Source organism: Phoenix dactylifera, chromosome 6 (genome assembly GCF_009389715.1).
Source record: "Phoenix dactylifera cultivar Barhee BC4 chromosome 6, palm_55x_up_171113_PBpolish2nd_filt_p, whole genome shotgun sequence".
NCBI classification, from domain to species: domain Eukaryota; kingdom Viridiplantae; phylum Streptophyta; class Magnoliopsida; order Arecales; family Arecaceae; genus Phoenix; species Phoenix dactylifera.
In genome coordinates, this window is record NC_052397.1 from 317,909 (window position 1) to 453,129 (window position 135,221).

General features: G+C 39.6%; 11 protein-coding genes and 1 long non-coding RNA gene across 21 annotated transcripts; 6 read left to right on the forward strand and 6 right to left on the reverse strand.

The window, feature by feature from the left end:
* Positions 1 to 20,347: 20,347 nt before the first annotated feature.
* LOC103703771 (myb-related protein Hv33-like) lies at positions 20,348 to 22,199 on the forward strand. Its single transcript, XM_026803289.2, has 4 exons — positions 20,348 to 20,595; positions 20,752 to 20,972; positions 21,062 to 21,191; positions 21,285 to 22,199. Exons 2-4 carry the CDS (start codon positions 20,840 to 20,842, stop codon positions 21,970 to 21,972), a joined length of 951 nt encoding a protein of 316 aa, XP_026659090.1. The 5' UTR covers positions 20,348 to 20,595; positions 20,752 to 20,839; the 3' UTR covers positions 21,973 to 22,199.
* Positions 22,200 to 25,425: 3,226 nt separating this feature from the next.
* Positions 25,426 to 27,991, reverse strand: LOC103703770 (peroxidase 72-like). Its single transcript, XM_008786743.3, has 4 exons — positions 27,647 to 27,991; positions 26,859 to 27,050; positions 26,369 to 26,534; positions 25,426 to 26,050 (listed from the first exon to the last, which is right to left on the reverse strand). The coding sequence occupies exons 1-4, from the start codon at positions 27,866 to 27,868 to the stop codon at positions 25,638 to 25,640; spliced, it is 993 nt and encodes a 330-aa protein (XP_008784965.1). The 5' UTR covers positions 27,869 to 27,991; the 3' UTR covers positions 25,426 to 25,637.
* A 3,389-nt stretch (positions 27,992 to 31,380) lies between these two features.
* On the reverse strand, positions 31,381 to 37,069 carry LOC103703769. Of its 3 annotated transcripts, none has more exons than XR_005512085.1 (4): positions 36,673 to 37,069; positions 33,834 to 34,070; positions 32,673 to 33,231; positions 31,381 to 32,518 (listed from the first exon to the last, which is right to left on the reverse strand). It is a non-coding gene; the product is annotated as an uncharacterized LOC103703769 (long non-coding RNA). The 3 variants fall into 3 exon arrangements; XR_003384983.2 differs by having other exon boundaries at positions 33,834 to 34,083; XR_603487.4 differs by lacking the exon at positions 33,834 to 34,070 and having other exon boundaries at positions 36,673 to 37,049.
* A 921-nt stretch (positions 37,070 to 37,990) lies between these two features.
* LOC103703767 lies at positions 37,991 to 46,659 on the forward strand. Its single transcript, XM_008786741.4, has 7 exons — positions 37,991 to 38,872; positions 40,180 to 40,322; positions 40,591 to 40,862; positions 41,885 to 42,039; positions 43,428 to 43,690; positions 44,483 to 44,545; positions 46,171 to 46,659. Exons 1-7 carry the CDS (start codon positions 38,599 to 38,601, stop codon positions 46,426 to 46,428), a joined length of 1,428 nt encoding a protein of 475 aa, XP_008784963.1. The 5' UTR covers positions 37,991 to 38,598; the 3' UTR covers positions 46,429 to 46,659.
* A 279-nt stretch (positions 46,660 to 46,938) lies between these two features.
* LOC103703768 (TLC domain-containing protein 5-like) lies at positions 46,939 to 49,806 on the reverse strand. 4 transcript variants are annotated; one of them, XM_039127029.1, is made up of 6 exons: positions 49,647 to 49,806; positions 48,740 to 49,056; positions 48,384 to 48,524; positions 48,143 to 48,262; positions 47,625 to 47,720; positions 46,939 to 47,248 (listed from the first exon to the last, which is right to left on the reverse strand). In XM_039127029.1, exons 2-6 carry the CDS (start codon positions 48,956 to 48,958, stop codon positions 47,126 to 47,128), a joined length of 699 nt encoding a protein of 232 aa, XP_038982957.1. In that variant the 5' UTR covers positions 48,959 to 49,056; positions 49,647 to 49,806; the 3' UTR covers positions 46,939 to 47,125. The 4 variants fall into 4 exon arrangements, with proteins under 4 accessions (XP_038982957.1, XP_038982954.1, XP_038982956.1 ...); XM_039127026.1 differs by lacking the exon at positions 49,647 to 49,806 and adding an exon at positions 49,134 to 49,616 and having other exon boundaries at positions 48,740 to 49,049; XM_039127028.1 differs by lacking the exon at positions 49,647 to 49,806 and adding an exon at positions 49,204 to 49,613.
* Positions 49,807 to 55,769: 5,963 nt separating this feature from the next.
* LOC103703766 (protein YeeZ) lies at positions 55,770 to 65,965 on the forward strand. Of its 2 annotated transcripts, none has more exons than XM_026803287.1 (8): positions 55,770 to 56,071; positions 58,268 to 58,360; positions 58,446 to 58,524; positions 58,641 to 58,758; positions 62,771 to 62,810; positions 62,892 to 63,026; positions 63,624 to 63,761; positions 65,447 to 65,965. In XM_026803287.1, the coding sequence occupies exons 1-8, from the start codon at positions 55,863 to 55,865 to the stop codon at positions 65,760 to 65,762; spliced, it is 1,128 nt and encodes a 375-aa protein (XP_026659088.1). In that variant the 5' UTR covers positions 55,770 to 55,862; the 3' UTR covers positions 65,763 to 65,965. The 2 variants fall into 2 exon arrangements, with proteins under 2 accessions (XP_026659088.1, XP_008784961.1); XM_008786739.2 differs by having other exon boundaries at positions 58,641 to 58,719.
* Positions 65,966 to 67,932: 1,967 nt separating this feature from the next.
* On the forward strand, positions 67,933 to 73,698 carry LOC103703765 (NAC domain-containing protein 74-like). Its single transcript, XM_008786737.3, has 5 exons — positions 67,933 to 68,084; positions 70,225 to 70,402; positions 70,886 to 71,163; positions 71,885 to 72,127; positions 72,650 to 73,698. The coding sequence occupies exons 2-5, from the start codon at positions 70,237 to 70,239 to the stop codon at positions 73,427 to 73,429; spliced, it is 1,467 nt and encodes a 488-aa protein (XP_008784959.1). The 5' UTR covers positions 67,933 to 68,084; positions 70,225 to 70,236; the 3' UTR covers positions 73,430 to 73,698.
* A 628-nt stretch (positions 73,699 to 74,326) lies between these two features.
* LOC103703843 (dehydrin DHN1-like) lies at positions 74,327 to 75,982 on the reverse strand. Its single transcript, XM_008786859.3, has 2 exons — positions 75,429 to 75,982; positions 74,327 to 74,996 (listed from the first exon to the last, which is right to left on the reverse strand). Exons 1-2 carry the CDS (start codon positions 75,729 to 75,731, stop codon positions 74,682 to 74,684), a joined length of 618 nt encoding a protein of 205 aa, XP_008785081.2. The 5' UTR covers positions 75,732 to 75,982; the 3' UTR covers positions 74,327 to 74,681.
* A 661-nt stretch (positions 75,983 to 76,643) lies between these two features.
* On the reverse strand, positions 76,644 to 85,952 carry LOC103703762. 4 transcript variants are annotated; one of them, XR_003384981.2, is made up of 5 exons: positions 83,708 to 85,952; positions 79,314 to 79,345; positions 78,244 to 79,205; positions 77,857 to 78,101; positions 76,644 to 77,180 (listed from the first exon to the last, which is right to left on the reverse strand). XR_003384981.2 is itself a non-coding variant. In XM_017841960.3 (5 exons), exons 2-4 carry the CDS (start codon positions 84,033 to 84,035, stop codon positions 78,270 to 78,272), a joined length of 1,296 nt encoding a protein of 431 aa, XP_017697449.1. In that variant the 5' UTR covers positions 84,036 to 84,199; positions 85,632 to 85,952; the 3' UTR covers positions 77,687 to 78,101; positions 78,244 to 78,269. The 4 variants fall into 4 exon arrangements, 3 of the variants coding, with proteins under 3 accessions (XP_017697449.1, XP_026659087.1, XP_008784955.1); XM_017841960.3 differs by lacking the exon at positions 76,644 to 77,180 and having other exon boundaries at positions 77,687 to 78,101; positions 83,708 to 84,199; positions 85,632 to 85,952; XM_026803286.2 differs by lacking the exon at positions 76,644 to 77,180 and having other exon boundaries at positions 77,687 to 78,101; positions 83,708 to 84,199; positions 84,401 to 85,952.
* Positions 85,953 to 90,954: 5,002 nt separating this feature from the next.
* Positions 90,955 to 103,938, forward strand: LOC103703761 (uncharacterized WD repeat-containing protein C17D11.16). Its single transcript, XM_008786731.4, is given in 18 exon segments — positions 90,955 to 91,246; positions 91,539 to 91,675; positions 91,809 to 91,996; positions 92,074 to 92,153; positions 92,234 to 92,347; positions 97,304 to 97,379; positions 97,382 to 97,426; positions 97,558 to 97,616; positions 97,764 to 97,829; positions 98,384 to 98,454; positions 98,547 to 98,643; positions 100,257 to 100,331; positions 101,333 to 101,431; positions 102,067 to 102,210; positions 102,305 to 102,334; positions 102,412 to 102,474; positions 103,509 to 103,586; positions 103,674 to 103,938. Coding segments are annotated over 17 exon segments (1,497 nt in total). The 5' UTR covers positions 90,955 to 91,246; positions 91,539 to 91,556; the 3' UTR covers positions 103,767 to 103,938.
* Positions 103,939 to 109,825: 5,887 nt separating this feature from the next.
* LOC103703759 (bZIP transcription factor 11-like) lies at positions 109,826 to 111,667 on the reverse strand. The gene is given in 2 exon segments (XM_008786729.4): positions 109,826 to 110,384; positions 110,386 to 111,667. Coding segments are annotated over 2 exon segments (483 nt in total). The 5' UTR covers positions 110,623 to 111,667; the 3' UTR covers positions 109,826 to 110,138.
* Positions 111,668 to 131,152: 19,485 nt separating this feature from the next.
* On the forward strand, positions 131,153 to 134,587 carry LOC103703758 (alcohol acyltransferase 9). The gene is made up of 2 exons (XM_008786727.4): positions 131,153 to 131,822; positions 133,351 to 134,587. Exons 1-2 carry the CDS (start codon positions 131,394 to 131,396, stop codon positions 134,272 to 134,274), a joined length of 1,353 nt encoding a protein of 450 aa, XP_008784949.1. The 5' UTR covers positions 131,153 to 131,393; the 3' UTR covers positions 134,275 to 134,587.
* The last annotated feature ends 634 nt before the right edge of the window (positions 134,588 to 135,221 follow it).

The following is a 135,221-nucleotide window of genomic DNA, read 5'->3' on the forward strand; positions in this document are numbered from 1 at the left end:
TTGAGCTTATTAGTGTCAAAAAAAAAACAGAACTTTTGAGTCGGCTTATGCTAAAAACAATAGTTGCATGCAGAGTTAGCAACATTTGGGCCATAAGAGCAGTCAACACTTTTATCTTTTTTCTTTCTTGTATGTTTTAAAAAGTTAGGTGCTGAATGAACAAAAAGCACTTGTGCTGTTATATTACTATTGTTGGCATGAAATAAGGTAGCAAGATAGATAGGAAACAACTTGCTAATGTAACTATATTGAACATTAAATCGATGTATGAAAAAATACAACTAGGCAAAAAAGTGAAGTATAAAATTCATGCTATGCCAAAGAAGAGCATTGAGATGAAAGTATATCAATTTCTTCATAGTATATACCATGATAGAATATGGTAAAGTCAATCGTTAGTTGCAAAAGTTTATGGATGTTAATGCATTAAAAGAAATTGTCACATGAAAACAAATATATCTAAGTCATGCTCTACTTTTGAAAAAATCAGGAGAGAGATTAAAGTAGCTAAACTAGATAAAGTAAAACTGAAGATTGTAAGCATTTTATGGTTAGCTCATTTTATCTTTAAACTATTACAAATCTGAATTTATCTCTGTGTTTTTCATGTTCAAGAATCGCATGTCTGAAGAACCGAACTTAAAATTAACCATTTGCCTGCTTCTTTTGACATCCAATCAAGAGTTTACCATATTCTGTATTTGCTTACATGTTTTCCAGAAAAATTGCTTCTGAAACATTTTTAGGCTGCAAAAATTATAAGAAGCTTTTCTTTTTCTAGAGAAACAGTTCTTTTGTGGGAGAGGTACCATCTCTCCCCTATGGGGATTTGAACAAAAACTACCTCCTTAACTGAACTCTTTATGTGTGTTATATGAGCTGGACTGCAATTTTTTATTCTTTTATTCTTTTGAGATTAGAAGGGCTAGTCCCCATCTTTTCTACCTATGCCAACCCTACCCTTGAGGGCTGACTCCAATAAGAATTGTACCCTGTCCCTTTGCCATTCCAAGGGGTGGTACCATTCTAAGGAAACGCTTGGTGGTGACCTTGACGGCAAATTCAATTTGCATTTAAACATCTGTAATGGAGTTAAATAACTTGTCGGTGGATGATGTGCTTCCGCAGGTGCCTACAGGACGGTGTGCTTGTACAGTGATGGAAACATAGGTCATGCACCAGCCAAAAACTCATCAACTCCACCAATAGAAAATTTAATGAGAAATGCACTGTCCAACTGCGTTTGCATGTGTGGGTATGGGTAGATCTGTGACTGTGTTTTTTTCTTTCTTCTTTCTTTTTTTGGGGGGAGGGGTGTTGGGGAGATATTAATTTCCCCACAATATATTCTTATTTCATGAAACCAAAATATTTAACATCTTTTTTTTTTTTTTTGGGTGCAACGGCGGCTTACACACAGCGGGTGTGAATGCGGCCAATAAGATAACATCTATTCAGTATGACACTATAAAACATTCAACTACACATGTAACCATATGTGTGTGCACACTAGGAATGTTTTTGGACAACAAAAATGTGTAGAAGATCATATATGTAATTCTGCACTGTTCTTGTGCATGTATTGTTGGTGACTGCTTTTTAAAAGATTGGATAACTCAGTTCAACCTTTGACTTGCCATGTCAACTTCAATCTAAGCATGGGTTTAATATAGTTAAACCTCCAATTTTATAGCAATAAGAATTACTCTGTTAAAGTTGAAGCTCTGTATTATATTTTCTTCCTCCCATGTTATTTACTTTCATAGCTTTGGAAACTTAATTTTGCACTCTGTCCAAGTAATAGTTGATTGTTTTCAATTGTGACAGTCTAAAAGGGCTATTAGAACCTAAGCAACTTAAACAGTCATATTCAAATGCTACTATAAGATGATTCAGTGTCTTCCTGAATCAAGTCATGACTGAGTCCATTACTGACTGCATATCATGGTCCTGGATGAGGATCTGCAACTTACTTTAATTGCTAATAGTTTGATGTTAAATATGTGATGATGGTAGGAACTAAAAAGAGCAAGAACTTTAGTTTCTCGAATCCCCTGTTGTTCCAGCAAGAACATTGCTAAACTATTTCCAATTAGGAACAAGTAGTAACACGCATTGATTATATTGGACACAAGTGTGCTGTATTTTGTCGAATAAAACAAAGGCAATCCATAGAATGTAGAGAAGCATACTGAACCACAAAGAGTTAGAAGATTTTCTTCAGATTCATTTTTTTATCCATCAATATCATGAAATCTGATTGAGCCAGGGGATTTAATCTACTTCGCAAAAGAGTGAAGCTTATTCATAACTTAGCCAATGCAAAAAAATATATTACAGAAAGTCTTACATGATCCTATCTACCAAGGAGTTTTAATTACATCACCTTCGGTTGCCATAGCCTTAGATCAGGATGAAGAGGCTAGAGAAGCTTTCTTTTGGAAAAAAATTATAAATGAATCTCCAAAAGTAGGTACTATTTATACCCCTATTTCTCCCCTAATTTTCTTGTATGTAATTAAAAGTCATGTGGACAGGCAACCTTGTTGAAAATTAATTCAGCTATAGTTGATGAAATTTTTTGACTTTTAATTTTAAATGTGTGAATTAGGTAGAATTAATTATCTTCTGATCGGTAGATTACGGATGTGGAAGTAAGCATAAGATGACAAAATGCCACCTGTTCTTTTGCTTATTTTGTTGCTGGCCAGATCAACGTGTTTCGACAGATTTGCATGCTTGCCCTGGTGGATTGCAACTTTTATTATAAAATAACAAATATGACTGTGCTTTCTCTATTATTGATGTGGACTAGAACTTCTATCCCTCCACTATTGTGGAATTATGCAGATTATTTTGCTTTTGTCAGAAGGCACTACATAACCTGCAGTTAAAGACTGGATTGTGGGGCTATTGGTTCACCTAAAGGTCAGGTGCTTTTGCCTCACCTTATGTTTATCACCGACTGTACAATTTAGGCTGTTTAGCTCAGTGGTGAAATGTGGTTGGGTGCCCATTTCTGGCCCTTGAGAAATGCCTCTAGTTCTTTAAATCAAATCCATTAGCTACCTTCAGGTTTCTGAATGACTCAAATGGTCTTGCTTGTGATTTGTGGGTTGTGGTTTGTGTTTTACTAGAATTTCCAATGACGGCGTTTTCACCATCTAGAAGTTTTGAACTTTTTCGTTTATGGCATTTTAGATAGATTAGTTGACTAGTTTGGGATGTTGCAAGACTCTAACAAAAGTTTATTTGTTCTAAGACTTGCTTTTGGAAGGCTAGAAAAAATGCAAGGCCGCCTCAGGTGATTATGTCCATGAAAATGATATTCTTATACTAATAAAACCAAATGACTTTAGTCTTTTTCACATGGTCAAATATAGCCGCTAGAATAAACTTGGTCCGATGGACCCTTTTTTTATGATGTCGAATCCAACTTGGGAATATATATGAGTTCTATTATTCACCTTTTTTTTTTCCTTTCTTTCTGTTGTCATTTGAATTATTAAACAAAACAAAATGGCGTTGTTGAATTGATTTTATATAAAACATTGAGTAATGCATTTTCTTTATAGATTCCATCGACATTTGCAGTGTCTGACCTATGCATAACAGACCATACAGAAGCAGAAGTAACAAAAAGAACATTGTTCCTGGCCTTCCATGATTAAGGAAAAATAAGGACTGTATAATTATCAATATAAAAGAGAATTAAGCGAGTCGAAGTCCAGCAGCAAATCCTGTGTTGATTCCCGATCATCAAATGGCTATAATCTGTGGACTGATCACTTTCAGGTTAGGCTGCCTATGTAGTTGCCATGAGACGTGATGATCCTTATCTTTAAGCGGCGACTTCTCTCATCGTTCAGTAGGCTGCTTTGGTGAGAATTCTTCCAATCCAATGGGAGACGTCTTTTGTCAAGTCATTCAATTAATCAATGAAGACAGGCCGCTGTGGCATCATTTTTGCTGCTAATTTTAAGATGGGACTGATTTCACAAACAATGTTGTTACATTTGACCTGTCTTTTGTTTTCTTTCCCTTTTTTTCTTTGTTCTTCTTTTTTTTTCGTTTTTTTTTTTTTTTTTTTGCTTTTAGGAATCTGATCTTCTCTTCTAAGTTGCTTTCTTAATGATTTCATGAAATCAAGTCAGCAGTCTTCTATGTAGGAGGCTGGGAATCTTTTATGTTCTTCATCTACAGTACTGATAGATAGGTATTTTGTCTTTGTATATTTGTTTGAGAGAACCAAGAATGTTGCCATCAGCTTCACATGCAGGGCGGAGAGGAAAAATGAAAATATGAGGGAATAGGTGCTGCTAATCATAAAAGAACAAAGATAAATCAGAACAGCGGACTATCAATCTCACACCGACCAACCTAAAGCTCTCTTGTCATGATGTGCCACCCTCCATACGGAACAATATGGCCCAAAGCAGCAAGTTGGCTTGGATTGGAATATCTGGAAAAAGAAAGGTAATGAATAGTGCAAGAAGAACCATATATAAATAAATGTTTTTTTTTTTTAATACTTTGGTACCCAAATAAATGATAGCTTGCCTTAACTTTTATATTCAACCATTCAACCATGCAATGCTTAACACTTCCATTTTTTTCAGGGTGACCATGCTTTGTAATGAAAGGCGGGGAAAAAAGAGTCAGACGCAGTGGGGCAGTAGGCAGGCAGGAATTATCCATTCATGGAATGTGAGGTGCATTGTGAGGAGCTTTGCGTACGTGAGCTGTCTCCGTTCAGGGAGGGTTCGGCCCCGCTTGAAAGGTCAAGGGTCGTATAGTCCAAATGTGGGTACGAGAAGTCCTCCTGGCCAACCTGGTGCCATGTCACTAAAATCCGAGAGGTCTCCGCTGCCACATCTCCAGATTTCTAAGGATCACCACCCTTCTTCCTCCCACTCTCCAACGCATCATCTTGCCGGTTTTTATTCTAGGGAGGCTACAAGGATGGTTTTGTTGTCGGGTTCCCATTACTTGAAGATACGGTGCCATCCTATGAGCCCAAAATTGACTATTAGATAGCATGCTGTTTTGATAGCATATTAGATAGGCTGCTTTTATTTAGCATATCTAGTTTTATTCGCAGGCGACGACTTATTATGCATTCTTGTCAGATCGCTAAGTCAATGATTTATTACATTCCGATTGGTTTTATCCGTGAACAATGATTCATTACATTCTTGTGATGCACCAAAGCTTTCAGCTTTTCCCCTTTTTAATTGCCCGTTGCCCGGTACCCAGTGTTTAAATCAGCCCAACAACTCCTAGAGACTTCCTCGTACTCTTCGTGACATACACACCCTCCATTTCCTGGGCCAAGCATGGAGCTGTCGAGGATTGCCTTGCAAGAGTTGTTGATATCTCGATTGATGAGATCATGCCACGGTGATAGCCTGGCTCGCTAACTACGCAAAGCCCTAATGCGAAGTATTATTGACAGGATGTTGACATTCTGAGGTGAAACTTTGAAAAGTTTTGTACCCCACTGTTGGTGGTTCGACTAACAAGCTGCCATATTAAATATTGATTATGTTTAGTCGCGCCACTTTCAAGACATAGTTGAAGAGAAATAAATTAGTAAAACTTCGCAAGCTAAATGAAACCATTATACTTGGTATGGTTTACAAGATCATCAAGAAACTGATTGATCAGAGAAGGCTCAGAAAATCGAAGCAACTGAATAGTAAGCCCAAAACTTGGCATGACTTGAATAGGTGAGATTAAATGATCCATCTAGCATTCATTAGGCAGGCGTCCGAAGGAAACCCATTTCAGAAAACAAGAATAAACACAGCAGAAAAAGAAATACATGTGCCACTATATGTGCGCGTGCGTGCATGTATATATATAATCTTTCCCAACAAGTGTCCCCGAGAAAGGGCGTAAGCTTGGTTTTTGATCGGATGCTTGAGGATTTAGGATATTTAGTTGGGCTCGTGATGTCAAACATTTGGCTGAGCCCGGAGATGGGGGGGGGACCGTTGGTAAAGCGGCGCCAAGTCCCTCTAATTTTGGCGCGTAGCCCAAGGGAGGTTTCCGGGCAGCGCGGCAAGTCACGGGCACTTCCTTGCTTCGGCTTCTCTCTCTCTCTCCTCCCTCTTTTATACTGCTGGTTTCGGCTCTCCATTTGGCTTGTGTTCACAGAGTTTCCTCGGCGCTCAGCAGATTCTCTCTCTCTCTCTCTCTCTCTCTCTCTCTCTCTTAACCACTCAACTTTTCCCCTGTTCCTTATTTTACCTATTACTTTCTTCTTAAATAGAGATTGGGAGGGAAAATAATAGTGGCCTCTCCTCGTTCCCCATTCGTCTCTTGCACCTTTCATGTCACATTCTTATCGCTCCCTTCTCTTACATTCTCCACTTTGTAACACCACTTCTTTCATTTGCTTTACTCTCGTTTTGCTTTGTTCAGTTAACGAGCAAAACTACGTTTTCCTTCGTGATGTTGATCTGTTCTCGTTGACCTAATTAAATATTTTGTGCCTTGAGAGTTCTGAATCTTGGGCTTTTAGCAAGAGAAGAAAAGCTTCTTTTCGCACTAGACCCTCAGCTCTCCGCGTTCATTGTCTTGCTTGCCGATTTCTATCCTCCTCCTTTGTAGCTGTAAAATTAGATACTGCAGTAGCCTCTCGAGCTCTTTTTCTTTTGGTACAAAAAGAAAAAGACTAGTTGGACTCTTCTAAGGTCGAAGGAGTTGGGCTCTGCTTCTCCAGATGCGGTTCCAAGAGAAGCACCAACTCGAAGTAGCCGAAGAAGGAACGATATGGGCAATCGCCGGAATTCCACTGCCAGCTCCTCTGAGGCCGATAAAGATCAAACCGCCACAAATTGATGCCCAAGAAGAAGAAGAAGATAGGTTGGAAATGACTCCCAGGCAGAAGGAAGCAAGGATTCCAGAGAGGTTGTCCTGCCCACCGGCTCCAAAGAAGCCAAAGCCTTCTTTGAGGTCTAATCCAAATGAAGTAGAGTTCTTCAGCCCACCGGACTTGGAATCGGTGTTCATTCGCCGTGTAGAGAGGGCGAAGTAAGAGAAGAGTCTTCAGTCTTGTAATGAAGAGAATTTCTGTACAAAGTTGTAGTATATAAATTGCACTTGTAGTTTGAGACTTTAATCACATCAAAGAAATTGCATCTTTGAGTTTATTATGAAAGAAGAGATCACGATCGATTCCAAGCTTCTCTGCCATATTTTTCTTATCACTTTGCATATATGTGGTGGTAGCGAGTTTGTGAACAAGCATCATCATTTCTGAATTTGAGTTTTTCCAGCTTTATCTCATATTTCAATGGCATCTAGCTCCAAGGAAGAGCGCTCTCTCTCTCTCTCTCTCTCTCTAGGATGACATCATATTATAGCCCCTATTTCTAGGTAGCCAAAAGCTGCCATGAATGTAGAGATCTTTTAAAATTTAGTTGCTGCGTTGGTGCCCCCAACTAATTGACTTAAACGGCTCCCAGTTAAGTGCCCTCTGCCTTTGATTGCTTCCCCTTTAAAGGGCCCCAACTTACCTCCTTGATACAGTAGTAAAGAGATGCATCCTTTATTGATAAAATCAGAGCAAAGCGCATCTAGAATTGGATTGCAACCTTCGTTGGTGAAAAGAATGTATACAAAGGTTTTCAAGATAAAAGATGGCGCTTTCACACTTTCGAGGAAACAATGCTTTCGCATTCAAATAAGGTTTTGTCTATCATCAATTGGTCAAGAAGGATAAGACATATATATTTGAAAATGTCACATGCTGAAGCTGATTGAGGTAACTCCACCTTGTCATGTCTTTCATTACACAATCAAAATGCTGTTGTTTTGACCAGACAACAAGGAAGAGTACTAGTATATACCTAATAAAGATAAGATGGATAAACTCGAAACCTTGTCCCAGTATGTATAAAATAGTGATCTCATTATCGACTAGCTTATTGAAGCTAATGTAATTTAGCTATTGCAACATAAATAGTAAATACCATATGCTAGTTGACTAGTTCTAGGCCTGGAAGAGTCAAAATGTTTCTTACTCTGGTAGCAAGCGTTACTCACAGAAAAAGGAGGGGGAAATATATCACTTTTAGATACCAATAGATACCTTTCAAAAGCAAAGGAAAAATATTTCTACCAGTATGGTGCATTTCTAGGCCTAGATGAGCATGTGGTTGACAGAGGAATATTTCACCGTTTTGGTTATACCTGCACATTAGTAATTCAGAAAAAAAAAATGGTGCACTATCTTTATATTTAACATAACAACAGCACTGAAGCTAAGTATCACTATTTATGAGTAATTTAGGAGGGGAAATGATCGACATCTCATTCCACTATTATGCGAGGTAAGATGCAACAGAGAGCCCATTGTATGTGGGGTAACTGCGATGATGTAATCCACTGGAAGGGGAAGGTAGACTACTAGTCCATGAAGACCCCAGAGAAGCTGTGCATTTCGCCAGGACTGCGACACTAATTTGGTGCTGTAACATTGTCTTCCTTCACGACACATTGAAATCTCTGTTCAGTCACAATCTCAGGCACGTGACTGTCAAATTGGTATCCAAGGAACCTGAGAAGTCCCTGTAGCTAACATGGTGATGGGATGGTTTTGAAGTGAGAAACATGGATGGCTACTCCCTTCCCTTTTTGTTTTTTCTCTCTCTCGCTCTCACACACACACACACACACAAAAAAAAAAAAAAAGAAGTAACATAGATCCAGCTCAGATGAAATTGACAGCACAATCGTTCATACGTCAACAGCCTTTGTGGTCCATTGATTGAAGTCCATGGGAGGCGCCGCGTGGCATGCGCATCACCGTCTTGAGAGACCTAGATCAGTGATTCCCCTCATCATCGAATTGATTGAGCCATCTTATTGGATGCACTGATTTTGCCGGTCCCCTGTGTTTGCTAGTTCGCTTGATCCGGACTCTCTTCTTATTTATAATTTTCTCCTTTTGGATCAATTGGTTTTTTCAAACAACAACAACATTTTAAGACAGCATATGAAGAAAAAATGCTAGTTTACATGCATGGTCACATAAGAGAGAGTCGTAGCTCAGATTGGTATTTTGCATGACGTTGCAATTAGCAAGCAGTTTATTGAACTCAGATCAGGACGATGGATGAATGGGCAATTCAATACACGAGCAGATTAGTCGACCAAGTAAAATAGGAATTCGGATGGTGCTGCCTCGTGGCACGGTGGGTTTCCTTCGGAGTCAATGAAGCTTTGTGCAAGGTGAGAGGATGATTTAAGCAGCTAGGGGAGCTTTTCATCATGCGAGCTCTGTTCCCTTCCCATATTTTACAAAGAAACGGCCACTAAAAGAGTTAGAGAGAGAGAGAGAGAGGATGTACGGTGTACTTCATTCATTGAACAGTGACATTTTAGGGAATCCTATGTACAAGAAAGTAGAAACTTTAAAAAGGGCGTGATAAAGATAAACATATGGACCCAAGGGAGAAGATTCTGTAGGGGTAATGCCAAATTCCATCCAGCTTTGTTCCATAAATCCATTATCCGCTGCGCCCCCCTTCTTTAGCGGGTATTAGGAGTTTGGAATTTTGGATTCTAATGGAGTTTCCCGCCAAGGCGCCAACCAGTATGCTCTGCTATTGGGATAAAGCTACTAGGGTGGCAGCTTAGCTCCACCCAGGCCATATAGCATTAAGATCGTCATACAATATTATTATTCTTTTCTTTATACATAAAAAAGCTTTTAGCAATCATACCTCATCATCGTCGCCGTCCTAATGAATGTGACATCCCTTGCATCACATGCAAAATATCATATTTAGATGCAGATTTTAAGTCGACACATCCTTTTTAGCCCCATGAGGAGGGCTGGAGGCTTGGTTGGCCCGAGCTCAAAGCCTGACCTCGCAACCTTTTTTTAGGTTAGAATTGAACCCAAGTAATTTAGAATGCCATATGTGCCACATGACCCAGATGAGAAAGGCCACCAGCCCATCCCCAAGGCACGTACAAGGAGGCCCCCGGGGCCATTTCTAGTCCTATTTTTTAGTATTCTGATTTTTTTTAAAAAAAAAAATATTTTCTTTTTCTTTTTTGCCCCTCTTTTCTATACGATGGCACTCTAATTTCTGAGATATGGACCTGGATGCCATTACATAATCAAAAGAGGAGATTCTATACGTTCAGCTCCAATCATTTTGGTCGCAAACGATGCATGATGCCACCTGCGAGTGAAAAGTCGCAAAGGAATCATGTAGACAGCATAATCGACTGGTGGAACGGACAAGAAGGAGATGGGATCGCTGCCTTGATGTTATAAAGAACAAAGGCTTCAATCTATGAGATCCATGGCAATTCCCATGAGCCTCTGCTGAAACTGAAATTAAATTAAGAGTGTTACTGGCTATGATAAATCCAAACTTTCCATCACTAATAACACAAACTACAAGAAGCTGCATATGATTCTAATCGCAAAGTGATATGCAAAAGCCTATGTGGTTGCATTTGGTACCATGGAGTAATCTTACAAAGAAATAACAAAGTATTACCATTACAAGATATCATTCTCTGTCATCTTATGTCTTTGCCTTGTTTTTGTTGATGTTTCAATGCAACTTCCAACTCAATCTCGAACATCCCTCCTCAAAACTTTTTTCTACAACAATACCATCTAACACTTTTCCACCACATAATCCACAATTAACGCAAATGAATTGCCTCCCTTAGTGAACAAACTTCTAATCTTATTGTTGTTTTACCGCACCCAGCTTCATATATTTTCTAGTAGCAGCCTTATTCTCAGTGCTTGGGCTTTGTTTATTACCCAACATTCTAAATTACGCAACACTGCAGACTTTACTATTGTCATAGAAATATATCCCTCTAGTCTCAGATGCAACAATCACACAGCACCCCAGAAGCGCTTCCAGAGTTCATCCACCCTACTATCATTCCACTTGATATGGTTGCCTTTGTCTCCATTCCTTTGTACAACAGATCATTACAAAATTGAACAAACATGATTATCTCCTAGCTGACAGTCTTAATATATGGCTCATTTTCATTTGTGTCTCTGCTAACATTGCATTCGTATATTGCTAGTTGAGGTATCTATTTGGCCTGCTAATAAATATGGGCATTCTAAATATATAACGTTTATCTCCGCTAGTTCTTATTTCCTTCTTCTTCCTCTTTTGGTCTTTACCTAGGTCATTTTTTACCACTGATAAGCATCTATTAATATAACCTTTTTCTTGATTCTTGTTTTTGATTATCTTTAACTGAAATCTTATCTAACATGTCTTACTTAGGTAGTATATATACACATATATGTGTTTGTATGTACACTGAGAAAAAAAAAATGATCACAGCATTGAAACTTCCGTTTTTTTTTTTTTTTTGTAGGTCGAAGCCAGAATAACTGAAGTTTTGCTTGACCTTATCTTGAACCACACTTGCATCTTGTTCCCTATGCCACATCGAACTGTAAACAAACATACATTTTATCACTCCTCTGAGTGGAACACATTCCTCGTAAATGCTTCTAAGCTCTTGAATGGTCCATAGTAAAAGAGATTGGTGTTTAGGTCATGAAATTAATCAAATGACCTCAACTCGAGCTACCCATAAAAATCATGGATGAATATTATAATGAGGAATTACATCAACAAAAGAAGAAAGCATATCTTGTGTCATCTTACGCTTCAATGGACACTAAGTTATGTACAAGGCACTATATATGACCAAAATTCTGAATTACGTACAAAAATTGTTGAAATTTAAATGAATAGGTCAAAAAAGTTTGCATGCACTATTCAAAATATAATATACAAGAAAGTTCCCAGTTTCCTGGTTTGGCATCATAACCATGATCAACAAGACCTAGATATGTAAATGTAATTATTCAATAACAATCATAAGGTAAAATTATGCGAACTAACCTACAGGAAGATAGAAGGAGTGATAAGCAGTTTTGTATTCGATGAATGCGAAGATAACTGCACATAAATGAAATCATTATATTGAATAGCAATAAGTAAAAGGCAAGTCTAATAATGGGAAAGTGAAAAGAGGCAAAGACAATGACAATTGGGTGAATTAGAATTTAAAAAGAAAGATAGAACATATGCAGTAAGTATGTTGCTTCTGCAAAATCCTTAGGATATAAAGAATGGAGCATACTGCTGCAATATCCTTAGGATAAACAATGGAGCATAGCTCACGCCAAGAGAATATTATTTTATCAACTGTAAATTTCCTGCACAAATAGGCATTCTGTGTTTTGAAAGGTCTTTTTCTCCTTCATGGTTAGTAATCAAATCCAGAATCGCACCACAAGCTGTCTGAAGTGGCATAGCAGCAATTCACATCAAAGTTTAAGTCGATAATGCATCCATTAAATTGAGGCTGACTAAATGAAGTGACATACTTGGAGGGAAGTTCAATATTTGTCGGATTTTCGAACTCAAGTGGTAAAAATTATTTAATTTGTAAGTACATATAGCTCTCACTATGGAAACAAATTTTAGGTCCTCGTACTAAGAGCAGTCCATAGGTTAGAGACTGCTAAACAGGTAATTTTAGTTTCTAAGCATTTTCAGTGATATAGATCGTGATCAACCATGTGGATCTTCAATTCAAATAATTGATTATTGGTTTTGGACCTAAGAGGAGTAGATATCCTCCCCTCTCAAGAGGAGCGCAATCCATCCTAGGAAATTGAATTAGCATGATCAACTACATTTGATTGTTTTTTTTTTTTGATTTTTTTACCTTTTGCTCTCTATCTCTTGTCTACATGATATTCGGAAACTAATTGGAATCTATTTATTTGAAGAAAAAAATCTGTACCTATCTCATCCATACCCGCAATCCATTGGACTCTGTTTTAGATTTTCAAAACAAACAAGGAAAAACGAAACTCCTTCTAATCCATGTATTTTGTCTATCTAATTCCCCAAGCTTTTGAATTTTATTAATTTATGTTTTAACAGGCATTACATGCGTCCAGATTGCTAGTATTGTTAAAATGTCCGAGTTGTATATCATGCTCGGTAGGAGCAGTAGAAACAACTCACTGCCCTTTGGTTCGGCCAGCTGAGGAAATCTATGCAGTGGTGGAAAGAAAAAGAGCAGAAATTTGTAAAGAGCTGTAAATTCTCTACAGTGCCAACGAAATTAGATGAATCCAAAGTATAAATCAAAAACACTGCATGAACATTATCTTTCAATCCACGATCTTTACTACATTAAGCTTCTCAGATGACGAAGAAAGCACCCTGACGAAATCATATCAATTTATAACCAAACGACTAGATTGTTTTGCAAAGATTATTGAACTGGTGGTAACTTAAACAGGTATAAAAGAGAACGACGCCTTCAATCTCAGCCTGCATCTCTAATCACGCGCGCGCCACACACACACACAAAACCTACTGATCTGAGAGCCGGAAGTAAAGAAGAGGACAAATGAAATTGTGCAAGGTCCATCATAGCCATAAAAAAAAACAGAGAGAGATCATTCGATTTTTCCAATTCTACCAAGCAATACGGACTTCAACTCAATTTCGAATAAATAAAACAAACAATCACCTGTCCTGCACGGAGAGAAAAGGGGGGAAATAGTTCTGGAGCAGAGTGGAGGAATTCAATGAGCAGAATGTGACTGGATTCAAATCCAAACACAATGAGACATCGGTGGAGATCTAAGGGCCTAAAAAGAACCTTACTCTCTCTCTCTCTCTCTCTCTCTCTAAACAGGTTGCTCTGATTTCTTGCCGAATCGGCCGCATATTTGCCCTAAAATCTTCTGCACTCTTCTCGATCGCACCAAAGAGAGACGGGCTTTTTTCACCAAAAAAAACGAGATCGGCCTTCATTCTCGCTGGCGACATGGGCTGTGCCTCGTTAGATGGACCCAAACTCACCGTTCTCGTTTACTTTGGCCATTCGGCCGAGAATACAGATACCGATTACCCGCAACCAATCACTGCTCAATACACCTGCCACGTGGCAATCAGGGGTTGTGAGACATTGTGGGGTTGTCGTGCGAGTCGGGCTCCGCGCATAGCAAGCCGATCATAGGTAGCAGGTGATTTACAGCCTTTTTTTAACGAAGGAAAAATTTTGTGACACCATATTTATTAGTTTGAAGAGTAATACCAGGGAATCCAACTTACATAACGAAAAAACCTCAACACCAATGTGGCACCACGCCGAGGGCGACCACGCCAGTGGAGTCGAAAAAGCCGCCGAGGACAAGCTTGGTCGGGAGAGTCGGCGAATATTCGAAGTTGGTGGAGCTTTTGGCGGAGTCCCAAGAACGAGCTGACCCTAGGCCAAAGTGAAGAATCAGCTGATTGTCGTTGATGCTTACTGGGCGGCCTTTTAGTTGTGGGCTGAACAATCCATTTTTTCCCTATCAGTGCTAATTCACATGATCTTTTCACATATTAATCTCTAAAATTATCATTATATGTATAGATATAGATATTCTTCAATATTTAATTTACACATTTGTGCTTAAAAATTATATATTGAATTGGATATGAGTTTCCGGGGTCAGATTAAATAAAGCTTTAGCATTTGTACCGATCATCATTCCGAATGCAGCTTTAATACAATAATGTCTATTTGATCTAAAATTGTCGATGACTAGAAGAAATATTGCATCTTCCTTTCATCTTCCTAGGATGGTTATCATTGGTGTTATTATAAAAATCTAAAACAAAAAAAAAAGCCATCAGAGCTCTCTAAAGGGAGGGGGGGGGGGGGGGGAGTGATAGGAGAAGATGAAATAAATTCTTAAGTTTGCAACGCTAAGTTTTGATTTAGGAAAATAGTTCTTGTTCCGTAACTATCTTCTAGCATAAAAAAGTCGGGCAGATCAATCATTTTATAAGTTGAGAAACTAGCAATGATATCATGATTAAGGCTGGCATGGACATGGACGTGAAAGGATTTGCAAGTCTAAAATATGCAATTTGTCACAAGCTTAATGGTCTAATATGCTATATGCATGTCAAAAAAATTTAAACGATGATGCAGGAGTTTTTTATTCTGACTTTGTTTTGAGAGAGTATTTTACTTATTTGAGTTTGAAATTAGATAACCATATGGGTAGAAAATAAATAAATAAAATCACAAGAGAATCCTACAAAAAAAAAAAAATATCATGATCTTTGCTGCCATTTGTCCGGCTGTGCGCATTTAAACTCCATGCATGTAAACCAAACTAAGCAAACCCTAAGGTACGGCAATGCGGCATTAACAAGTGCAAATAAACCCGAACATAATAAGATATATGGTTTATGCCCCTTTTCTTTTGATAGAAATAAGAGTTACCAAAATGCTATCCTTTATTTATTAATGAGTAGAGAAAATCACAGAAGTACGTGTATTAAGGTTTATGCCCAAATTTCATAATAGGATTTAACCATGGAACCACTTAATCATCTCATGATCAAATGTCCCGGAGCCTAGAAAGTAGCATCAATCGATGGCATGCATAAAGTCCGGACCAAAAATTGATTGCATCCAACCGCGGCGGCACGATCTGATCAGGTCCGCGAGCCCCATGCTCCGAGGCAAGCACGTGTTGATTTGCAAAGTCGATCAAAATGGGCCTCTAGTGGGATCAAAATGGTAAAACCTATGGTGACTCTAAGTCTCTAACCCAGAGTATAACAGACACTGCATACCCGTATGGTAGATCATACAAATATACAAGACTATAAATTATATCATAGTAATAATATTTTTTTAAAAAAATTATTTAATCAAGAACTTATTCAAATAATTCTTACAATAGTTCTATACTGACACAAGTCAACAACATTATTTATTTAAATCAAATAAAATATTCTAACTAGTCTAAGTCTGACTAAAATTCTAAGAACTAAAAGTATTTTAAGAAGATATAGCACACTCTCCAAGTTCCGAGCAATTATGAATCTAGATCTGAAAAATAGAGAAAATATAATAATGAGCTACACTAGGCCAATAAACAATATAACATCCCAACGTGGGATTTAAGCATGCCAAATAATTAGTTAAAAGCAAGATATTTATTAAAAAATAATTCAATTCTTGAATAATACATATCTCTCTTTTTTCAAAAAAAAATTATTATTATTTTCATAAATTGATACTAGAAACCCAGTAGCATGGGTCAGCATGTATTACAAAATGCCAAACACAACTATTCTTAACCACCGATGGTATGATGTCTAAATACTACTATTTTAATCATCGGTGGTGTGATGTTGAAACTACTTTCTCAGATTACAAGTCAACAAGACTAACAAATAATGTCTATTGACAGGGCCAGATTATAGCCGTGCTGAGAATACATACATATAAAATAAATTTTTCATAATTTTTTTAGTCATATATTTCAAATTTTATAACATAGCACATAACATATTTTAAAATAATTACTATTATAACATTAACACGCCCGAGTGTTTAACGAAGTATAAAATAGATATTATACTCAAATTTAATCAACTAATTATTATTTTATTAAAAATTTAGAAAACACATTTTCAAGTATTGGGTTACTTACCTCTTCTTGTTTCAAAAATCCTACTTCGGTTAGACAGGTCAGATACACATGTTTTAATATCATTAAAATATCATTAATTTCATCATCATCTCATAGATCAAGCAAAATCAAAAATTAAAACACTATTAGAAAATGGTTTTATGTCCCTAAATTAGGTCGGTCAGATGGCAGTGCTTGACTGCCCAGGTCGGTTCGAGCAAGAAGAATTCAACTGGTCAGGTGAAAATCAATAATAGCTAAATTTCAAAAAGATGTAGCTGTAGCTGAAGTAATGGCCGGTGGTTTAGGGCCTCCACCCACGGGTTAACTTGAATCTGAACAAAAGGGAGTCAGGGCTTTGAACTAAGATCTCTGGTTCTGCCTAGAGAGAGAAAGAGAGAATCTCAGTCTAAGTCTCAGTCTAATTCTGATCACAGTTCCGGTCTGAGTGGTCCAGATCGACTATTAGAGGAAACGTCTATATCTAGTGAGATTATAGACTTGATCTAAATGTCTAGATCTGTTTCGATCCCAAAATTTTTTAAATTTTTCCATTTGAAGTCTGTGGGTATTGCCGACTTCAATGTAGGATGGGCCCAATTGGGCGGATTCTCGCAAGATCTAGATCACAAAACCGTCGCACCCTCTTGAGAACTTTTCAGCTAAAATGCATTATTTCAAAATTCTAGCTTCTTCCTCTCAGGGCATCCTCCAAGGCGTCTTTTGGCCTAGCTCCAACAATTAGCCTCTGTGCATGGAGGCACGCCAAGAGAGGGACTAGCTTGGACCGTATGCAGCTCAGGCATGCAAAATGTGGGGACAAACCTTTCTTTCTTTCTAGTGGAAGTTAAAACGACAGGGGGTGGTGAATTGAAATGGACCACTGCAGCGAGTGGAGAAAAAGTTTCTTCTTTACATGGCGACAAGGGACATTTCCAGCGAAGCCGAGAGAGACCTTATTGTTTGGAACATATGAGTGAGAAAAGTCATGAGGCTCCATATCTTTTATCTGTTCACTCTTGGATCATGATCTCTTGACATGGAAGTTTTCTTGTGGGGGAATGGGGACCGTGAGAAGTGCACCACTTTCTCGAAGGGAGAAGGACGTTTGTCTACTCATTCACTCATTTATCTCCATGCAGAATTCTACGATAGTTCTTTTGCCCAAGAACTACCAACGACGTGGACATGGCTTTCAAGAATAAAATGAAATGATGGCGTTCCTACCAAAAGGGATCCTGTTTGGGTTTGCAACGGATTCGCATGGACCTAAATGCTATACTGTCAAAAATTTTAACAGTAGATTCTATCATACCTTGTTATCTTCTACAAATACTACAGAATTCGAGAAAGACTCGGAAGAACTGAGGAATTAGCACAATATTTTGGTTATTCATGTGGACCAAGAGATGAAACCAGTGAAAGTTACATGAGAGTTGTTGGCTTGACCTTAATGAAAAAGTAAATAAGCACCGTTGGAAGTGCATGGAGGCTGCTTCCCCCACTCCTTCTTCGACTTTTAGTTTTTGACTCTTACAGGTGCACTCATACATATATGGTGTGAGTTGTCGTTGTATTTTTTTTTAAAAAAAAAAGTAAATAAGCACCTGACTGGATTTTGTGATCACAATATAATGTTTGCATGCCAGCTAAAAGAATAATCCATCAATATCTATTTCTATATGAATATTGTGCTACAAATTAAAACGGTCATCATCAATGGATATATCCATTTCCACGTGTGTCAGATTTAATAACGTAGTTAACTTATTAGGAAAGGAGGGCTTTACGGAAACAAGAGTCGTTCATTACTAGAAGTTAACCAAAACAAAAAAGTAGAGAGAAAGTGTAGTTGGGATCAAAAACGGAACTACAGTCACTTTACCGAAAAAAAAAGGAACTCCAGTTTTATGCACCGGACAAGCACTTGAGGACAAATTTTGGTACCATCAATTACTACGATCTATAACCACTCCATGAGGTTTCTTTAGTTCTTTACATGACTTAGGTGAAGGGATAACCTCATGATAACTCGCACAAGAGAGGGACACCTCGTGTTAGCTTATAAAAAGGTTTAAGTACCAAGCAATCGACTTGCTAATTAGTATCCTGCTCTTTTTTGTTACTCTTTTGGAGATGCACATATTTTCTTCATCGCAAACTGTTTGTGAGCCATACAGGCAGTAGAAAACTACAGCATAGTCTCATTTAGACGAATCATAAACCGATCATGGAGTTTGCAGTTGGATTATAGCATTTATGAATGGATGCACACTCTTAACTAAGCGGACGTCATGATTTAAATAGGTAGAACATATAAAGATCACGTATATTTAGAACCAAATAATTTTAATAAAAAAATTTTGTCCAGCTTTTTTTTAATATGAAATTTATGTCGCTTCACATCATATATCCGTAATCTAGTGGGATCAATTTGGTGGTTGTTATTCAACCATCTAAGTCGCAATCATCTTATACAGACAAAATACATGCATAACATATACTCCTCGCATGGATTGTGAACTCTTCGAGAGGACGGCGGGGGATGAACCCGCAAGAGAGAGAGAGATTACAGGGGCCCACCATTGGCTTTGTCGAGTGGTTTGTCTCTCAACGTGGATCGCCTCACATCGCATCCATAGCTGTCAACCTTCCCATCATTGGACCCTCCCTAAAGTGTATGGATTTCAGTGCCACAGTCCCAATCCAATCGTGGACGTTCCCTCTTGATCGGATGGATATAATAGTCAAGACACCACAAACGGGCGTAGGGATGAGATGGATTCGATCCCTAGATTCCATACACCTGTACGTACTTAATTGTTCACTCTTGCCAAACCATACGTATGTTAGTTTGTTAGCCACCACAACGGGCGGCTTGCAAGCATTCCACGAGTTTTTCGGGAGGTCAAGGAGTTTTTTTTTTTTCCCCTTGCGACTGTAATGTTGCATTTATTGCAAGGTTTTCTAGCGAGCCGGCTGTATCTAGAAAACAATGGCTTACAACTAATCTTCGAAAAGGAAATTTGCTTTTCTCGATGAAAAGCTATTCCTATTCTAAAGACGCATTTGGATCGTAAAACTGAGTTCTAAAAAGGGGGGTTTGAAATATACGTGCGCCTACGCATGGATATGTTACTGTTGATGTAGGACATATGGGACTTAGAAATGACCAAGGAAACATACGCTTTGAGTACTATCATAAAATGTATCCACTCCTCGGTATTTGTTTGATTTTGCGCATGAATAGTTAGGATATGTCAGATACATTAAATGCGGTGATACGACACAAAATGGCGCTATCAATGGTTCTAGAGCTGCATGATTTGTTTCCTCCGAACCAATAGTATTCATAATTAGAATCGCACTCTATCTCCAATTATGATCATTGGTCCATTAGTGCTTTAGTAGTGTTGCTCATCTCCCATGGAGCACTTTAACACCAACTCCACCTTTGCACTCACCAAAGGTAGATTAGCTGCTTTTATTAACATCGTTAGGTAGTTTATTCATTTAAACTTTGGAACTTGATGCTGAAATTTATGTCGATTTCAACATTGTAATCGTTGGTGAAATTGTTCCCAACCACAATCAAATATTACCGACATAAGCATCCTCAATGCTTGATATTCAATTTTTTTTTTGTATCATCAGCTTTGCTTAATACAATTAATTATGAGATGAACTCTACTAAGTATTTATAGTTGCTGTCATTTGTGCCCTCGAAACAGATGATCCACATGCACCGAAGCAGAAATTGACTACAATATGACTTGAATTAATTGGAATGGCAAGTTTGGATGATATGTTCGCATATGTTTTATATTGATGAGTGCGTAGTTGAAGGAACTAGGAAGTATCCTTGTTCTAATTATCAGGGAAACGAGAATCAGATGTCATATACTAAAAGTCACCCCCCTACCAACCCAAAAAGCATAGCATCTTTCCTCCATCCCTCCTAGCACTTGAATAAGCTTCGTTGCAAAACTCTTTCCTAAATTATTTTCTCGAGCACTTTTCCAATTGTTTAAGATACCTCCGCACCCCACCTATTTCAATGCAAGAACTTCAAGGTCAGCTTAAAACCCCACTCGATTGCCTCACCTGCTGTGGGCAACACCCTCTTCTTTCTTCCTCCCCTCCTTCCTTTGCTTGAGTGTTAAACATGATATCATTTTAATCAAGAGGAATTTCTTCTATATTGTCTAATATTCCTTCCTAAAAATTAGATTGATCGTCAAGTCCGCCAATTGCCTCGGTCTCTCGAAATCTGAAATCACCAATAACCAACAGAGTTCTTGGCCTTCCGGCCGGAGAATGGGGCGGCATCCGCACTGCACCAAGCAGAAGCTAAGGAAAGGCCTGTGGTCACCTGAAGAAGATGAGAAGCTTTACAACCACATCGCTAGATTTGGCATTGGCTGTTGGAGCTCTGTGCCCAGACAAGCAGGCATGTTTTAATTTTGTATCCTCATTGCATTCTCTCTGCTCTCTCTTCTAAGCTTTCAAACAGAATGTGCTCTCTTCTACTTCTTTCAGGATTGGAAAGATGTGGGAAGAGCTGTAGACTGAGGTGGATAAATTACCTGAGGCCGGACCTTAAGAGAGGAAACTTCACGCAGCAGGAGGAGGATTTGATCACGAGCCTGCATGAAGTTCTAGGCAACAGGTACCGATCAATCCGAAGACTTTCCCTCGGAGCTATATCTTTCTATTTGACAGCACAAGTAGGTCTCCAATCTTTTCTGGTCTTCTGCCGCAGGTGGTCTCAAATCGCAGCACAATTGCCAGGGAGAACCGATAATGAGATCAAGAACTTCTGGAATTCGAGCCTAAAGAAGATGCTTAAGCAGAGGGGGATCGACCCGATCACCCACAAGCCATTAAGAGAGACAGGAGCACAAGAAGAGAGGCAAAAACCCAGCATGAAGCCCATCTTCGGTCCCTTTGCCTCATTCGAATGCCAAGCAGTTATCGATCGGGTCGAGACTGGCGCAAACTTCTACCGCCAATTCCGACAAACTTGTAGACCTCTAGAGCAGAACGAATTCATGATGAATTTTGATTGCAGTTTTACTTCGGGACCCAACTCAGTGTATTGCGATTATGGTGAAGCATTAGATAATTCAGACAGCTGTGGAATCCAAGAGAGTTTGAACAATGGCAGCAACTGGAACTGCAATATACCAGCTCAGACGAGCACTGTGCTAGGAAATGAGGTCTTCAATTGGTATTCTTCTGGGATTAAGTTGGAATCTCCAATTCGGACAGAGTTCAAGACTTATGAGAGGAGGCTGAATCCATGTCAAGGACTTCAACATGTGGATAGTTCAGAAGAATTCAGCAGCTATCCGACGACATCGCGGTCCCAAGATCTATCTGATGCATGGTTCGATGTCTCTCAAGGGGAACTGGCTTGTGAATTGAATGGGAATTTTCTTAGTTCTTAACAACCCCTTCCCCTCCATCTACCTGTCATGGATGTTGATGGAAGAGCGTATGGAGAATTACAGGTGGACCTTTTTAAAATTTTTCTCATTTCGCTTTGTCTATAGGTCACAAAAACAAAAAACAAAAAAGCACGAATAATGTATTTACAGAGGTGTGTATGATTTCGAAGCATTGTTATTTTGTATGCAGTGGGCTTGCTGAAATTGCATCATCTCCTCCTTTCATGTGTCGCATGCGTTTGTTGTCGAAGGTTAAGCGGATTGATATATAATTAACATGATCATCATTTTAAATTTCCAGAGCTCTCAATTTAGATCTCAGCCTCTGAATTCATTGAGGTGCTCGTTGCATGCAGCAACGTCTTTCTTGCCTTTTCTCTGGTATTCTTTCAATTTCTCATAATAATGGGCCTCCCCTTGCAGTCCTTTTCTTATGTTATTATGATCACAATATCAACATGATTAATTATTTTAGCATTGCTGTCAGGCTACTATTGTATCATACTTCCAACTAACGAAAACACAAAATATTGCTTAAAATCTTATTGAATATAACACAGGTAACAAATGATATCCCCTGAAAGCACATACAATATGTGCCATTATACTGGCAGCACAGCAACGACACACACGTAAGAACATAAGAGAGAGAGAGAGACAAAGTCATGGTTTTATATATGATCCATCTTTTTCCAGTCATGGTGTGAAGCACATGTGATTGAGTAATCTGTTCTTCTCTTTATTTATATGTTGCGTAAGAGGACGGAGGCAAGCTGTTGCTCATTGCTTCTAAAGGCTCACCTAATATCCTGCTATATATATATATATAACTAGAAAGGAGGATTAGTGACTCTCTTTCTTTAATAAAACATCTTCTTTTTTTTCTTTTTCTTTTTTCGAATAAGAAATGTCGTGGAGTGCCATCTCCACCCTCTTCATAGTGCATGCACTTGGAAGAAGAGGGACGCCAACCGGCAGACCCAAGTTCCACCAACATACAATACATTGTTTCAGTCTATATATATATATATATATACCTCTCTAAATATGGTGGAGAGAAAAGGTGCAAATTTTTTGAACAAAAGGTTTATTTAATAGTCTTGTAGTCTCTCGCAATTGCATGCAAGGCATGCTCCCTACACTAGCACGCAGTACTTTAGCTCTAATTTGCAAAATATATGTTTTCTTATTGGTAAAAGAAATATACGTAATTAAACATTAAGTAGGGTTCTTCTAATTTTCCATACGTTACCCGTGCAAATAGCTCAGTTAGAGGTGGAGGAATACTCACGCTATGTTGACAGCCGGCCTGCAAAATTATTAAATTAATCTATATCTAATCTTCACTAATGCTAGGGCAATACGGCAAGGTGCAATCTATGCATGCGTTGTTGTAACAATGTTTAAATTATCTTGATGCCAAGTTAGAAAGTAGGCGACCGAGCGAGTCCATCTCTTTGCTCAATGAATTTGTAAATTATCAATTCAAAAGGTAGACATGCAGTTCATCTATTAATCTAGGTTGAGATGATTAGCAACATGCCATCCAAGGTGGTCTTTGCAAAATTCAGAAGCCAAGAACCAACAGATTCAAGAGTCAAGACAGTGATTTTAGCGAAATCGGAAAGATTATCCAATTCAGTAATATATGCCCTAAACTTGTCTTTATGGGAAACGAGGTCTCTGGTTTACTGGCTTCGGAAACACTCACATATATAAACTGGGAAACAGCTCTCTTTAGATCCCAAACATGACCCTAATTAGCATGAGATCCTTATTCCTTAGGTAGGTGCATTATTAAGCGTCGGTGCCAAAATATTAAAAGCATTGAGCCGTAAGCAGCTGTTGCTGGCCCATCAGAATTCAGAAGCAATCGGTCGCCATGAGTAGATGCTCGGCCATGTGATCTTCGACACCGGTCTCATCTTCCAAAAGCGCCAAATTTGAAACCCGGCGAGCACAATATTCTTCGGCCATCGATGGCCATTTTGAATCCTTTTCTGGGTCGTTAGAATAATGCACCGGAGCGACGTCAAGTCAACCGACCAATTGTCGGCAGATGGCCCAGCTCGAAGACAATCCAGCAATCACTTTCTTTGGGCGGCCCGGAGATCATAATTAAGCTTGAGGGGAGTATAAAATAATCCGAGCTGACGCAAATTATAATAGTGTTGAGGGCGAGCACCATTCTCAGAGAGATGTCGCTTAATTGCAGAGTTCTGATGGGATCCGGTGCATCGAGGGTCATGCCTTTTGGAGTGTAAATTAGTGAAACATGAATTTTAGAGATCGGAAGATTAATAATCCGGCTAGGTTGCAAACCAAGCAGCGCATATTGCATCCCATGAGAAATCGAGCACCGGGTCCTGCCCATTGTTAACATGATCTCTAAAATTCCTATGAGAAAGTGCCCATGAGAAAGCGCGCTAGCACCGTTCTTCCAGTAGGAGATCACAGGAAAAAAAATAAAGGATAATACATTACTAACCACCGTTTTAGATCAATGTTATGGCATCTTAATACCATGACCGGCACCTCCATTAACTGCTTATGATATAACCTATACTTATTGCACACTATGTCTGCGAAAGGAAAAAAAACAAAAAGAAAGAGAGATAGAGATTTTTGCATTGGAGTAATTCGTATAATGAATTAATGATATTTCACAAATTATATGCATATCATGTGCGGGCTGATATAATATGACCCGAGATATTTGGAATATCACTCTGCCAACTTAAACACGGGCCAGCTTGACCGCCTTTGGAACATTCCCTAAAAACTCCTGACCCAGCCCATAGAATAGTTGGGCTGGATCAAGCCCATGGACGGGCTCAGTCCAATTATGCTTCCGAACCTGAACAAAATGTCCCACTTGTTTTTCCTTGATGGAATAGATTCGTGCACGAGTACATCCTACTAAATGAGAAAATAAAATATGATATAAAAAAATCGAAATAGACGTAAGTCCAACTCATAAGACTCTTCCAATGCTCCACCATATACGATGTAATCCAAGTTGCGGTTCTATGTACTTCACAAGAAACATGAGTGACATAGAAGGAGCTATAATTGGTGCTTATTCGCCAAATCGGGCACTCGATCCAGTGTCGATATCCAACACCAAATATCCAGCTGGTTGCCCAAATCCTACATTCCAACCGAGACTACCGACACCGAATAAAGGAGTCTGGCGAAATAAAGCCAGCTCAAAAACTAATTCAGCAGCTTAAGAAATGGGATAATAATTCCAATAAAGAAAAAGGCGAGATAATAAAAAAGCAGGGAGTCAGGCTTTCATTTATCCACGGATGGAGTGAGTTCTAAGTTTGAAATGGAAAGGGCTAATAAAAGTTATGTCGGACTACAATCTTACTTACGAATTATAAATCCATAATCTTATTTATGGAGTGGTTAGCATCCCATCATCAAGATGCCTTCCCGACAATAACATGACGATCGAAAGAAGAACGCATGGATTTATTGTTTTGAAATGAAATAACAGGACAGAGTAACTCCCAGTACACCAATAGGTTACAGCAGCAGCATCGCATCTCTCGCTTCGAAGGCACTCAAAAAATGAAAGGAAAGGGGTACAGCACATACAACAAGACGGTAGGAACAGCTTCATGTTTCTCGATCATATCGGTTCGTCGCTCGATCGATTAAGAGTTAAGCTTCCTGCAATTCTTCCGAATCTGTCCCCTGGAACCAGTGAGCGGGGTGATGTTTCCCATCTTAATCATGGACCTAGCGAACTGCTCGAGGAAGAGCTCGTTGTTCTCGGCATAGAGCTTCACCAGTGCCATCGTTTCCGCGCTCTTCGTGAATAACACCTGGTCCGAGTTCAAGAGACCCTTGGAAGCCAAGATATTCTTGAAGTAGAAGTTGTCGAACTTGGTGGGACTGACCAAGTCTAGAGGGAAGAGATTGTTGTCGCCACCGGATCGCGGACAGCCTGATCGCAGCTGGGAAGCATAGGAAGCCTCCAGGGTGCTATCGGCGAGCCCGTTGCCTGACTGGTTGTAGAGCCTCTGTCTGAAGCTGGTGCACCGTGATAGCCCAATGGTGTGCCCGCCTGCGTTCGTACCACCAAATTGTTAAAATATTTGTACCAACAACAACTCCGAAACAAGAGTCAAGAGAGAAAAAAATAATTCTATTTCGTATGGATACGATGCTTGCCTCTATAAATACTACCTAGTATTAAGCTGAATCGAAATTGTAACGAGACCGTAACGACATATTTATGGGAACATTTTGTTTGATTCCAAAGATGCCTCCTAAGTTATGTTTTATATGATTTTGGTCATTTTTTGTCGTCTAGCTCGACGGATTTAGGGCAACAGGGTTATTAGATTTCAGATTCGGAAGAACTGGAGGAATTTAGGCTTGCCTGAGAGTGCAACAAGATCGACGAGGTCGAGGCCTTGGAGCTTGAACTTGGTGATGATGGTGGGTAGCGTGTTGTTAGGAGCCGGAATATCGTTGTTCGAGCCACTTAAGCTTGCACCCAAGGAATCCCTCCTCCCAAGTGGGACATCCCAGCTAGGGCCACCAGCCTGTTCGATCGCAACCAATGCACCACAGGAATATTAGTTAATTGTCAGCAACGAGTTTGCCCCCTTTTTAATCTTAGAAGTTAGACTGCATGCGTTGACAAATTTAGCAAGGCACAATTTTAGCTTGCAAGGCGCACCGTGAACAAGTGTACTTTGAGAGGGTAGAAGGAATGGAGCTGATTATGGGCTGGGTTCAAGCACAGAAAATATCAAATTCTATATATATCCGATCTGAAATTCGACTGAAAATGAATATAGTTTAAGCCCGAGTCCTAGCCCATGATCAGCTCTATGAAGGATGATGCGAACATGGATGGAGCTTACCAGAATCGTGGAATCTCTAGCAGCAAGAGTTAGGATGTCGGCACAGGACACGATCTGTGGGCACTCCTTTTCTAATGCAGCCTTGATTTGGTCGATGACCTCAAACCCTCTCGCCGAGTTTCGATTCGGGTTGGACTGCTTCTCACTAATAATGCTTCCGCTGCTATCCAACAAGAGAGATGCATCACATCCCTACAAAATGGAACATCTTTCATATGTTAAAGTTGAAATCAAAAAGTAATCAATCTGATTCCGCTCATTTATGCAAGGACAAATGTGTGCAATATATCCCTTGAAATCTTTCAATTTGGTCCGACTACTTGCCTGATCAAAAGAAATAGTGCGTGAAGCAAATGGTATTGACCAAAATAGCTTTATAGGTTGAAAATATTCTACTTTTTCTTTTTTTTTTAATGAATGAGAAAAATAGGAGGGTGATTTGGTCATTTTATGCAAAAGCTAGAGCATCTGTGGTGGAGAAAAAGGATTAATCATCCAATCAATAATACTGGATGTTAATTAAACGGTCAGATTTCAGGGATACTGACCTATCAAAAATCTAGGTAACTAAAATACAGTTAGAAATGGAGGATATTACCCTTACTATTAAAAAACGTTATAAAGACCGGCTTTTGACGAAAGCACTCAAGGGGATGGCTAAAGTGTAAGTCCCTAGCTATCGACGTGTAATAAAGTAAAAATGAAATAAATAAGTTCGTGAAGCCAAAATTATAACTGTTTTACGGAGGAAAGCTACTTCCTTATGTGAAAATGGTAAGAGGGGGAACCTTAACGAAGCAGTCGTGGAAATGGAGCCTCAGCAAAGAAGCAGCCATTCTGGTCTCCTTAGCCACAGCTTCGGCAACGATAGACTTGACAATCTCCTTAGCCTTGGGGCATGAGTGGTCATAAAACTGCGGGTAGAGGTACCCACCACCACTAGCAGCAAAGCACAGAGGAACGAGAGCAAGAACTGAGAAAATTACAGCAAAGTTTCTGAACATGGCCATCTTGTCTCTGTTCTTCCTCTTCTAAGAAGCTACACTTTGTTCTAAGAAGAAGCAAAGCAAGCCACACTCCCACAGAGAGAGAGAGAGAGAGATGTGATGGAAAGAGAGAGGGATGGGTGGGTATTTATAATAGAGGAGGAGAAGCGAATGATGCCTTGGGAGAAGCAGGGCGAAGAGGAGGTAACATAAGGAGTTGGTAGGCACTATAGCCTCTTCCTACTATTCTATGGAAGGGCAGGTTTCACCGGCCCACCTGTGGCTGGCATCATGGCCATGCAAATTATAAGGTTGGGCAGGAAATGTTCAAAATGCCCCTGAACAGTTGTTCTAAGTTTGACTTCATCTACAAGGTATTTGTTCTGTCATTAGGACCAAACCCAAGATTATGGCACCAAACTCGGATTGCATGTCTGAAAATAGCTCTGCACATATTTGTATACTTGGGCTATAAAACATAATCTAAGGACTCAGAAAATAAAAGGACAACAAGATAGGAGAAATTTTTTGAAAGCATTGAGAAAGTGGATTTGGTATTTTAATTACGATTAGCTTGTTTTATTTAGCACGTAATTAATTGGAGAAGAAAAGTGGATTTTGAGGATGCCGTGTAAGATTTAGTCCTGCATGAAATAACTAGTAGGAGATAAACAGGTCGATATAGATGATTGGATTCAAGATTTCCTAACTTCATCTTTTAGGTCGAATTAGGTTCTGACTTTTATACGAAATCCTTCTGACATTAGAACTTTTCATCTCTCTAATATAGGTAACTTTTAGCAGCGACAAAGACTTTATTAGAGGATAAGACTTATTTTTCGTAGATTTAAGTTTGGGATTTGCATGTAAAACCTTTAATTTGAGGAAGTCTAAGCATAAATTGTTTTTGATCATTATGATAATTATAATGCCCATATTGATTGTATTGGGTAACTTTTCATGTATCTCTATTTCATGCTAAAGTGGGGCAATTTTTTCCCTGTTCTTTTTAGGCCTCCGTTTTGAGCGTCTATGCTTAACAATTGGTTTTGCTGTTAGCGTCATGAAGATGCGGAGTAAGGGCCAACTGAAAGCCATCTGAAAGACCAATTGTGTCATTTCAATCAGATAAATCGTGTGGAAGGCATAAAACTATGGCGAATGAGTCTCACTTTGGAAAACTGGGAAGGAGGAGACATATAACTTGGTCAAACACTGGCCAAGTTAGCATTATATTATAGGGCTTCGGTGCTCTTTGGCCTCTCCGACTGGTTCATAAAGAGACGCGGAGTAGGAGCAGAAGTACCTGCGGTTTGACTATTAGCAGTCTTCTTTCCGTGTTGTCTATGGCATCACCTTGCCTTCTTCCTCTTCCTAACTTAAAATGTCTCTTAAGCCATAAAAATAATACGAAAAATGGGCGAGCACCAATAATGGAGTGAAAAGAAAGGGTCTAGAATACATGCCTGCAGCGAACTCATGACAAATTGACACTCTTTAACTTAGGGTCCAAGCATCGAATCACTGAGATCAATGAATATTGTCTGCATCCATATAGTCTAATTGACATGAGGTTTGCAATGACATGCCAAGACCCTTGCCTTGTTGATCATAGATAGCGACCTCACATCTCCCATCCTATCGGACGCTGAATTCGATTGAAAATTTAGGACAAAAAGATTAAAAAAAAAGAAATACAACAAGAAGAAAAACAACTTGCATTCAGATGACATCATGTTAGCACTGGGGCAGCGATCTTGTCCAAACAACCATGGAAAACAACATCAACAATAATAACAAGAAGGAGGCCAGGGTTCGAGGTTATAAGTTAAGTTTGTGACAATGCCATACTTAATGGCCGCTCTGCTTTTTTTTTATCGCATTCTAGAACTTATATAATTTCAAATATGATTGATATAGTATTTTTTGAAGAATTTGTACCAAGTTTTTAAAAATATGATATATCCATGTGTTGTATTCTTGAATGTAAGCATAACTGCTGTATATCTTCTAGTAACGGTATTACACATGTAATCTGATGCTTATACAGAGGTTGTTGGTTATTGTGCAGTGCACTATGATTTGGTCATAATAGGTTGGGAATTATTGTTAGTACAATGTTGTACAAAGTTACTAGTACTACCTGCAGCTAGTGAAATGGTGTGGAGTTCACCATAAAGTTAAAGATGCTCGTTGCGCCTATCTTTATTAATAATTTATAGATCCCTTCGGTTGCAAGGAGAGGAAAGATGTAGAAGGTGAAGCTGGACAATGCTCTTTTCACTCATAAATATTTTAAGAGAAGAAGAAAATGAAAGATCTTGATGTCTAAAAGCTTGGACACTAACCTTTAAGCAAGCTCCTTAAACCGATCTCACATCAAAGGATGATCCCTATCGATGCCAGGAATTTATTTGATGCATTATCTTAAACACGAGATGCAAGGCAATGACATACACATGATACATGTTTCCAGAGACATCAATTTGGCCCAATTTCACTGAACTGCGGATAGTGGAAACCACTTGACCTTCCACTGAAACCCAGAGGCATGCATGTTTTTATATCCATGGAAAAAATTACATCAAAAAAATTAAAAAAAAAAAAGATATCAATCCAATCTCCTCTTCTTTTCTTTTTTTTTTCTTTTTTTTTTTTCTGGTAGTGTCCATGCGACCTTCCATGCCTGCCTTTCAGGGGCATTTTCACCACTTTTACAGTGTTGCCCATGCCTTCTAGGTTCATTGATGCGATAAACATAGGAGACATCCTATGACAACCTGTGGGTTAAAGTTTGGCGACTAGGGCTGGGAGTGGAGTTTGGGAGAAAATCTACAATAATTTCGTCGGAGGTTCCATGATGACAAGAATTTTCGGTATGATGTGAGTGATGTGAAGCCCCAACGTAAAGGTGACTCTAATGGCTCTAGGCGAGGGACTACCTTTAGTGCCGTCCAGTCTGATAAGATAAAGACCCAACCAATTGCCCATGTTTTCTCCTCCTGTCACGAACTCTCACCAGTACAAGTTCTCTGTTCCCCTAGAATCTAAGGTAGATGTCTCCTGCGTCTAAATTTTTCTTAATACATTCACTGCCCCCGTTAATGTGTGGGTCCTTGACAAGCGTCCACGAAAATCTCCTCTAGAAGTATGTATCATATCTTAGGCTATTATTTATGGATTCTGTAGGGTCTACTTCAAGGATTACAATTTTTTTATGGCCATAGTTTGAAAGCCACGAAATGGGAAGGTACAGATACCATGTGAGTTTTGCTTATCAAGGATCAATTAGGTTAGATTGGTTCAGCTACCTGCTCGTTCAAATTGTCAAAGGAAAAGATAGAGATTCGTACGCTCACCAAACAATGCTATCTTCTTGACCTCGCAACTATTTTTAATATTTAGTTTTTTGTCCTGTTAGACCCCACAACTGATGCGGATTGGTGACATTAAATTATTAGATCACCATTGCAACCACTCCAGCTTCGATTGCGGGTGGCCATTGACTGCATGCATGCACAAGGCCAATATTTGAATAGCCAAAAGCCGACCCAAAGAACAGACAGGCTCAAGTTTATATTTATAGAAGCAGAAGTTGACTAGTACTCGGCTTGACTAGAAATACTTGAGATCGAGCTGGATGACTGGAGGTGAAACCTAACGTATCTGTTGCATATCTGCTTTAGTAGATAAAGAATCCACCTCAAGCAAAAAGAATCAGGCAGAGGGCCCACAATCACCCTTCATCCATCCATCATTCAATAGTCTGGCGACATAACTACGGAAGAGATACATGTACCTGCCCTATCGGACCGCCCGTCGCTGACCAGCGCATATGGGCAAAAGGAGCGCTGTGGGAGTTGAGACTGCACGGGATCTCGACTCCAGAGAAAATGCCTGGTTACCATGGCTGGACCTGTGCAATGAAGCCTTTTTTGTTTCTGAAAGAGGTCGAATGCCGAAAGCTGAGGGCTTAACAAATCATTGCATAATCTCAAGACTCATAAATTGCAGTATTAGAAACCTTCTAGTGAATGGTGATCAGATTAAGCCATTCACTAGTGCTCTTTCCTCATGATTTAGTCAACATGCAGCGACCACAAGCATCCGCTGCATCACCGTTGCTCTGATCATGGTTGTTCAAAATACTACCTCCTCTTAAACTAGTCCCTGGCCAATTGCATGCCGAATCATAGTACAGAGCATTGAGTTACCTCCACCTCTAAAGCAACCATCACAACATCATGCAGTTTTATAATTTTGATATATTTTTCCGTGGAAAAATATGACTAGTCATCACCCCTGAACCCTGCACAGTACTCTGAACAGACAAAACATATTAAGACAATTCAGAAAAATGTGAGCACATGTAACTGCAAAATAAATGCTATCATCGAGAAGAGATATATGCATCTGTACATTCCAGGATGGGTTTAGATGGTTATCTCAAGCCTTCCTGCATGCATGAAAATTCATCGTTCATTATTTGCAGATAGCATATACTCATGTCCTTGCGCACTGTGGAAGCAACTCGTTTTCCTCTGCACTTAATTCTATACGACGGTGGAACTTCCACAGCATCCCAGCTATTCAACTATATAACCAAACCAAGGAGGGTGCATTTGTGAAGCTCCAAGCCGCCAAATTTCCAGCAATGTATACATACAGCATAGTCTGGAAATGCATAAAAGTTAGCTAGACAACAATAGGGATGGAGTTAAAGTAATAGTTTGGCCGGAGAACTTGCCAGCCTCTTATTCGTGATGCATGAATCATTTTGGCGATCAGCTAAAAAAGCTTCAAATATTTAGAATAATGTCTCAATTACCTGTCATCAAACGTGCAGCTCATCAAAATTACTTTTTGTTGGACCAGTCCAATTTAATCTTGTTCTCCTGTACAAACCAATCCAACTAATTCCTTTTTTTCCTGAGTCAAAAAGTCTTCGAGAGAGCTTTCATTCTATATGCTCTAGTCCATGTAGGGCAACAGCAATTAATCTTGCTAGCATCCTGCAACCATTTGACTCTTTCTTTCTTCACCTCTGACATCTCCTGTCTCTCGCGTGAATGGTCAACAGAGCGGCGGTGGTTATGGAAACCTCCATATAATTAGCATGGCCATCCGACTCCATAAATATGATAAATTATTAGATGGACAAAGTCCAGTGGGTCAGCCCATACGAGGCTGTGCTGGTGGGAAAAGACATATTCTGAATCGTTGCTTTTAATTTTATGCCTTTGTAACCTGCTCCCTGTACTAAAGAAGTGGGTATAACAAATTCCAGGAACCTTTCCCCTCAATATGAAAAACAAATTATAGAGAAAAGTGAGCTTTGATTATCTCAAGAAGGAGAACGTCCAGCCCTTCTAGAAGATGCCTTGAACCTAAACACAAAAGCATCCTCTGATCAGACAAAGCATTTGACAAATAGAATACAAAAGGAGTACGCGAAACGTAAGAAGGCCAATTCATTTGAACATGGAAAGCAAAAAATATAAGCAAATTTACTGCAGTTAAAGTTAGCATGAAAAACAAACATTTCTAGAAACATAAATGATGTATATAACCAAGGTTCACCGTACCGACGTATCGGTGCGGTCCGGTACCGGTACCGAACCGGTACCGTACCGAAAGTGCCTCAGCGCGTGGCTGTCTTCTGTGAAAAACACCCCGTACCGGTGCGAACCGAGCCGGTTCGCACCGGTACAGGCTATAAACCGATCGGTTTCGACCCAGATTGGGTCAGAACCGATTTCAATAGCCATACCGTATATCTGGGTTGGAACCGGTTTCAATAGCCGTACCGTACCGATACCTGTCGGTTCAGCAGACTATGTATATAATAATTCTCTACATATGGTCAGCAAGGCTGAAACCATGTGCTGTGCTTATTGAAGATTCTCCGGGCGCGGACTTGGTAGGAGGAAGCAGTTGGCTTGATCATACGGATGTTTATAAATGTGAAGCAACCGTTCACTTAAGGTACCGTTCAGAGCTCTTGGCTTTCTTCCTCCACGTAATAGCAACAGTGCCACTCTGCTTCTCCCTTTCCCTAGCTTTCTCTAAGTACAACCATTTCTGGGGAGACGTTCCAACTATCAACCAGGGACAATGTGAATCTTTATTTTAGAATGCTATCAGTACTCATGTGCTCTGTCCTGGAGAGGACCATAGGGCAAGACCCTAGGGAAGCTGCTTCCTTCCTTAGACTTCACTGCCATGTCTGTTTTGTGTAGCTTGAAAATTTCAAATATAGTTACATCAGAAAAAAATCAAATAAAGAAAAAGATGAATTCGCATTTACCAAAAGTAAGAATTGAACAGTGTTGCTTTATATTCACACAATACCGACATCACAGCATCATATCACCAAATCATCATGTAAGAGCATGGCTATCTTCTTGCATGAATTGGTCAACCACCATTAAACTATCGACTAAGCCACATCACATTCACAGATATATTCAATGTTTAGCAATTTTACACTACGTTTGTGCATCCATCCATCCATAAGTCAGAGGTTCACAGATAGACTTCATCCCATATCTTTATGTCATCATCTAAATCCTGCTCAATATATATAGTGTTTCAGGACCGCGCGCATCACTGCTGCTGAATGCAGCGAGATAATTATCAGTTAGAAAAATTCGAACCGAAATAAAAATTCTGTTAGATGATTTGAAGTGAGCGATGAGATCAAGAATAAACTAGAAGAAGCATGCTCAGACTGTTTCTGGGGCTGACATTCTTGCCCTTTCTGACAGAGGTTACACTGTACTGCTGAGATAATAATGCTAAAACATACGCAATTTCCAAATCACCCCTAAGTTTTAACATTTTTGAACAAATCAGGCTAAATTTGTTTAACTGCTAAACAAGCCATCGACATAATATCGATCCTTCATCTTATTTGCATCCTAGTGAAGTAGCACTCGAGGTGACAACAATTAAAAGTATAGCAATTCAACGCACATTTACTTTGTCATATGACTAATGGTTCTTCAAAGCCAGATTAGGATTTTTCGCAGACCACATAATGATAACTCATTTAGTATTTAAGGCCCACTCAGTCATACAAAAGTAAAGTTGCGAAGTTCTTGTAATGATGCCAAAATGTAGACCAGGATTTGCTGATAATCCTGTAAAAGTGGTGGACCGAGTTGGGAGCTTCCACTGGGTGGAGTGGTTCAAAGTGGGCAAGTTGACATAGCTCAAACACCAATATTCCCCTACCAAATTCAACTTTACAGAATCTCATGGCTCTCTCTTCAACAGGCAAGGGGTAGATGATTTGGACCTGGTAGCACTCTCAAACAAGTCTTCAGTATGAAAACGTACAGTAATTTTCTGGTTGAAAATTTTGATCAGAATGCTGTAGTCTAAAACTTATCATGAGCTAAGAATTACCTGGAATTTATCATTCCTCTGTATCAAATCTAAAACTTATCAAGAAAGGATGATGCCTAAAGCTTTGAAAACCTAAGGCATCACCAAATTTCAGCTTGGGCCAACTTGTTGGTAACTGTTGTATCGAATGTGGGGTCACCAATGAAGGAAAGGTTCTAAAACCAAACATAAACTAGGCAATTACTGACATATATTTTCTCAAAACAGGAATGTGGATGTCGATTTTCTTCTTATCAGTGTCAAACAAAGGCTTTCCTATGAGTTGGCGCCTCACCCTTTATGGAAGTAGGAGATCTACAATAAGCTTCGCTTGTCTTACCATATAAAAAATGCATGTCCTTGTACCGACAAAATGTGATTTGTACAATTAACCCTCTCAAAGAGGTATTTATCAACCCACACCAGATGGGGAAAAGCTACTCTTTCTTCTCTTTTACATATCATGCTTCCTACATACAAATTTTCAGCCAAATATATATTTCCATTATATACTATATTACATTGAATTAATGCAACGAACTTTTGTCTAATTTACTATTTTCTAAGCCACATAATTAGAAAAGATAAGCTTTTCCTGGTAATCAGTTATCCCATCAATGCCATTACATCAACCACTAAATGCATCTGATTTTAACTATCAGTTACTTTAACTATCCTTCGACCTGAAAGGCTTCATCCCGGACTTCATCTTGCTACCATACCACACCACCATTGCTGCATGGTCACCGATCCCCACTAGCCCATTATGAACAGATTTGTTATTGCTTTGTATCCAATCCACATTGACTAGACATGTAACCATATAGGATCTCATCCAAAAAGGCTAACCAAAAGGTGTTATTTAGATTTCTTGATCTGGTATAAATATCCAAGATCTACCCAATGCATAGCCGATATAGGACTAAACACATGCCCATATGGGTCCTTGCATGCTCTCCCCTTCCTTGCCAGGCTAAAAGTTGTAACATGGATTCTATATCCAAATCCTAGATTTAGTGAGCACAGAGCCTAAAAAAGAGATCAAAACAAAGAAAAACCTACAAAATCCAACACCATTTTTATAGAGCGGCAAACCGTAGATTCAACAGGTACATAGCATAACAAAGAGATTATAAAAAAGAAAACCTACAGAAGCTTCAATGAATAGCATGGATTATAGGGGCAAACCCTAGATTCAAGAGTATAGAATAATAAACAGAAAGAAACCAGGTTTCAATGGTGAAACCCTAGCTAGAATTGTAGGAAAAAATGCTATTGAATATGGTGAGTCAAAACCATAAACTCTTCGGTCTTTCACCAAATATGGTGATCCAACACAGAAACACAAACACACACAGACACACACACAAAAAAAGAAAGGCATCCATATAAAATCTTAGATCATGAACGATGGCTGTCACCATCTTAGAAGCTCTCACCTCGAGTGAATACAAGGGAAAAAGGCCTGCTGGGGCTCACCATCTCCGTCAACGCTTGGAAGGAGGAGCTTACCGGGCAATTTGAGCCTGATTGGGTCGAGAACACCATCTGGGAGCAATAACGCAACGGGAAAAGCAACAGGATCGACGACATGGAGCAATACCATAAGATTGGGATAGATTGTCGACGGCTGCCACGAGGGTCAGGGAGAGAGCGGATCGAGGGGGAGAAAGGGGGGCAAGGGTGGTTGCGCGGGGGAGGGTTGGTGCAAGCGATTCGAGGATCAGAGGAGGTTGAGAGGTATCCGAACTTGATCGAGGGCAAGAGAAAAGGAGTCAAGTGAGGGTTTTATGCAACCCAGGTTTCAGCGACTTCGGCCCATCCCGAGTCCGAAAGTCAAGAGAGTGAGTGTTAGCTAACACTGGTGGGAGCAAGTCGGGTGTGACTTCCCGTGAGGATTTATTATTATTATTATTTATTTTATTTTATTTTTATTTTATTTTGTACAATGGCTGCTGGTATGAGTGCAGCCCATATAGAGTTGAAGAAAAAAAAAGAAAGCATAAAGATAAAAGGGCGACTACAAAGCATGTCCAAAATACCTCTCTCAAATGGTAAGTAGCGAAGAAAGCGACCCAATGTATAATCATGTTTGCCTTCCAATATACATGAGCAACTTGAAATGAGTCACAGGCTCTCACTAACCTATAGATATCCCTGAGCAGTGGATGGTCATCGTCCCTCCTCCTCTCATCCTAGATCCACTTGACCATCGTCATTGTCCCCTTCCAGGAAGATGTTGACAACCCCTAAAATATGCCTCACAAAGGTGATGCTCTCCCAAGCTACCATGAGTTCCACCCCAATGACTGTCATGTCATAGGTGCAACGCACTCCCGTGGCAATCAATTCGGAGTTGTGATCCTTAATCACAAAACTCATACCTTCTATATCTCTATCTGTAGACATACTGTCGTCGAAATTCACTTTGAGATGCCTGAGGGGTAGGGCCTCCCAAGAGACAAGCGTGCATCTAGGCGCTGCAATAACGAAGTGGAAGTCTCATATGTCCTTAGCTATCCCAAATAAAATCTTTATGGTCTTGTTGATGATCTTTGCAGCCTAGAGGAGAGCTCTATCCACCACAACCCTTAGAAATGTTCTCCTATCTTCAAAGAGACAGGCGTTCATGTCCAGTTAGATGTGATAAAACCAAATAAGCACATGTGATGTCCTACTCAACAGAACTCAGTCTTCTCATGGCCTTCCTCAGCTGGTATAGGAAGCTCCTCAACTAACTCCACGGAGCGTGGCATGAGAAACAAAGCCCTCCTCCACACCTGCATTTTCCGAGGACAATCGAGCAATACATGGTTAATAGACTCCTTTATGTGAGCACTCCTCACATATTGAAGTAATTCTCGCGCCTCTCTTGGCCACTATACTTCGGATTAGTAGACAGCTAGGGATGGAAATGCATCCTCTAAATTCATCTACTATCGAGTCGTCTCTCCTTGCATCAGTGCCGGCAAGTTTCTCGCTTGAACTTTCGCCCTCCTTTGCTCGCATTTTCCGAGCCAAGCGGGTGCCAGAAGTTCCATTTTATTTTATCTATTTCTAAGAGTATTCTCTCGTTAGTCGTTACAAAAAAAAAAATAAAAAATGAAGAGAGTGGTATCCTGCTCTAACCCCTAACAGCGGGAGCGTCCTGGGTCAGGTATAGATCGCCACCGCCGAGCGAGCGAGACAGAAAGCAAGAGGGTTATTAACTTGGAGCTCGATTTCCGACCAATCCCAAAATCCTCATAGATATCCATACCGAGAGAAACCCTAGAACCCTAAGAACCGTCATTATACGCAGGGATCCCGAGACCCTATCCTAGCATGCTGGATCTGGGAGGGGAGCTCTGATCCGGCCGTCTCCAATGGCGAAGCCGGCGCCGGCCGGATGGATCTCTCTCCAGAACAAGCGCCTCCTCCTCCTCCTCCTCGTCGTCTTCTCCGGCTCCACCGCCTTGGTCGTCTTCATCAGGGGAGGCCTCGACTCCTGCGACCCGCGGCGGGAGGGAGGACGAGCGGCCCCGGTGGCCAGTGATCGAGTTCAGCTTCTGCCGCCGCCCGCCCGCGTGCAGAAGAGCCCGCTTGCCTTCATGAGGTCGAAGCTGGTGCTCCTCGTCTCTCACGAGCTCTCTCTTTCCGGTACTTCTCGCCTCCTGCTCCATTCCTTGGTTGCCCCGACTCCTTGGGCTCATTATCTGCGTCTAAGTTATATACAAGGAACATCTCGTGATGTTTCAACACTTCTCTCATTTCCTTTAGGATTTTTTTTTTTTGTTTTTGCTATGATCATTTCCTTTAGGATTGCTTTTTAATAAAAGACAATAAGTTGCTTCCTAGGACAAGGTTTTGGGTTGGGTTTGTGAGATCCATGGAAGTTTGTAGCGGCAATCAATAAGTCAATCGAGAAAGAAATGAGGGTTTCGGTCCTTATAAGCTAGTCTATTGAAGATTTTCTGAAGCCGTGGAATCATATGGCTGAAGAGCTTTGGGCTTCATGGAGGTTAAAGAAGAGAATGTAGCAAGGGTACCGTGCATCTAGCACTCCCTTGATTAGGATCTTGAGGATGGCAATGGCTGTTCTTTTGTGGCACTACTAATTTGCAAAACACTTGTTGAAGTTTGGGCAGGTGGCAGTGGTGGGAAAGTATTGTAAGGTGCCACAAGTTTTTGGAGGAAATGTGATGGAATTGTTAATACCTGGTGTCAAGGTTAAACGTAGCATTGGTGATAATGACTTGCATTTGTTGGTTTTAGGGCATTTCTTGGTGTTGTTGAGCAGGTTTTTCAGAGGAGATGGAAAGCTGTCAATGAATATCTCGACGAAGGATACTACCGGGAAGGTGAAAACCATAAGAATTATTAAAGAAGCCTGATTTAGTATCTTAATAATTGTTATATCCCACATATGTCATTTGAGTTCCTCACCTTCAAAACTTTGCATTTTGATAAATCTTACTCCATCTCGGAGTCTCTTTCACTAGCATGGAGACCTGTTTCTAATCTGGATATTTTCTTGGAGAAAAAATGCGAGTTTTTAGCCTTAAAATATTACATGTTTGCAGAAAGACTGGTTATAAGGAAGCATGCAAAGATGAGTTAGCAGGAGGATGTATCATCACTTACGTAAATCATAATGAAGATGAGCAGCACAAGAAAAAATGGCTAAATGTCCATCCCAATTTGGGATCCTGTAGTTGCTGCAAGCACAAAAGGAATCACACAGTTTTGACCTTTGCCTGTCCAAGCGAAACAACTGAACTTGCAATCAAAATAAGTTCCAAACAATGCTATTACTTAGATGGATGTATTTTCCTTCCCTTTATTGATATGGTTGTCTGCCAATACATTTGACCTACTTTAATGGCTTAAAGCAAGCAGAAGTTTGCATCTTGGCAATTATTTTTTATATGTATATATATTTTTCACTATAAAACTTTCGTGTGCAGGTGGACCATTACTGTTAATGGAGCTAGCATTTCTTTTAAGAAATGTTGGTTCCCAAGTGGCCTGGATCACTAACCAAAAATCAGAAGATGCAAATGAGGTCACATACAGTTTGGAGCATAAAATGTTGAATCGAGGAGTGCAGGTAGCATGTTGTTAACACTGAACTATCCGTATAAACTGAGTATGCTCTTTTGGTCCACCTAATTAGCTACATTCTACAACGAATGCAATCATTTATTTTTTCCTTTTCCAAGCAGAATATCAACAGGATTCAATAGCAGTTCACTGATATCTCTTACTCTTACTACATCCTGTGTTTAAGAGGGATTGACAGAGACTTGATAGTAGAAAAGCTTAACTCACTGTTACCATTTTATTTACCATCTTACTATGATCCTTCACATTGGCAGGTCTTTTCTGCAAAGGGTCAAGAGGCAATCAATACTGCTCTTAAAGCTGATTTGGTTGTTTTGAACACGGCTGTTGCTGGGAAGTGGCTTGATGCTGTTCTGAAGGAACATGTTTCTCAAGTTCTTCCAAAGATTTTGTGGTGGATTCATGAAATGCGAGGGCATTACTTCAAATTGGAATATGTCAAGCATCTACCTTTTGTCACAGGTGCCATGATTGACTCTCATACAACAGCTGAATACTGGAAGAATAGAACTCATGACCGTCTAAAGTACGTAAGAAAGTGCAGTAAATCTCATCTTCCAGTTGCCGTATTTTGTCAATAAAACCTTCTTTCATCCTTTATGCCTTTTGTATCTAGCAATTTTAAACAAACTTTAGTTATTCCAATATCATGTATCCTTTCCAGACCACGCTAAGTTGTGCCTGAAAATGCAATTCAAACTTTTGATAGAATATTTTATCCATGGATGTTCACATTTGGTGCTTTTTTTCACTCTTTTAGCGTCACCATTTTGTGTAGTATATAATTGTTGATACTTAACTTTTCTATCATATGTGGTTTTGTTTATGATCAATGAAAAACAGTTGCAGATAATTACTTGTTACATTTGATCTGTTCATGTGCCAGAAATCTTGTGGAGAACATAATCTATGGCTTCTTGTTGGTCGTTTGACGGAGGACCGTCTAATATTAAATCTAGGCGAACTTCTATTAGGCACAAATATAGAAAATAGAAAATTTTATTTTATTTGAGAATTAAAAAAAATTATTTTTATGTAGACTCTAGGACTAGAATTTTGTGGACTCTAGGATTAGAATTTTATGAGGACTCTAGTATTTTATTTTTGCACAGACTCTTATAAGATTTTGGGTTGTCTATATAAACCTACTACTATATTAATTGAGAAGACAGCTTGCATTATTGGGATTTGAGAATACAAAATATTAAGTTGCCTTCTCCCTCAACCTTCTCCTCCTCCTCCTCCTCCTCTTCTCTATCCTCCTCTCCTTCTCCCTTTTGTCCTGCATCATTGTTAGCATCTTATAATAAAACAGTGGATTAAATATAACTATTCTCTATCATAGTTGAAGTTCAATATTTACTCTATGCTCACAATTAGCAATCTAGTGATCTTATACTTAAACTAGCATGAGATATATTTTCTATATAATTGTTGCTTAAAAGTGTAAACTTTTTCTACTTTAAAAGTGTGAACTTTTCCATTGTTGCTTAAAAGTTTTCCTTTCTGTGACTTTAAGAATTCATCCTTATCTACTTCACTTTTTAGAATCCGGATGCCCCAAACCTATGTTGTTCACCTTGGGAATAGCAGAGAACTAATGGAGGTTGCTGAAGATAACATTGCTAGAAGGGTTCTTCGGGAGCATATACGTGAGTCCCTTGGAGTGCGGAGTGATGATCTTCTCTTTGCCATAATAAACAGTAAGCTCGCCATAATGTAATTTGTTGGATACAGTTTCGTAGCATTAATGCTTATCTACTAGTTCAATAAGCTTAATTCCATTCAAAGTGATTTTGCTTCATAATGTGTGAATTCATGTTGTCTTTTGAACATAAGTATGAAATATATAGATATCTTCTGTTTCTTCTTTTTTTTCCTTTCTTTCAATGTTGTTTTCTTGTCATGATGGAATATAATAATGGATGTCAACATGATATGACATGCCACGTTGTTAACTAGCCATGTGGCTCCAAAAGCTTAAGCTGTTAGCACCAACATTCAGTCCAAACGATGCGCATGGAAGGATAAATGAGTCAACACACAAGAAGAGTTACATAAGCTTGAGCTATTAGGAAATGGTTCAACAGCATAAATCAAGCTTAACATGCCCCAAGTACTGAGTGTGCAGGCATTGAAAAAATGCAACAGTTCAAAATGATACACTAAAAGGGTTACTGCTGTAGTCGTGGAAAACCTTATTATTTTTAATTGCATTACATTGAGAACTAGACTCATTTTAACACAGATTTTGGTTTTCTGACCAATCAGTTGAAATCGATTCAAACTGTGGAGATGTTTTAAATTTTATGCTTGTAAGTTTTTTTCATTTTTTTAAACTTGTGTACATAATTTGATTGGACACACATGTAATTGTAATTTACGAGGCAACAGCAATTTAGAATAATAATCGTTCTTTCTTTTATATACTTTTACAGCTTTTTATGAGAAGAAAAAAAATCTTGTTGCACATATGAAAATTAAGCATTATCCATGGAGTTGGGACATCATCTGTAAGCAGAACATACTTATATGAAACCGACAAGACGGAGACTTAGTTAGCGTTTTTGCATTATTCTTCCTTTAAGACGCCGATGAATTTTATATTTATTCATTCCAATAATTTGTACTAGCATAACCAACATAAGTCTTTCTACATGGAAAGAAAGATCAAATTTACCACGGATACTCACTATATGTGAACAAAGGCAATTTTGTATGGACAAGTTTCAAATTGTTGAAATTTAGCAATTTTTATTCAGAATACCAGTACGATACAATTACTTCCCTCTTTCTGAGAACTTGTTATGATATATATTCATTCCATGCTTCTCAGTGATAATCCTTGACTAAAACTAACATGTAAATCAGGATTGTGTGCCATTAGAATTTCTGAAGATTAGCGAGAGGAAATGGTTTTTACCTCATATAGATAACCCTGTCTTCTGGCAGGCAATAACCCTTTTATATGGCTTTAAATTCTCACATATGTGGAGCTAAATTTATGTCTTATATGATGCATAGTGTAACCCGATGTTCTGATCGATTCGATTTTTTGATCTGTGCTGAAAGCCATATAATATTAATGCAGGTGTTTCTCGTGGGAAGGGGCAGGATTTGTTTCTTCACTCATTTTATGAAAGTCTGCAGCTGATCCAAGAGCAGAAGCTCCAAGTGCCATCAATGCATGCAATTGTAGTTGGAAGTGATATCAATGCTCAGACCAAGTTTGAAACGGAGCTCCGTGACTTCGTGTCAAAGAAGGGAATCCAGGACCATGTCCATTTTGTCAATAAAACACTGACAGTTGCTCCATACTTAGCTGCAATCGATGTGCTTGTTCAAAATTCTCAGGTATATATTAATATATTATGCTCTAACTATTTCAGATAATTGCCTGACCATTTTGATTTCCTTGTTCCTTTTTCTGTCAAGGATAAATCATTAGAATTGGTGTCATTGCTTTTGTTTTACACCTTCTTCCCCTGATATTTTGTAGTGGCTTCAAGAATTCGGGCTTATAAGGTTACCTTCACAGCCTATTAAACATCATGTTTTACACAGGCCATGAAATGTTTGCAATCTTTCTGTAAAATAATCTGTTCTTACTGGAACTCTTTCAATCAATGAAACTCTTCTCCAGACAATCCTAGCATGCCCTGGGTAGCTCCACGAGGACATCTGATAGTTTTAGGATGTGCAGAACTGTGCAGTTATTTTTCGCTTTCCTGGAGCACTTGAGAGTTGACTGCAATTGTTTGACAGGTGGTCTGTTGAGCATCAAGTGGTTCAATGAATTTTTTTTGTGTTGTGGTGCAATGTAATTACTTAACTGGAATATAACTTGTTGTGCTTAAAGTTTGCAAAGAATGATAAAAGTGGATAAATGTTATTGATATACAACGAGAAGAAATATATGATTTTATAGAAATTTCTGTTGTAATGTGGAGGTTCCAAACTGCTTCTCCATGACTTTATCTGATGTCTCTTCAATCACACTTTCTTTTTATAGTTTGGATGAACATTTTGATTGGATGGTACTATTTTCTTGCTAATTTTCTTCTACGACATTTTTCTTTTAAGTCTCAGTCCAAATGATGCAAGATGTAAGTTCAATGTTAAAACCTAATCTTCCTTATCTTGTAGGCCCGTGGAGAGTGCTTTGGGAGGATAACCATTGAAGCTATGGCATTTCAGTTGCCAGTGTTGGTAAGTTTTGTCCCTGTCACACTACTTTGTTGCCATTGATTATGGAACCTGAACATTTTTAACATCATCAATATCTCTCATGTTATCTTCTTAATTTTAATTGTTGAAAATCAATTGACTAGGATTGATCATGGTAGGCTATAGCCACCTGCTGTAATGGGATCATATCTTAGGTTATATTTTCGTTTATTATATAGCATTATATTGTTATAATATTCTGAATCTATAGCATAGATTGTTATATCTTGCTTTATAAATTAACTTTCACATTTTATTGATGCATATCTATGAAAAAATGCATGCAATGATGCTAATCCAATGCATAGATGACATGCCTGCTGGTACACAACTTTTTATTTTAAGCTGCCCAGCATAAGCACCAAAACCAGTATGCATTTAATGAGATGTCCTGTATGAAATTTTCTCTTATAAACCATATTGCATCAGAACTGGCTCGTCCTTAACGGTCCTATTTTACCATGAATTTGGGTAAGTGTCAAGATATTGGTTAAGGTCAATTTTTCTTGGGTCTTCCATTTCTTTTATGACCTTTTGTAAATGAGCCTGATGCACAGAGCTTCAATCTGATCTCTTACGCTTGGCCGTTTTTCTCATCAATATTGTGACAAATGCTCACGTCCACTTTTGCCCTTCATAGTCCTGCCACAGTTTCAGAACTGCATTCATCGAATGTTTGCCCACCATTTTTTTTACTGTGTCCCCAAATGTAGAAGACTTGATGAGAAAATCCATGATTTTTTTTTTTTTTGATTCCTTAGAAAGTAGACGCAGTTAATACTCTTGTTGTTTTGTACGCACCCTGACTGTTCTTGATCCACCTTCAGGTGTTGTCCATGATTTGTTGTTTTCCTTCCCAAGCAGTTTACAGAATTCTCATGCAATTCAAAGCCTACAATATTTTTCTGTCTATTTTGGTGGATAGCTAAATGTTTTGATAACCAAAGTTGGACCCACGGTCTCCAAAGTATGGGACAAACCACATCAAAAAGAATACATGCCCACATTCTTTACACATTGATTCTACAAAGCAAATTGTGCCTGTCTTCTTCTCTGGCCACCTGTGAAGAGTGAGCCAGCTGCGAGCCTTCCACACTGATCATAAATAGGGTTCTAATTCCTCATTCCTGTCTAGTAATAAAGGAGAAAAGAAGTATGCATGAGAAGTGTACTCTCGACCAAGTATTAGCTAGTGTGTAAAATCGTATGCACATTTCCTTCTTTTCCTTCCTGCTCTGAACCAAGTACTGGACAAGGATGTATATGCATGTTATATAGCAATTCAATTCTCATGTTTTTCGATCTCTCTCTTGGTCTTGGATGTCAAAGTCGGAGGGTTGCTGGCCTGTTCTGCTGATGTTGATGCTAGAATCGGCTCTGGTTGCCTGCTAATGATGGCACTAGATCAGGAACCATTCAGTCTTTGTCTTCCTCGTGGTTATTTACACAGTAAAAATGCTAAAGCTAGGTGCCAGACCATCACTAGTTGGTCTCGGTAATGGCAATTGTGCACATATCTCATGTTAGATAGCTTCCTATCATGATTCTTGTAAATTGCGTTTCGAACTTGACTCTGTATTGTTATTCTACCTGTTCAAAATACTTAGGGGACTGCCGCAGGCGGCACGACGGAGATTGTTGTGAATGGTTCAACAGGTTTAATGCATCCTGTGGGGAAGGAGGGTGTCACCCCACTTGCAAAGAACATCGTAAAACTTGCCACCCATGTCGAACGAAGGCTGACTATGGGACGGAAAGGATATGAGAGGGTGAAGGAGAGGTTCATGGAACATCACATGGAAGAGAGAATTGCATCAGTTCTTAAAGAAGTTCTACAGAAATCAAAGAGTAGCTCTCGATCTTGAGATGTTCGGCGCCCATCCAAAGGTCATGAAGAGGTCACCCTGATTTCTGCCACAGCTTACTGTCCTAGCAATCCCCCATCTGTATATTACGAGCTGAACACGCTTTGGGGCATATATTGACATCCTGCCCTGCCAAAAAATCCAGTGTAATTTTCTCTCTCTTTTTTGTATACCTACATTTCTTGTGAAATGCGTTTTGAAGTTCAGTAAATAGGAGTATTACCAATTTGACGGCTCCCGGAAGTATGGGCTTTTGTTTTAGACGGGCCGATATTAGTGGCCAGCACCCCATCTTGGGCCCAGGATGCGCTGTTCTGTGTTGAAACCGTGAGGCTGCTAAACGGTATAATCGTGCGAAAAAAAAAGCATTGGTGGAGGGGGGAGGATTGGGGGGTTGCGGTGGCTGCGTCAGTGGGAAGGGAGATCCATTTAAAGACATTGGCCGGTGAAACTATTGCGTATGGAAATACTATCAGGACCTGCTCGTGTTGTTGTTGGTGCAACGAAATATTCCAAAGAACCACAGAAATTGTTGATCACAGACTTAATGTTGCTGTTCAATAGATGAGAAAGCACCGTACTTCCAGTACACACTTTTATAAATGAACAATTAAAACTACATTGGCGTACACCTAGATAATTTTTCATATCATGCACCTGTTATTTGGACTGATGAATTCTTGGCGAAGCGGCCAACCTAGCGGCTAGGAGTTTTGGCAGCTTTGTTGGGTCCCACCCTCTTGACCACTTTGTATTTCACCATTCTGAGAATCTTGTAGAACCAGAATGCACTCACCAGCTGCAATCCTAGTGCCATTGCCTGAGAATCCACATATACAAACGAAATAAACCATGTTATCGTAAAAAGTTTATACTAACTCCAGCATCTAACTGGAAGCACGGCATGGGGAAATTTCTTGTAGCACTTAGAACCGTCCAATTGACTGCATACTAGTTCGCAATGCCAGAAACCATGGATGACAAATTGTCAAAGCGCACATATATATATATATATATATATATATATATATATATATATATATATATATATATATATATATATATATATATATATATATAATATATATATATATATATATATATATATATATATATATATAACGTAACCGAAGAACTGAAACTTAAGATAAAGCTAAAATTTAATTTAAGACAGCTCTGTAATTTTGCACTCGTACCTTGATGAGCAGTGGGTTGCCTGCTGTCAAGGTTAGATATGTTAGGTATGGACCGCCAACCATCCTGGCAAATGAGAAGACTGCTGCAAATAAAATCTGCATCAGAAAGAAGCAGATCAGTAGAAGTTTCTGTCGTGTAAGTCGTCTGATGTCTTTGCAAGTATTTTTACAGAACAAAACTCTGGTGAGTCAAATTTAGTTGAATCCATAATGCCTGGCCTGGCCAAAGGTATCCCTTCTTTGCGTGGTTTTTACTTCCCTTTCCATCGAATTTGAAACTTAAGGAAAGAAGCTTCCTGTCCGCCATATTTATCTATGCATTTAAAGCTGAAGCACTTGCAGATAAAGATTAGAAGAGATTTTATTTCTTAAATTACCATTTCATTCATTGATGTGGAGACTTCCTCATTTTCCCTTAATCTTTAATGAATTTTTGTTTGCTTTTCGGATAACATAATTGTTAACACTTAAAGGGGAAATGGAAGATAGCAAAATGATGAGATGATGAGGAAGCTCACGTCAACTGCTAAATTAAGGTCGGTGTCTCTGTAACCAAGCTCCTTTAGAAGTTCTCTCGTGTGCAAGAAAGGGCTAGAAATCTCTGTTATCCATAAAGCTGCCACCATTTCTGATCCACACTATGCAAAAGGGATGGTGCAAATTAGATGCCAATCAAACGACCGTACCTACATCGTTCGTATGTTACAGTGTAGATCAGCTAGAACAGAAGGTTGAATGGTTAAAATATAAATTGCTTACAATTTGATATGCAAGACCCGCTCCAATACCAATAATGCTGACCAAGTGATGAACTGAATTGTCGAGGTTGACATGGTTGTCAAAGAGGCAGCATATCAGATCATAGATCAGATAAGAAAGAGACACTGCCAGTGTTTTCATCTGCATGCGGATTTGAAGACAAGTAAGTCGGAAACCAAATCATGCAGAATAAAAGCTCAAAGCTTAGATCCTCGAATACATCAAAAATTATAATCGAAGTATATGTTGTCCGACTCAGATACGTGATGCTGTATACTGATATATCTCAAGCCTTGCACATGGAATTTCATTGGAACTGTTCGAAGTAAGAAGCAGAGAGCAAGTGATCGATGTACCTGCCATGGAGAGGACCTTGATGCCACAGGACACACAGGGCAGCTCCAGTCTTGCACAGAGAGAGAAGCTAAACAGACAGCCAGTGAAGCATGGATTGTGGAAACAATACGGTTACAGAAATCAAAGGTACGTTCGGGAAATAATTTTCTGATTACTAAGAACGTCGTCGTCCAGAAAACCACTCCAGAGATAACCCAGTTGATGATATAATCCTCCATCTTACTTATTTGAAGGGACTTTCTGCTTTGTATTGAACAAGAGCAAGAAGCTTCCGTTTCTTTGGGAGAGAAAACCGGTTGACTGCCTTCACTGAATCCTGGGACATCAGAAAATTCAACAAATTACTGGTTTTCAGAGACTTGGAAGACAATAGGCGGGAGAAACAAGATAAACCTTTTCAGAAAAGAAGACATATTGCCAGAAAACGGTAGGAAGAAAGTTGCTGTCAAGATTCAATGCATACTTCAACAACCAATTCTTCTTTTCTATGCTTCAAAAGCTAAGGAGGACGCAAATACTAAAAAGTTGTCCACTTGTTCCAATTGTCTCTCACCCTCACACACACACACACACACACACACACACAGAGAGAGAGAGAGAGAGAGAGAGAGAGAGAAAGAGAGTTGAGAGTACTTGGATATAGGATAGAAGCAAGGGCAGCAGGGAAAACGGGTTTTTCATGGTAATAAAGATCAACATCTTGTGAACGGAGAGCTGCATTCAATCTCTAGTTCAATTCATGCAGTTGGGGATTTATTGGTAAACGGTGGAGCAGGAGCTAGAAAGAGAACAGGATAAAACAAAGAAACTTCTACGAGATTACTTCCTTCAATCACCAACAAAAGAAAAGGAAAAGACAGAAAGATGACTTCCTTCTCGTTACATGATAAGCTACTCAGTTATTACCAAAAAGAAAGCTTTCCTCTGTTACAAAAAGCTGTGTGATCCGGATACCGGTGTTGTTAGATCACTTCAAAGTAGATTGCGAATTAATGTTGGTGCGGTAGATCAAACTTCAAAGGCATCTTTCTTCCACGTATCCCTTCCTCTCTCTTCTTTCTTGTTCTACCGTCCTTTGAATTTTAAGCAACAGGGAAGGTTTTAGCAGTACAATTATAATGGGATGCCCTTTAATTTAACTCGCATGACCCATGACCTCAGATGATTGAATCATGAGTTGCCACTTGCCACACCTTCCTCGTGTGTGCCCGAGAAATCTTTTTGTACGACATAGTAGTGGTCCAAACCACATATATATATATATATATATATATATATATATATATATATATATATATATAAAAGGCTGCAGCTTCTCACGGAAAAAAACTTAGAAGCCTACACATGCATCCTTTTTTCAATCATGAGTTCTAATTAGAGTGTCAACTGATTGATTTTTTTATTTTATTTTATTTTATTTTATTTTGCTGAAGTGGGTGTTTCATGCAACACGAGTATGGACGCACCTAATAAAATTAGCAAACAAAATACCACGGAGTGCCTGAGGCAGCTCCCCCTCCCTAGTTCATATGGTGCCACCAAAATGGCTGGCCGCGTAAGCGGCCACTCAATCTGCGGCCCCATTTGTCTTTTTAAATACATGCTTGGTCTGAAAAGCCACTCCATTTTTCCCCATCGCCTAGATATCTCGAAATTGGGAGGTGATCCAACCCTAAACCGCTCGGATCTCTCTGGATCCATCCGATCACTGTAGCCGAGTCACCCTCTAATATAATAGAGTTAGCATGCAGAACACGCCGTGCATGGCGAAGACCTGCCCATCAAGCCGACGCTTGCGGGAGGGAGCAAAAGCAGGGCCAAGTTGCAGTGATTTCCCCATGGGATGGACTGTTACTCGGGCAGACCACGTGTGAGGGCTTTTGTGGGCCTTACTTAGACACTGTCCAAAAGGGCAAAAATAAAAACTCGAGCTGACCTTTCCTTCTCACGGGGCCAAATTAATCAGAACATTCAACAAGTATTTATCTTAGTTCGCGTACTTAGAAAATTATTTCATATCTTTGTCGCATTTTAATGCAAAAAGATGGATGTGGTTCACTATAGCATGAATGGAGAAACCTTTTTTTCTTTTTTTCTATTTTACCATTCAGTCGTTTTAGTTTTGTATAAAGTCAGCTGTGAACCATTGTCTCGCATAATAACTTAGCATTATAGTTAAGATAGGTAAGAAAAATGAGATCAGTGAAAAAATCTGAGATATGACTAGGTGGCAATAGATGAGCAGCATATGGATTTGCTGATAATTCGTTTTCGGTGATACAATCATCAATAAGAAGAGCATTTGGTGTGATGACCAGTCTTTACAATTTCTTAACTACTTGAAGTGACTGCCAACTAACAAATGCTTATGGAAAAATTGGTCTAGGCTATATGGCCATCACATATTAAATTTGATGTATTTGGGGTCAAGGTCGCTGGCTGAACGACCAACCATTAATAACTCGATTCCGAATTATTGCTACCATTTTATTTTAGAGCTTGAATCTGGCATGGATGCATATAAACATGTATGCAGCTTAATGTATGTACAGTTATAATTTAGTTACATAAAAGGAGTACTTTTCATGATTTACCATCATTTTTGTAATCCCTATCAACAACATGGCATATGCAACACACAAGACACTCAATTCAAAATAACATTATTCAGATGTATCTAAATTTCACCTTTTTTTTTGGCACCAATACTTAATTACCAAAAAAATTTAATGGAAATTAGTCTAGGAATTTTTATATATTCACACTATATATCCACGTTACCTGTGCCTGCAATCAATACATGTTTTTTTTTTTTTTTTTTTCTGAAGTATGTAGTATAGCAAAATCAAATGAACCATACCTGCAATATTACAAAATCAAGGATGACCAGATTGGCATATGACTTGACCATGATGAACTGTGCCACCTGTACATATTTATTAGGTGGCCGTATGTCGCGTGTTAACTATGCATCAGCCTATCATTGTCATTATTAATTGTTTAGAAATGCTAGCATTGCTTTTATATCAAGCCTGGAGTTTATAAAGTCCACAAAATAGAGATATTGAAGATGTTTGCTCATGTCGTTCAAAAGTAACAAAAATCATATAGGCAGGCATCATAGAAGAGTATATGGGATGGGCTTTCTATTTCATCATATTTCCTCTAGTGCCTCTCTTAAAGAAAAAAATTAAAAGCCAGAGATTTCTCCTACTAACGAAGCTGTCAGTCTTGCGACAAAAAGAGAAACCAAAAGAAAAAAAGAAAATCGCACACAATATTTTTTTTCTTCCTCATTTTCAGAACAAACTTTTTACCAATACATAGTTTTTATAATATGGTATTTATCAGTGTTCAACACATAGTTAAGTAATACGCACGTAGCAAATTAATCATCAAGCAACCTGATATATACTTCCAAGTAAATTAATATATGGTTTTCAAAATATCATGTTCATCAATATATACTATATGACCAGATGAATTAGTCATGCAGCAAATCAGTGTACACCTCTAGATAAATTGATATGTAGTTTTTAAAACATAATATTCATCGGTATTAGTAGATACCATACAGTCTTTTAGTTTTATCTAACATAATAAATTATATATATACTATTTTTAAGATTCCATAAATTTTTAAATATAAAAAAATTTGAAAAAAATAAAGGAAATTGAATGGGGAGAAAAGCACCTGAAAAGAGGACGGATGGAAAGGAAACCTCGAAAGTGAGCTCTGTTGGTAGAAAAAAAAATAATTGATTTTTATTTTTTTAAATAAGTAATAAAACATGTAATAAGATAGGAATCTATCTTGTATTTTCTTCTATGATGGTCTCTTCATAGGAGTTTTGTTGGTTGAAAAAGGAAAGTTGGTGCTATTTGGTGATAAGGTTGAATAAAATCAGCCTGAAAAGCCCCAAAAAGCCGGGGTCAGCCAAAAGGCTTCAATGCTCCAGCTGTCTCGGTTGCGAGCTAGCTGTGACGTCCGGGGCGCTGGAAACCGGCCAATTGATGGTCGTCCGTCCCCAAAGGCGGGCGATCTAAAAGCTGCATTTATTATTGACGGAAAAGGATGTGCAGCCAAAGGCTTTAATGCTTTTTACCTAAAAAAAGGCTTTAATGCTTCCCTCTGCTCCAGGTCGGACCTAATTTGGTACGCACGGTGTGTCCCATGGACGTACACAGTTAAACTCGGGTACCTCTCTGATGGGACCGCACAATAAAATTTGATTTTTAAACTATTATAGGCATGGTGTGTGCATTGAATAAACCGACCATTTGGTCGTAGAGCAATTAATAGTGCGCGCAAACATGTGGTGGTATGATGGCAGCATAAGGGTAGTCGAAGCAGAGTTGCAGCCAACTTAGGAGAGTGTCTCCTATGTGTGGCATATACTTGATATGGAGTGGGTCTGCCTCGAGAGAGATTCATCTGTGATTATCGACTGGCTTCAAAGGATAGATCGATTTGGGGATGGTCATCCCCTCATTCGGAAGATCTGTAGGATGGCGCGGTTGATGTGTGATGTTTAGATAGGACATGTGTTCAGAAAGATAAACAAGGCTACAGACTGGGTTGCCTCGTTTGTTGTCCGACATTCCAGAGATTTTCTTTGAACGTCTGTATCAGACATTCATCTCTTTCTGTATCTTTTACTTTTCCGCAATTTGGCAGGTTGTATTCATGTTAGAGTTATACGAGATGAGTAGCAGCTTTTGCCAAAAAAAAAAAAAAAAAAAAAACATGTAGTTGTAACCGAAATTTAACTTTTAACATGATGTATCATGGGAAAAAGAACGTGTTGTTATGCTGTAACGCTTTGGGCCCATTGCGACACAATATCGCAGCCATAGTTTAGCAGGCGCAACAAACCCTATTATTAACGTATTATGGCAAACTACTAATTAAGGACTTTTAAATTCATATAAATAAATAAGCATTGTGGCCTGAAAAAGCACTCGGATGAGCGTTGGAAAGGGATCATCTTGGATGCTCAGGTTCTAACTATTTTGAAAAGTATTTTGCTGCCGATGCATTTGGAATAAAGTTTTTCTTTTATCAGGCTACCTATAGGTTTGTGATACATGATCATCGAGGTTTGTGAAGTGGCTGATGAATCGCACTGCGCCATTTGCAAAGTTGGCAGCAGCATGGACTGGCTTGGGGGTACGATAATGCTCGATTTTCAGGCACAGCAGCTTTGGATTGAGGGAGACTCCCTCACTATTATTATCTTAATTAAATTAATTCTTCTTCCAAACGCAGGAAAACAGAGAATCCATGGATCCCGGATGTCATCCGGTGGAGAAGGATCCTCTTTGCATTTCAAGCCACATATACTTGCCGTGAAAATACTCAGACCGCCAACTGGATAGCAGGTCAAGCTCTAAACAGGGATCTTGCAATACTGAGACGGGCTGCCATTCCAATAGGGTACCTCTCAAATTTATTTGCAGCCTTGTTAAATTAGAGAATTCACTTCAACATTAACGTAACCGTAGGGGTTCTAACTTAAAACATGTGTATTTGAACTAGAAGTTATATTGTAAAAAGTGCTTATTGGAACTAGTCTCGGCAGCCAGTTTGGCGCTAGCTCGGACTTAAACTTTTGGGCCTCAATGAATGCTACGTGGGGCTGGATTTGGAGGTTACGCATCCACCTACATGTCGCCCAATTTGTGTGGAAGGCGGAATTGAGATGTCTGCCGACTAAGGACGTGATGGCCAAGAGAAGAGTTAGAGTCACCCCGATGTGCATGTGGTGCCCAAAGGAGAAGGATACTATCAGCCATGTTCTTTTTGGATGCCCATGGGCGGCTCAGATATGAGGGTGCGCCATAGCTTCGTCCATTATGGCACAGGCTATACACTTGATTAAGAACTTCTTAGACCATCTGAAGAAGTCCTTGCGGAGGCCCAACATAGTAGAGCAGGACATCAGATGTGCTTATGTGGCTTATCACATTTGGCTGGACAGAAATGCTCGTATTTTCGAGGATAGAAGGGTACACTCGAGGATTATTGCGGACAACGTACTACTTCATATTGCGGAGGTTACCAACACTACTGCGGTGGTTTTACCTAGGGCGGCTAGGGATATCTAGGGCTCCCACTTAGCTTTTATGATGACCAGGATGGTTTTTGTATCCTGAGAGCCTCCTCTCCTTTGCACTCTTAAGGTTAACTTTGACAACAGTATTCCTCAGGACAGAGACGGAGAAGGTGTTGGCTTTGTAATTAGAGATCACTACTTCAGACTTGTCGCATTTGGGGGCGATACATTTTTGATGGCATTCGGAGTAGAGTTGAGAGTGGCATGGGAGGATATCATTTATGCGAGACAAGTTCTCAGTGTGAACAACATTTACTTGGAAGAAGACTCGGCTACAGTGATTGAGTAGATTCGAGGTCAGCATATCTGTGATAATTGACATCCACTTCTTTAGGATATACGCGGGCTTGCGAGAGAGTTTGGCTCCTTCTGAGCCTCTCACAAATATTGGAAGGCAAACAATATAGCGGACTGGATCGTCTTCTACACTGCGCATCATTCGGAAGAGATTCTCTAAGAGAATCATAAGTCTATTTATTTTCTATTTAGTCATATACTTTTTTTTGATTTTATTGGATGCACTCATGCTTGACTAGTGTGACTTGTTACTGTATCAAAAAAAAAAAAAAAAATGTTATGCTTACATGAGGAGCGAACCGGAAACAGTGTTATGGAACAATATAGAGGGCTCATTTGGTTTGCGAAAAAAAAATCATGGTCAACAAAATATAAAATAAAAAAATTTTAATTAACATTTTAAAAAAAATTATGTAGGGTATAAAAGCTATTTTTCTATTGGTCAGAAGTCGAGTTTTTTTTCTAAAATTACCATTAAGCCATCACAATTTATGGGCAAGAACTTTTGCATCGTTAAAAAAATATAATAAATATTATATTTATATTTTTTTAAAAAAAATAAGATGCGTTTGTGACCGATTAAATATATCAAAATTATTTTTTCAGCCATCACCTTCTAAAAATTCTGCGAGCGAACCACAGGAGTGTGGAAAAAGAAAATATGCCGTGTCGTCGAAGCTAGGAGGGATTCCGAGGGGCGTCTTCGGAGATGGAGGCGATATGGGGCGTCTCGTGGCGATCTCGGGCGGTGCCCGTTGGCCACTTACCGGAGAGATCGCGCCGACGCATGCTCTCCTCTTCACTCCCTCCGCTGGCGAGGGTGGCGGTGAGGTCCGAGTCCGGTGCCAACCGGATGTTCGTGTTCGGAACGGGATTCGTCGGCCGTTACGTGTCGGATCGGCTGAGGAAAGAAGGATGGTTCGATTCGCTTCCGTGTCCTAATTTCTGCTCCTTTTCTTTTTCTTGCCTCGTTTCTTTCTCGTCATGCTTCTCCACTTTTCTTCTGATTCCCGTAGATTACGCATCTTTTCAAGATTTATTATTCTCTTTTCTGTTTTCTGATATATTCGTGGAATCGAAGATCTTGAGAAAGTTAAGCTGTGCCGACCCTGATTCAGTTTTCATTTCTTTTCTAAGAGCTTTAATTCATTCAAATTTATTAATACAAGGATGTATTTCTAAATTAGATGGATGTGGCATGAACTTGCGTATTATTTGACATCTTATGAATCAGCGGAAATGGAATCTTGATGCATGATTGGTGTGAGTTGATTTCTTGATGTGGCGTTTTAGGGTGAGGAACAAGTGCTTGATTTCAAGATTTATTAGATGTTATAAAATACATTTTGAGTGCCATCTTTATCGCTTTCTGTGTTATCTTAGTTTGAAGCTCGCATTTAGTGTTGCTGATATATGATTTTCCTGTTTTAATTCCCTAAAATTATGACATGATCACAATAGGTCTACATAACCAACCACTCCATGTTTGTTCACATCACCATTGTATTTAGCTGTGAGTTGGAGGAAGCATGAAGATGTGGGAGAAATTTCAGTGGAAGTATGTTGAGGATGTTTAGGCTTTTGTTAGTTGATGTTCGCTGTCAGGAATAATGTCATGAGTTGATAGACCATTCTAGATATGGCATGTTTTAAAAGATGATTGTCAATTTGATTTGTAAGCAATGCTTGATGAGTGTCAAGAATTAACATGACTTTAAAGCATAGCTATACTTATGCTTTCTTGATTGTGCTAACAAACAAGTGTCTTAATTTTAAGAAGAGTGTATTATCTTCGCCGAATGCTAGTCATGCTTTCCTTTAAGAGCTTGAGAGCATCGATAACTTGCCATTGATGGACTTGTAAAGGATTCAGAAATAGGCTATAACTGATTGCTCTGGCATCTCCCTTGTTCAGCTTTTTGACTGTAGCTTATTTTGAGTCAAATATAATTAGGAGGACCTTTCTTTTATTTCTATCAAGTAACTTATGAAGTTTATGATATAAGATTAGAACTTTAGGAGTCCATAGTGGTGGTCTTAAATTCTAGGATGGATTTTCCTAGATAGAAGGCACCGATGCAAATTTGTTATATCTAGGAACTAAGAGAAGCTGGTGTCAGGTGTCATTACCTCTTCAATTTGCACTGTGTTGGTGAATTTTACTTGATAACTAATATCTAATTTCCTGTTTGCTTATTAGTTTTTCTAGTTTGGATTGTACTTCAAGATCTGGCCTGTATTCATAGTGGATTATGGGTGTGCGTGCTTCAAGAGGCCAAAATTCAAAATTATTGAATTGCTGATCAATATCCATCTTATTTTCTAAGGATTTTATTTGGATCAGCATGATCCTTTCATGCTCCAAAGTTTTGGAGAACTTGTCCTTTTAGCAAATTCTTACCTTACTCTCCCTAAAGCTATGTCGAAAATAAATGCCATATTATGTTTACTGTTGTACAACCTGTTCTTGAGCTCAGATGCGCACGTCATAGACAAAAGTCTGATGCTTGATGCAACATTTACAAGAGGTTGATAGTGTCTTAGATTGGTGGCTGATAAGGGTTCAGAACAATACTAGTTGAAGCGATGCACACCTAATAGACAATTATGGAACAAAATTTGAAAATTTTTTGGGGAGTTCTTTTTTCTGCTGTCAATAGGCTTTGCCTGTTTGGCTTGAGTTTGACACAAGCATTCCTGAGGATGACATCAATGAATTTTGGCCAAATACACATTTTGGGCTTCGACTCAAACCTTGTTTTGTTAGCAAGTAACCTTGAAAATGCTTATGAAGTTTTAGTTTGTACAATATGATGGAAGGTTTCGAACATGTACATGGCCACTTTTGATTTTTCGCAGACAGTTTTCAACTATTGTAAATCTTTATGCCTAGCAAAAGCATTTTGTATCCTTTTCTTAAAAAATATTAAGTTGCATTGTTGCCAAAAATGAATATCTATTCCACGTTTTGTCTCATTCTTCTTTTGATTAGAAGTAGTGACAGTGGAATGTTTCTTATTTCTTATATCTGCTGTTAGGCTTTACTTAGTGAACCATTGAGAGTTTGACTTTGAATAATACTGAGAATTTACTTTGTTCTACATTGAATTGCAGGCAGGTTTCTGGGACTTGCACTAATCCTAGTAGCAAGAGAGTACTTGAGGAGATGGGATTGGAAGCATTCATTTTTGATGTGCATAATAGCAAGTATGTTGGCACTTCAAATTTTAAGGTTTTAGTAATATAATTATTCTTTTCTTGGCAGTCTGCTGCTTTATTTACTGCTTGTTAGGTTGAGTAGCCTTCATACGCTGCAACATGCAACCCATCTTCTTATCTCCATCCCACCTATTGTAGGCATTGGTGATCCTGTAAGTTAACTACAATCTGGTTCATGTTTGGATCCTTACCCAGCATAACTTGAACTGTCATTTTTAAGATGATATTTTATCAAATTCCATCTTGGCTATTGTCATTTCTTATGCAGTTGCTCCGTTTACATGAAGACTTGCAAGGTACACTTAGTCACGGAAATCTTCAGTGGCTATGTTACCTGTCCTCAACAAGTAGGTCGACATCCAGTGTACCCTTAAATTTCTTCTTTGGTATTTTAGCTTCTTGGATATTGTTTTGCTATCCTTTTGTAATATTACTACTGATAGAATTCTATATGAATTTTTTATTGTATATTGCATGGAACTATTCTGCCTCATTTCGTGTCAGTGCAGAAGTTTAAAACATGATCTTGTTTTTTCCTTTTGGTTTCAATTTTTCAAGAAAACTTCTTAAAATATTCTCTAATTATATATTCTTACCTATTTGTGTCTGTGTGTGAGCGTATGTTTAAAGTCATCCGCACATTTCAATTGGGAAAAAAAATCAAGCCCACATGCCTATCCTTTTTGTTAATAAAAATAGTCTTTCTTATGTTTTTTGTGCAAGGCATTGTAGAAATGGCATAAACATGCTTCATATTTGCAAACCAACAAGGATCATGCATGATTAGATGATCCATGTTGATTGAAATGAAGACTTTTAGTGCCTGGAGTTGTATTCGGTTTAAATAGAATATCAATCATATGCTGCATTAAAAGTGGTAGGGTCAAGGAGTCTCTTTAAGCAACATTATGTAGATGCTGTTACAGATATGTCTTGCCCCCCTTAATTTGGTTACAAGTGCCTAGTGGGATGAGCTTCTTATTTGGTTCTTTGATCTGGAGATATCAGGCCCATTTTGCTCAGCCAACACTGCTCTGCACTAGGTAGGTATAAATGCATTCTACTTCATACTTACACCATGACCCAATTTGGAAATGGCATTTGGAATCCTCTCAATGACATTCAAACTATGAAACCTCCCCCGAGGAGATGAGAGTGCCAATCAAGGTATGCTGTCTGGATAACGGGCTGCATACCTGTGCATATCGAGTGTCGGTACGTCTTCTGTACCGTATATCGGTATCGAACCAGTATGGTACTGTATGTTCCGTACTGTCCGGTTCCATACAGTATGGCATACCATGGTGCCAATTATTGGACCATGCCCATATTTTTTTTAATTGGAGCATAGATTTTCATAAAAATGCATTTTCTTAGGAGTCATTATTGATGCATCTAATGACGGTAATTACCAGTATATTTCATGACACTAAATCAAATTCATTTTGATACTACTGGATGTTGCAAATCCTGTACTACATTTTTTTTTTTTTTGCATGTATGTAGCAAGAAAGCTGAACAAGCTTAATAGGATAAACTAAATTTTCTTTCAGGTTACTTGAAGTGGGATGGGCGGGTATTGATTAGAAAGTCTTGCTAATCCAATAAAAATGGTTTGATTTGGCTTGATTATATTTAGAATGAGGTTTTTAGTCTTTTGGAGAGATGACAATGCCCAGCTTGAAATGGGTGAAACAAGGATTTCAGCATGCTTGTTGTAAGCTTCATAATCTAGTCAGATGGTTCTGTTTGTTTCAACGAAACCATGGAGGTTTCATATGAAATAACTGGTGACACACAAGTCTTGGTCAATTTTGATAGTGGTTAGGACCAAAACAAGCTGGCCAGTTGCTAATGCAATTTAATATGCAAATGGTGGAGGACCCAAAAAATTATTTGATACTCTGGAATTTATCAGCCAAATGAAACATAGAAACCAGCAACTTCATAAAGTAGCTGCAAATAAGAAATTGTTCAGAACCAAGAACTGTATCTTACAATGGCAAACTTGTAGTTGTGCTGAAAGTTACCTCCATATGCCATTCTATCAAAATGCACAGAATATAAAAAACTGAAATTACTCTACAACCAGCATCTTCTCTAATCTCATCAAAGGAAGAACTTTTACATTTATTTCATGTTATTCAATTCATCCAAGCGGTGTCATTTCAGCAGATGCTTTCTATAACCTTTGTGCTTGAGGGGGACACGTGCACCTTCCTTAAGACCTCAATAAGAACTTCAGTGTCTACTTCACTCGATTTCATCAATACAATAATGTTCAGAATTATTAAATAAGATTAAGCTATCATTGTTTCTCACATGCTCTGCCTATATGTTGAAAAGAGTTGTTTAGTTGATTACAATTTAAGTCAAGGTTTAACTTATGAGTGGGATATTATGTCTGATAGGAAGTCATGGACTGAACAAGCCAAGAATATTGTCATAATCACTATCCTAAATGAAGTTCTGAAATTCAAATCCCATCTCTTGAGACTAGGGTTGCGACAGGTCAGAATTAAGTACAAGTCCGGTCTGAGAAGATTTAATCCATCTGCTTGATGAGTTAGCTCAGATTGGGCCTTCCTTGGTTTGTGCTCGGTCTCCATTAGTGGGCTAGGACATAATTTTGAAATTGATTAATGTCTGGTAGACCCATGCTGACCTGACTTGGGTTTGGATCTTTCTGGGGACCCATGTACCATGTCCCATCTAGGGATGTAAGCAAGTCGGACATGAGTAAGCCAAGCTTTGTTCAAGCTTGGGTCAGAATTAATAAAGTCTAGCTTGAGGTTGGATTGAGCTCAAGTCAAGCTGAGAAATCTCAGCTCTAGCTTGGCTTGTATAGAGTCGAGCAAACTCGAGCTCGGCTCGATTATCGAAAACAAGAAAATTATCATTGTACCTTCTTCCTGATCCCTCACCTCTTTCGTCACTCCTAGTTCGACCACCATTGCTGTCCGTCTTTGATGGCAACAACATCTCCATCCTCGTCGCTAGGAGGCGGATCTAGGATCATATTACAAGGACGAGGACTAGCAGCTGAGAGCTCAGGGCTTTGCCGCCGCCACTGACCCCATTTTTGAGGCACCTCCATCCTCATCACTAGTAAGCAGATCTAGGTTCACAAAGAAGAATAAGGACCAGCAGCCCATGAGTTCATCTTCTCCCTCGCCATCTTCTCCGTCTAATGGCGAGGAGGCAACAGGAGGGAAGGAGAACAGGAGGGAGATCTTGAAGGATCTTTAGATCAATGGCGAGCCCTTGGCATCATGGCAGGGCAACAGGTTGACAGCGACGGAAAAGAATTGAAGTGAGGTCAAGGACCTTGAGAGGTCAGAGAGTGGATGAGAAGAGGCCAGGGTTGGAGGTGGTGGTAGAGCGAATGAATTTGAGGTCTCGGGCAGTGGCCTAGAAACCCTAAGGATTTAGAGTTCTTATCTTATTAACAAATTGCTAGATAAAAATCGAATGGCTTAATAATAAGTTCAGATTATAATAAGACATGCATACATAGTATATATATGTATGTGTGTGTGCGTGCGTGTGCGTGAGCCAAAAACAAGCAAGCTGAGCCCAGCTCATGCTCGATTCATTCACTAAACAAGCAAGCCTAGCTGAAGCTGAATTCTGAGCCAAATAAAGCTGGCTTGCAAAGAGCTCGCTCTTCTGACACCTTAGTTCCACCTCTAGGCTCTGGATTTTGATTAAAGGTATGGCTAAATCCATATTACCTCAGGACTATGTCAAACTTAGGCCTACCTATCCTTAGTGTTTCTAACTTAAAGAGGAAGCAAGAAGTGACTAGATAATATTTCATATTACGTCTATTGGAAAACAAGATCAACCTGCTTGGAAGTATTCTTATATCATCTGCTGTGTTCCAAATTTCCCACATCCCAGCTTGGAGAATGAAATTTATAATACTTACCTGTGCTTCTCAGCTGAATTACATAATAATAAAAAAAAAGATGGTGATTAGTTGATCTGTAGTCATTGCAAATCATCGTACATTGGAACCACAGGCCTTGAGCAAGATGTGTTCTATATTAATTGAAGTCACTTTGAAGCTGCCACCCGATAGTGGAACAAGAGTCCAGGTGGAATGAATAACTCTTGACATGAGCACAAAGCATTGAAGGAAGGGCTTACACAAGAACTTCAATGAAACTGAGGCTGAACACAATTATCTTCACTCGGGGTTACATTTGTATGCTAAGTTTTTAATGAATTAGTATATAGCTAGATTCCTCCAGCTTTATTTTTAAATTTTTTATTACTGTGTTCATCCAAAGCCTCTGCCAAATCATTTAATTATGTTTGTATAGAATGTACTTCACCTAATCGAACAAGCTTTTACTAATGAAGAAGAAGTTGTTAATCGATCTTTTGTGGCAGGTGTTTATGGAGATTGTAGTGGTGCTTGGGTTGATGAGGAGTAAGATGCTACTTTTTCTTCATGGTTGTCTATCAGAAAGCTTATTTCAATGATCTTACACAAGTCAGCTACTGCATGCAGCTACCCTGTAAACCCTCAAAAAGAATCCGCTAAGGCAAGGCTTGCAGCAGAGAAAGGATGGCTTGCTCTAGGCCACGAGCTTGGTGTGGTAGTTAATATATTTCGACTAGGTGGAATCTATGGGCCCGGAAGAAGGTTTGTTTATAAGGTCTGTCATGGGGTTTCATTCATTTTGTTGGTATTTCATCAGTTTTTTATTCACAATTATGAACCTGAATTTGGCATGCTGTATAAACGTAGTCCTGTTTCTCAATAGCGGAAACCTCAAAATACACCATCGGCTTGAGTTTGGACTTGAATGTTTGCTGTGAGCCTCTCAATGATTTTATGTACTAATGATCTCATATCTGCTGGTCTCTTGCAGGATTATGATACAATACTATTTATAGTATTCTGTTAATGGTCAAAGAAATTTATTCACAATCACAAACTTGTGATCAAATTCTTTTATATTAGCCCATGATCGTTTTACATGCATGACATTGCTGTACCTATCCTTTTATTCTCCATGTGTATCAAAATTTTGATATATTACCATATAGAACTTCAGATTGATTTGCATTCTAAATGGATAAGAAGGCTGTGGAGCACATGCAACCTGCCTTATTCACCCTTGTGAACATGCAAATCGCCTAGAGACTTGTTTCTGAATAAACAACTTTTTTAACTATATACTTTTCATTTGGTCTGGCTCTGAACTTCCACCATGTTGACTGATTTTAATTATTTCAGTGCTTTGGATACCATACTTAAACGGGAATCCCTGTCAGAAGGACAAAAGAGGAGGGAAACTAGGCTTTACACAGCACGGGTTCATGTTGCTGACATCCATCAGGCAATCAAGGCCAGCTTTGACATCCTATCTTCAGGGTACGTGCCACTTCAGAGCTCATTTAGCCAGATTTTTTTGTCTTGCCTTCTAATGTTATTTTAAAGCCACTTGCCACCTTTATATTTCTTTTCTTTTATTTTTTGTGTGTTTTTTATTTCAATGAAGCAGTCTTGTTTTTCTTCTTTGTTTTTATATTTGAGGCAAACAAAATAATCAACTCCTAGTTTCATCTCATTTTCATTTTGTTTTATTTTACTATCACATTTATATGAACTTGTGTAGGTAATTGTAGTTGTTTTCTTCTGGGTGTTAAATCTGTTTGCTATTTAAATCTTCCATTCATGTTCTCCAATGATTTCTAAATTTTTAACTATCTAAGATTATTTGATTAACTCATCTTCTTTGAGAACTCAGCCTTTTGGGCCACATAGAAGCAAAGAGGCCAAATCTGCTGCAGGACACTAACCTCCATCCAGATGGAAACTTACATGTGTGGTAGTTTCGAAATCATTTAAATCGGGGTGCTTATGAATGCTTCGAGGCTGAGTTTGATAACTTGGGGTGAGATAAGGAAATCTTATGACATATCCTACCTATAAGGGTTTTTTCGCAAATCGCGCCCATCATTTCAAATTTACATATAAATCCTTGCTTATCCATATTTACAAATTGAGCCAGTAAATATGTTTTTAAATTGCAAAAAAAAAAAAAAACTACCTTGTTAGCCTTCCATCACCCCACTTTACCACAGTCCCTAGTTAAGCTAACCAGGGGTGGCAAAATTTCTAACTCGCCCCTGGTTATCTCAAGCAGGGATCCCCAATGACTTCCTATCCTCCCCCTTGCACACGAGCAAAACCTCCTTTGCTCATCAAGGTTTTTGCCATCTCCTTTCATCCTCCTGCTGCCCACTGCCACCGGTGCCCTGCCTTGCATCCAACAATAGCACAACATTGTTGTAGGTGCCAACACCCTCCTCATTATCTGCGCGATCTTGAGTCGCCTGCACCGGATGGTTAAGAAAATGACCATCCAATGTTCTGTTAGAGCGCACCTTACTGTAGGTGCTTTTTGCAAAAAAAAAATGACATTATCTTTTGTAAATAGGGATAAGATGAAGTTCTATATACAATTTCGATAAAATGATGGGTGTGATTTGCAAAGGAAGCCTATCTATGATAGTCTCCATCCTTACGGAAACTTGGGTGGAATTTGCGGCCTGCAAATTTTTTGGAGCCTCAAGACATTTTCTGTCATGAATTATATAAAATTCAAATTTTCAGTTTTGTTTTTCATCAGGCCAGAGATGGGTGAAACGAATGCTCGCTTGCTAGCAAACAATTTTATAAATTTTCTAGTTTTGTAGTTGTTTTTTTTTTTTTCCTGTTGGTGTAGTAAATTAGTTATAACGTCAATCTCTCAAAGGTGGATTAGGCAATAATGCCCAGGTTCAAGCCCTTCGGGGTGCATCCCCCTGTGTTTAGTTCTGTGTAATTTATCTTAGGCAGTTCTTCCATCCCTTTCTCAAACATCAATTCCAGCAAGTATTTTTTACTTTTCTGCCACATTAGTCTAGCACATGGCATTCCACTTGATTTCATTATATCTGTGGATAGCTCAACCTTTCTTAATCATAATTTTCTGCACAAATGGACCTCCATATAACATGTTGTTTGAGGTAATCTCTTGTTCGTCGACCAACAGCAGACAATTTTTTTTTCAGGAAAATATACAATGTCGTGGATGATGACCCCGCCCCAAGAGCAGAAGTGTTTGCCTTTGCAGAGGCCCTGATTGAGAGAAGATGGCCTCGCATGGCAAGCAGGTCCGCATGCGGCAGTCTAGAGGATTTAAAATCCCTGAAGGAAAACATACATCATGGTGAGAAGCGCGTGTCAAATGCCCGTCTAAAGAAGGATCTTGGTGTTAGGCTTCTATATCCAACATACAGGTTGGGGCTTCAGAGCATTTTGGATTCTTGGGAACTATTTCCAACAGATAGAGAGAGCCAGCAGCACGACAGGGGATGGGAAGCCTAGGATCCAGATTACGGAGGGGCAGGAGGGTTGGTTAAAACTTAAAACTAGCATGGCCTGCCTATGGCACTCCACCCTCAATGACAACAATTGGAGTGCCGGCAAAGCCTATATATTAAGCAAACCTCATCATGTACGAGAGCCTATATATTCTTAATCTCCATTTCATGTACAGCAACCTACTGTTAGCCTGTACAACTACCTAACCGCTGATGTCACGTTGGTCGCCACCAAATCCCTCACATTTCTGTCTGGCCGCCTCCCCCAGAATTCCCGCATCCGATCGGTCAGAGAGTCCGGAAATGAACTATAAGCGGTGGATGGGAAGCAGCAACGTTCTTTAATGCTAGGCGAGGAATCTTGTAATAGGTTAAATCTAATTGACCTAAGCACCGCTAAACCTTAGTGTAGTTTGTTGTCTCTCATAAGATATCTAGTTTGCCTTTTGCCACGAGTCGCTGACAACTACCGTATTGAAATATAATGAATCTCCCACAAGGGAGATGGAGATCAACACAGGTGCAATACTCACCAAGCTAACAGTCAGACGTGGAGCCGCTTGATTTCGAGAAATTTTTGGTTGGATCAAATTCACCAACTCAGCGGTGGGGTGGATCAGTCCAACCACAAAGGGACATGCCCAAACATGCGCGGTAAAGAAACAGGGAGGAAGGGAGCAATACAGCCGTGTTTGGTTCCACCGTCGAGCTGGTGGACTTTGTCCAACCTATAATTTTAACCTGCTTTCCGAGCTCCTTTTTCAAAAGCTAATAATTTTTTTTTTCCCATTATAATAGGATTAGACTGTCACACCCAACTAAAACTCAAAAAGATCTCGTACTCAAGCGCTCAATGGTCGCTATCATGGGCCCAGCTGGGCGAGAAATGGTTGTGCGCATGCGAAGTAGCCCAAGCCTGTACAAAGCCCCAGTCATATGTTAATGGACCAGGCAAAGGAACAGTGCCACCAATGCCCACATCATGCACGCTCGTGTTCGCGGCAATCGTCCAAGATGCGTTCTTGGATGGATGCATTTGACGGTTACAGCCAAGCATGTGTATGAAGTCAATTCTAAGTTGGCTCAGCTTACAAAGCGTTGTGAAAAACAATTATACAGAGTTCTCGCGATGCAAATTTATGACTTTTTGAAGGGCAAAGTGAAACATCCCTTTTGAAGTTTGTTAGCATTGACAAAGAGTCGGATTTTACATTCACGGATTGATTTAAGCTGTTTCCTGACGACATCCCTCGACTACCGTGGGAAATATGGTTTGGAGCACTCCAAACTTGGAGATTTGTGATTCATAGGTCAGGTTGAGTAGGTGTCTTGATTTATTTATCTTTGATAGAAAGTTGGGAAAATAATTTAAGCATACAAATACTATATGCTGCTCCACTTATAATCAAAACCCAAGAAAGTCAATGGTCAATCTTCTAGTTCCCCTTCTTTATTCCCCTCCATTTTAAAGCGAAGCTAGCCTTGGCAATCAATTTTTAATGAGGAACAAACACGTCAAGGGTGATCATTATTGTGGGGTCTACAAGTTGATGGATGCATCCTACTACCGTATACAATCCATGGTTGGAGGATATAGTAGCTCCTATTTCCGATGTGCACTGATTAGTATGTCAAGAGGAGTTAAATCATGGTATGCATGTATGCTACTGTCAAGAGAAATCTAAAGATTTTATTTATTTCACTTATCAAAGCATCACAAGCATTTGCAAATACTCCACATTCTTGGAGTGAACACGCATATAAAGGATGACGCGCAACATAATCATCAATGGATTGGTCGACAAAAAATAAAAACACACGTCATTATCATGCAAACCATGGATATTTTGAGATTGTATTGTGGGGTTGGAGGAACAGTACCACAACAGCGATGTATATTGGAGAGAGCCTACTTCGAACCCAAGTATTCTCCTGGCAATTTCTCTGAAGCTTCTTTCGCGCATACGAGTCAAGGAGGGAGGGCGACAGCCCCAGGCGGTGACCGGACCCATCAATACGAAATAGCTGGTTGACTAAAAGTCAACCACTCCCGTAAACAAGGGAAGAGGCGTGGTCGGTAAGCACACCGAATGCAGAAGCGGATTCTTCCACGTCGGAACCGCGTAAAGAAAGAGACCCATTGAACGCTCCCCGTTCACACGGATTCCAGCTCAAATAAAATCCCAACGACGCCGACGACGGGGAAATTGGGTCCCCAAAAGTCCAGCCTTTTCCTCTCCTCCTCCGCCCCTCGCCGCTGCCTACGCCACCGCCATCGTCGTCTGCCGGTGGGGTCTCGGTTTCGCAGCCGTGGGCGCTGTAGGCGGTGAGAATTTCTGTTATTTTTGCTCTTCGTTCTGAGATTTTGCGTTGGTTGTTTCCGATTTTGTTTCGTTTTTCGTGGATCGAAAAATGGATTGTTAGATAATAAAATAAGATCTTTTGGGGTTTCTTCTGCTATATTTGTGTGCGTCAGGGTATTGGATTTATACGTTTTGAGTCTGGGAAAGGATTCAATCGTCCGGCTGTTTAATTCTCTATCTATGAATCATTGGAGTTCCCTGGATTCTTTTCCGCGTTTTTCTTTGTATTGTTATGTTGGGGGTCTGAATCAGTGCAGAGCTCTGTTTTGTTAATTTTATTGATATATGCTTCCAAAAATACTTAGCTTCTAAAGCTGCTTCGGCTTCAAAAATAGTTTCTTGCTATTCTTTGGGTTATGAATTATGATTAATTAATATATAATCGGTATTGGTATGCGATGGTTGAGGGGTTTCCGTTGTTCTATGTTTTCTTCTGTTTTCCTCTGTTCCTCTTATAGGTTTATTCACTCGATTCATGGACCTCTCCTGCAGTTGCATATAATAGAAGACTTGGTGTACTGTGTGCCGAGCTCTTCGTTTTATATGAAATACTCTCTCTCTCCCTCTCTGTGTGATCTGGTTAGCTTGTTTGGAGTAGAGGGGATTTGAGATTTTGTAGCTTCAACTACTATACCTGTTGGTGTTTGTAGTAGAAAGACGGAGGATTGAAGGGATCATATATTTGATGTTCTGCGAAATGGTGCAGTGATTCGTGTGAGGTCAAAGTCATTATTTTGAATCCTTGGCACCTAAGCAATTGTTACAAAAGATTTTTATAAAGTGCCAACTGGAAACAGATTGACAAAGGAGTATATTTAACTTATTTTGAAAATGACCAGTTATAGTTTTGGAAGTATTGGGGAACATAGCGTGGTAGCGTAGTAAGACAGAACGGCCTTAATTCAGTTGGTTGGCATTCCTCTTCATATAGAAGAGGTCCATGGTCAAATCCTGGTGATGGCAAACACATTGTTTTCTCAAGGAAAAAAAGAGAGGAAAAATGTTGTTGTATCTAGTTTCCTAGGTTGCAATAAAAAAATTCTAATAAAGCTTCTTTTTAGCTGAAGTTATTTGTTGTGAATCAGGCATTAGGTTTCAGGAATTTGCAACCTTGGCTGCAGGATTACTAATTTCTGCTGGATGTCTTCTGTTGTGGTCTGAAAGGATCCTATATAGGTAGGGCACCAGACATTAGGTTGCAGGGCTTAATAAATGGGTATTTGAGTTAATGAGGCATTCATTGAGAATCCTATATAAAATAGACGCACAGATCAAGATTGTAAGAAAGTTGCTCAAATCAAATTTTGGATAGTCCATGATACATCTATGACTGCCTTAGACCATTTCTAGGAAATATAGATTATTTTTTGTCTGGTAAATACTGATTGTTTAGCCACTGGATTCGGGAAATCTTGATTGTCTGTGTGTATATATATATATTGTGTGTCTGTGTGTGTGTTGGGTTATGACTGCTGTGCTTTCAGGAGTCCTGTCATACCTTGTTCATTACCTGAAAGCATTTATTGAATACTCTGTCTGAGTGGAATAGGGTTAATTATTCCAGATATTGATTTTTCCTTACAGTTTGGGTATTTGATCGGTCCACTTACTTCTATTATGTCAATATACGTGCACATATATCACTAAATATAATGGATAAGGCTTGTTATTTATGCTTTTTTTAATTTAAATATATAATCACTCATAACATTGCTTTATCATTTTTTTGTGGAGTACCTATGTGATTACATTCGCTTATTGAAATAACTTTAGATAGGAAGAGACAGAAGAGATCTTTATTTGCTCTCTACAATTGTGTCTCTTCTTTACTTTTACTTCTGATTGGGTTTCAGGAATTCACTAATTTGGCTGTAGGATTATTAGTTGATGCTGGATGTCTTCTGTTTTGTTTTGGGAGGATCTGTTTTGCTAATGCATTAGAATTTAGGTTTTGAAATGAAGAAATGAAGCATTTTTCTCTCAGTTTTTCCCCTGCTGTTGCCTACTTTTTTCTTAGTTTAATGGGCATTAACCTGTCATTATGTTCTGAGTGCTACTGAAATTTGGTTCCACTGATTTTGTTTTGTTGTTATCTATTTGCAGATCTTTTGAAAAATGGAAATATTAAGTGCCTTCTCTCTGCCGCCAGGATTTGGCTTCCATCCAACAGACGCGGAACTTATTTCTCATTATCTGAAGAGGAAGATACTTGGTCAGAAAATTGAGTTTGAAATTATACCAGAGGTGGACATATATAAGCATGAACCATGGGACTTACCTGGTAACTACACTGTGTCATATTATTATGTCTTTTGATTAGAGGGCTCTCAAAGAAAAATTTCATTGGGAGTCAACTGGGAATGACATAATTAGAATTAGTCTGCAATAATATATCTTCCTTATCTTCCTTCACATGGTTTTAAATGTAGATTAAGTTAGTGGAATTACCTGTAAATATTTTTCTAAAAATGTGACCTACGGTCTAACTGCAGGCTAATGCTCTGGCTGCTTTAAACAATTATCTACATATAAAGGGTTTTTGTATTTCTGAAATTTCATGCAACTACTATATACAAATTTAGCATTCTAATCTGTAGTATGTTTTATCGAGAACACTGTAATATTGTGAATTAGCCTCTATTGCAAGTTGTCCTGGTCTATTGAAGAATTTCAGGATTACTGAACATAGAGAATGGGAGCATATACTATACCATTATTCCAAATCTGTCTCACCTTTTTGCTTGTACTTTGATCTGTCATGCAGCACAATGTCACATTCCTACGAGAGATAGCAAATGGCATTTCTTCACTTCCCGTGACAGAAAGTATCCTAATGGTTCTCGCTCAAATAGGGCTACAGAAGCAGGGTATTGGAAATCAACTGGTAAAGATCGGAACATCAAGCTTCACAATCGGGTTATAGGTACCAAGAAAACTCTAGTTTTCCATGAAGGCCGTCCTCCTTGTGGGAAGCGTTCTGATTGGATCATGCACGAATATTATATAGATGAGAATGAGTGTAAAGCTGCTCCTGGAATGAAGGTAAGCCTTCTAATTTCCATGATGGTATGTTACAGCACAGATCAAATATATTTGCTATTCCAGTAGGAAGTGTCTATAACATAATGCGGTGCAGGCTTATAACCATAATAACTGTGCAGATGATAGAAGAAATGAAGTTCAACTGAAGAATGTTTTAAAACTCATAAAATACTACCCTGTCCATTTGTTGATAAAAGGATTGAGCAAGGGCCCATCCAAATGCACTAAAGATCAAATACTACCCTGTCCTTTTATAAAATAGACTTGTTATAAGTTTTTCATTTATATCTAATGTAGGTCTTCAAGCAAGTCATAGTTCTGTTATCACACATGTGAAAGTGCACATGCACGCGCATGTGCGCACACAAAAAATGCATGAAAGTGAATAAAAAAAAGGAGATTTACCCATGATTCTAACTTATCTTGAACCTTTAAGTTAATTCCCATCTGGTTGCTTGTCTTTGTCATGTGAAGATTACAATCACTTAAAAAAACTGATTTTGGGGGGGAAGTCCTAGTTATCGAAGCATAGATGACCTTACATCACGTGCATTCTTTTGTTCCTGTCTATCAATAACTGTATGGATTGCGCGATGGATGTGAAGAAGTAGGTCGTATGAGTGTAAAGGGGTTCATCCTGAATCTTTTCTAAAATTTATATGTTAAGAATTATCTTGTAAAGCTCCTCTAAACTAATGATGTGGCTTTCTTCTTGTTGCAGGATATATTTGTCCTTTGTCGTGTAACCAAAAGGAATGGTTGGGCATCGGAAGGTGAGATGACCCAAACCAAAGAAGTCAGTGATTTCCAAGAGCAACCAAAAGATATGGTTGGCTCAGTGCCACGTGAGGAATCATCAACTCTATATAACAATGTGGAGGATATTGAGGCATGGCTTTCAGAACTCTACGATCCTGACTTTAGTGGCATTCCCTCTATCGATGAAGTCAACAATGAAGCAGAGGTATGTCCCAAGCTCCTATCGCCATTGTCAAGAATTATCATAACTTAAAACAAGATATGAAGCAGGAAATACATAACTGAATAATCGATAGTTATTTTATTCCAGTTATGCAAAGAAATCTCTGTTCTCTCTTTAATATTATAGCTTATCTGCCATATTGTAGGTGTATGTCAATTGCCATCATACTCTACTGTTGAATAACATGTAATCTAAAGTAGTTGATCATTAAACTATGCAGTGAATCAAATCATTAGTTGTGAAACTATCTACGGTATTAAATGAAAATGGTGATCGTGACTTCCTTGAAAACCTGTCAAACAAAGATCAGTACTTGCAAAAATAAGAACTGCATATTGAGCTCTGACTTAAAGTGTTTTAAGTAGCTTGCCTTTAAACTATCTGAAAGGGCCAAAGCTTTCCGTATTAAATGCCTATATGTCTAGATCTTTGCAATATGATGTCACTGAGAAAATCACTGCAATGCCTGCATATGCTGATTATTCTGCTCTTAATGTTTCACAGGCAGATCATGCTTCTCTTGTGTCAAAGCAAGAGCCAGTGGAATCTTGTCTTCAGCCAGCTGGTGCAGATGACAAAGACTACTTATTACCTGATGATATCAGTAGTATTCTGCGATCTGGTTCTGATAACTTCGATCTTGATATGTTTGGAGAGTCCAATTTTGGAAGCATAGGTGTTGCTTCTGTTCTTCAGTATAATGCTGGGATGGCAGGTTATGACCTTTCCCCTGCTGCAAGCAACTTTGTATGTGAAGGTGTGAAGAGAGAGGATGAAAACATTGATACAGGGATTCAAATACGACAACGCCATGCAAAACCATCTACCGTAATTTCAAATCATAGTATTAAACTTCAAGTTCACAAGATGGAATCAAGGAACCCTGGACTTGTTAATCGGACAATCCAACTTGTCAATGAAGACCGCCATCTTGATATGAATGATGGTGATAATAAGCACCTATCTGATGCAGAATCCAGTACAATCTCCAACTCTGAAGGCAATCAATCTGATCTATCTTGCCATACTGCTTCTAAGACACTACAAAAAAGGTCAGCTGATCCAGTGAGGCCACAAAAAATTCCCGGCAGTCTTGGTGATAAGGTCTGCTGCACCCAGGGAGTTATCAGGGGGCTCAATAGGCTGTTATGTGGATGTTCATCTGCTGGTTTGAATTGCTTGTTTTTTGGCGCTTGCATGGTGGGAACTGCTGCTCTAATTTTATATTTTCTGCTTCGCGATGCTCGGCGCTTCCTTGCTAGCTACAACTCTCTTGGTTTGTAGTACGTGAATAATTGGCTGCAGGGTTTTCCACATATTTATGAAGTTGATAGGAACACTAGATGTAGTTTCTTGACTTGCGACTGCTTTTGTGAACAGGAGCTATGGTTTCACCCAATGTTTTTATATGGGGTTTTGTATAGTCCTGTATACAGTAGGATGGGTTTTTTGTTGGGTGGTTACCAATTATAGTGGAGGTATCTGTTCATTTATGTCTCTTGTATTGCTGCTGTTGATAAATAAAAGATTAGTTTAGCACCTCTTCTCTTGCAGCTCTACTTGCAAGACAATAGTTTTTATGGACTCTGCTTGCGAATATAGTCACAGACCAAGGGTGGTCGGCGGAGGAAACATGACACCTTTACTGTAATTTCTTATTGTGGCTGCCTGGTCCTCTTACTTTTTAAGTGTCTTGATGGGGCTTTCAGTTCCCAAATCAACCGGAGCGAGACAATGAACAAGAAGGCTATGGAAGACCTGAAAGCAGAAAGGTTTGGTTATCTTAATTATTTGCTCAGCAGCTAATACATTAGGAGTGCACGATGAGATTATTTTCTTTAACCATTATTTTGAGATATTTTAGATTAAAAAACTGAGCTGTCATTAAATCATTAGAAGGGTGCTCCAAGGAAGAAACTGATTTCATTTTTCCTACGTATCTGGCGCCCACCGAAGGTTGTATTGGTTTGCAAGAGAGATTCAGGATCAGATGTCGTTTGTCTGTGCTCCTAATCTATTCAAGGTTAGGATGTCATTTATCTGTATTCCAAATCATCATCCCATTGCTTTTCATAACACATTAATTCACTAGTGTGTGTGCAATTGATGATAGCAGGGGGCTTAAATAGCTCAGGGAGTTTCCACCCTACCATCAGCAGGGACAGGTTTTTCACTCTGAAATCAGCACCACTGTATGAATGAATCAGCTTATGATCTAAGCATGCTGAAATGAATCAAAGCAAACAATTTGGTCATGTGGGAGCTGAAGATACATAGAAAAACTAGAGGAGACGATCTGAAACAATGTTGTGCTTACAATGTTATATATGGAAAACAACGCCGCAAATGGCAAAGCACTTGCTACACATAACAAGCGAAGCAAAACCAGAAGGCTTTCGTATCTGCCCAAAGAAAGCCGAAAAAGAAACACAGCTACAAAAACACATGTTACGTGGACTAGAACATGGTTTTCTTTATTTCTCAGCTCTCCAACCCTCAACACGAATCAACAGAGGCCACGGAAACTAGGCTGATCTCAGTGGTGGCCAGGCAGCTTCTCCATGAGCTTTTCCATCATGCCCTTCTTCTCGTGGTCATGATGCGTCTCGTGGTGCACCTCATGGTGGACAGTGGAGCCGGCATGGCTGTGCTCCTCCGTGTGGTGTCCGCCGGGCAGCTTCTCCTTGATCTTGTCCATCATGCCCTTCTTCTCGGGTTCATGGTGCACCTCCTGGTGGACATACTCCGTGCGGCCGTGCTTCTCTGAACCTTTTCCGCCGGGCAGCTTCTCCGTGATCTTATCCTTGACACTCTTCTTCTTTCTTCGGCCCCCCTGCCCATCATCTTCCGACTGCCCAAAAGTAGGAAAGACCATCAGATGATCGTTCTTCTAAAAGTAAAAACGACCATCTCTGCTGATATATAACCAATATGGCTTAGTAGTCCTTCCTGGTACCCTTCTACATGCCCTTACCGTAGAGGTTGTTTTAAAATTTGGACAACTGTTGTTGTTGGAGATGCCTAAATGTGACACGACGTAGAAATACACACAAACTAAATCGTGGCATGCATCGCACGTACGGTACCTACTATGAACTATACCACTTTCTTTTAACTTGTCGACGTGAATTCATTGATGATAAGACTACCATAAAATTTTTAATTTAAATGAACCTGATCCGATTAAATTACCAAGATGCTATTAAGATGGCAGCGGCACGTAATCCTATTCATTCTAGAGAGAGAAAGATAAAAGAGAGAGAGAGAGAGAGATCTTGTATACAGAGCTGGAGCTGCTGCTGCCGGAGCGGTGGAGCATGCCGGTGATGGAATGGTGTTCCTCCCGGTGGCCGCCTCCGCCGGCGGTGCTGCGGCGCTCCTCCCGGAGAACCTGCGTGTGTCCGCCAACGTGCTCCTCCGCCCGCCGGATATCGCTGCCGTACCCATCCCTCATCCCCGGATTCCCTGCCATCCTCTCTCGTTCTCTCTCTCTCTCTCTCGAAGCGTATTTGGACGTAGCAGAAGATTGGAATGCTGCGTTATATATAGGATCAAGGGGAGGATCGGCACTTGGTTGATGGAGCATAATTCGATGGCACGTGCTAGTGCAGCATCGAGGTTCTTGGGAATGGAGACACGTGCGAGCGGAGGAGTCAGAAAGGGCTGGATTTGCGCAGGTGTGAGAGAGTAGCTAGAGTCTCGTTTCGTCTACGATCCGTTTCCGTGGCATTCGATCCCGGGCTGGCCGTTTAAAGAACAAAAGTTAGTTAACGGCTAAGAGATCGGGTCAAAGTTGCAGTTCGGACCAAATGCAGAGTCTTACAACAAAAAATGGAAAAACTTCAAAATTAGGGCAGCAAAACCATGCAGCTATGGCTGCTGCATGCGTTAGCTTCACCGTTAAATATTAATTTTAGATGGAAATAGAATCGTTTCGAGGCCGATTAAATATGCAAAATATAGCCAGGTTAGAGGAAATATAACTTGGATCATGGAGCATCGTTTACGTATGACTGCATAAGTTTACCGATCCAGGGGAAATAATCGAACAACTTCAATTATGGGTTCTACCTAGCTCCTGTTCCATTTATTCAATCATTAGTAGAAAATCTTTAGTATCCCAAGGCAAATTTTTTTAGGTGTTTTCTTTTTCTTTCTTATTTATTTTTATTTTATTTCCTTGCTTTCATCATGCTTTGAAGCATTTATTTTATTCCTGCATAATCAATTAAGCTATGTTTGGATGTTCAGATAGCTTATTCTTGAAATTTGATCAAATTGGACAGATGATGGAAGAAAAGCCATAAGATGCGGGAAGAGATGAGTTTGTGTAGGGAGAGAATAATCTTTGTAGTCGAAAAAACTGGGAATAATCTCCAACATTTGGAAATGACATAAGTCATCGATTTCAAAATCCTTGTTTTATGGCCATCGGAGATTGACAGAGTTCTACTCGGCATTATATGGCTCGAAGCATGCTTGTTGCACATGAGAATGGTGAGTTCTACAAGCTATATATTTAAGATGACATAATCAAATGAATAGTCTCAAACCATCAAAAACAGATACATGTACTGGAGAAGTAGACCTAACTCCAGTCAAACAATTACAGACAATTTAAGAAAAAAGTAGCCCCCACCAAAACTTCCCTGATGATTGAAATTTAATGGTGCCCATGCTCAAATGCTTGAATTGTCCTTCCTCATTACCCAACATCAGATGGCATCTGTACGAGCTAAACTGATTGGATTATGAGAAGCATGGTAGCCTCCCTGCAAATTGGAAGCATTTCAACATTCATTTACGGCAGCTTCGCCTGCTCCCCCAGTTCAAAGTCAGCCATTGCCATGTGATTGCCAAATTTTCAAGATTTTACATTAGTTATAATTGAGCCTGCTTCCTGGATAGAGCTTTTAGGATGGAAAAAGGTCAGTTAGTGAAAGAAGTTGCTTCACCAGTTTCTATGAGTACTGGATCTGTAGATCACACAATCATGAGTTTCCATGAAAAAGATCAAGGCATCAGAACTAGATACCTGCAAGACGACAGCAAACGTTCATCCAACACAATCAACAATCGACCAACCCCCCACCTCTTTTTTTTTTAATTCTCATAAATAACAATAGACCATTTTACTAAACCAGTAAAGAACACTTTCTGCCAATCCTTCATCCATACATAATAGAGTCGGCCATTACTGTATCATGAAAATCTTTACAAGCAACTTGCTTCCAGATTGCTAGCATTGTATCGTTGGTAAAGGCAAGGCTTGTCAAGAAATATGCAAGCCCAGTTGGTGATCATACAAACATTGGATCCTAAGTAGTTTTAACTTAATGCATGAAGTGACAACTAAGAATGTAGAATGTCTTCAATTTGGAATGAATTGAAATGATGAAAGTTCGTGCCGACCACTCTTCAAGAAACTCACAGCACAGCAAAGAGGCAAACAGCAAACAAAAACACAAGTTACGTCATTTCGTGACTAGCAAACAAAATGATATATCTGTTGGGCGTAATTGCATCAACATAGGTTCCATGCACATTAATTGCAGACTATTTGCAGCAGCTTTTATACTATTATTTCCAAAGTGAAGAAGCGCAGAAGCAATAATAAAAATTAATCTACAGAGATGACTGACAAATACAACAAGAAAAGAACGAAAAAAGTTGCTGGATTGAAGGATTTAATCCAAGACCTCAAATCTTACCAGCTATATGTTAAGCGAACCATCCAAGTATACACTAAACCTGCAATGAGTGTCCTTTCAAAAGGGGGAAGTTTATCCTGCATCCGAGAGCATGCCGAGTGCCCTGGGGTTTCCAGAATGGTAAGGCCATGGGGAAGCTTGATAGTACAGCTATCTCCATCATCCTTTGTTATCACTACAGAAACACATGCTTGCTCGGGAACAATTCAGACGCTTTGCATTCATGGAGAAATAAGAGAGGTACTCTGTATCATCAAAGCAACAGTGGCAGGCAAAGAAAAATGTTTTGTTTAAGTGCATGACGGTAAAAAGAAACTACTTATCCAGTAATGTGTGTCTTGAATCTAAGGAACAAACAAGAATCAGAACAGCTGCTCGCCTCTTTACCTTCATATGGGAAAGCAAGGGCTAGTTTAATCCCTCAGGTACCTTGCCCAGAACCCCTTCTTCCTTGTGGACTCATTGTCTGATATTGAACGAGTCGGTCGCGACCCAATGGAGAAGCGCCACCTCAAGAAAGGCCTACCAAAGGAGCTCTTCATGCTAGAACCGGCTCTTGGTCTTTTCCCACTCCTTTTCTGGTGCTCAGAGAGAGAATTGCTGTCCACAGCAACGTCAGCCACTGCAGTCCTGGATATCTTGTTTCTTCCCTTCAACTCAGCTTTTCCCAACAGCTTTGCAATAAATTTCTCTCCATGCGTGCAGACAGGACAGGGTGGATCATATCTCTCAGCTTCAGGTGTCATGTTTTCCAAGCAATCAACATGATAGACGTGCCCACAAACCAGAACTGCAACAATGGAGAGCTCATTGGTAGACACTATTTTCTGAGCGCTCCATGGAGATCTCTCCTTTAATAGCTTTGAGCATACTCTGCATGTATGGCAATCAGGAGAGAGAGGTGTTGTTTGTTGAGTGTTTGATATTTCTATTTTGCAGTTGCTGGAGCTAAGGTTTTCACTGTCAATTGACCATCTCTCACGCTGAGAAGAAGCCACCAGCTCAGAGAATGTACGCATGGACCAACCATCAGAAGACCCACCATGAGATCCTCCGGTGGACAAGTCATTGCTGCAGACAGAGAGCACAGAGGACTGCTTTTTTTCAGGAGAGCTGTTCTCATTCATGGACTTGAGAGATGGAATCCTGCTATCAGAGACCTGCCTAGAGAGCTGGTATCCTGGCGAACAATGCGCTTTCCTTGATGAAGTTGGGTCTGAGGATAGAGAGTGACTTCTGGAAGATGAAGGATCTGATTTGAATGCCAATGACGGAGTTATTGGAACTGAAATTGAAGGCTTTCCATCTGAAGCACTTGTTTTGCCTGATGGCTCAATGGAGTTCCTTTCCTGCAAAACGTACAAAAGCTTTGACATCAAATTAAGAGCAGGTGATGGGCTTCATAACTGAGAAGCATATTGACAAGTGAATTCTGAATGAAAACCAATCCCACTCACCTCAGGGGATGAATTGCTTTGAACAAATTGATCTGTAACCGAAATAAACAAGTCAGATGAGAAGAAAAGGAAAACATTTACATGAGAAATTTACAGTGCTTGCAGCTTTACAGTTTCAGAAGATATCTTCCGATATCTTCCTTGTGGAGAGTGATGCTAACCAGCTGAGACAAGGTTGGTTGACTCAGTGGCTCCACAATGATGATGAGCTATGTAAGCTAGACGTATCATGAACCAGTGTCACATAAAACTATGCAAAATTATTAGAGAACTTACCATTGTGGAATAATGGTCACCATAAACACTTCACTTTTTCTCCTTCTAACCAATTTGCCCCACTTAATCTAGGATAACCTCCTTGAACACAAAGGTGGAATAATTTAAACCTACCATTTCCCCTCCAACTTACTCCATTTAACCCAATTATTCTGGACCTTTTGTTTTGCTTCCAAATGCAGCCCAAGAGATTTGGTGGTGCCGGAGGATCATCTCAAGTTCCCCAAATTATTACGAAAATCCTTATCCATAAATTTCAAACACCCAAATTCAACACTCCCATCGGCGATACCGACGCAAAGACTTGGACCGTCAGGTGGTGCAACTGTCATCGTCTTCCCTAAACAAGTCATGAACATAACATTCATGTTTTAATGTCTGCCGATATGTATTACAATGAGAACTGATGCAGGACCTATTGATTAAATGTCTTCATATTCACATCTGACTATAGGTACGACTTCGCTATAGAATATGACATGCATTTATGACTTCTCCAAGGTGCCAAGAGAACAAGTTGCTCCTACTAGACCCTGCTGGAGCACCTTCTCAACAAGGTTAACCTCTTATGGTTGTGTTTAGTGGCTCATATGTATCCCCATATTTTGCATCTGTTATGCCAGTTAACTTTAAAGACAGTGAGGATCACAAAGAAGAATTTTGTTGTATGATATATATATGTATCATGAATCCTTGAAACTAGAGTTACCTAGCTAGCAAATTATATCGTGACTCCATGTCCATACAATCTCATGGTGACAACTCACACATCCCATCTCTGCAAAAGAGCTGGGCAATCAAAATAACCATCAAACCAATCAACAATTATGCCTACCCAAGATCCCATGGATATTAGCTTGGGAGATATACATATTGGTGGATTCTTAGGAATCTCCCACAATGAACCATTGCCCTTGGATAACAATTTTCAAATTTCAAAATCTCTACCAAACCTAACCATGCTTTAACTCTTTCATGTGATTGACAATTGCTTCTAACAATTAGGTCCAAGTTTAGGACATTATTGTATGCTACTTATATAACTTATCTTTAATTTAGAGCAATTTATGTATTAAATACCTGTCAGAAACTTACATTGATGCTTGGCTTATTTGTTTGTAGCAGCTTATCTTTAATGCAGGATCGTATAACTACTTTTAATATTTTGTCTCGTCTATCTTCGTGAGCACCTTTTTCTTATATAATGAGCTTGGCATGCTTATGATAACATATTTCCTCTGTTGCTGGTCATTAAAAAATTTGTCCACAGGAGCCGATATATGGTTTTAGGTTTTTATGCTCAATGTTTGAACTTGAAATTATGCAGAATTCAGTTTTCTAAATCTCTAAGAGGTTTCAAGTACGCTTTGTTACATTCATAATGAAGCAAGCTCATGTTCGATTGATCAAAAATTGCAAATTACAGAAAGTCGGTTAAAAAATCCAAGCAGGACTAATATATTCATCATCTTGCACCCAAAAGTTATGCTTCCAAGTGCCTTTTGTCCCATCATTATCATAGGTCAAATTCAACGTCGGTTGACCAAAGGCCAAATAGCAAGGCAAACATCTTACACAAGGGCAGTTTTTTACACCTCAAGTCTTCACTAGGACCGAAAATATCCTTATAAACCAATATAGAAGCATTGTTTTAAAAGACTAAGTGGCAAACAGGTGGCTAGGGAGCCACTCACCTGGGTGCTCAGCAAGCAAATAGGCAGGAACACGAAGGTCAAAGCTAAGAATAAGCCTAAGAAATAGTTATGTCCAACAAATGAAACATAAATATCAAATAAGATGTATAAGTTGATGGCTAGTAGCAACTTGGCAACATCCATTACTTATTATAAATCAATCTCATCCTCCATAATCATTATGCAAAATGTTAAGGCTGCTTGTCTAAGTGGCCAAGGTGGAACAGTGCATAAATCCTATCAAAAGGCTCCTACCAAAGATTATGGAGCAGTGCAGAAAGATAAATCCTATCCAAAGGATCCTGCCTTGAACATGACAATTGGACTTGCAATTAACTCTTCCAAGTCCCAAGGTCCTCTATGTCACCACCCAGAGTCCCTAACTATTGAGATTCTAATATCCTCACAAATTCTGGACCTTTCCTCTCATCCTGAATCTCCAAAATATGTATCTAAGTAAAACCTCGTTTGTAAGTTTAACATTCTGTAGTTCCGAAACATTTCCCTCAAATTTTCCCACAATCAAAAATTAATCCACCCAACCAACCTTGAAGGTAAATCTCCTTTTACTTGTCCTGCCCTTGAGAATATTATATACCATTTTTCAAACATGATCTTCTTCTATATCATCACCCTACTTAGATGCCAAAAAACTACTACCAACCCCAAGGTCCTCCTACTTTGAACCAAATATCCAAAGCCACTTCCAAGTAAAGCCTCATCCCTAAACCAAAAATCCTATAGCACACCTACATACTGCCATATCCTTCTTAACCCACCTTAATGTACCAAATGGAGTTGAATCCCACTTTGTGCTGCTCCCTCTCTCAACATATTTGTCCCTCGAAATCAGAGGTGCACCACAAAAGAAGAGCATAAGAAAAGGAAATCTAAAGATATTTAACAATAAATATTAGCATCACAATGATACGTTTTCCTTTATCAAGATGGAATTTTAAACAAACAAATATGAATCAACTTCTTTTTCATTCAACAACTTCATCTGTAAAATTTGCTTTCATATGACACAAACATCACTTAGTTCTCCTCCCTCCCTTACCATACTCCCCTCCAAACCAGAGGTGAATCACAAAACTGGAATATTAGAAAAGGCAATCCAAAGATCTTTGAAAAATAAAGATTGCCATCACAACAGTGCATTTCCCTCCATCAAGGTCAAATTTTAAACAAACAAATATGACCCAGATTTTTCCCCATCTGATAAGTTGATCTGCAAAATTTGTTTTCATATTACATTGATACAAAGATTCTTCACATCAACTTGGTCCAATAGCATTGATCAGCATACTACTTAATATTGTTTCAAGTATGGTACGCCGTTCCGGCCGAATCGGGCAGTATGGAGCGTATCATACTGTACCAGTTATGTACCGGTACTTGGTACGGATGGCATACCGACATTCGGTACGCCAAAAAAATTTCATACCGTACCGTACCGGCACTGTCCTAGTATGGCATCAGTGCGGGGTCCAGTACCGAGATAGTGCACTTTGGTTTTGAGTATTACTTGTTTCCTAACTTGTAGTTTTCCTTGCTTGACAAAATAAAGCAGATCACAACTCTAGCATTCATTCACTTCTAGAACAAGGGGGAAAAAATCCTATTAATGAATTGGAAAGAGGAGGCACCAGCGGACAGGATAAATTAAGGTATTAAGGACATCATCACATAATAAGGAACTGAAAGCTGACAACTGGCATGAACTGACAGCCCAAAAACCCATGATAGCAATCAAGAGAGAAGTTGAACTTGAACAAGAACTGGTTAAGTGAATTTAATCAGGCTTAGCACAGGAATTGCTGAAAGATATTCTACACCTACATAGTAGAAGCAATTACAGTGATAAATTTAGCAAATTGAACTGCAAGATGAGGGTCCTTTGACCTAAGTTGTACAGAGTTGGACTGATCTGTCAACTACCTGCTGAATTAACAGGAAATTTGTAGGACATTACAATGTATTGCATTTTGACAACTTTTGTGGCTAACATTCTGAAAAAATGCAAGTTAATTGCATATAGGTAGTTTACTAGAATCTGAGTGTTTTCAGCTTTATTTTGAAGAGATATCATTCATGACTAGAATGTAATCTTCTACATCATTTTATTTTGAAAATGCTTCAATACACATGCTACATATCTTCTAGGTTGAAGAGAACTACAAACAATTGCCAGCTGATAGTTTTTTCTAGCATGTTCATTTTATTGCACTAAGAAGGAGTAGCTGCAGTTTATGTTATAATGGACCATACCTTAGAATAATCTACCATCAATGGACAAATAACTTCTCAATGATATGGCAAATACTCATGCCATATCAGAATAATTAGATTTTGTATAAAGATAACCACAGAGAAAGAGAGAGAGAGAGAGAGACTGCAAGAGAAAATTCTAGAAAATATTACCGGCAGTAGGTTTAGAGTTGCCATCACTTCCAATATTTGTAGAGGATTTATTCCATTTTCGTGTCTTAGAAGGACTTTGCTGACTTCCTCTATCTGAAAGGCCTTCAGTTTCTGTTGTTGCCCCACTTTTAATTTCAGAACTTGCATTCCCACTATTGTGAGGAGAAATTTGGACCAGGCTGTCCATGATATCCTCTATGTGTGTTCGATTATCCCATCGAAAGCTCCATGAAGGTGAGCGTCTGAGATTCCTAAACGTAGAAACTTCAAACTGTGATCTGTCAGGCAATGGCTTGTCCCTTGCAGCCACACAACAGTTGGCTCCCATACTTATGTATATCAAAAAAAAAGCAATCCAAAAGAAAAAAAGAAAAGAAAAAAGTCTCAAGAATTCCCTAACAACAAAAATATTTACAGTAAGATGTATATTTTTTTCACGATCATCACACCAATGCTCTAAAACGAAATCACAATGGCAATATCCAGCAACCCCTGCACACAAAAACATGGAAACTAAGCCATTACAAATTAACAAGAAAAGGTACAAAAACAGAAAGCAATCCCTACTGCACTGTTCCGCTCAAAGCCTGGTTTTCAGAGGAAAAGGAGAGAAACCATCCACTTGATAAATTCGTTCCAAAGCTTTCCAAATTAAAGTTTCCAAATATAAACAGAGGTCGAACTGTCCTTCACCTCCAAAATACCACGGGGAGAGCCGGGTAGAAAAGAACAAAAGGTGAGCGTCCAAATCCTTAAAAACCTTCCTCAACCTACTAAACACGATTGACAATCCCAAATCGTCGTCATCACAAGAAATAAAATAAAATAAAAATGAACTAGATGGGTCGCTGAAATCGGCCCCAAACTTAATTTGGGGGGAGAGAACTTTTCTAGGCGTTAGATGTCATCTCCTGTACCAGAACTAGAGCACAGCAAAAGCAACAGGAAAAAGCGAACTAATTACTCTCCCTAGATTGGAATCCAATCACTCCCTTCTCGCAGTCCGCATCAAAGCCACCGAAAATAAATAAATAAATAAAAGCAAAACGCCTCCCAATCTTTTATAGAAGAAGCAGAAATTACAGTCAAATCCTCGTAAAGTCCAAGAGACATCATGTCTGCGAAAGAAAATTTTCTAGTGTTTATTTTCCTCCATGCATTGATTAGAAACAAATTAATTAAATTCCTTGAGAGACCGGTGGTCAAAGAAGCTGTAAAAGTCCTGAAGAGAGACAAAAAAAGGGGGTAGAAAACCCGCTAAAATCCAAAATAGAAAATGTAATTATAATAAACCTCTCAGCAGCTAATGATGCTATCCTTATTTTTAAAGAAAAGTGATAACAGTAATAATTCAGATATTTATCGACATATTGATTTCTGATGCCCCAACTGCTCTTCCGCTGATCTCCAATAAATCATTAAAACGAGAACAAATCGAATCACTTAAATTCAGAACACAGTTCACATCGACGAAAATTGCCAGAAAACAAACCTAAAAAACTCCTCAAGACGGAATTTTTCGAATCAGACAGCAAATTTACCTACAAAATTGCCATCAGAACCGCTAGTACCCGAACATTTCTTCCACTGATACGGCAAAGCTCGCTTTTTTTTTGGTGAAATACCAGAAAGCTCGCTTAAAAAACAAGAAGAATGAGGAGGAGGAGAAAAAATTGAATCTATCTAGCTCAAAACCAAGCCTTTCTAGCGAAAGAATCAACTACTGACCTCCTCCAAATTCCTAAAATCCGAGAAAATCGCAAAAAGCACTGATCATTTCAAGCTTCACCGTTGTTTTTCTTATTAAAAAGCCACAGCCAAAGAACTCCTTGAAGCGACATAATTCTTAGAATTAAATGTTGAAATAGCGTTAAAAATAAACATAAAATCCAAATAATCGAGGTAAGGATGCCCCAAATCAAACCGCGATATCTGCAATTCCGAGCACGTCAGCTCGATCAGGTCAGAGCTAAACCGTGGCCCGCCGCCGCGAAGACCGCCGTCCCCATCGGAATCCGCCACCAGTCGAGGCAGGTGCTAGATTTCGGATCTCGCCCGCCAAATCCTCCGATCGCCACAGCTCGCCTGCTCGCGGAGGACTCGGTAGGGAGGATCCAAGCCACGCCCTCGATCGACTAAACCTCGAGGTTTAGGATTAGGGTTTGCCCGCCCGCTTCACCTTCTACTTCTCTAGGGTCTCAGCGAGAGGGGAGATGTGAGAGAGAGAGAGAGAGAGAGAGAGAGGGGGGGGGGGGGGGGGGGGGGGGGGGGGCGAGAGGAGTGGGTTTCTAAGTGGGTATAAAGCCGTCACTCCATATAAAAGAGCGGGACGCAGGTTCAGTACGTGGTCCTGACAGTTATGCGACGTAGGACAATCCCGTTTCAACGACGTTTTCTTCCGTTTACCGCATAAATTTTTTGGGCCCAGGATGCTCTGATATGCGCATTTTGCATCGTGCAAAGCTGTCGTATGTATGGAACACGATGCCAGTCTCATTTGATAACTATCAGTCTCCGTATCCGGATGACGTGGGGTTGCGCAAATCGCCCACCGCAGCGAATCCATGCAAATACAAAACCTGCGGTCGGTAGCGTCCTGAACGTTCGCATAAATTTTATATGAGCGCTCACGGAGGACACTTGCCATGTGCGTGATTTCTTGAGGGAAAGAGATCTGGATCCGGTCGCCTTCCAGTGAGCTCACCTTCACCAGCCGGCAGCCGCTCGGTGAATTATGATCTCTTTGTCGACCGAAGACCGCGGTGATCGCACCGGGGGAGGGGAACGGGGGGAAGGCATCCCGGGGAGGACGCGAAGTGGGGAAGGAATACGTATAGATGCAGTGCCGTTAGCAGATGCCACGTTGAACTGTAAGAGTAGGGTGGGGGCAGATGCTCGCAATGCAGCGGCAGCGGCTGCAAGAGACGTATAGATTCGGACAAAGACCGACACGATCAGCTGTAACCCCGAATTGCAAGAAGATGCGTGCATTTCCTTACACAGATTAGACAGCTTGCTTGGCGCCCATCCACCGTTGGATCATCCACTGCTCGCTTTGAGATCTTTGCGGGCGGATGAATGACTGACTCCGGAGCCCGTTGAGATCTGTGATTGGATGTTCCAACGGTGATTGGGCACAAAGGAAGGTGAACCCTCCTTTCAAGTGAAGGATGCAGCCTCCTTCCCAAAATGCTATCTGAGATATGGCAGCTCGCAGAAAGTAGGGCTGAAACGAGATAGAAAACTAATATATTCATATTTATATTTATTTTAAATAAATATAATAAGCATGTATGTATGTATGTATATATATAAGCATCCCTATCATTTCCATGTACCCATAAAGCGTAAAGCAGAGGACGCTGGATTATTTTACTGGTGTGGCCCAAGGGGGCCCGGGCCGGAGGGCAGAATTAGTTCGGTATGAGTTTGAAAGGAGGCTTGTCAAGGGGTGGGGAAGGATCATATCTAGCAATAGTCATTTGTATTAACCTTGAGAACTCTGTAATGGTCAACAAAGGCTTGCTCATGGTGCATAACCTTATATGCAGGCTCCTGTCATGCACTGAAAATTTTTTGTCATACGTAATTTCATCCATTTGGTAAACATCTAGAGGAGATCGAATATTTTATAAACTAGTTATCTTTTCGTCTCTTATTTGCAGTTAAAGCTAGTGTTCTTATCTTCTCTTTTTTTAACCTTGTTCATTGAAAGATCTCTATAATCTAATCCGCTAGCAATACTCGTTCACTTCTCTTGAGTATATCCAAGGATTGACGATCATTATGGTGCTGATAAGAACAATGGCTCCATGGAAATAGGAGATTTATCAAGTATCCTCAATTTAATGTGGAGCTCAATTTTCCTTTTTAAATAAATTAGCTCTACGTTTGCTCGAGCAGAGTCAGAGCTAATCTTGGAAACAGGAGGAGAAAAGAAGTACTTTTACATCTAGCTCATATAAACTTCATACCTTCATTGTAGATTCCATGCGCACTGCATATTTATCAAAAAACCTCCGATGCCCACCTGAAAAAGAAATTATTTGATGAGAAAAGGAAGGGTGAAACATAATTATACAAATGATCATTTTTGTCTTCCTCGGTTTACTGCAGAGAGAGAGAAAATATTTGAGGGAAGCAAAGAGACATATATTAAGCATGGAAACTTATTGAAGGTTCTTAGAATTTTCTAGTACATTGAACAGTCTTGCATGAGTGGAGATAAATTCAATAATAAAGAGCACAAATATTATACTTAAATATCGTCAAGCACTGCATCTAAAGCATAATATGGACACCCATCATATAATTAAGAGTTGCAAAAATCGTACAATTTATTCCACAAAATAAAGCTGGCTACTTCAATTTAATCTGCTGGTGATTTGAAAAGTCCAGTGCAGAGGATATTTCAGATGGATATTGATGACTAAGACATGTTTATGATCGGTATCTCATAGTTGCTGAATTCGTATTGCCGAGAGAGCCAGGACATTAATACGAAGTTTGTCTTGCATGTAAATATGCTCCGTGTTAGGAAAGCAGAAACCAATCTGGAATTGCTCGGCCTGGGGAACAAGCCCTTGCTTACAGTGGGTCATGCAAACCTGGCAGACACCAAAGTATTATTCGCAGATAAAAAGTTTATGAGATGAATATAGCACATCATCTTTCAATAGAGAACTCTTGGTATTTAAGAAAGCAAGCGGCCTCAAACCAAACATTTCTAAGAAGATAGAAGCACAGTTTCTATGAGAATATCAATTTGAAGAAGTTGTAGAGCCACTCGATCCTACCCGCAGATGAAACTGAGATAAGTGATGCCAAGATGAGAATGAAGCGAAGAGTGAATCTCTCAGGCCCCATGAAATCCTTGTGGATGACCTACCCTTATCTCAGTCACACTGTCTTCCTCTCTTCCAAGAGCATAGAGAAGACATGAATCCTTTCTAAGTAGCAGAATACAATAAAACTAAACTTGGGTCGGCAGACCTTGCAAGAGAACCAGTAGGCAATTCTTTATATGCGACAATGCAACTCTTGCTGGGCTATATATTTTTAAATACAAAATGGAAAGGAGAGGGGCAGCACCTTCTCCATGGAATGTAGGGATCTGGTCCTATGAACTAAACGCATTGAGAAGTAGTCCTTTCTCCTTGTGGAGAGAATTGACTTCAGTGCCCTTTGAAGACACCGAGCATGCCACAGTGCCACATTCTTCAGAATTAAAACACACCCACGCACCGCCAAAAAATATGCTTTCTTTGATCATGCCAGTAGTTGCTCGCTGAATGAACCTGGTCAACACCAGGAAATTCTCCGAATCAGTTGCTGATCATTGTCAAGAGATTAAATACTGTTAGTCCGGCCATATTTTTAGTCAGGAGATCAAGGTGCGAGGTTCATAAGGACTATTATCTTGACTATTTAGTCTTTGATTATAATGATGGTGGCAAAACTTAATTATATGATAACTTCAATAATGGTTTCTCCTGTGCTTTGATACTAACTTCTTCCACCATCGATCCTTTTCTTATCATCCTTCTTTGCACTTTGGATTATAAATCTATCATTAGGTGTGGCAATGGGTCGGGTCAGATTGGGTTAAATAAGAATAATAGCGTATGAAACCTTAATCTATAACCAACTCGGCCTAACATCGGGTCAAGACCTCTCAACCCATACCTACCTACAGATAATTCTGGGTCATCTATTTGACTCTAACTTAATCTATTTTAGAAGTCCCTAATAAATTTATACTAACCTGTCAAATCCAATATTTATAATGCTTACTAGTATCAAGAAAAAGACTAATTACTCAAAAAATTCTTACCCAAATCATGACTCTATCAAACCTAAATCATTTCGACTGAAATAACATTCTACCCTCACGATCCAAGTATGATCAGAACTTTGATGTATATTCGATCCATTTAAAGTTTGGTTAAAGATATGATCAATGTCCGACCCTAATAGAAAAATCTCTTGATCCAGACCTGATCCAATTAGGGTTAGGTCGAGTCAGATCAATTTTTGCCGCCCTATCCCTGTGCAATTCCATTACTAATAAACTAGTCATTACATATATGCTTTTGAGAGTTTCCCTTAGCTCCAAATGCAAGGTACTAGACTAGCACAAAATTATACAACTAGTACCTCAGATTAAAAGATGTTATTTTCCAGTCAGCCCACTAAAGTATTAATTTGACAACCAATTTTGTGGGCTATATACGATTAAGAAGCACAAGACTAGCTTATTCCATAAGGTTTTTTTTTTTTTTTTTTTTTTTTGAGACCATGAGATTATTGAAGCACATTGAAACACTTAATCGCCATGATTATGGAAGGAAGGGGTGAAATAACCCTTCACTAGAAAGAAAACCACATCCTTGTGAATTACCAACGACAACTGATTGAGTTGCATAAAAAAAGTCAAGAGTGATTCTTAATAAATATGCTCGCCAACTAGCAAGTAGGCTTAATAGTGCAAAGATGGCAAGGTCTATTTCAAGAAATGCACTTTACGTGTAGAGTGTGGTAAGGAATAATAGTCCAATATTGGATAAGTTAAAAACTTTTGTAGTGCTTATACTTCTGGGCCCATCCATCCAAATGCCCCAATTTTAAATAGGATCTTAACATGCTCACTTTAATATTTGGAAATATTTAATGCTTAAAGGTAATAGAGCACGAAGTAGCATCATCCTGGATGGGATTATCCTCGAGGACAAGGACATGAAACCAAAGATGGTGGAGAACGAAGAGAGATCCACTACGGGTGTGGAGTATTGGATACTATCCTCAAGGAGGAGGACATGGCAGGTGTTAGGATAGCTTTAGCTAAAGCAATGCAGTTCTTTTCTAAAGTCTCCATAATGCAGGTTGTAAACAGAAAGAAGTCATCTGGAAAGAAATTAATCTCTGAAAGATAATTTAAGTCTAGGTTCCATCAGATGAGTATGACAAGGGAAAAGAACAGATTGATGATTAGATTTCCGCATGGCCCACTTAGATTTAGATCGTTCAAAGAAGGGATTTCAGCACAAGCAGGACATGTAAAATTTGCAAAAAATATAGTTTCCTCGACTCAACATTTTATGCCCTTTAATATTCCTTACCAGAACTTAGGATGATTGGTTTAATAAAACTAATTAGTAATACTACATTAACCATTACTTGGTTGGGTTGGTTCTCTAATAATGCAATCTGAGGACCTTTTTTTAGATCCCACCCTACCGGTTTAATCCCCTCAACTTCCGCTCTCACGGACCCGCTTCCCCTCGCGCATCACGTGCATGACACGTGATTACAGCCCCTGAAAACTCCGATATCCCTTAAACCCTTCCCTCCTATTCGTCGATCCGCCTCTAGCGCCTCCGCCGCCGCCTCACGTCCGCCACCGCGTCGCTACCGGCCTGCGCCGCCGCATCGCTTACCGGACTCCGCCGCCGCATCGCTTGCCGGACTCCGCCGCCGCATCACTTGCCGGACTCCGCCGCCGCATCCCCGCGGCCGCTGCTTCTCTCTTCTATTCTCAAGGTTCGATCCCTCCAACCTCTTCTCTTTAGGGTTTTAGAATTGCCCCGCTTTTGTTTTACTGGCTAAATGGAAACGATTGGAGGAGACGATTATTTTAATTTTATTTTTAAAGAACATTAAAAATCCATTCTTTTTCTCTTTTTTTTTTTTCTCATGGAGATGTTAAGCAATGCAGTGAATCCGTGATCGGCAATGGGCAATACAGAAATTTTAAAAGATTTATATTTTTTTTTAAATCTATTTTTTAACAGCGTTTATATCTTCAAGCCATTGATTTATTATTTTCTTATAGGTATATTTTGCGATAAAGATGATTTCAGCTGTATGTTGGGTCCCGAAAGGGGCTTCAAAGATGGTTCCCGAGGTTGCCGAGCCACCTTCCCAAGACGAGATTGACCAAGTAATAGCGACGGGGGCCTTAGAAAGAACGTAAATGTTCTCACCGGCGGGTTTTGTTTGTGTGTTTTGTTTTAGTTTTCATGATATAGCTGTTGGCGTTGAATTATTTTGTTGTGTTGCGATACTATTGGCATTAATTAATGAAGTTAGCCCTATTGTGCAGTGGAGACAGTGAGGGGGAGGAAGATGAGGACATGGATATTGATGCTTCCAATGAAGTGGATGAAGTATCCATTGCAAGAGCTGCAGCAAGAGCTCTTGGCCAGGGAAATACAAGCTCTGCCAATTTTCAAGACATAACTGAAGGTCTTCAAGAACTTGACATGGATAATTATGATGAAGATGATGATGGTACACTTTTCCCCTGTTTTCTTGGATTTTGGTGAAATTTGAACTATCAGCTTCTAGAATTCATGATTCCTTCTCAGGCATCGAGTTATTTAGTACCGGCCTAGGTGACGTTTACTATCCGACTAATGACATGGACCCTTATCTGAAAATTAAGGATGTGAGTCTTCTTTCTCATATCATCATACTTATGTCATGTTGTAGCATCTTTGCCTCATGTTAAAACAATTTTCTAAGTAGGATGATGATGATGATGATGATGATGATGATGAAGAAATTGAAGACAATACCATAAAACCAACAGATGCGGTTATAATTTGTGCACGGAATGACGATGAAATGAGTCATCTTGAGGTATTCATTTTTTATGAGCACATGACTTTTTGTCTTTTGCAATTTGCAATGGTTGTTTAGTAGGTCTTATGAGATCCATAAAGTGATAGTGGTTCATCTATTCAATTCTTGATCCTGTTTTCGTGTATATTTTTGTATTACCACCGATATTTTCCTTTATATTTTTATATTATAGTTGCTTGAACTGTTTCATTGATCTTTGATGTGCCAAACAACAAAATTTCTTCTATTATAGTCATGTATCAAGTTTGTGAAAGACTTTCTTAGTTTGCATGGTTTGGTCAGGACATGGTGGTTCTTTTGGTTTGATGAGGCTCTAACCATGGTTTCCCTTAACTTACCAAGTGCAATGCATTCTCATCTATGAGACTTAACAAAGGTGGGATCTTAATCTCCCATCTGATAGTGGAGAGAGAGTTTTGAGCAATCTCCTAAGCCAATTTGTTACATTCCTTAACTAGTTTTTGTTGACATGTACAAATAAATGAAAAATGAATTTCAAGATTTTGTTTCAGAAAAGACAAATTAGGGTCTTTAAAAGACAAATTCTACAGAATAGATTCCATAAGTTTCTGTAAATCTTGAATATTATATGTTTTAAAAGTTCTTATGTTAATAAGTGGAGCCCAGATTATGTGGTCTGATCACAACATGGACATCTAGGAAAGCCAACAAGAGCATAAGGAGGTTGGTTGAACTTGCTTAAGCGAAATAACGCTGGATTTGGGAGAGCTGCACTCTGAGTCACAAGTGCTTTAATGGTTGTGCTGCGTCTGGAACATTTCGGCGAATAGTTGTTGGGCACGGAGTATGGGTGATCGCAAGTCGAAGGCTGCGAAGGAGGCTTCCGAACAGAAGTAGGAGTTGGTCTGGCGTGGTTCAGGGGCCTCCCTGGCAACCAGTATGGACGAGTCACCGGATCACTGACGAGGAACTCGAGACCCTTCAAAAGCATTTTTCTAGAGTGTTGGAGTTGCCGGTGGGTCGCATCGAAACCTCAAGACCATGATATGGCTGTACTAACCCGAACGAGATGACACGAAATGTATCATATCGTACAGTTCGGTATCGATACTCGGTACGGGTGGTATACCGACACTCGGTATGCCAAAAAAATTCCATATCATAACGTATCAACACTGTGCTGGCGTGGCACCGGTACGAGGTCTGGTACTAAGACGACAAACCTTGTCGAAGACAGGCTTGGGAGTTGACGATAGTCATCGCTTGGAGCTCGGGGTGGAGGGTGCCTGCGGAATGGGTTGCTTGGGATCTTAAGGCCCGAGAGAAGCTAGACTATGACGTGGAGGTGTTTCCACTGGCGGAGGAGCATTGTGTCTTCCGCTTCCGACAAGAGGAAGACCGGAATGCAGCCCTTGCTAACGACCCATGGTTGGTGGCCAGGCAGTTGTTGGCAATGGAACCTTGGGTTCCAGACTTTGTTTCGGGTGTTAACAAATTAAGAGGGCTATGGTCTGGATCCAATTACTAGGCTTACCCTTGAAACATTGGGAGAAGACCTCCATTTTGGAGATCACGGTTGCAGCGGGCCGGCCGGTAGCGCTCAACGACTTCATCGAGCAGCTTTGGAAGTTGGGTTACACCCATGTGAAGGTTGAGATCAACATCCTTGATCCTCTAATCCCAAGGATCTGGATTTGGGGGCGAAATAAGGTTTTTTGGCAGAGATTTGTGTTCGAGAATGTATCGGCATTCGACTTTCGATGTGGGAGGATAGGCCACAAGGAAAAGGAATGCTAGTTCTAGGTGTTGGCGGCGGAAGGGGAAGACCTCGAGCGAGTTAGGGTTTCACCGACTCCCATGGTGGTGGAGATAGACTCGAAGACTGCGGTGTCGACGGAGGAGGAAGGGTCGTCACCAGTAGGGAAGCATGTGTTCGGACCTTGGCTTACAACGACCAAGATCCGACAACCCAGACCCTTGAGAAGTGGGGTGCAATCGAGAAAGATGACCGAGTCAGTCCTGGAGTCCACCTCTGGTGTGGGCTTGTCCCAGTCAATGCCGAGCTTGCCGAGGAACTGGCCGAGCTCGCCTACCTCGCTATCGGATTTGGACAGGTGGCAGAAGCCATCCAAGGTGGCATGCCGACGGTCACCGGAGCAAGGATACCTTATTTCGGACTCGACTCAGTCGGCTGTTGGTGCAAGTCAACCCAGGGCTGAATTAGAGGGTGGGTTGACTCAGTGGCTGAGGCGAACCGAGCCTGAAGGTCGGTTATTATGGATCGGGCCAGTGGGCCTGGGCCTGTGGACGTGTTGATGATGGAAGCTACGGCGGGAGCAGGCCAGAAGCCCACCGGTGGATTGGAGGCCTTCTAGCCCGGGAGGCGCCGATTCTTCTCTGGCCCAGCGGGGGGCGAGCCCACTGAAACCTGCGAACCCGCCCCCTAGCCGGCTGGAGTGGGGGCGGCGGCTTTTTTGGTAGGCGCCTCGGCATCGGAGAGAACCGCGAAGGGAGGAGAACCTGATGGCTCGAATCTGTCCAATGGTGCGGCTCATCAGACAAAAATCCGAAGGTCGCTGGTGAAGCCTATTGCTGCTATTAATCCTGCTGATTCAGGGGGGGCAAAGCTCGAGTCGGCGATGTTCAACCATGGGAATGTGGTAAGAATGCTTAAGGCTATCTTGGAAGCTGATTTGATTGACTCGACTAGGGGTGGCATGGAATGTGGGTTGACTGATCATGGTGGGTATTTACTCTCTGCTAACAAGGAGGGAAGTAATGCGGCCAGATATGTTGCTCAATTCTTGCTTGAGCCGGATAGCCTTTGGAGCTCCCTGATAAGGGCCAAATATGGTGACCGGACCATAACGTCGACTTCTAGGCTAATCGTCATAGCTCTTTCATTTGGCAAGAGATGTGCTCTCGTGCCCCGGAGATGACGGCCTGGATCTGATGGATAGTTGGGATGACTAGTCTATTGATGTGGCCAACGATTTATGAGCGGCGGATATTCCTATTTGATTATGGCCCACCATGGTTGATGTGGAGAGCTCAGACCTCAGAGTGTGTGACCTGTTCAAGCCAGGCGAGAGGAGATGGAATGAAGCTCAAGTTCGACACCTTTTTGGGGTTCAGTTAGTGGAGCGGATCCTAGCCGTTTCGGTACCTCGGAGGGGTGGACCTGACAGCAGGATCTGGAGCTCGACTTGCAGATCCAGAGTGAGAGCTGGTGACCTTAAAAAACTGTACAGAGTTGAGACACCTCGATCGTTGGATGAAGGCTCCATGTTCACCCCTGGACCGCCTTGTGTCTCTGGAAGGTGGCATGGGGCTGCCTTCCAACGAGGAGAGTTTTGAGCAAACAAGGTATAAGTCTCCAACTCACTTGTGACTAGTGCAGGAAGGAGGAGACCATTGAGCACATGTTGTTCAGCTGCCCGAGAACGGCTCAGGTGTGGCAGGTGGCAACTGGAGTTTCTTGTAGTCTCCAACCCCGGTTGCATCCCTCCTTGGTTTCTTGAAGGGTTCCATCAGCAGATCGGTCATAGTATTTGGGGGCGTTACCGTCTATGTTACACATCACATATGGCTAGACAGGAATGCTAGGACATTTGAGGGATAGAGGCAGAGCTTGAGGACCGTGGTTGCATGTAGGAGGTTCTGGGATAGCTAGGGACATCTGGGGCCCCCACTCAGCTCTTAGAGTGACGCGGGCAATTTTCGTCTTCTAGAAGTCTCCATTCCTAAGCTTTCTCAAGGTGAACTTCGATGAGAGTGTATCTGAGGAGGAAGGGCGAGGTGGTGTTGGATTTGTGATCTGGGACGCTGATTCCAGACTGATCACGACAGGGGGAGCCGACTCAATGATATCTCTATTCTTGGAGTCGAGGTCAGAGCTGCTTGGGAAGGGATTACTTATGCGCGTGTTTGATATCACATCTATTTAGACAGTGACTCGGCTACTATGATCATATGGATTCAGGGGTACGTGAGAGTAGGGGATGAGCACCCGCTGCCACAGGATATCAGAAATCTCCTGAGAGATTGTGTGGCAGTTTGTGTGTCTGTCTAGGTTACTCATGCTTACCGTGAGACGAATAACGCAGTTGATTAGGTCACCTCGATTGTCGCGCAGCACTCCGGCGGCTGGATTTGTTAGAGCTATGAGTCCGCTTCACCCCCTTTTCATCACTTTCTTTTTTCTGATTTTCTTAGATGTTTTCATGCCATTTGAGACCCTGAAAAACTTGGATTTTGTCCTATTGAATGGTATGAGTCCCAACCATAGCCTACACACTCAAGAATGTTGAGTATGGCTCTTGCAGAATCAGACCTGCCACAGTCTTACCTGAAAGCCTATCATTGAAGATGTTTATGTAAAATGTCAAATCTTGATTCAAATGTGGGCTCAATTTAATATAACCTATTGAGTGAATAGGTGATACTTAATGTTTAATCCTAATTATTTGGATATGGTTGTACCCTGAAGGACACAAGTCTCCCAGAATGGAAGCCAAGTCACCTGATTTATCTGGTTTCCTTTTCCCTAATCTTCTGTACTTTCTCACCAACAATGCCTCTGTCTCTTTACTAAGTCACAATTTGCAAAACATAATTCCAAGATCATGTCTTAATTCAGGGAGTCGCTGTCAGTTTATTATATATGCAACACTTGCAAATACAAAAGTATAACATTTCACCTGAATCTGTTAAAACTTAATATAATCTTCAGCAGACAAAATTATTCTGTCAGCTACATGGGCGGCAACCGAATTGCTTAAGATTTTCTGTTTCATCTTTGTCTCATTATTCTTTGATCTAGATAAGAAGTCCTGTGTTTTCAGATTTCTCATTCAAGCTAACTCTACATGGGCGGTGAGAGAATTGCTTAAGATTTTCTGTTTCATCTTTGTCTTATTCTTCTTTGATCTAGATAAGAAGTCCTGTGTTTTCAGATTTCTCATTCAAGCTAACTCTACATGGGTGCAACAGGTTTATATTTTTGAGGAATTGGAGGATGGAGATTCCAATATGTATGTTCATCATGATATCATCCTTCCAGCTTTTCCCTCTGCACAGCTTGGCTTGATTGTAATCTTAAGAGTGGTGATAAAGGTAGGCTTGTCTTTCACTTGCTATTTTAAATATGATCACTCTTGTAGTGGACTGAGCATCGAACTCTATTTAGATAATATGTCTGATCAGGGCCTTGGAACCTGATAATAGTTCTGTCTTGACATTGGCAGGGAACTTTATAGCTGTAGGTTCAATGGAACCTGCTATTGAGATATGGGACCTTGACCTGGTATGTGTATTATAATCAGAATCTTGTTGTTTGATGTCATTTTTGATAATATTTGGTATTTTTAAATAAATATTTTGTTTCTGTTCTTTGAAGATGAGGCAGAATATATTACTTATAAATCTATATTCTGTACTTTATGTATCACAGATTGATGAGGTCAAACCATTTATGGAATTGGGAGGTGTTTCAAAGAGGAAGAAAGAAGGAAGAAAGGTATGCTATAAGTTACTTTTGAAAAGGAATATTTTCAAGGCATCATAATTTGATTAATGGTATTCACCTGCTTCTACATGTGCTTTCCTGCTATGTATTATTAACGCATAATGATATTCATTCTCCTCCAGCATCTTTTCTTTGAGGATTACATATAATCTTGTGGTTTATCTGTGTAATTTTTTGTTCCATATTGATTGGCATCAACATTTTCAGCAATGACATTATTTAATAAGAAAAGAATAGCCATATGGCTTCTTAAATTTTACTAGAACTATCCTTTGATATAATATTTAATTACACAGATATTTCATTTCAACTTAACTATTATGATTTTACCATTGACATCAAAACATTGGAAATATTGTAGGTGAGCATGAAATATGAATGTGGATTTGATGAAGATCCAGATACTGTGTAAATTTTTTGTAGTTTGGATGTCATTCTTTTTGCCTGTAACTGATTTTTTGTGCTTTTTTTTACTGACAATGAACTTGCATGGAGGCCCAGTGGCATTATAGTTATTAACTGATTATTTGGATTTGCACCTGTAGACATCAGCTAAGTACAAGAAGGGCAGTCATAGGGACTCTGTACTTGGTCTGGCATGGAACAAGGAGGTGAGGTAAGCACATATATTGTTGATGATGCATATTCTTTGTCGGTCCATGTATTATTCTTTACTATATTAATATTCGTGCTTGTCTTGTGCTTTAGGAATGTCCTAGCTAGTGCAAGTGCTGATAAGTCTGTCAAGGTCTGGGATGTGGTTGCTGGGAAATGTGTTGTCACAGTCAAGCATCATACAGACAAGGCAACTTTTTTTTTTACCTTCCATAATATGAGAAACAATGAATTTTGGTGCATTTCTTAAACTGTCAATATGTTGAATACTTGTATTCATTTCTCTTTCCTTGTGCTCTCCATCTTCTTGCAACCTTTTTTTTGACAAGCTTATTTTTTATATATTATTTTTTTACGTTCACTTGTTCGGTAAAAAAAACTGTCTAGTTTTTTTTTAAAAGTTAACCCTTAAGATCTTCCACCAATTTTATGTATACACAGTGATATGTTTTAACATGAGTTTAATGTTAATGCTTTTCTTATGCTTTCTAGTCTAGGAAAATTTCTAATAGTTAGGTTGTTGAGATATTCTCAAAGACTCTTGAGATCCTTTAGGGTCTTTTCTACACATCTATTGATCCTTTTGAAAATTGTCTGGGATTTTAGGACCAGGGTCTTTGAGTTTTAAAATATGGCATAGCATCTTAGCAAGGCTGTCGAAACATGTAGGTGACCATAGTTACCCTGTACTGCAATGTGACACATTGCAAACCAGTTGAACACATTATACATTTTATATGAAGGCTTATTTGATGCATGCCTAAATGAGTTAATATCTCCATCCTAGTAATTAAAACATGTCTCATAAATTGTTTCTACATTATCTAGTTGTATATCTAAATGGTTCCAAACCGTTTATCAGCAAACTTCCTGTAAATTGATATGGAATTGTAGATTATATAAATTTAATATAATTAAAATTTTTTACCCTAGTCCAAGTGGATCCAATTAACTACTAGGTGGCCCCACATGATAGGCATATCCAGGATTCTAAGGCTATAAATGCATTTGATCGTATTTGGATTAAAAATGATCTCCACATTGTTCATGTTGACTTTCGTTGCGAGAACAAGGAGTGGGAGCTGGTGCAGGTGCAAGGAAGCTGATATTTTAAAAACACTTTGAAGTGAAGAGAAATGAGTGTCATTTCAAGTTGTTGGGGGAGTTTCCAAAGTTGCTATGATACCTGATTGAAGTTTCTGACTACTAAGATGTAGACAACATGGGCCAAGCTTGATTTAAATAGGAACTTATTTTATAAGGTATTTAATTAAAAATTTGTTCAGAGTCTGATAAACAGTGGCTGAGAGATCAACAATTTTTCTAATAATTGGATCCAGAACTAGGCTCATTCAGCAAGTTATGAATCAAGTAGGCGCAGCTAAGTCCTTCAGTTTGGGACTTGATCAGCTGGGTCGATTTGGTTCTTGGACTTAGTTATCTTTCAGCTACTATATTATTACATCTATTATATTACCTGGTATCTCATTATGAGGTTTTGGCCACTAGTAGAATATATGCAAGATCCCAGCCTTGGCTGGCACTGACTGAAATATCTTTCTTGGTGCTGCCCATCCCCAGATTGGTTGTTCTGCACGTTAATTGGACCATATAAAAACCTTTGTTTTTTTTTCTTTTGAAAGATCTTTCTACTTCTTCCTACCTTTCACTATATGGCACTGGTTTGCCAATGTAATAAATATTGATTAATCAGATCTTTTTCCATTGGCATACTCAAAGATATGATATTTACGAAATTCTTCACAAGTATAACCTGACGAACTCTCTTGACACGTCTTGCAGGTTCAAGCGCTTACATGGAGCCGACATTCACCGGAAGTACTTCTCAGTGGATCTTTTGATAAATCAGTTGTTATGGTAATGGACAACTGTTTTTTTATACTTCATGCCAGACCATCATATGCATGGGGATATATCTTGTGTCACAAATGCAGCTTGGTAGCAGCATAAACAACATGTGCTTGTGTTTCACCTAGTCTTAGCTGTCATTCCTGTAAAATTTTAGGCCATTGATGAGTTTTTGCCGTCAACTCCAAAGGCACACTGTGACGGCTACCATATCCAAATGGTTCATGAGTTCCTACTAAAATTTGACCAAGACTCTGCTATATTAATCTTTGCTGAGATTGGTGGAGCAGTTTTTTTGCTCGGATTACCAGAAAGCTATGACATATTTGCAAGTACATTTCGTAGCATATGTGTTTGTTTCATTTTATGTTTTGGTGACATACTCGTTTTACCAATTTACCCATTCATTGCAAAGAACTTCACTTTCTTAGCTTAATGCAAAAGTAAAATTCTGAAAATTAATTCGGACTGATTTTGTTGCATCTATGAGGCATCAGAGATGTTATGCATAAAAATGCTGTGTCAACATGTTTTCTATGGTAATAATAATTCTCTGGATGAGTCATTCTCATTCATGGTGAATTTGGATTAGAAAATAAAAACCATCTTAGATATGATATATGTGTACAAGGCTTCAGAAATCATGTGCACAAAATGCTTTTTCAGTGTCTTTCAGATGCTATCTTTTGGTTCTCTAAACGAGTCATCTTCTTAGACATCAATCTGGGTTCGAAAATAAGAGGCAATCTCTATATATGATGGTTGTCTAAAATTTTGTTATGCTTTTCTTAAGAATTGCTTAAGTTAAATATGTGTAAATGACAGCTCCCTGCAAAATATCATTCTGACATTCTACCAGACAAATTATTAGAGAAAATTATGACAATATTGTGTTATGTTAACAAGTGGTCTAAACTATCCTACCAAAAAGTAAACGGTCTAAACTGTTTCTCTCAATGCTATATGATAGTGCTTTAAACTAATATTTTCTAATTTTCCACAAAGTGCAGATGGATATGAGATCTAGCGAGTCTGCTAGGAACAAGTGGTCTGTAACAGCTGATGTCGAGAGCTTGGCATGGGACCCACATAATGAACACTCATTTGCGGTGAGTTTTCTGTGGATGATTTATCATGATATTACTGCTTTAGCCTATAGAATTTTACAATATGGAAGGTACAAGTGTTATAACTTGGTAAGGGAGATGTGGGGCACTAAGAAACAACAGTCCCACCTATTGGTTTAGGTTTTCATACAAAAAAAAAATGAGCAGCATTAGGAAAATCCCATCAGCACCACTGTCTGTTACTTCTGTTTGGCTCTGTCTCAGTGTTCAATATTTGATAAAAACGTTCTGTAGTTTGTGTACAAGTTGCACCAATGGAAGATAACTGGTGGGAATCTCCCTGCAATGATCATGTCCGTGAATATAGTAATGAGGCCTTCAGAAGTAGAGGGTCAGATAGTGTTGAGGTGTGAGAGAGAAGGACAGACCCCCAAAAAACCTGCATGGAAGTTGCGAAAAAGGATTTGAATAATATTGGTCTGGAAACAAATATTGTCAATTGTTCTTAATTAAAATGAATGACAGTGAAGGATTCATTGTCCCAACATTAAATATTCGAGGTAGTGCCTATTGGGATATTCCATATGATTATGGTCATGGAGCTATTTTCGCTTATGTGTAAATCGTTTGCTTGTTTTCTTCTCCATCTGGACTTTAACAAATTGAATGTGCTTCAGGTCAGTCTCGAGAATGGTACAGTTCAAGGTTTTGATATCCGGGCAACTGCTTCTGATTCAAGTTCTGGCCCCAAGCCATGTTTCACCCTTCATGCACATGATAAAGCTGTTTCTTCAATCTCTTATAATCCATCAGCTCCTAATGTATGTTCTTAGATTCATCCTTCTGTACGGTTGATAGAGAACAAAAGGAACTAGTTTTGATAGTGGAATACTTATTACTCTGTTTTCTGTGCAGCTTCTTGCTACCGCTTCTACAGATAAAATGGTAGGGAGGGAAATCCTTATGCTTCCCCAGCTAGTTGTGTAATGATATGCCAATTCTCACCCTTGCAAATATTGCAGGTGAAACTCTGGGAAATATCAAACAACCAGCCTTCTTGTGTTGCATCTACAAATCCAAAAGCTGTAAGTCTTGCACAGAGTTTTAGTTGTTTAGTATGACCAGTCAACTGCCTTTTATTCATATAGAATAAAGAATTGAATTTATCCTCGCGAGGCTTTAAGGTATATATTTATGTTAGCATGTACACATGCATTCCAGTGGTGCTTGGGTATGTCAAGTAGCGGTACATTTTCAGCTGATCAAGAGAAAATCCTACAGCAAAAGCTGGAACAAACCTTACATGTCTGTGTTATCTCATAGATTTGCTTATTCATTTACCCATTTACATGGTTGAGCGGAACTTTTAAGGATTAATATCTTTTATATAAATGTGTTATTTATTGACATGGAACTAACATTTGGCGCACGTGTTGCAACTTGACTGATTTATGGATAGCTTTGATTGCATCACTTGCAGTATCTAATTGATAGGAGCATTTGATGTAGAAACGTGGTTGCCTGATTTATCATCATTCTTTTATTTATGTAGATAGCAAGGGTCATGACCTGTGCAAAATACCTCATAATTTATAATTTGAGGGATCGAATATTGCACCTGATGAGAGTCCTGTTATCTTTGTATGATGGTATTGATAAATGAGTGTTAAGGAGTTTTGTGCAGTTTCCTGATACATAAAATATTCCATGCACATTTTGCATGTTGGTGCATGTGGATGCGTGCATATGCATTTTGGGTGTGCACATGTCTGCTCGTGCGCATGCATGCACGTGTGTGCGTGCGTGCATCTGCACTTGTTTCCCTTGTTTAAAGCAACATTTTACTACAACTGATTATCATCTCAATACACTGGTTTTTAACCTCAGCATAATCTCAAAACACTTTGTTAACAATGCACAGTTGTTTGTATCTGACATTTGAGTATACAGTGCTATACGTCCTTGGTTCTAGTAATCCTTACCCACAAAAAGGAAATTACAGCACAAGGACATTAGAGTGCAAACAAAATTTCATCTCCTCTGATTGTTGTTGAGGTTCCATTCTAACGTCCATGGCTTAGTTTGTAGTATGACACCTGTTGTACTTCTATGTGATCAGGGAGCTATTTTCTCTATATCCTTTTCAGAGGACAGCCCATTCTTGTTAGCCATTGGTGGCGCCAAGGGAAAATTGCAGGTAAGCATAATCTCCCCATTCTACCCATTTATATGCTATCCCCATCCCTTAATTTTTACTTGAACTACTGTAATTTAATCTTCGCAGGTATGGAACACCTTAAGTGATCCAGGTGTTGTTCGTAGATTTGGCAAGTATAGCTACCGAAAAACAGATCCGGCACCAGCGGCTGATCTTTAATCCTTCTGCTCTGCACTGTTGTATCTATGTTGTGGATTGTGGACTTTGGGTTCGGAGAAATAAAACTAGAGGGAAAATATGCAATTTTGAGTGATGTTCTTGAAATGGGTTTTGCAAATTTATTGCTATTTAATCTTTAGTGACTCATTTGTTTCTGCTCTTTTGCTTCTTATCTAATCTTTCTCCATTATTTTATTGATTTATAGACTTTAATTCAATGCGACGTGTGCCAGATGTAATATAACTGCCGCTCTCTTTTTTTTCATGAAAAAACAAATCAAGAGAGGGTGATGGTTAGCCAGAGACTTCTCTGGTAATTTCTTCATGCAAGATCTATCAGGTTACCCAGAGACTTCGGCAAAGTCAGCATATTTTCTTCTTGTTAAGTGCGTTGTGTTCTGAGTCGGCCCATTATCCTGTTAGGTGTGTTGGTTTCCGGCTTGTTCCATCTCTTCGGCCATGTTCCACCATCCACTGGTGTTCGAGTCTGCAAACGATCTGCAGATAATCAGACACCAGTTCGCGGATTGGCAACTGCCAATCCATTGTTGCAGAGACACCCCGCCAAATATTAATATTAGGTAGATGCAAGTATCTCGGGTACCCTACCATTGCAACTTTGTTGATTCCAAGTACACCCTCCCCAATTGTTAACAATAATTCTCGAGCCAAATTCGAATCAGTGCCAGCGAACGATTTGCTGGTATTACTTAAAAAATGAAGTTCAAATTTTTGATAGATAACTCGCTTTTGAAATATATATTACACATAAATTTCTCATTGCTAAATTGACTTACACCTGTGAAAATTTCATCAATTTTTGTTCAAAAAATAAGCGAGGGATTCTAGTGTAAAGATCACCTTACACAAGATTAATATTTTATTTATAATTTGTCATTTAGATCGATTTATGTGCTCAATATTAGGCTGAAATAACTGTAAATTTTAATTACACACTCACCTATTTTTGAAGTCAATCGTGTTTTTTTTCCTTTTCAAAGAATTCTGAGATGAACGTTACATGCAATTTAGAGGACGACAATCTGAATTTCGCTTCAAAATGTAAATTGACTTGGAGTGCAGGCATAGTTAAAGGGTGTACTCTTTATGCCATTTATCTTTTTAATAACAGAAGTTTGTGTTTTGTTTCACTAGAGTACCATAGTTCCATAAAAAATTATCGAACAAACTACCTGAATTCAAAATGTAACTGGACCCCAGATTTTGGATTGCAGAGTAGACACTTAAGATGCTTGCATTAAAAGAGGAGAATAATGTATTCTCTGGGAGACGTGTGAACTTCATAAGGTAGGTAGATTGTACACTAGTTATGAAAGTAGAGAACAAAAAGCACAGCATAAGTTCAGTTTTAAATTCCCATAAAATACTAGGAACTGACATTAAAAAAACAAAATAAAATTCTTCATGGTTTCCTATGTAAGACACCAGTATCTGAAGCAACAGAGGAGTTCCATGGAGACTATAAATATTCTGTCATTCATAATTTCCTCTTGATCCTCTCTTATTTAGTATTCAGGGTAAGCATAAATTGGATTCCATGATCATGTGAAACTCAACAAGCTGAAATATTTTTATCAGCCTGCCTGTATTGATTGCCAGATCTATAGTCAAGGGTTTGTGAGAGACTAAAGTTGTAGAAAAAAAAGAGCATCTTATTTCAATTCCTTCCATTATTGGAGGAATGGTAAGAAAAGGGAGACCATAGATCCGCTCATTTTCCCATACGAAGGCATGTACTAAAGAGTGAAAGTAAACTATAGCCAATCAAGAACAAGAAAGGATTAGGTACCGATGTCATTCGCAGCAAGTGTGTAGCAGGCTGGAATTCAAATTCAAATAGTAGACTTCAGATGGTTCCACTAGCCCTTGTTCTTAAAATACGCAGAAGGCCAACCTCGTTGCTCCTTTATGACATTTTAAGTTAGGTAACTCTTAAGAAAGATACTATAGTCAATCTGGGAATCCACAAGCTCTTCTTTTGTTTGGTCGTGTGCAATACTACCAGGTTGACGTTACTCCTTGAATGGTATTAAGATATGAATGAGTGCTTGTCCGGCGTCATTTTTATGATAAGGAAAGCAAAACGATGGGGCGAGACGTGCTTGCTGTTGTCCTGACGTGATCTCTGTTGTCGGTATAATGCACTCATTACTCATGCTTCAACTGTTGATGGTCCTAAATATTCATAATAAATCAAACATCTAATCCCTGTTTCCCGAATAGGATTCCGTGACATAGTCTTGAACACTTCCTCTGTCCTAATCAGGCGCCTAACTTCTGATAAACGAATAGCTGCCAAATATTCTATGTACAAAAAATTACTTCTTCCGAACCCACACCTTCAGTATTCAATAAGGACTTTCATTCTAACTCTTCATGGCACCGAAGTCGCAGCATAACACTTCTATCAGCATCCATCACCACAAGTTTCCACAATCACAAGCCCATAGAAAACTACCAGCTGCCCACTAAACAAAGTTGCCTCCTTCCTTCAGCTAGCCTAAGAGTCCTGAGAGCGTGAGCTTTTCCATGAATGGACGGCCACATGCTTTCATCACCCTCTAAGTACATTATTGGTATCCCCCTTGGCCTTTTCAACCATGTAATAACCAATTCCAATATATTAAAGAGCATGACATCTGATTACCTAAACCAAACCACTTGTTTTCCTCCTCTGAACTATTAGTTTATCTTCTCGAAATAAGGCATTCCTTTTCAGCAACCATTTGCAGAATATAAAAATAAAATGTAGCATTCTTCCTTCATCTAGCAACAAAAGAGGGCCACGATTAGTTTCTTTTTCCTTTTTTTTATTTTTTTGGAGTGTATGGGACGCAACTAGTTTCATACTGTGCTTCATGCATTAAATAGCATCTGTTTGTGGCGTGCATCCACTGTTTGTGGTGGGCATCCATCAACTTGTACCGTCTCAAAATATTATATGTTGTTGCAGTTTTCATGCATGACTTGAATAACTGATGGCAGAATGGCGAGATTCTTTCCCACCATTGTCGATGAAATCATGAACTTTTCGAAAATACTTGCTATAGACCTTCCTCATATTTATATTCGCACCATACAGATACAAAGCTGTCCATGTATTGCTTTCATTTCAAGAATTATTTAGGTGAAGTCCTAATAAAGGCATATGAAAGTTATCAGCACAATCGGATGGCTCTCAATTATCCGACTTGGCTCTCAATTATAGTCTTCCATATCTAAGAAACATGTACAGTATCCTATATGTCGCTAATGCTTATTTCCTACTACTCTGACTGCCTCATACGACACTAGAATGGTGCTCATAAAGCACGGAGGATATCTAAGAATTAGATGTAACAGCCTTCGTCTCCCCCTTGCACGTTCCAACTCTTCATATCTTAATTGACAGAAATTAGATGTCAGTGGTCGATGGAGAGTTGAATGTTTTAATTAAGCTAAAAACTAGTTTACAATGCAATTATTTATTGAAATTGAAGTACATATGCTGAGGACTTCAAGAAAAAGCAAATTCCAGATCTCCAGCCTTTCAACATGGACCCATTTTTTAATGAATTCTCTCTCATGCATGAGAAGTGATGGCACTCCCGTTCTTTAAGGTTGGTAAAATATATATGTTTCAATTTGGCTATCTTATAGCACCTTCAGACTGACAGACTTAAAATACCCAAACAGTACATCTCCTTCCTCCTCCTCAAGTTTGAAAAATAACATTAAAAATAAACCTTTAGATCTTCCTGTCCTCACGAGGGTAGATGCATGTATTTCGGAAAGCTAGAAAGTTGTGACAGATGCCATTGCAAATTTTATATCTAACCAGAAATCAGGTCCATTATGCCTAGGAATTATCATAATGCAACTTGTTTGTCCTTCCTTATTCAAGTACCAACGCAGAGAGTAGTTGCTAGTGCTTTTATATGGTGACCAATGTGAGGTCCCCAATGTTGCATGGACTCTGAAGTATGACGTATAGTCAAGCGATAGTGCATTTGGTGTCAAATGTCATGAATCATACATAATAAGAATTAGTGTGTTTGGCTTCAATCATTGGTTTTGAGCATCTTTTCTGCTTTTATTTTTTTTATTTTTTAAAGCTTTGCTAATATTTTGAGACAGGATAGATGAAAGCTTGGCCAAAAACTGGAATGAGGACAGGATCGGATCTAGATCTTTGGTAACTCCACCAATTAAGGCGCTTGAGGGTTTTCTATTTTCTTTTCCATGAACCAAGAAAGAGGCACTTCAATTCCAGTTAATTTTTTTTATTTTCTTATATTTGTATACTCTTACTTGCCATCGTGCTTTTTGCTCTTGAACTTCTCAAAAGAGTGATAATATTTCACTTGAAAATCTTTTTTTCTTTCCTTTTTTTTCTCCTGATAAACTGATTTGGTTGACAAATTATAACCACAAGCAAAAATTATATGTAATCTGATATGGAACAATTAGCTTAAGATTATCCGGAGAAAGATGGATTTAACCAAGTTGCTTGCTAGTTCGGGAGTGTGGAAACAAAATGTGCAAGTTTCAAAAAAATATAAGCATAATTTTTAAACCATAAGTGGACTTTAGTGTGAAAATTATTTTTCACAATTCGATCAAACAGTCAAAAGACAAAGAGGAATTATGTTGCTTTCCTATTATTTTTAGTCGGTCAAACTTGTCCTTCATATTTTAGGAAATATTTATAAAATTTTTGTGTTAGTAGTTTTAAAGAGTATGATTTTAACCAAGATTGTACTGAGAGATATAGTTTGAGTAGTAGATGTGCTTTTGCTGTAGTTTTTCTAATTCAAATCTTTTGCTATTTTTGGTATTTTAGAATTGAATTCTCATATATAGAGGATGATGATTATATAATCGAACGTTGTTCATGATAATATTGAAACTTATTCTCTTTGAGTTTATTTCCACTCTCTATTTTCTAATAGGAAGGCATTCTTTTTTCCTTGCTCTTAAGACAACGGTGCTTGTCTCTTTTTGCATCATGCTTCTACTTAAAAAAAAAAAAAATCATGCAAATTCAATGAATAAATAGGGAGAGTATTATTTGCCTCCAGATAATGAGCAAAGGATGAATCTCCTAGAACCAAGTCACAGAGTGCCAAATATTTACCATTTAGGTAATTTTCCAAGGTATAACCCCCCTTTAATATTATGGGTGCTGTGGAAATGAGTGAAAGGTTTCGAGTTATTTGGTAAGGAACGGCACTTCAGGATATGACAATCGAAATATCTTCTGCATTGCTTTTCTTTTTCTTGTCAGATTTTGAGTTATTTGGTACAATGGTATGTAAAGCTATGACAATTGAAGTATCTTTTGCATTGCCTTTCTTTTTGTTGTCTAGTTTTATGCAGTGTACTGCTGAGTGAAAGCTGGCTCAGCAGCAACAATTATTGAATACGGTCCAGTAGCACTCACAATGGTCCATCTTGGCAGCTAGTAAGAGAAGGAAAAAAAATTCCCTTACCTCAAAAGAAATGAAGAAACATAAGAAGAATAGCAGTTGGATATTAGTTAATTTAGTGGAACTCTTGGGATCACACTATGTTATTTCTGTTAGCTTGCTGCGGCTAAGATCCATCAAGACAATAATAACACTGGCTACATATCAACAAAAGAACGTACTATCATCCTAAAATAATGTAGATAGGAACAAAGACAGTCATCAGCAACAATAATTGTTTATAAATAATGCCAAAACAAATAGACTTTTCCCTCACAAATCGGTCTTCAGGAGACTTGTACAGGATGCCATGACATTCTATTTCAACAAACAGGCACAGTGAGACATTTATTAGTGACACACAATTTTAATTAGATTTTCATATGGATTAATTAGGTACTCGTTTCTCAAAAAAGATATATATGAATTAATAGGCTATCCAGTAGTCACATCATTATATCTCCTCAAGGAGACTTCTCATGTCATACTGTATTTTGCCCAAGTTTCATCAAATATCCTCTTTTCTTTTGTAGCCATTTCACCCATGGGATGCCTATTTGTGAGTCGAGAGAGAGAGAGAGTTTGAACAAGGAAGCAATACTAGAAGTCAATATTATCATTAATAATAGAAACCAATACACTCATAGCTTTGACTGACTGCATAATCAACATAACCCATATACAGACCAGAGAAATCTAGTGATTAATCCACTGCTACTTGACTCGCACCTTATGGCTTTCAGCCTTCTTCCCCTCAACTTTCCGGTCCCTAGGAGCTCTAAAAAGAGGTAAATATCGTCCTTCTCCCACTCAACTACACATAAAGCCAAGCGGTAGGACCATCCATCACAAGCACCACCAACTCAAAAGCAAAGCCAAAAGGCCCCTCCTTTCTTGGCTTTGTCTAACGGTACTGAAACATGTCAGCTGAAGCCATGATGGGCTGGCAGCTCCCAGCCATCAGGCTCCATGGCCTCATGAAGCCGTCGTCCGTGACATCAAGGACATTCGAGAGAAGACCAAATCCAAAACCATCGTTACCACCACCATTCATGTAGCATAGGATCTCATCAAGGGACTGAAGCCTTGCGTTCAGCTCCATCATCTGGGTCCTGAGCACAGAGTTCTGAGCCTCCACATCCAGGTAGTTGCTGTGTGGTGATGTTGAGAGCTGTGAGGATCTGGCTGTTCTCCTTCCTCAAATGACCAACTTGGGCCATGAGATCATCCAAATGCTTCTGTTTCCTCATCCGGGACCGCCGCGCTGACTCCCGGTTCGATAGCATTCTCTTCTGCTTCCTCTGGTGCATCAAAGCCTGCAAGTCTTCCTCGGAGCCAGAATTAGGAAGCTGGCTGGACCCGGAAGAAGTGCCACTAGAGGAAGCCATTACTGCAACTTTATTTGCACCCAGCGAGAGCTTTACGGTAGTTATTTAGAGATAGTGATTCAGGAAAAGACTAGATAGAGCTTGGATTGAGGATTACTGGCAAATTATATGTATATAAAGACAGAGATTACAGATAGAAAGCTAGCTAGATAGATAGATAGATAGATAGACAGCTATAGAATTATATAGAAATATAGCTCTGAATTCAAAACAAGTTCATGAGAAACATAGAACCAGTAGAGGAAGACTACAGAGAAGGATTGAACCAAGTGCGTCCGGCGCCGAAGTGAGGAACTTATCATAAACCCCGAGAGGAGGATTTCACTTAGGATAGGCGACATCAATTAAGAAAATCAATATGAACGGATGCGGCATGTGAAATTGCAGAGAAGAGAATCAAAAAAGAGATAACAGAAGGCAGAAAGGAGAGATTTTTAATTTAAAAAAGGAAAGAAAATCAGAACTTCAAACCAAATATCTGAAGAAAGATTGGACGTTGGCACCGGAACCTCAGATTTTTGGGATGGGTCTTCGGTTTTGGAACACCAAAAAAACCAATCTTGAGAGAAGGGCTCAATGAAACTCCTCCAGAGGCAAAAGGACAGCGTCACCGTCGATGAAATAGGGTGACGAAAGAGCCTAAAAGGAGGGACGTCTCTACCAACCGAAGCAAAGCAGCGGCGAGAGGATCAGATTCGGGAGGTGGTCTCTCGATTTTGAATCGAGGAAGCCAGTTCCTCTAAGAAAAAGATGGGAAGGGAGGCCTCCAGGGGCACGGAAGAGCAGGGAACAGAGTGGCAGAACCTCGGAGCTTAAGAAGGGAGGGAATGGGAGCAGGAAATGTAGAATTGGGAAGAGGAGAAGAGGGGAAGAGGCTTTGGGAGCGCAAGGGGGGTGGAATTTATAGAAGAAAATGAGAAAGAAAAGGAGGCTGAGAAATTATTAAAAAAAAAGCAGGGGGGAGGGTTTGGGGTGGGTGTGTCCGTGAGAGAGAGGTGGCAGCCGGCAGGGCTTGGAATCTCGTGCCGGCTGAGGTTGTTGGGAGGGGCGAGGAGGCATGTGGGGCGGCGCAAATGGGATTTGCCGCAAGGGTACAATTCCAGCTGGTGGGCAGAAGCCCGGGCCCTCGTAATTAAAACTCAAAACCTTTCCTTAACTGCCCCTTGTAACACCTTAATCTGGAACTTAAAAATAATTATTATCACATTTCATGGAATAACGATTCAGAATTATTATTCCTATCTGAATTGGAGAGCACTATCACTGCCAGTCAGCCCTCACCCTTCATGTTTGAATTAAAAATATTAAAACTTTCCACAAGACTTTTCTGAAATTGCTATTAGTTTTCATTGGCATATTTGGTGGAAATCTCTCTAATCTCCTCCTCTCAAGCTCCTCTCTTGTAGTCTTGTATGAATGGTGGATTATTTTTTCCAATCCCATCTCAAACAGGGTATTTCATTTTGTATCAAAGTCTCTGCTCAAATGCCAGCCAGTTTATCTACTCTACCACCAAAATCATAGACTCACTCTCTCTCTCAACCTTGTTCTCTATTTTTTTTTGATTTTTCTGATTTTGTAATTCTTTCTCTCTGGATTCACTCCCACGTAACCCAAATTTTCTTTCTATCTTCTTTATAGAAGAAATAAAGTCGATCCAAAATTATAACCTTATTCGTAGCAACAAAAAAAAATTATAACCTTATTCAGAGACGGTGACTGCCTATCAAGATAAGGAATCTTTACCTTAGATCACTGGGCTATTCCGGCTGTTTGGTGGTGGGATTGTTCTTTGCCTTTTACCTTTCTGAGGATTTTACCGTTACCGAAATTAACTGCGTCCGCCGCCGCCGCCGCACGCGAGGGCCCAAGCCCCGCGGAGCCTTCCTCCTTCCCCTTCCCTCTCTCTCTTTCTTTCTTTCTTGTATTTTATTTTTAATGTCTTTCTCAACTTAAGAGGAATTTGGTGTGTTGGGCGGCAACTTGAAGCTTGGAGGGAGCAGGATGAGGTCGAATTCTTTCTACCAAGTTGGATATCTTGACAGTCGTCCACATTCAATGCCTCGTGCCAAATTCTAAGAGCGCAGGATAAAAGTTTCGGCCCCAAGTGACAGTAATGGCTTTTGGCGAGGACCACATCCGAGGCTGCTTGAAGAAAATCAGCATGAATTATGGGTGAGAAGCTGCTAAAATTTCCTTTCAGGGACAAAAAAAGGGCCTGCTTCTCCCAAAATTCCATGCCATGAATGTAGAGAGAACCTAGCATATAAAACAAAAATCTAGCTTGCTTCCTCAACAATTTTAGGTCAAAGTTGAAGAGTGCAGCACCAATTAAATTCTTTTTTTTTTCATGTTTCAATATTTTTGTGGCAGTGAATATGTAGTAATAGCTATATTATGTGTCCTCGTACAAGGAAGATAATCTAACCACCCCTAAGATTCGAAACTTATGTATTAATACTTGCATTTAGTATTACCTAATGTGCATGTTGCTATGATTGCTCTAGTCAAAAATTTGAGATACATCACCATACAAATCCAACATTTTAAAAGTATTAGTTTTCATGGAAATTCAGGGTGTTGGATAGATTTTGCATGTGCAATGCACACAAGTCCCTACCATGAGAGACTCAGACATCTTAGAACCATTAGGAAAAGTGGAGTCAAAAAATAGATAAGGGAATTACAGTTTGCAGTTAATATAATATGGGAATAGAGGCTTTGGAGTCTCATGAATGTTTTGGAGTTGGATTTTAATAATTGAAATATATTTTAGGCTCGATTTATGAGTTACTTGTATTCATGTACAATCTATTTTCATGCAAGTACTATGTTTAGATTTTGGACCAAGATTTAATAGTTGTAAATTTTATTCAAAATTAAAACATGGGCAAGTGGATATCAAGGCTATCCATCGGTGCCTTTAATAATTACCATGATCATGGTTGTCCTTGGTACCATGGATCTAACTTGATCTAGCTTGAAGAAGCTCTACATCGAATGAAATGGTTGTTGGACATCCAATTGAGTAGATAGCGAGCTTCTTTTAAGTTCTGGCATCTCCAGTGTCTACGTAGTTCGTCACTATCTAAACAACACAATCCATCACCTTATATATCAATTAAGATAAGAGGTAGAACATTGTTTAAAAGTGACCCAAATGTTGAATTTTGGCTGAAACAGTAAAATGGATATATATGTGCAAGTCATTATATTCAACTATTAAAATCTTAGATGATAATGAAGATGTTTAAAGAATCTTTACAATTCTAGTCGCTTAATTTACATTTTGTCCTTTGGCATCAAGTAGAAAAGGGCCCACAAGTGACCTACCAGAAGATGAAATGGGAAACATTTCTGTGATTAGCCAAGTGAGTCGTGGGTCCTTTGGTCAAGTCAATGCTGTCACCTTAGCCGCCCATCCCCATAAATTAAACCAATCAGAGTGACTCTTCCTCCATATGCATTTTTTTGCTTTTTTTGTAAATACTCTTGATTAAAACTTTTTCATTGGACCGTGGAGTCATTAATTTGAGAAGTTCTTTCCAGCACAAGAATTGCTCTTCAGAGTCATAGCCAATACAAAGGAACGGTCTGAATCCGTTCAAATGTTATCCCAGACATGAAACAGGCTTTTGTCCTGCCTCGTTGCTGTTTCCCCATGCCGCCGCAGTTTCTAAGCCACCACCAGATTGTCGCCGAGGAAAAAGCAGAGGATGGTTTAATAATCTCACCGAAGTTGGCCTTTCTTTTGTTGGTGTCTTATCATATTATGCTCTAGTTGATTCTTTGGCCCATGTTGGCATTATTGAAGTTTTAATTTTAAAAAAAAATATTCTTTCTTATTTTTAAAATTTTAGTTATTTTATAAGAATTGCAACTCTTCGGAAAAAAAAAAAAAAAAAAAGTTAGTTTTCGAAAATATATGATATTTCCGAAGTATAATGTATTTCTGAAACCATCACGTCTCTTCGGTCTTTTGAATAGAGTTTATAATAGACTCCTTCAGAATTAATTCAAAAACAATTCGGCCTCTCTCTTTCTCACTAATACTTTATCTTGCAAGAGTTTCTTCTACGAATAAAAAATTTTTTTCTACCCTTCGATTTTCTATTTTCTATCTTTTTTATTTTCTAAGTATATAAAAGAGCCAATCGGGTAAGTCTCCACAGCGATTATACTCACTAGAGGAGAATCGAGCTAGATTGGCTTGTTGTATCTTGAGGATGAGATCTTGTAAATCTACACGTAGAGGCCGAATCACGTTCTTAGGACAGTGTATATCACACTCCTCGGTTTAGATAAGTTTTTTTTCAATTATTTGATTTTGTTCCAATAAATTATTTATTTATAATATTTTTATAAAATAAAAATATAGTAATTTTTAGGTAAAATATTTCCAAACAATATCAATAGATTGTATACCAACCCGAGAGATTGTACACTAGAACATAAATTCTTTTAGAACAAAATGATTATAGACTATCACTACAACTCGTACCTCAAAAGAATCATTGCTATCGAATTCTCACAGCTTGTTAATCTGCTGATGCTTCTCCCAAATGTAGCAATACTCCATTATGCTTTTGCTTTCCAGTCTTCTGTAGCACTAGTGCTGTTGTGAGAGTAAGGTGCGTCAGCCATATGTATCATGATGCATCCGTCGTAATTCTGACACACAGTAACACTCTTTTATTTGAAGGTACATTTTTTTTTCGCTCTCTCTTTAAGATACTCTATGTTTTTGTCTTCTAACGTGATGCAGGTCCAGTGTTGCTCACCTAATAACTTCGGTCGCGACTCGTTTTTTGTGCAAATAAGTGCTCCGTTGTTGAAGAGTGGTAATCCGTGAGCAACTACATTAAGCTAGTGGGAGCCCACAGCCTAATAACGTTCCAGAGTTTTTTTAAAAAGGGTTTATCAGTCATCTATTGCCATCTGCCAAGCGATTTGACATGTGGCGAAAAGATATGAATGGTCCAAGTAATCAGATCTGAAGGGCTTTTCACATGGATTTAGATTTCAACTTTGGAAAGCATAAGAGATCAAGGAAAGGTTCAATCGCACATGTGCCCTGTCTTTCCTTTCGGCAAACACCGTAGTTTTTTTTTTTTTTTTTTTGCTATAATAGATGATTTGTACACTTCTAATATAAATATATTTAAAAAATTTAAAAAAAAAATCTCGGAGCATTCTAAAAAGCTTTTTCTCTCCAACCTAGAGAGCACTCCTAGATTGGTCGACCACATACGAGGCCACTCAGTCCACAGCTTCATTGGCCTCCCTATAGACAGGCTTAATGAAAAAGGCCATGTCTCCATCTACCATGGCCCAAATATTTCAGAGCAATGGGTGGCCACCACCTATACTGCTGGTGCCCCTGTGATCCAGCCAATCACCGTAATCGAGTCACCATTGAGCAGAATTGCGCTGGCCCATAGAACACGCCGGACTTGACACATACCAGCTCAAGTTGCCCACAGCTCCGCCCTAAGAACAGAAATATTGAAGATCTAGCACCCACTGCCAACAACCATCCTAAAGTCTGAGCCTCTGATCACGAAGCCCACACCGCCTCTTCTGCCATCATTCAGCATGTATCCATCGAAGTTGACCTTGAGGAAACTCAGAGATAGGAGCTCTCAAGTGAAAAACATCATCCGTAGCACTATAAGAGCGGATGTAGAGCCCCAAATGCCCCAAGCTGTCAAAGGCCTGTCTGATAGACCTGTATAGATGATCTCTGCCACCTGTACACGGGCCTGCTCCACGATGAACCTGGATGCAGCGCTACTCTCTCTAAATATTCAAGCGTTTCTGGCCAGCCAAATATGGTAAGCAATGTAAGTCACCCCAATAGCCATATACAAGGTCTAAGGAGCAGAGCCCACCATCCGAGTGCCTAGGTGAAGGGGCCTGATTGGCACCAAGCATCCGACGGGATATCAACAAGCCTCCAAATTCTTCTAGCTCGATTGTACTAGAACAGAACGTGGTCCACGTTCTTCTCCACCTGGCACCGAAGCACTATGATTGCATGCCTAGATTCCTCCCCCTCAGCATAAATCTCGTTGGTAACCAACCCCAAACCACCTTTTAGAGGAACAGGGCAATCCTTGGGTAAAGACCGAACCTCCCAAATCTAGGCGCAAATATCCTACCTTGGGTGCTGCTTACGGTGAAGAAGGTCATTGATATCTTTCATTCTAACCCTGGGATTGCTCACATCCAGACTAGCACTCTTCAGAATTGCCAGCGATTGGACTTTCTCCATAAAGCGCTCACCAAACAGATAGCCAATCCGGCTGGTATCCCGCTCTACCCCATTAGGGCGGAGAAGATCTCAAACCCGTAGACCGTCCATGGCCTCAATGTTGACCATGATCGGCCCAAGAGTCCTCCACAACATCCACACTGCAGCCATCACCAATCGGCCTCTTCGTGTTAGCCAAGGCAGTGGGCACGTACCTGTAGATCTCTCATCAGAGGAAGGAGCACCTTCGACCACTCTGAGCTACCCTGCCCACCGTAACCAATCCACAGCAGCCAGTGATCACCTGGCTCCAGAAGCACTACCGCTCAAGTACCAGTCTCACTGCAACCCGAGCAATCAGCGCCTCTCTCCTCATAAGAAGGAACTGGACATCCAGCGCTCTCTCGCAAGTCGGCTAGCAGACCATCTCCTAAGCCAATAGGTGCACGCTATGTCCACCGCCATATGAGCTCTACAGAAAGCTTCAGAGAAGACGCTCAATCCTCATCAACACACTCTTCAAAATGACTATGTTAGACATGAGCTAGGCCAATATGGAGTTCATGACCGATCTCACCAGCGCCAGCTTACCCATCATGGATTAGGAGGCCGCTCTCCAGCCGTCCAGCTGCTTCTGGATGCGCTGCACCATGTTGAGGTACTCCGACACCCGATGTTTAACTATTCGAGAGTTAATTTTCTCTACTTATCCTAAACGGGAAGAAAAAAGAAAGTTTAGGTTGTGTCCCACTCAACTTATAGTCTGATCATCTATCATGGTGCTAATAACTTCACATAAACAAATACCACAAGCTATTCTGCGGAATAATTTCTCTTCTTTAAATATAACGGTCAAATATGAGCATTAGATACTTATTAGACTTGTGAACCATCTAAAGCTCGGCCACCATTTAAAGTATTCCCTTGGACTCGCTTAAAGATTTAAACGGCTTGAATGGATAGATTCCAAGAAGGGAGAATTCTATGGGTTCTTTCTTCTTCTTCTTCTTTTTTATCGACTTAGGATTAGATTTTGAGCCAACAACTTTTTAAAATAAATACATGACTTCAGCGGGCATCTCTCATTTTGAAGAGTTAATGTGTGAGAGAGTATGTTTCACAGCCTCAAAAGTCATTCCTGCCAACCCTCAGCAGTCTAATCTCAAATATTCCTCTAAGATCAGGAGGGAGGAGTGAAAATTCGGTAACTTTCAATCGGGACCGAGTGTTGGTTCCTTTCAGCGTTACAGTGTCTTTCAATTCATTTGACCATCTAGGACCATTCTAATCAATGGTTCCAAAAGAAATCCACGTTGGTTTGAGAATCATATATACTTGATTCTCCAACCGACCCCATCATTTTGGTACTTGCAGATGAACCCCTCGAGATAGTTGATCTTTTCAGAGCTGGCCCTAGCCATGCATGCTCGATGTTGGATATATACATCAGGTTAGGGATAGTCCCTGCAGTCTCTAATAACTAAAAACTGCAGTACACCATTAGGACCATTTGCATGCACTTTGCTCATACGAGACCTTAGAATTTCAGAGAGGATTGCGGGGTGTCTACAAAATTACCTTAAATTAGTTCCCTGCCCTTGATCATATACCTATCTGTTTATTTTGTTGCTGACTTAATGTTGGGTTATTAATTGTTGGGTGGAACCCTGATAAGTAAATTACCTGCATGGAGCATTTTGGAGATCATTTGAGAGATTTGTGGAGCTAACTTGGGTTGGAAGTAATACCGAAGATATTTAGGATGGGGGCATTTATATAAGGCCTTCTGATTCAATTATTGAATGGGAGAAGAAAAAGAGAGACTAAAAACGATTCCATTATGGAGCAAAAATTAAGTTTTCACTTAACGTTGTAAGATCGATGTTTGCTTGAACCTTGAATCACAGGCTAGAAGCTTGAAGAAGAAAATTGGATCCATGTCATCCTTGATCAGTGCTCACAACCTCATTTAAAACTTGTTAGAACTCGCACAAAGGTGCCTACTATAACGATCTGCTTTGGGTGGTTGCAGCTCTCCACGGGCAAGGATGAGCAGAAAGGTGTTGCCACGGGCGGCCCACTCAGTCTGATGACATGCCATCGGCCGAAAAAGCCTGCCATGCCATTTGGCTCGCATGACATGCTATAAGATATCCCTTTTTTGAGAAATCTCTCCACTTTTCAGATCAGGGTAGATAGGAGGAGGATTCCACCTCCATGTGGGTTGATAGCCTCTCCTGCTTTTCTCTTGTTGAAGTTCCCAAGGGACCAAATTGATGGAAGAGAAGGAAAAGGATGAAATTAAAAACTAGAAAGCGGAAAAGGCTTTCTAGGCCTCTCAAAGGCACTTGACAGCCTTGAAAACCACTACTCTACATGGGAAACTTTTTCTACTCCTTGGGTGCTCCTAATGGTGCAGTTCTAAGCCGCCTCTGCTTTCGGCTCCCGAGGGAAGCTTCCTCATCAGTTGCACCACTTACCAAAAACAAATACGAGAAAAGGCATTGCCTACTTTGTCCATCCAAGGCTACTGCATTCGCCACGATCTTTCTTTTCTATTTTCAAATATTAACGTCCGAGCTCGTCCGACCCCCATGACCTAAAAGTTGTAGAAGAATTGCTATGGGGCTGCATCAATGCACATAAACCGTTATGTAATTCTCTCTGCATATGATGAAACATGGTATAGTATTGGAGCCGTCTTAGATCGGAGAAGGCATAAGATGTTTTCTTTTATTCTTTCTTCCTTCCCTACAAAATGCGCATTGTCCCTTGCATATAAATCATGTGAGAGGTAGATTCCGGTACGTTTAACTTGCTCTCCTCAGGCAAGATGAGACACTGTTGGCACCAACCTCAAATGGAATACCAATAGTTAAACTGGGAAGTAAACCAATTATGATGTATTTTGATAATGCAAGGTGAAGTGGGCCTCCCACCGTTTTGCTTTTTTTTTTTCAAAAAAGAGAGAGAGAGAGAGAATTTATTTCAGCAATGCTGGGGCATTAATAGAGCACAACTTTTTGCATATTATTATGATTTTGTGTAACCTTTTTGGCATCAAGCCAGTCACAACCCATCGGATAATAAAGGCATCTCTACATGCTTCCAAGGACAAGGTTTTTGATCGAAATTTCCGGAGACAAGGTTACAAGCAAGACACTGACCCTTGCTTTGTTCTGATGTAAATCTTGTCAACCAAAGGAGAAAGGTGGCAAAGCTGAAGCCATCTTATTGAGATAACTGAGCAGAGGGCAGAGCAAGGCTGCCTGTTTTCAGCTGATAACAACTGTGACTCTTGCTGCAAGGGCACATGGATATGGACCAAAACTATATCTTAATGCCTGCAATTGGGCCCACGCCATGCTAGGCCTAGCTAGGAAATGGAAGCTAGGAGGCAGTTCCAAAAACGCCATCATCTTTTGAGAGAAAGAGAGAAGATCGATGAAGAAAGAAAGATGCCCTGTAAACGGGTCAATAACCTTGGATGCGCGCGAGGTACTTCCAGTTGAAGTTCGGAATTTTGAGAGGACGGCACTCCGACCAAGATTGCTGGTGCTGATCTAAGATGTGGCCCCTAGGCATGACAAGAAACCGCACGTCGACAAGTGTCATCAAGGACCGGCCCCCATCACCGACGAGTACGTGGTTTTTTTTTTTTTTTTTTTTTTTTGAATAGAAAGCAACCAGACCGCGTACGGCATGAAAGGGTGCACCTAGCAAGATCACGAGAGCACATATCATGCCTTTCCCCAGTTTGATATTCCCCATTGCAAGTCTAAGTAACGATCTTTGTTATTTTATGTAAAATAAATATAGAAAGAATGTTGCATATTTTTTTATTTCTTTTTAAGTGGTCCAAATGCATAGATGTGCCAGAAATATTAATAATTATGTGAGGATATGTTTCGTGCTGCTTCTGCCTTGTGATCATAAGTAGGAGTGAGAAGTTAGATTTTTATAATTTTTGTTAAAATATTTTTCTATTTTTTTGTATAAAAATATTTTTTAAACAATACTATCAAGTAATTATTTTTCAGTTTTGTTTATTAAAAATTATAAAATATTTATTTAAGCAATGCTATACCTATCGCATATCTTGGTGGTGGTGGTTGTATTATGACATGCAACTGGACTCAATTATTTCTTATCGTTTGGTGATTAAAAACAAAGAAAATAGAGGGAAATTGCCTCCATGATATATCCAATCTAGATAGAAGGAAATGGCCTTCATGATTGTAACAACGTTAACGTGCATTCAGTCGACCTACCAAACCACCAACACAAACTTCACAGTTCAAAAGCATCTCCCACAGCAACCCTTTTTCTTTTTTTTTTTTCCTAATGGACCCCGCTTCTTGTCATTATTCTATGATATATCGACACGGCAAGAGAAGTAATACAATGGATTCCAACATGCACGCTTCCATCCCACTACAAAACGGACCGCAAGTGGGTCCCACGGCAGTGATAAGAGGAGGAGGGTGGTGTGTGAGTTTCAGCCACAGGGCAGAGACCCCAAGGTGCCCACAGGATATACCCCACTGGCGTTTGGTGCTCTCAAACATCAAGTTGGTGTCAAACCCCCAACTCCACGCCCACTGGAGACGACAGCCCAAGGCAGGCCAACCAACGTCACATTACCGTCTGCTGCAGTTTGGCCCCACCAATATTCGCGTGGTGTTCTTTTGCAACTTGTACGTACTTGGCCATCTTCATGCTAACCAGCTAGTGTTCCACCATCGATTCCCCTCTCCATGTAGATTACTGTGCTTTGATGCTTCCGTTTACTAATCTTTCATAAACTAGAAAGTCTAGAGCACTAATTAAAAAAGGAGAAAAGCACCAAGAATCTAGAATAATACATTTTATTGGAGCAATTAGGACCACCGGATATAGTAATGGGCACTAAACCATCACGTATTTCCTAATCATGGATTGCTTCCTGTGGCAAGTACTGAGAGTAATTAAGTTCATTTATAGATCGAAGCCTTCTCCGCTGAGGACTGAAGGATGTACGTACATATTAGTGAAGCCATTAGAATACTATTCGTGGCTGTATGGAGTTCCATGATTGCAATGTCTTCTGAACTCCTTCCAGTTTGATATGTGTGCATCCTTTGTGGAATGACCAAGGGAGAGGCAGTAAAGGAAACGAGATGACAAAAGATCTGTTCGGTTTGTCGGGTTGGTATATTCAACCATCAGGGAAAAGAACATGAAGATCATATCCTTCTCTTTTGAAGGAAAGATCAGTACTACTTGAAAGCCAGCTTCAAGTGCTCCTTTTTTATGGAAAATGGAGAGAGGTGTCCTACCCGGTTTATGAATTAATATAAGGAAAGATTGCATAAGTTAGATACTAGCTCTCTATGGTAATCAGCTACCATAATTTAGATACAACCACACTCAATGAAGTGGTTCACCATCCTGGCTAAAGCAGCAGCTATGGAGGACTTCTTCTGTAAGAATAGTCTCTCATTTCTCTCTCCATTGTTGGCAGCAGACAGCCATAGCAAGCTGCCATTCAAGTGATCTTACTTTAAGATTTCTTCGCCCAGGAGAAGGTGAATTAATGCCCCTGCAGCAGCAATTGATGGTCGCCTGCTTCCTGTTGTTGTATAGTAAGAGATGCCCAACAAGAATTGAGGTTCTGATATAGAATTATGGGTTGAATTGCACACTTTACATTAAATGGATTTGATAGTTTTGCTTTGCACGTAAAATGATTTTATTGTTTTAACTTTCCTTCCAAGGTTTTATATTTTCACATCCCCCTATCTCTTTCTTATATATGTTCTTGCTAAATGTTCGAGTTTCTCCAATGCTTCACTGTTGAGCTAGCGTAATAAAGATTCAGCTGGCATCACCATTGTTATGAGAAAAATTAAAATTTGAATTAAGAATACTTCTTGATCACCTTATCATTTTATCAACATCTAAGCACATTCTCGTCAGCATGAGTTTGGAATTTGGATGTAGATAATAACTCCAGTTACGTTTGGAATCTGGATGTAGAGAATAACTATAGTTACGAAGATATAGACCCTTGAGATAGCAATGTTTCGCTCCTTACCCTGTTATGAGAAAACATACGGGAAATGCAAACCTGGATGGATTACTAGACGCATCTTTAACCTTAGCCATGGGTATAATCTGCGAAGAAGCAAGGAATAAACACAGTAGGAAGGAAGCGCACTTTATTCACATGTCTCTTCATCATCACAAGCAAGTAAACCAAAATAATCCCACTTAGGCTGCATCTGAGCATAAGTACTGCTCGTTTGTTCTACCAACTGATCTGAACTAGGTACTGATTTACGATACCAAACTAAAAATGCCAAAAGCAAGTTGTCAGAATAAAGTGCCTAAGACGGTACTGGAACTGGATCTAGGTTTCACGTGCACCTTCAGAATCTTTAATTTAGCTTGACGAAGCCGACATTATTTTTTTTAAAAAAAAGAGAAGAGAAAAGACTGTCCCAGTTCACTCATACCTGACCCAATTAGTGTTCACGTCTCAGTTTATAACCCATAATGGCAAGAAGTTCTTGTGTAAGAACAGTAGGCAATTTGGATACAACACCCTCCGCCATTAACCCTTAAACCCCCCAACCATTACCAGAAGGCCAGTCCAAACATCCAGACTTGGACTAGAATCCAAGTATATATTCTGAACTTCCTTGCAAGTTACTTGAATGCATGAGACATGAATTCAGCAAAAAAAAAAGAAAGTATGAGGTTATAAAGAAGGGAATCTCTTTCGAGGGATGGAGAAAAACCATGAAACTGGAATCCCCCACCCCCCGAAAGAATAGGATTTTAGCTTATTCTCAAAACCAGAAATGGGATTTTAGGTAATTGTGACGTAGAACTCCATGTGGCCTGGGGCATTTTCAAGCAGCTAGCTAAAGTGGAGTACGTCGGCTCTTATGACCTACTTTGAAAGGTTGTACCGTACTTGAAATCATGTTCGATTCATGTCGATAAGATATGTATTTATGTTTCATAAATGCTAATTTGTGTCCTCCTGAATGTCCATAATCCCCATAACTTCAACAAAATACTGATGGATGAAGCAAGCTCTCTCTCTCACACACACACGCGCGCGCGCGCGCGCGCGCACGCCCACAAAAGAGAGAGAGAGAGAGAGAGAGAGAGAAAGAAGTTGAAATCTTCCATAGGGACACCCCTAACTCCATGATTCTCCCAACTTTGATATACGTACATACATACATACATATATATATATATATATATATATATATATATATATATATAAAATTCATTACCACGTACTATATTTGGACAATTTTTTTTTGGTAACATGCTTATTTGATCATATATATGTAGAAGAATTTTCAAAAGCCAAACTATTAACTTGTTCCTTTGAAACACAATTGCAGATTATTGCACCATTTATTTCAGACATTCTGATGCAGGCTCATTTTCTGTATGTAATAGCATCGCATACTTCTTGAAGTCTCCTTCACATTTTAGGTCTGACAGTACACTGGACATGGATGTCGGACGAAAATCCTGTTTCTGTCCCTCACTAGCAAAATATCTAGATTCTCTTTGCATAGCTTCCGGCTTTTAAAAGAATGTAGGATCTTCCATTATCTTTCAGCTTTAGCAACCACCACCGCTTTCCACACCCTCTTGCATTTTACACTGCTTTCATGGGGTCCAGCAGGCGTGTAGCAGTGCAGTACATGTGCATACACAGTGCGAGAAATAACTGTGGTAAGATGCAACCACCCCTTTAGCCATCCCAGAGAGCAGTTCAAGTTTTCCTATGAGAGGAAACTATGTATGCAGGGAAAAAAACTGTGATAGTGTACTGTGGTTATCTCAAGTTGCACAAGTGGATGCAGCAATATGACAAGAAGCTTCTTCCCTAAGGGAAAGGGAAATAAAGAGAACACAACTTTAACTAAATGAGTTTCCTCGAAAAAAATATTTGATTGCTTATTGTAATAGATGATATGTAGTGAACAAAAATATGAAAGTTCATATTGTATAATCCACTTCTAACATCTAGTTAATATCCATCCAGTTGATCTTAACACCCACTATTACTTTAGATTGCAGTGCAAAGATTGAAAAGTTTGGCTCCTCCCTAGAGGAGATCACTTGAACCAGGTGGAAGTCTGAGACAGCATTGCTTTTCAGCTGGGCATGAGCGAAAATACATGGGCCGGGCTTGAGGGTTATTCTGTTCTTTCCTCCAGGATAACTTTTCTCCTTATAGAATAAGGTTGGCGCTCCTCCTTTTGCCTCGTAGGATAAGGGAACCCTAGCTATACTTAAGTTCAAATATTATGGAACTAGAATAAGACGGGGCGTAGATGAGCTGAGTTCAAGCGACCCAGGCCTAGATCCAGCTCTGTTTTCCAGTTGAGCCAAGCTTAAGACAGTTCATTTAATTTTGAAAAACCGAGATGTTTGTTAGTGCATGTATGCATACGGACTCCGCCATTATATATCAATATTATAGCCGAAATACATTGTGATTATATAAATTATGTTATTACTTAAACAATTACATAGAATATCTTTTGTTCATAAATAATAACTAAACATATATTATGTATTTATTTATTTCTATTTTGAGTTTAGTAGAGTAGAGAAAATCGCAACTATTGTAAGATAGAACATTTCATTATTATATGATAATGTAAGTCATAAAGTCAATCATGCATGCATAAATCATCAATACATCATAAACATGGTTCTAGGTGTATAGCATAAATAAATCATAAATTATTTATCATTTAACTATATCATTGATCAAATTACTGCTCTGATCAGACTAAATGTTAAAGTCACTATTATACCCATGATGGAGTTGTAATTAACAAAATACCAACTAATATTACCCGATGGTAGGGTCGTACGCCAACTATTATTATCCGCTGTCAGAGTCGTACGCTAACTACTATCAACTACTATTACTTGCTAGCAGGATCGTATGGAATTAGATGTTGATCTACTTCATGTTTAGGAGCCATACATAGCTATCTGAGGGCCTTCTTGTCATAGTTTTTAAAACTTTTTTTCTTAAGTCATATTTTTTAAATCATACATAAATAAAATATTAAATAACTTTATAGAGTTCATAGTCCGTAAATAAGAGTTTAACAGTAGAATAATCATGAAGTTATTCTTTTCATAGCAAAAATACTATTTTCATAAGTGTGTAGTTTATAGTTCATAAGCCTGTCATTAATATTAAAATATTTATAAAACTATTATTTCACAATAAATTATGAGTTTCATAATGCCGTATGCTTGATCCTTAATTTTTTTAAAAAAATAATATCATCAACATTTAATATTATAAGTATAAAAAATATATGAAAATTTAAAAACTAATAAGGAGTGTCAAGGTTACTTACCTCTTTCGCCTTAAACCTTCAAACTTTACTAGATGAACATATTAAACCTATTTAAAGACATTAAAAGTAATATAATTTCTATTCAATAACTTTAATTGTATTAAACTAAAAAGACAAAGAGAACGGTTGGCCGGATGATAGTGGCCCGATTAAATCAATTCTAAGCAACTCGATTGGATACAGAACTTGAATAGGGCTAATGTCATTCGAGAGGGTTCATCAATAATAGGTTTCATAGGCACTTAACAGGATTAAAGTGATCGGTCTGATCAGGCTGCTCGGGCACTTAACTTGTATTTTATGAAATTTAGTGATAAAGGTATCAAAAAGAATAAGTATGAAAAGTGCACTGACAAAAGAGCTGCATTGCCTTCGATGTGATTTCATAAAATACAGCACCACATAAATTGTGCAGAGCCACAGAATCAAACAGAAAATCATGTATAATTAATTTATATTAAATTTCCTGTTTGGGCCGATATCACCTGACAAGACCTGATCCACTTTAGATCAGTTAGGTCACAGTTCAGCCCAGTCTAGCCTGCGCGGGCTTCTCGTTCTCTTTTTCCAGAGCGCTGTTTAGGTTCTTGGGCCTACGACGATAAATCGATGCATGCGAGCCGGATTCGAGGACTCTCCCCAGCCCAGATTTGGAGCAGAATTTGACCAATCCGGAGCAGACCAGGTCCAAGAATGCCCAAAAATGGGCATGTTTTCTGCCCAACTTGACCCACTTCAAACCCATTTGTGTCATCACCAGCCAGCCCCAAAGTCAACATTGGTGGCTCACGCTCGTCCATCTCCAACATGATCCGGGGCCAACCAGAATTGGTTCTGTAATCTAAGATAAAGAAGCGAATCTGATCATTTTGACTAAATGGGTTACGTTAAGATCCTTTATCTTGATGCTTTGAACTACTCCTTTTGCTAGCTCTATACGGTATTCAGGCACATGGTTGATTTTGACATGGTCAGTCCATAATTTGACTCATCGACTCATTCTCTTCAATCAAGCAAAGAAGAACATGGTTCTTTCTTCAGTTGGATAGCTAAGAAGATTTAATTAAGAGTCTTAGGTCGGTGAGGAATCGAGGGGTTAGTCTTTGATGGTGAGCTCAACTCAAATTTAAAGCCTTCTGCGCGGTATATGCTTGTAGTTTTTTTTCTTGACTGGAATTGGATTCCGATTAAAAGTCAATCATTATAGTAAGCTAGTTCGAGCTAGCTTGGAACCATGGTAGGGCGCACTGTTTCAAAAAGGAGATGCCCAACGCTGTTCTGTATCTTTGACAAGTTAACCAGTTCCCCTACACAATCTGAAGTCAAAAAGATTTAAATAAAGTCAGAAAAGCTAAGTTATAAGCTCCTTGCTTTCCTACCTCATTTGTCCATCCCTGGTCCTCTATGTCTCATGCCATAGGCCTACCAAAGAGGATGCCCCTAGCTCTTAGCCTACATCTTTCTCATTATGAAACAGGGACAAGAAATTCCATTCACTCCGGACCAACACTTTCAAGCAATAAAGCGTTCTTGGCCCATTTTCAGTTCATAAAAGTGCAAGAGTAATGAGATTCACTCGGAGCCCGCCGAACAACCAGCGAACAAATTAATGTGCATGGAGAACCTGAACATCGCCAATATTCGTACCTTATTTTTCCTTTAGTGATCTTTATACAATGCCAAATGCATGTTGATCATGTGCTTGTTACCCTGATCCAAGATGCTGTAGCAGTAGCCCATCTTCCAAAATCATTACAAATCAAGGTCATCTTTGGCCAAGTTGCTCGAGTCTAAATGTACCAACCTAAACTCTTCTAATGCCCTCTATTTTATTATATCCTTTTCAGTTATAACATTATTTTGCTGTCTCTCTGCTCTATCCATGGGCACACAAGGGACTAGCCTAATGGACCAACCCCCATGGGCTTAGACAGCGTAACAACCTATGACCTCACCTAAACAAACTAGTAGGAAAGTATTATTTGAATTCTTTGATCATATATAAGTACCTAAGATTTATCCAGCAAATAACTAATGTAAGACTAAGCGCATGTCTGTACGGGTCATCACATACTCTGCTCATTTATACTCTAGCATCCTCGTTAGACTAGAGATCTAGATCCACTCAAATCAAATCATAAACACCACGATCAGCCTGTGATTAGTCTCAATGAGCCCGTGCTGTAGTGTCCCCTAGTCCAAATAGGCTATGAGTCGGGTCCGCTCTGATACCATTTCTAACGACCTATAATCTCATATAAAAAAACTAGTTAGAAGGTAGTATTTAGATTTCTTGATCCTATATAATTACTCAAAATCTATCCGGCAAATAAACGATATGAAACCGAACGCACACCCCGTATATATAGGTCATCACAGATAATGACGATGGAAGATTTTTATGATTACTTGACTTGGTCGGTTTGTTATGTTTGCATGTCGTTATGGATTAACATGTTTTGACAACAGAGTGGGATGACTTGATCCAAAATACAACGCATCATCAAGTCTTTAATGTTGTTATGGATCTGTTTCATAGGATGCCGCTGTATCTTTAGCATAGAAGAAGGATTACTTTGAGATCTGCATAGCAGATGAGTAATAAAGTTCTGAGTGTTTTAAAAGCTGTGCGGTGGACGATCCAACGGTGGATTTCATGCGAAGGAAGGCGAATCCCTCTCCCGACCCCTGTTTCACAATCTTTTCTCGATTATATCGCTTTAGGCTCTTTGCTTCCCAAAGCAAACTCTTAGTTATGTCATTTGATTCAAAGCGAAATCGAGAGAAGCAATAGAGGCGGAGATTTTTAAAAAAAAGGGGAGAGAGAGAGAGAGAGAGAGAGAGAAGTTACCGTCGGCCCATCATATCAATAGATATGGTTAAGGTATTACATTCTGGCTGTCTAACTTTTCATGCACCAAAGAGGAGTGCTTCCAAGATTGCATGTCTTAATTATTGATTTAAGTTATACGAATGGAGAAAAATGGATGCTTCTATGATTACAGATAGACCCCTATAAAGCTTTAGAAACCGCATTGAATTCTTTTTCATAAAGGTGAAAGGCAGTGCTACTCTCTGATACGACTCAGATATGTGCCTCCCATTACCGCACAGTGATGCAATATAAATTCTGTCACAGATCCTATGGGATATTTGCAAGATGGAAGATGAGCACAGGATTGGCACGTGAAATCTAGGAAACGACAAGAACGAAAATGTGCATCTTTTTCGTATTCTTAGTTGGGTTCGTCAAGGAAAGAAGGATGGAGTGATAGAAATGGAGCTTTTGGCCTGCGTGGTGACTTGAGATCTCAACTTGCATCTCTGAGGTTTCTCTCGCATGATGGCTTTCGTGAAATGGGATGTGGGAGCATGTGAGATGAAGCTATGTGGCATGAGAGTGATGTCAGTCGGCATTATATCATGCATAAATGGAGTGGCCTTGGAGCTAGTGGGACTAGGGTTAATTTATCCTTCTCGGTAGGCCACACTATCTAGAAGCACTGATCAGCAAACGTAGAAAAAGAAAAGAAAAGAAAAGAATTCCTTTTGCATTAAGTAATTAAAAGATACCAACTTAGTTATATGTTGATATTAATTAGAGGCAAAGCAATCATATAGATTAACATCGGATGGTTTAACTACAATTGACATATTGGCATTGCCGAGACTACACCACCCACACTTAACATATCTCGATTTGTACTAAGGCTCGTCCACATAATGTTCGGATTGATGGATTAAGGGGTTAATTTATTTGAGCCTAAAGCTAGCCATGAAGTTTATTTACCTAGGCTCCAGTTTTTTCTTTGGAAAGTTCAGAAAAACAGCCATTAAATTCCATGCTACTTGTGTAGATTAGCGGACCACCTACCTACAATGTTGTCGGCGTGCATATAAAGCTTTGTGCAAGCATCCAAATGATCTTCGAGCATTTTCCACCATGCTTGACTTTTAAGGATTCAAGTATGGGTTCCATGCTTAAAGGACTGATCCCAGAATCACGGGTCCATAAGACTTTGCTGTCTGCTCAGACTTTGTGGTGAATTTTTTGTTAGAATTTTTTTTTTCTAACTGCAGGTTGCAGTGATTGAATTTTTGCATTATAAAAAATAAGTAAATCTTTATGTTGCAGGATAAAAGACTCGGTCATATATCAAAAGAGCCAACTAAAAGATTTATAAAGAATGAAATTTACTCTAACGTAGATGCTGGTGAGTTTTTAACTTGCATCGATTGTGTCAGAGGTAAGTTGACCAAGGCTTAGAAAAAAAAAGGGGCAACATGTAAAAAGAAGCTTTCCGAAATAATACACGCTACCGTTAGCGGACTTTTGTCTTTTACGTTAAATAGTAAGAAGTTTTCAGTATAGTTATGTTTACTTTCTTAACAACAAAACTAAAGCCCCTGATAAATCTAAAATGTAGAATTTTTTTTTCTACATTTTTAACTGCTGGCTCTAGATTCAAATCATATGAGATTAAATAGTTGTTTAATCAATTTTCTCTCCATAATCCAAGTTCATATCGAAATATAGGCAATTTCACCTGTTCTTAGAATAGTCTTGATGTTTTGGGGACCATGAGGCACTACACATGCAACGTAACGTGTAGCTAAAAAGGCTTAAGATTCTCGCATCAACATGGAAGGGTCCATTGTCATTGTCACCCCATTCATTACCACCGGAGATTTTTTTATTGAAAAAAAACAAAAGCCTGATCCATCTGATCCAACGTGCCATCCCATTATAAGGCTCATCCCCGTCCCGGTCCGTGCGCCCTCTCGCACTAATTTGTGTAGACCCCATGGCTCAATTTAATTGCCCACAACCATAAGAGGCTGGGCTTAAAAATAATACCAAATCTAAGCAGGCCAGATGACAGCCCGTCCTGCCTAACTTCCCTGATTTACCTCTCTGCTCCTCCAACTACTACTTCCCACCTTGTCACCGGCTAGAGAATCTAGCAGTACATGTCTCCAAATCCCACCCTCTCTCTCTCTCACACGCACACAGGCGACACCCACTTCTCATTCCCATGATTTCGAGTCTCTTTCAACGCTGAACCTCTATATATATCACTCTCCGGGTTTATCTGGTGTCCTTGAAATTGGAGGCCATGACAGAGTCCATAGAGATCCCAGACTGCCGCTACCCAACAGAGCCCACCTTGGTGAAGCCGAGCAGCACCACACCAAGGCACACCCTCTACCTCTCCAACCTTGATGATCAGAAGTTTTTGAGGTTCTCGATCAAGTACTTATACTTGTATAAGAGATCGGTGGAGGTGGAGGTCTTGAAGGAGTCCCTGTCCAAGGTTTTGGTGGAGTACTACCCTTTAGCAGGGAGGCTCAGGATTAGTGAGGAGGATGGGGAGAAGCTGGAGGTGGACTGCAATGGGGAGGGGGCTCTCTTTGCCGAGGGGTATGTGGATCTCTCTGTGGCAGAATTTCTAGAAGGCTCGCGAAAGCCCAACAGGTCTTGGAGGAAGCTCTTGTACAGGGTGGAAGCTCAGAGCTTTGTCAGCGTTCCTCCACTTGTTGTTCAGGTGAGCTCCTCTCCATGACTCTTCTTCTCTTTCTTTCCTTTTATTGCTCCGCTCCTTTCTTTACTTCAAAATATATAATATCATCTGTCTGTAATGAAAGCTCTATCCATCTTCAAGCCTGCTCGGTAGGTTTTTATCTCTGTTTTATTTGTACCTATCTTTTTAATAATAATAGTAATAATAATAATAATAATATATGTATATATAATGGAAGCTATATATTTTGTGATCTGTTTATTGGTTGTCTTGTCTGGTCTTGTCTTTCTTTTTTTATTCCTACCGAAGTCGCGGGGAGTTTATGCTTTATCTGATGTTTTCCGACTTAGTATTTATGCTAGAGAAGTTTAATTTAATCTAAAATGCAGCTACGCATGTGGAATAGATATTGTAGCTATGCTTTTTTGATTTTTCTACTTGTTTATTTCCATTTTCTCTCTGTTGTTCTTAGATTTGGTTCTTTGCCTGAACAAACTTTGCTTCCTTAAAATGGCAGTGGATTCGCGATGGCTAGGGGTATGGAACCGTTTAACGAAGCTTTTAGGGGTGGCGTGCCATATTCCTTTCTCTTTTTCCTTCTCTCCCTACTTTTTTTCGGTCTATGATGCTCTGCGCCTTTCGATATCTTTTCCTCCATTCTTTAAGGCCCAAACCGAGCAGGAGATCTGCTTTCTCGAAGCACATTCATTGCTCTTTGCGTCCCTTTTCCTATCACTTTGTTTTTTTAAAATATATATGCAGTACAATCCCCTGTTTCCTAAGATATCTTCCAAGAAATCTCGAGTCCACTAGCACTCACGATAGATTGAGATCGACATCCTTTTGATGGCAGATTATATTCTATGATTCAGTCTATGAAGAGAGATCTCACTTGTACCAGCCTATAAATCCTTGTCCATAGGTGGTTACTCAGCTTTTTTCCATGGAATTTCCTTGTCCTTGCTTGATTCAGCTGTCTGCCCCAGCTTCCGCGAAAATGGCGCGGAAATAATACATAGATCCTTGTGATCGCTTTCTTAATTCTTATCCTTCGAAAAATCGGATTTTGATTCTTAACTTAATCGCTTTGTTATATTGTTACAAGATTACAGAGTAAAAAACGAAAAGAAACCCCTAAAGAAATCTGTTTAGATGGTATTCTCTCCGGTAGTGATGTAGTTGTTGCCGTTCCTTTCGAGATAATGACTCTTCTGCTTTTCCACGATGAGTCATCATTCTGGAGCGAGCTCCACTACCACCGTCTAATGGTGGCCTACCATTTGGGCTCATCTTCGTGAGAGCATGGACCGAATTGATCAGAGATCATCATTGATGACAAACAAAGAATTTGAACCACAACAATCATCATCATCTGAGTTTGGCCCTCAGCATGTCAAACCAAATCTAGAATTCCCACTCGGTACCAAACTTTTTTCTTAATGAAAAGGGAAACCTCTTGACATCAAATTACAGGTGATGCATAGCAGCAGTTGAGAACGCTGAAAAAGAACCTGAAACTAACTTACTACTTTTCCCTTTTTCTCGTGCTCAGGCGACTCATCTAAGCTGCGGCGGGTTGATACTAACTACCTCCATCAATCACTGCCTCTGCGATGGCATTGGATCAGCTCAATTTCTCCATGCATGGGCCCAAATCACCGCGAAACCTAATGCCAATCTCCCGGTCACCCCCTTCCACGGCCGCCACGCGCTGAAGCCCCGAACGCCACCCTGTATCCCCTTCTTCCACCCTGAATTCAACGGACCGCCGGCCGGCGAGCCCGCCGTGGAGCTCCTGACCCAACTCCTCCTATCTCAGCCGCTAGTCCCGGTCGCCGTGACCTTCACCGCTTCGCAGATCCTTCACCTCAAGAAGCAATGCGTTCCCTCCATCAAATGCACCTCCTTCGAAGTCCTAGCTTCGCACGTGTGGCGCGCCTGGATCAGGTCTCTGGACCCGCCGCCCTCTCTTCGCGTCAAGCTCCTCTTCTCCGTCAGCGTGCGCAAGAGGCTGAAGCCCGAGCTTCCACGAGGCTTCTACGGAAATGGTTTCGTGCTAGGCTGCGCGGAGACTTCGGTGGACCGGTTGGTGACATCCAATGCGCGCTACGGTGTGAAGTTGGTGCAGGAGGCCAAGGCGAGCCTCGACGACGATTACATTCGGTCCATGATCGATCTCTTGGAGGCGAGGAGGGGAAAGCCGGACCTCTCGTCGACCTTGGTCATCTCGCCATGGTCGAAGCTTGGATTGGAGGACCTGGATTTCGGGGTAGGGAGGCCTCTTCACATGGGCCCTCTGGCTAGCGAGATATACTGCCTCTTCCTTCCCGTGATCGGAGATCTGCATGCCTTCACCATGCTGGTGTCGGTCCCTCAGAGCATCGCCGACCGCTTCGAACAATATTGCCTCAAGGGAATTGGCGAAAGGGAAGAGAAGGAAGATGGAGGGAAGGAGACTGGAGGAAGAGGCTATTAGCCTTAGCTCATTGTGGTGTGCTGCTTCATCCATCTCGTGCTACCATATTTAAAATTCCGTTATATCCGTTATAGCCTTATAGGCCCAAAAGAAGGGGAATTTATCTGGCTTGTGACGCATCTCGGCATAAATACGAAACACCGAAGGGGTCTGCAAAAACTGGTCGCACCCATTTGAACCTATTCTACTGAAGTATCTAAAAGAGGTCTGCAAGGCTATACAAATTGAATGTCAGATCTCTTCTTGATCCTTATCATATATATGTATTTATCTTCTATGGTTTTATGATTACTTTTGATTATTATCTTCTTTATTTTTTTTTTAAATTTTTTACAACAACAGGGGGGTTCTTTTTTCCTCATCCGATGAACTGGAATGATAGATTTTAGAAGTGGTAGCATGGGGAGCTCATGTCATTGTAATGATTTCCAGCAACTAGCAACTAGTTAACATCTCATCTCCTAGTTTTTAATTAATACACTAAAGTTCTCTGTCTGAATGAGGTGGCTCGAGCAAAAATTAGGCCTAAACAAGCTTGACCAAACACTTGTCTTCTTTCGTCATCTGCATAACAAAATCTTGCTGATTAATTGACATTTTGTTTCCTTTCCCATTATATATGTTGAAGTCTAGGGACGATTCTCATACAGCTGGCTCGATTCTATTTGGTTATAAGAGTCAGCATGTAGCGTCAGTGTTGCTATACGAAACTTTTATCATCGTAAATGCTACATTATAAGCTTCCCATGACGCTCATTGACTGCAGAAACATTATTTTCCGCATGCGTCCATCCATGGAAATTTTCATTGACTTTTATCACCTTGTCATTAAATTTTAAGATTAACATCCACCTACCAAGACCCAGGCCCGACGTGTCTAAAATTTCAATGTTTCTTATATTCTCCTAGCTTGAAATCTATGCTTTTATCTCGTTGGCCATTCTTTC

Coding starts and splice junctions, on each gene's coding strand:
- LOC103703771 (XM_026803289.2), top strand. CDS start 20,840: ATGGGGCGGCATCCGCACTGCACCAAGCAGAAGCTAAGGAAAGGCCTG. Junction 20,973..21,061: donor CTCTGTGCCCAGACAAGCAG/GCATGTTTTAAT, acceptor TACTTCTTTCAG/GATTGGAAAGATGTGGGAAG. Junction 21,192..21,284: donor CATGAAGTTCTAGGCAACAG/GTACCGATCAAT, acceptor CTTCTGCCGCAG/GTGGTCTCAAATCGCAGCAC.
- LOC103703770 (XM_008786743.3), bottom strand. CDS start 27,868: ATGGCCATGTTCAGAAACTTTGCTGTAATTTTCTCAGTTCTTGCTCTC. Junction 27,051..27,646: donor TCCACGACTGCTTCGTTAAG/GTTCCCCCTCTT, acceptor TCCATTTTGTAG/GGATGTGATGCATCTCTCTT. Junction 26,051..26,368: donor CGATCTTGTTGCACTCTCAG/GCAAGCCTAAAT, acceptor GTACGAACGCAG/GCGGGCACACCATTGGGCTA.
- LOC103703767 (XM_008786741.4), top strand. CDS start 38,599: ATGGCGAAGCCGGCGCCGGCCGGATGGATCTCTCTCCAGAACAAGCGC. Junction 40,323..40,590: donor TGTTGAATCGAGGAGTGCAG/GTAGCATGTTGT, acceptor TCACATTGGCAG/GTCTTTTCTGCAAAGGGTCA. Junction 42,040..43,427: donor TCTCTTTGCCATAATAAACA/GTAAGCTCGCCA, acceptor ATATTAATGCAG/GTGTTTCTCGTGGGAAGGGG.
- LOC103703768 (XM_039127026.1), bottom strand. CDS start 49,153: ATGTCTTCTTTTCTGAAAAG. Junction 49,050..49,133: donor ATGTCTTCTTTTCTGAAAAG/GTTTATCTTGTT, acceptor CCCAGGATTCAG/TGAAGGCAGTCAACCGGTTT. Junction 48,525..48,739: donor CAAGGTCCTCTCCATGGCAG/GTACATCGATCA, acceptor ATCCGCATGCAG/ATGAAAACACTGGCAGTGTC.
- LOC103703766 (XM_026803287.1), top strand. CDS start 55,863: ATGGAGGCGATATGGGGCGTCTCGTGGCGATCTCGGGCGGTGCCCGTT. Junction 58,361..58,445: donor TTTGATGTGCATAATAGCAA/GTATGTTGGCAC, acceptor ACTGCTTGTTAG/GTTGAGTAGCCTTCATACGC. Junction 58,525..58,640: donor TTGTAGGCATTGGTGATCCT/GTAAGTTAACTA, acceptor TTTCTTATGCAG/TTGCTCCGTTTACATGAAGA.
- LOC103703765 (XM_008786737.3), top strand. CDS start 70,237: ATGGAAATATTAAGTGCCTTCTCTCTGCCGCCAGGATTTGGCTTCCAT. Junction 71,164..71,884: donor AAGCTGCTCCTGGAATGAAG/GTAAGCCTTCTA, acceptor TTCTTGTTGCAG/GATATATTTGTCCTTTGTCG. Junction 72,128..72,649: donor AAGTCAACAATGAAGCAGAG/GTATGTCCCAAG, acceptor AATGTTTCACAG/GCAGATCATGCTTCTCTTGT.
- LOC103703843 (XM_008786859.3), bottom strand. CDS start 75,731: ATGCTCCATCAACCAAGTGCCGATCCTCCCCTTGATCCTATATATAAC. Junction 74,997..75,428: donor GCAGCAGCAGCTCCAGCTCT/GTATACAAGATC, acceptor ACTTTTGGGCAG/TCGGAAGATGATGGGCAGGG.
- LOC103703762 (XM_008786733.3), bottom strand. CDS start 84,215: ATGTTTTTGTGTGCAGGGGTTGCTGGATATTGCCATTGTGATTTCGTT. Junction 79,346..83,707: donor CAACTCTAAACCTACTGCCG/GTAATATTTTCT, acceptor TTTCGGTTACAG/ATCAATTTGTTCAAAGCAAT. Junction 79,206..79,313: donor AAAGCAATTCATCCCCTGAG/GTGAGTGGGATT, acceptor TACGTTTTGCAG/GAAAGGAACTCCATTGAGCC.
- LOC103703758 (XM_008786727.4), top strand. CDS start 131,394: ATGACAGAGTCCATAGAGATCCCAGACTGCCGCTACCCAACAGAGCCC. Junction 131,823..133,350: donor TTCCTCCACTTGTTGTTCAG/GTGAGCTCCTCT, acceptor TCTCGTGCTCAG/GCGACTCATCTAAGCTGCGG.